General features: G+C 41.4%; 3 protein-coding genes across 3 annotated transcripts; all 3 read left to right on the top strand.

Moving 5' to 3' along the window:
- Positions 1 to 39,703: 39,703 nt before the first annotated feature.
- Positions 39,704 to 58,733, top strand: LOC133367445 (vomeronasal type-2 receptor 26-like). The gene is made up of 5 exons (XM_061591547.1): positions 39,704 to 39,946; positions 41,846 to 42,703; positions 46,776 to 47,003; positions 51,159 to 51,285; positions 57,832 to 58,733. Exons 1-5 carry the CDS (start codon positions 39,704 to 39,706, stop codon positions 58,731 to 58,733), a joined length of 2,358 nt encoding a protein of 785 aa, XP_061447531.1.
- Positions 58,734 to 65,176: 6,443 nt separating this feature from the next.
- LOC133367443 (vomeronasal type-2 receptor 116-like) lies at positions 65,177 to 100,243 on the top strand. The gene is made up of 6 exons (XM_061591546.1): positions 65,177 to 65,295; positions 71,083 to 71,374; positions 73,319 to 74,176; positions 76,296 to 76,523; positions 93,911 to 94,195; positions 99,614 to 100,243. Exons 1-6 carry the CDS (start codon positions 65,177 to 65,179, stop codon positions 100,241 to 100,243), a joined length of 2,412 nt encoding a protein of 803 aa, XP_061447530.1.
- Positions 100,244 to 125,450: 25,207 nt separating this feature from the next.
- LOC133367442 (vomeronasal type-2 receptor 26-like) lies at positions 125,451 to 128,313 on the top strand. Its single transcript, XM_061591545.1, has 2 exons — positions 125,451 to 125,504; positions 127,409 to 128,313. Exons 1-2 carry the CDS (start codon positions 125,486 to 125,488, stop codon positions 128,311 to 128,313), a joined length of 924 nt encoding a protein of 307 aa, XP_061447529.1. The 5' UTR covers positions 125,451 to 125,485.
- The last annotated feature ends 15,866 nt before the right edge of the window (positions 128,314 to 144,179 follow it).

The raw sequence follows: 144,179 nt of genomic DNA, 5'->3' as shown, positions 1-144,179 counted from the left end.
ATTATCTATGCTATAATTATTACAAACACTGTCCTTATGTAATTATAGTGGGATCCCACTGCTATCGGAAAAACAGCAACACAGATGAATCCACCTCAGGAGCTAACAAAATGTTCCTCTCCAACTATAAAGACAAGTTTCAAAACAACCTTTTACACACAGCTCAATGGAAGGGTTTCATCAAACATAGGATTAAGAATCCAGATTGCAATCAGGGAAAAGTGAACCCTTATGCCATATCCAGGGTGGTTTTGGAGCCCCTCCTGTTCTGTGTGTCACAATGAACTTGGCCAGCTGGGGGCGAGATCTGCTGGTAGCCAGATGGATGTTGCCGTTCCTTGTTCTTTTGCAGCTGCCTCAATTTGTTAGCAAAAATAGAACCAACAGATGTCATCAGAAGCCAAATGTTAAACATGACTTTGGCATTGCAGAGAATATTGTCATTGGTGAATTTGTCTCTTTTTTAATTCATGATTTTAATGAGATCTCATACAGTACATATCCAGATCAGATAACTGATGTCTAGTAAGTAATTTTTCAGTCTCATGAATAGAGTCAATAGAGTTACACTGAAATTCCAATTTAACAGTTTAGTGTGAATATGGAAAAATATTCATTACTGTAGGTCTTATCTTTTTGATACTCCTGTGCCTAGTAGCAGAATTTTGAGGAAATGGGAACTGCAAGGGGACCAGAGAAGTTACGCCCTTATAGTGAGTTTACTGCTGCTCTCCACTGGATAAAAAAACACATTCTACATGTTTTTGGTGGCATGAAAAACATTCACTCAATTCTTTCTCCAGAAAGGATGAGGTGTATAGCTCAACTGTCTGTTTTCATATGGTTTTGCTTCAAAATTTAATGCATGCCTTCTAAACTAAGCTACAGTCAATGCAGTTTCAGAGTTTATTCTTGTTAGTGAGCTTTGTAACTGAGATGTTGTGGATCTGAGCATCTCTACACCAAAATCCAACAGCATAGTCACAACTTCAGAAAAGAAGAAAAGGGCATGTCAGGAAGGTACCTAGGCTATAACTTTCTGATATGCTAGTTGGGAGGTTTTCAGGAGAGTGACCCAATCAGATGAGGTCCCACCTGTAGTCTGAAGCAGTGGAGCCCAGTCACAGGTTTACCATCTTATTTAGTATAAGAGGAGAAAAGGGAGAGAGATAAAAATGGATAGCTTGGCATTTTGCAGTGGCAGAAATTGGAGGAAAGTATTAATGGGAAATACACTTTATATATTTATTCATTCACTTATTTATAGGATAGATAGAAACAGGTAGCACCATCTCAGAAAAGATTCCATCAGTTTCAAAGAAACATAGCTAATAAACCACAGTTCTAAAAAAGAACAAGGCTTTATTGAGATGATGTGGTAAATGATATATGATTAAAAAAAACATAATGAGATGGCAGTATTGTTTAAAAGGCTAAACATATATAATTATTATAAAGATATTTCATACTGCACAACTGTGTGCCTAGGATATCAAGAAGTTTCTAATGTAAGTACATTAAATCAACTGATATGTGTAAGTTCTAAGTCTACACTGAAATGTCGTTGCAGCTTTTTGCCAAATCGCTACCACCAATATCTTGCATTTTTCTTTGCCATGAATGAGATCAACAAGAATGCCCACCTCTTATCCAACAGCACCCTGTCGTACATCTTCACTCAAAATGTAGATAATGAAATGGGAACCTGTTATGGGACTATGGATGTCCTTTTTACAAGACAGGGGAGCCCCCTGAACTACATGTGTGGCAAGACCTACAAGCTAATGGCCATCATTGGTGGGCTCACTTCTCATAACTCCAAGCAGATGCCCCACATCTTAAATATTTACAAGATGCCACAGGTGGGTCTGTCTGCCTCTATAAGTGGGTGCAAACTAGATGGGGGGTTAGAGAAGCAGACATTTTTGTTTTGCAATCTATCTCCTTCTGTTACACTAGAAGGTTCGTGCCGCTGGTTGAGGTCCAATACCAAACAACGGAGACTCAGAATTGCCAACCAAGGCCTTTTATTAAAAATACGTTTGCAAATGGAGAGCTTACCTAGACTCGTGTCAGTTTGTGAGCTCTGAAGTTGTCATGATTCTACAAGCAGTTATACACTCTGAGTTGCAAGCAGTTGGCAATACATAGACATTCCAAAGGTGGGGCTTAGTCATGCTCTGTACTTTTGCACTGTGCACAAAGCTACAAGATAAGCAAACTGCAACCTCTGAATCATTCATTGTATTATCCTCAGTTGTGCTGACTTCTAGCAAATGGTCAATGACCTAATGTTGCCAACTTACCAAAGGTCATTGTCATCATTCTACATGTATTGTCAGCATTTCTATAGGTACAGGAAAGCTTTTAATTCAAACTTCAGTGTAACACTTCCTCTCCTCAAAACTGGTGTGGCTGGAAAGATCTGTTCTCAGCTCTGCACAGATCTTGTTTTAGTCAGGGTCTCACTACACTTCATAGGGAATGTGTGCATTAGAGCCTGGGTGTTGAGTGCTGTTTCTTTAAGAGGCAATTCAAGAAGGCCTCACTATTAAACCACATGAGGAAACACATGCATTGGAAGTTGTGGGTGGTGTGTACTGCTTCTCCAAACTCTGGAGCTTGAAAGAAAGGATGTGGGGAGGCTTAGAAAGTCCACCCCACACCAGTCCTTTCAACCATGGATTGGAAGTTGAAAGGATCAGTGCACGGTGGGCTTTGCAAGGGAAAAGGGATTTTGACAGGTGGGTGAGACAACTCATATGGCATCATAATGATAAAGATCTGGACCTCAGGGTCAAAGTTTCCCCACCCCTGGTTTAGAGTCTCTGCAGTGTTATTGGAGTGTCAAGTATAAAATATCTCAAATTTAAATTTGAAGTAATTTATATTAAAGAATAATCAGATACTGTGGTTCAGTATAAAATTATTATTGTCACTCTCCTTAGCTCAGTTATGGCTCCTTTGACCCAGCATTGAGTGATAAAACACAGTTCCCTTCTGTCTATCGGATGATCCCAAATGAAAGGTCTCAGTATTCTGGAATTGTGCAGCTGCTTCAGCATTTTGGATGGACCTGGATTGGCCTTATTGTTTCAGATGATGACAGTGGAGAAATGTTATTGAGGACTCTCATTCCTTGGCTTCTGCAGAGCAATATTTGTGTTGCTTTTAAGGAAATTATTCCAACACTTAAGAAGACCTGGGGTGAAACAATGCAAATTGATAAGAAATTAGATCGAATAAATTTTATTCTGTCATCATCAGAAACCAATGTGATTCTTGTTCATGGGGATTCACGGTCAATGGAGGGCTTACGAATGCTTCTGTCATTTCATGAAACTGTTACAATGAAACCACAAGAGAGGGTTTGGATCATAACAGCTCAGTGGGATTTTGCATCCGTAGCACATAGTGAGGTATTCACACCAAAATCCTTCAATGGCACCTTGTCCTTCACACTCCATTCTAATGATGTGGCAGGATATGAAGGGTTCCTTGACACTCTTAATCCCTACATATCTGTGCTTTCTTACATCCATTATTTCTGGTCCTCTGCATTTAGATGTTTATTCCCCATGTATTACATTTCTTCATTAGTCACAAGAAACTGTACTGGGGAAGAGAAGCTGCGAAATCTCCCTGGAACCTTGTTTGAAATGGGAATGTCTGGTCAGAGCTACAGTATCTACAATGCTGTTTATGCTGTAGCACATGCTCTCCATGCCATGTCCTCATCAAGATATAAGCAAAAAGAAATAGGAGATGGAGGCACATGGAAGCTTTTGAATGTCCATCCATGGCAGGTAAGATTCTCCTCTGTCACTGTGTCTCTGCATCCCACACTTGTTGCTATGCGGCATGATATATTTACAGTGGAATCCACCCAGACCAGAACACATAAAATTATACAGCCATGAGAGTGGCAATGGGAGGTAGCCTACCAACACATTCTAAAGTCCTGTTCCACATCAGATATCATTTCTGCTAATCCCCTCTTTGCCACTTTCCCATCACTTTCCCCTCTCTTTATTTGTTTATGGTATGGGGCTTCTGAATCTTGACATTGCTTAGGGCCTCAGCATGTCTTAATGCAGCCCTGCACAAGGGTTCTTCCTATGTTCTTATCACAGAAGTTTGGACACTGCAATATCTCTCTATATTTATATTGATATCCACCTTAATATGCCATCTGAACTGGGAAAAACCTGTTGGGTAATAGTTATGTTTTAAATTTGTGGACTAAAGATTCACATTAAAAATTCTAGAAACCATGACTCTGTTGAACGTCATCTTCCTAGCATATCTGCAAGGTGGTAAGCATTTTATTCCATCTAACTTATATTGGACATGAGTAATAAGCAGCAATTTCAATATGATATTTGAGTGGGTGAAAGAGGTTGCATGTCAAGAGGACAAGACAAGCAATTCCAGGAAAATTACATTTCCCACCACCACTGGCCTCAGTTCATGTTCTTTCCTTCTCTGATACAGCTTCACTCCTACCTGAAAAACATCCGCTTCAACAATAATGCTGGGGAAGAAATATATTTTCATAAAAATGGAGAGTTGGCAACTGGATATGATATCATCAACACTGTCACATTTCCCAATCTATCCATACAGAGAGTATGTGTTGGAAGGATGGACCCTTATGAAGGAAAGCAGTTCATCATCAATGGAAGTGCTATTGTGTGGAATCACAAGTTTAAAAAGGTGAAAATGACCATTATTGCCCAGAACTATTAATTTATGGGTGGGCCCAAGGCCAAACGATGCCTGGCCCTGATTTCACACTAGAGTGTAGTAAATCCTGCACTGTTTTAGTTCTATGCACATACTGAAGGAGGAATGTGTACAAATCCTTAAAATGCACAATTTTGTTTTCAAAAAGGTAAAAGTAGCATGAGGCCTTTTGAGGGCTGCTGCTCTGCCTTCATCTCTTCCATGATTTTGCAGAGGCATTACTGCTGTCTACAAGTGAATAGTGAGGTCATGGGTCTGTTGCCATGCATTTTGGAAAAAAAAATAATTTCCCTCAGGAAATGCTCTTCTGCTATCACTCTTTTGAGCGTAGGGAATTCATTTAAATTTGTAAATAAAATGTATTGTAGATTTAAAAAAAAATCACATTTTAAACCTAAAGTAGCACCAGAAAATGCTGGCACATAATGAAGACCTGGCAGGGGTCATTTGTTTGGTTTCAATGTGTGGGGATGCTTAGAAGTGGGTGTAATTAAATTTTTAAAACAATAAAAATGGGAGAAAGACAGAATACCTCATATGAAAACTGTAAGGAAAGTGAGGGATCAGACAATTTATTGAATCTACATGTGGGCACCCAAACCAATCCACACATTGGCTGGGATCATGTGGATCAAGTGATTCCATACCGGGAATTCTTTTTGCCGGATTCCTTCTTCATCCCTAGAGCCTGTTTGCTTCTCTTTCCCTTCCCTTCTGTCCAACTGCCTCACCTTTTGACCACCCTGGATCACTCCAGGTGGGCCAACTCAACCCTGGGGCAATCAGGTGCTGGCTTTACTTATTTCAGTCAAAGCCTGATATACCGGAATTATCCTGATTCAGTTTGGGATCTGGGCTTCAGCTGGATTTGGGGCACAGCCCTAATTATTACTATTATTAAACCAAGAATGAAACAAAATTTAAAAGCAATATGACTGCAGCATTAAGCCACTAAAAACTAACATAAATGGGTACATAACTAGCAGAAATCTAAGAGGTGACCCCCCACACACACACACATACAAAGATTGAGGCTGCAGTTCTATACACGTTACTTGAGAATAAGCCTCATTGAACACAGGGGGACTTACCTTCTGAATAAACATGCATTGGATTGGGCAATGATGGGGACATTTTCACCTGACCAATTTTTACTGAAGGAACAAGACCAGTGATGGACGGTAGGGAAAGAAGAGAAAATCAAACAATAAGTAAATATGGAGACTCATGGGAACCATTACTGGGGACCATGCAACTTAAACCAGATATTTTTTGGGGAAAGGGGGACTGCCAGAGACACACAATAATCTACCAGCAGAAGTGAGCAAGTATATTTGATTTGACCCAAGGAGGATCTGAGAGGCAACCAAAAATATGAAATAGTTAAATATTTATTACACAGAGAGACTCACACTGTATTCACCATTGCATTGTCCATCACACACAAGGTAATAAAACTAACACTGAACAAAAAGGACAAAGCTCCTCAAAGTACCAAACACTCCCTGTTTTCTCCCTGGTTACCAGATCATGTTAAAAGCTATGAGCAGGTGTAGCTTTCTGGGAAACAGCTCTGAGTATACACAAAACGCATATCTATGATTCAGATAGATTTACCAGGTTATTAGGTCTACCCTGAGGCAGACCTACTAATTACTATGGCTGTATGTGCATGCTATGGATGCATGTTAATTCCTGTGTCCTCAACAGCTGGATTTCTTCATGATAACAGAAGGGGGTGGCAACCCGTGACACCGCTAGGACCAACACTAGTAAAATGCTGGGAGGTTTTTTCATGTGGTTCTTCTGCCTGCAGATGAATGGGATGGACCTCCTAACCATAGCAATACTTTTGGATTAGGATTGATTGAAAAGTGCAGGCAGTTGTTTGGCCTGAGAATGAGAAATTGTTAGAAATGTCTCCAGGTATTATCCTAACTTGATTTTGAAGGATATGATGGAGAGGGGGCAGGAAAAGTGTAGATTTGGGGAAAACTTTCAATTTTCACTTTTAAATTTTCACTGGGATTTTGCCCCAGTAGACCTAATTCACAAGCCTCCACTGGTCAGGTCTAATCCTTGGGAATCCATTACAGATATTCCTTTGTAGCCAGAACATTACCTGCACCACACCTGCTGTAATACATGATATCAGGTATGGCATGGAAGGACATTGATTGGACCCCTCCCCACCTAATTAGGCCCATAAGTGGAGGTTCCTCACTACTGGTCTATACCATAATTCCTTTCTTTCTGGGTATTCTTAGCTTCTACCCCACTCCACGTGTGTTGAGAGTTGCCATCCTGGACACAGCAGGATTGTGCGACAAGGGGAACAGATTTGTTGTTATGATTGTCCTCAGTGCCCTGAAGGAATGATTTCAAACCTAATGGGTAAGTAGAGATTGCATAGTTACATGGGGATGGTAGTCCAGAAGTTTGTAAAACGAATGTGTTCAAAAGTCTGGTTTACACAGACATGTTCATCGCTTCCTGCCCCAAACATCATGCTATGACTTTGATGTGTGTTGTAAAACCCTAGAAAGTGTTTTCGTATCGCTTAACATGTCATATCTTTCCATGAAGTCTATTCATTTTCCTATTTGTGTTCAATTGTACAGTATCAGGAGAGTACTTTTTTCAAGCAGATATATAAAGTTATTCACTTATTTCTGTCATTTATGAATCACGTCCCATAAAGTGTCTCAAAACAATTTAGCAATAAAACTATCGGTATATATAATCAAACCCAATAAAGATACAGGCTTGGATATAAATTCCTACTTAATAGAAAAGGGAGGTCTTCAGTTGGCACAAAAAAAAAATCGAGATAAAGTAGTTCCTGTTTTACGTGTACAGTGTTATATGGAATGATATCCTATGTCATATGGATTGGACTTTCAGGTGAGAATGTATCTGCAGCACAGTGACTGGTTGAGTATAGAAGGGGTGAGATGATCTTTTAGGTATCCTGGTCCCAAGCCATATAGGGCTTTGTACACTAGGAACAGCATCTAGAACATAGCACAGTACCAAATTGGCAGCAAATGCAATTCTTTCACCCATGGCATAAGATGATGGTGATACTCTTCCCCTGTGAACTGTTGAGCTGCTGTACATTGCTCTACCTGCAGCTTCTAGGCCGACCTCATGGGCACAGCTACATAGAACACCTTGCAGTAATAAAACACATGGACGACAGTAGTAAGGTTATCCTGGTCCAGAAATGGCAGCAGCTGGTAAAAGGCACCTCGGTCTCTATTTGATTATTTGTATATTTATCAAGATGTATACACGACTTACTCAGCAAAAGACCTCTAAGACTCTAAGTTGAAACAGAACAATCTAAAATATTTATGAAAAAATATTAATAAATTGCAAACATTAGCAATAAGTTAATATACAAATTTTAAATATAAATAAAATCAGCAATCTTAAAATACTTTACAAAGAGAAAAAACCCCAAACAAATTCCAAGTTAAAATTGCATGTTAAAATTACATGTCTGGATATGGTTGCTGAAACAAAAAACTTTTTTTAGTAGTCACCAAAAATAATATAGCAAAAGCACTTGCCTAATATTGATGGGCAGGTAGTTCCAAATAGTGGGTACTACCAACTGAAGGATCAGTTCTTCGCACATAATGGAATGAACATTAGGTGGCACTTGTAAAAGTGCCAGTTCAGTAGATTGTAGTGGGTGAGGGCACATATGGGTATAGTGATTCTTAAAGTAATCCAGTCCGAAGTTGTTGAGAGCTTTAGATACTAATAATAACACCTTGAATTTGTCCCACTAACAAAATCAAGATCCTTTAAGGTTTTCTGAGCAGGGGCATAATAAGTTGACAGGATCTAGCTCCTGTCAGCAATCATATGTCAGCTCTACACTGCGTCAGCAGTGCCGGTGGGGGGCTGGAAATTCCTGGGTGGTTGGCAGGGAAGCAAAGTCCTTAGCCGGCAGTCTGGCCATAAATCTGCCAGGTCTAGGAGGAGGGGAGCTGATAAGGGCCAGGCTTGTCTGAAGCGTACTTGCCGAGTCAGGAGTCCAGAAGCGAGGTCAGTAGAGGTCCGGGATCAAGTGCCAAGGGGTCAGTCCAAAAGAGGTTGCAAGGAAACTAGGAACACACAAGCCACGCCTGACGTTGCAGTCAGCAACAAGCTGCAGCCAAGATGTGCCTTATAAAGAGCAGGGTTGACAGCAGGTGTGAGCCCTCAGCGTTTGGGCCTTAAGGAGACAGGCCTGCCTCTCTTCTGCCTGACCTTCTGCTGTCTACGTTCTGCAGGTGAGGGGGGAGTATCCTGTGCACTGTCTGTGTCTGGCTGCAGGGCCTCTGCTGTATCTGGGGTGCTCTGCAGCTGAGGGGGAGAAGGAGCTGGATTCTCAGGAGGCTCCTCCATGTCTCCTTCTGAGTCTGCTGCTCCTGGGTCTGTTGCTGTTACTCCCGAGTCGTCTTCATCTGAGGAGTCCTCTGACAGGGCCATGACATCATGCAGCAGTATTCTACACTAAATGACTCTAAAGATGGAGATGGATCCAGGAGCTCCCCAGACCGCATATTCATTCCTCCTTCTTCCCCCCTCCCCCCCTCTCTGTCTCCCCCCTCTCATTAAATATGGAAGGCGTGTGAGGATAGACCTCCTCATCTGTGTATGGACCTCCCTCATTATGGGTAGAAACAGATCCACTGTATTCTATCACCCTTGGAACTGTTAGCATTGGAATTGAATGCTGGCAGAAGCTGAAATGGATCAGAATCTGCAGTAGAGGAGCACATTTTACCCTGGATACAATCACACTGGAACTCTGGCTTTAAGAAAACAAAGCTGACATTTATGGAAGGAAGGGAGGGAGGGAGGGAGGGAGGGAGGGATTTATTTCAGTCAAAGACCAGACAGACATTTATTAAAGGAATACAAGTTGATAGGAAAGATCCCTAGTTCTGGCTAACTGGTTAGGGGTGGGAGACACTGAGTGGTACTGATTACTACTTTATAGCAACAATTCGCAGCTCATTGGACTTGAATTAAGGCTTGGCAGGTGGGATTCAAAATGCAAACTTTTGTAATTCTTCTCAATTCATTATTTTGGATGAATGTTACAATGTATTAAAATAGATTTCAAGAAGAATGTTTTTTAAATATTAACACCAAAGTAAGGGGATTATTCAGTCTGATTATCATCCCATTGCTTTACCACAGAGTTCTGTTATTATTATTATCTTAATTCATGAAAAATGAAATGAAGAGAAAAAAGTTCAAACCCATATTTTATGCCACAATACTAAAAAGTTGATGTCATCAAGGTTAAGAGGTCCATGTACTTTTTAAACTACTGAGACGTATTACTTTCAGATGCAGACCACTGCAACAAGTGCCCTGATGATCAGCATCCAAACAAGAACCAGGATCAATGTGTTCCTAAGCATATAATCTATCTATCATATGGAGAGCCCTTGGGCATAATGTTGTCTTCATTAACTCTTTTCATTTCTCTGATCACCCTTGTGGTAATGTGGATCTTCAGTCAACATCAGAATACTCCCATTGTCAAAGCCAACAACTGGAACATCACATTCATCCTCCTCAATTCCCTCTTGGTTTGTTTTTTATGTTCCTTCTTATTCATTGGACGGCCTGGGAAGGTTACCTGCCTTCTTCGTCAAACAGTGTTTGGAATTATCTTCTCCCTTGCTGTTTCTTGTGTGTTGGCTAAAACCATCACTGTGGTTGTGGCCTTCATGGCTACCAAGCCAGGAAACAAGATGAGGAAATGGGTAGGGAAGAGGCTAACCATGTCAGTCATCATCCTGTGTTCTATTATTCAAACAGGGATCTGTGCAGTGTGGCTGGCAACCTCTCCTCCCTTCCCAGAATTTGACATGCACTCCCATACTGACCAGATCATAGTGCAATGCAATGAAGGATCAGCTATCATGTTTTATACTGTCCTGGGCTACATGGGACTTCTGGCCATCATCAGCTTCACTGTGGCTTTCTTTGCCAGGAAGTTGCCTGATACTTTTAATGAAGCCAAACTCATCACTTTCAGCATGTTGGTGTTTTGTAGTGTTTGGTTATCTTTTGTCCCAACTTACCTGAGCACCAAAGGGAAATACATGGTGGTCGTGGAGATCTTCTCCATCTTGGCCTCTAGTACTGGAATACTGGTTTGCATCTTCCTCCCGAAATTCTACATTATTGTTCTGAGGCCTGAGCTGAATACCAGGGATCAAGTAGTAAGGAAAAAGAATTGAGATATCTGAGTGACTTCTAGTATCTTTCATACTTAACTCCACAGACAGTGGTGTGCCTACTTTTAAGATTGTTAAGTACTTAGTGAGATGTCAATATAAACTCATTTTTATTACAGAAATTACAAAACCTATTTAATATGTGCATGCTGGAAATATGGAAAGAATGGAGAAGCCACCTGTTTCTTGTATGTTCTCCTCTGTTCTTCTAGGGTAACATCCTGAATTGATAGACACAGCACTGTGGAATATCATTTTATCCTGGGAAAAGAAAAGCTTGTTTCATTTATGTGATTTTTGCCATAATAACAACCCCAAATAGTATGAACAACTAATATAGGTGATTCAGGTCTATGTTGGTTACAAATGCACCAATTTAAACATCTTCTAACAAACAGATATTTGAGAATGCAAGGTAACACAAAGCTTACTGGATTAGAAGTAACAGTGTTGAATCAGGGTAATAAATGGAAGGGACTGATATCCATTCTGTACAAATAATTTTTAGATACCTCAGCTGGACCTCATGCAGTTCTTAAAGCTCTATGGGACTGATATGTGTATTGTTACAAGTGAAGCTAAATGGAAAAAATGCATGGTCCTCTAAACCATACAAATCAGTGTCTGCTTATGTGAGGGAAAGCTCTCATAGATGGTATCAGTACAATGGTCTTGTATGACTTCAGGGTTGTTGTTGGATTGTTGGTGTAGGTATGCTTCCATACTTCCATTTATGATGGGAGCATCCACTTGCTTATAAATTTTGGACAGAGGTGTATCAGGAGATTGCTAAGATATTAAGGCTGATATTTAAATGACCCTACAATTATAATTACTAAACATGCTGGATGATTAGGCAGTAAATATTCATCTAAAATATTTATTAATGTGGCTGTTGGCAGTTTCCCAAACTTTCATTGCTCAAAAATGGAAAACATTACAATTGTCTTTCTGTATACTAATGCGCAGAATCTTGCAATATCTGAAAAAAAAATAACACAATCTTAAAGTGTTGAATGGATCTGAAGACTCATTTGAAGGGGAATTTATCATTTATAGTACTGCAAATGATCTGCAAAGTTTATTGCTTGTGCTAATGTCTGACATTTGGACTTTACGCCTTTGATTTCTAAAAATTATGCTCCTCTGTTAAACTTGATTAACTGTTTATACTAGATGAGTGGCTCTGTAATATGACAATCAATACAAACAATTGTTTAATGTATATCCCCTGTATTTGAGTTTCATGTCTTTGTTATTATTTTAAATGTGAAATAAATGAAAAGAATGTAAGACTGAGTGTCTCATCTGAGAAAGAATTGATTTCAATTGACTTTCAAGCATTCCAGATTCGGGGATAATGTGAAGGTGACTTATATCCATGCTCTTTTTGATTGACATACATTACAAATGGATACCATACATGCAAAAATTATCTATTTTAGAAAAACCTTGGGTCATCCAAAAACCTTGGGCCATCTTCCTAAGACCCAGATGATAATAACACTCCATATACCTGGGAAACAATCCTTTTGTCTCTGTCCCTGGCTGCCAAAACAATGTGTTCAAATGGCAAGAGACCCAATGTAAACTGAGTTTTAATTTCAGGTGGGAAAGAAAACCTGATATTTGCCTCCAGAACAACCACAAGTTGCCTTGTCCTCCAACAGCAGCATTAAATGTCTGCTGTGCAATCAAGAAGTAGTTTATTATTTATTTATTCCATGCCCTTCCTCCCAGAAGGAGCCCAGGACAGCAAACAAAAACACTAAAAACACTCTAAAACATCTCAACAACAAAAGACTCTAAAACATATTAAAACAAAACATTTTTTCAAAAAAAAAAGCTTTAAAAACATCTTTCAAAGTAATTGCAGCACAGATGCAGACTGGGATAAGTTCTCAACTTAAAACAAAATCCAAAAACAGAAACAAAATTCAAAGTGATTTTGATAGGCTGGAGCATTGGGCTGAAAACAACAGAATGAAATTTAAAAGGGATAAGTGCAACATTTTACACCTAGGGAAAAGAAACCAAATATGCAGTTATAAGATGGGGTATACTTGGCTCAGCAATACTGCATGAGAGAAGGATCTTAGGATTGTTGTTGATCACAAGCTGAACATGAGGCAACAGTGCGATGTGGCTGCAAAAAAGTCAAATGCCATTTTAGGCTGCATTAACAGAAGTATAGTTTCCAAATCATATGAAGCATTGGTTCCCCTCTATTTGGCACTGGTTAGGCCTCATCTTGAATATTGTGTCCAGTTTTGGATACCACACTTTAAGAAGGATGCAGGCAAACTGAAACATGTTCAGAGGAGGGCAACAAGGATGATCAGGGGACTGGAAACAAAGCCTAATGAGGAGAGACTGAAAGAACTAGGGGGGAGATACGACAGCCCTCTTCAAGTACTTGAAAGATTGTTACAGGGGAGGGCCAGGATCTCTTCTCGATCTTCCCAGAGCGCAGAACACAGAATAATGGGCTCAAGTTACAGGAAGTGCGATTTCAGCTGAACATCAGGAAAAACTTTCTAACTGTTAGAGGGGTACGACAATGGAATCAATTACTTAGGGATGTGATGAGCTCTCCAACACTGGAAGCATTCAAGAGACAGCTACACAGCCACCTGTCAGTATGCTTTAATCTAGATTCCTGCATAGAGCATGGGATTGGACTCCATGGCCTTATTGGCCCCTTCCAACTCTATGATACTATGATTCTATGATAAAAGGCTTGTTAAAAGAGGAAGGTCTTCAGTAGGCACCGAAAAGATAACAGAGATGGTGCCTGTCTAATATCTAAAGGGAGGGAATTCCAAAGGGTAGTTGTCACACTAAAGGCCGTCTTCCTATGCTGTGTTCATGTAAAGGTCTCTAACCAGAAAAAAATCAACTTTTCCTCCAGAGTTGCTACATTAAGTACCTATTCCTGTTAAAGAATATTTGATGAAAGAACAATTGGGCTAGTGCTGAAGGACTGGATAACATATGCTTTCCTCAAAGACACCAACAATATATCAATGTCTTAGTAAAAATAATGCTCTAAGGGTGTACCGAGAGCCAGTGTGGTGCAGTGGTTAAGGTGTTGGACTACAACCTGGGAGACCAGGATTCAAATCCCCACAGCCATGAAGCTCACTGGGTGACCTTGGGCCAGTCACTGCCTCTCAGCCTCAAAGGAAGGCAATGGTAAAACCACCTCTGAATACCGCTGTCAGCTCTACACTGCGTCAGCAGTGCCGGTGGGGGCTGGAAATTCCTGGGTGGTTGGCAGGGAAGCAAAGTCCTTAGCCGGCAGTCTGGCCATAAATCTGCCAGGTCTTAGGAGGAGGGAATCTGATAAGGGCCAGGCTTGTCCGAAGCGTACTTGCCGAGTCAGGAGTCCAGAAGCGAGGTCAGTAGAGGTCCGGGATCAAGTGCCAAGGGGTCAGTCCGAAAGAGGGTGCAAGGAAACTAGGAACACACAAGCCACGCCTGACATTGCAGTCAGCAACAAGCTGCAGCCAAGGTGTGCCTTATAAAGAGCAAGGTTGACAGCAGGTGTGAGCCCTCAGCGTTTGGGCCTTAAGGAGACAGGCCTGCCTCTCTTCTGCCTGACCTTCTGCTGTCTACGTTCTGCAGGTGAGGGGGGAGTATCCTGTTCACTGTCTGTGTCTGGCTGCAGGGCCTCTGCTGTATCTGGGGTGCTCTGCAGCTGAGGGGGAGAAGGAGCTGGATTCTCAGGAGGCTCCTCCGTGTGTCCTTCTGAGTCTGCTGCTCCTGGGTCTGCTGCTGTTACTCCCGAGTTGTCCTCATCTGAGGAGTCCTCTGAAGGGGCCATGACACTATCCCCCGCCCCACAACCAACCCTCCGCCTCCCGCCGGGGTCCGGCTTAGCCGGGTAGCGCTGGTGGAAGCGCCGGACCAGACGAGGGGCATGCACCTGCGCCGCATCTTCCCACGAGCGTTCCTCAGGGCCGTACCCCTGCCAGTCTATGAGGTACTGGAGGCGGCCACGATGCTTCCGGGAGTCCAGGATCTGCGCCACTTCAAATTCCTCTTCCCCGTCGACTTGTATCGGCAGCGGGGGCCACGGTTGACTACCCAAGGGGTGAGGCGGGAGAGCGGGAGTCAGCAGTGATCTATGGAAGACTGGGTGAATGCGGAAGGAGGCAGGGAGTTGGAGCCAGAACGCCACTGGGTTAATCTGCTGGGTGATCCGGAAAGGACCTACGTTCCGAGCCTCCAGCTTGTGAGACGGACGTTGTGACCGCAGGAATTTGGTCGAGAGCTATACCCGGTCCCCTACCTTCAGCGGCGGGCCTGGTTGGCGGTGGCGATCTGCAAAGCGCTTATACGCGTCCTTGGCCTGCTCCAGCTGCTTCTTCAGGACTGCCTGCAGGGCCTGCAACTCCTGCAGCATGACATCCGCAGCGGGGACCGGCGACGGGGGTCGCACTGAGGGGAAGAATCGGGGGTGGTAGCCGTAGGAGGCAAAGAACGGGGTCTGGCGCATGGAGGCATGCACAGAGTTATTATATGTGAACTCCGCCAGCGGTAACAGATCCACCCAATTGTCCTGTTGGAAGCAGGTGTAACACCGCAGGTATTGTTCGACGGTGGCGTTGGTACGTTCTGTTTGTCCATCTGATTGAGGGTGGTGGGTGGAGGACAAGTGGATCTGGACGTGCAGGGCCCGAAACAGGGCCTGCCAGTTCGGGTTCTGCCAGGGAGTAAAGCCGGCCCACGGGAATCTTGGCTCCGGGTAGCAGATCAATGGGACAGTCGTAAGGACGATGGGACGGCAACTGGTCTGCCTCTTGCTTCCCAAACACATCCGCGAACTCCCGGTACTGCTCCGGTAAGGCCTCGAGCGCGGAGCTTGCCTCCCGGGTCATCAGGATGCGCTCCTTTGGCCTCCAGCAGTTGGCTTGGCAATAGGGGGATCCGAGGGTCAGCTGGCCCGTGGACCACTGGATGATGGGGTCGTGCCGCTGGAGCCACGCCAGGCCCAGCACGACCGGGAAGTGGGGTGCGGCAGCCAGGTAGGAGGCTTTCCTGGTGCTCCCCCAGGGCCATGTCGAGCGGCACTGTCTCCTGTACTACAGGGCCCGAGGCGAGAAGCCGGCCATCAATAGTCTCCACCAGGAGGGGGCGGCAAATGGGTTGACTAGGAACCCGGTGGAGCTTGGCAAAGGACACATCCATAAAATTGCTGGTGGATCCCGAGTCCAGCATGGCGGGTACTTGTAGGGTCCCCCTTCCGGGGACTGTCAGTGCGATCAACACGGTCAGATGCTTGGGCGGTAAGGAACTGAGGTGGCAGGCCCCTTGAACCACGAGGTTGCCCCGGCTCAGGTGCCTGTGAAGGCCAGGGCATGGACGTTTCCCGAGGCAGGGGCTGTGGGTCATTTCGCGGAACACTGGGCTGCAAAATGTCCCGGGGCCCCGCAATACAGGCAGAGGCCCTGTTGCCGGCGTCAGCAGCTTTTCGGCCACAGAGAGATGTGGCCGAGCCCCTCCCAGCTGCATCGGTTCTGCCAGGGGTGTAGGGTCCTTTCCGACGGGCTCCGAGGGCCCAGCCACTGGGGCTGATGCTCTGTAGACTGGCCGGGATCGGTTGGCAGCACGCCTGCTTTCCAGCCTCCCGTCAATCTGGAGACACAGGCGTATGAGGGCGTGCAGGGTTCCAGGGCGCTCCACCCTAGCTAGCTCATCCAGAAGCTCATCCAACAACCCCTCCTGAAATTGGTCCATGAGAGCTGCTTCGTTCCAGCCCAGGTTTTGTTGTAATAAACAAAAGTCTGTTACATATTCCCCCAAGGGGCGTCGGCCTTGCCGCAGCCGGCGTATGCGGTGGTTGGCTGTAGCTGATTGGACTGGGTCCTCGAACATAGCCTTCAGTTCTCTGGTGAAGGCGGGTAAGTTGTTGAGCACGGGGCTCCGCTCGAGGAGCAGGGGCGTGGCCCATCTAGCTGCCGCCCCGGTGCACAGGTTAATCAAGAATCCCACCCGGGTCTTATCATCTGGGAAGGCCTCTGGTCGTAACTCCATGAAGAGCTGGGCCTGGGCCAAGAAGGCTGAGAGCTGGTCGGAAGCCCCAGTAAATTTCTCTGGGACAGTCACAGGGCACTTAGCTCTCCCTGTAGGGAGAGGGGGTGGGGCTGCTGCTAGCTGGGTTTGCAAGCCTTGGACGGCCAACAGCAGCTGGTCTACTTGTGAGCGCAGGAGCAAGTTTTCCTGCTGGAGTTGCTCCATGGTCAGCACTTCCCCCACTTCCTCGTTTGCCTGCTTTGTTTTGGGCTGACTGCAAACTGTCAGCTCTACACTGCGTCAGCAGTGCCGGTGGGGGCTGGAAATTCCTGGGTGGTTGGCAGGGAAGCAAAGTCCTTAGCCGGCAGTCTGGCCATAAATCTGCCAGGTCTTAGGAGGAGGGAATCTGATAAGGGCCAGGCTTGTCCGAAGTGTACTTGCCAAGTCAGGAGTCCAGAAGTGAGGTCAGTAGAGGTCCGGGATCAAGTGCCAAGGGGTCAGTCCGAAAGAGGGTGCCAGGAAACTAGGAACACACAAGCCACGCCTGACGTTGCAGTCAGCAACAAGCTGCAGCCAAGGTGTGCCTTATAAAGAGCAAGGTTGACAGCAGGTGTGAGCCCTCAGCATTTGGGCCTTAAGGAGACAGGCCTGCCTCTCTTCTGCCTGACCTTCTGCTGTCTACGTTCTGCAGGTGAGGGGGGAGTATCCTGTTCACTGTCTGTGTCTGGCTGCAGGGCCTCTGCTGTAATGGGGGTGCTCTGCAGCTGAGGGGGAGAAGGAGCTGGATTCTCAGGAGGCTCCTCCGTGTGTCCTTCTGAGTCTGCTGCTCCTGGGTCTGCTGCTGTTACTCCCGAGTCGTCCTCATCTGAGGAGTCCTCTGACGGGGCCATGACAACCGCTTACCATGAAAACCCCATTCATAGGGTCACCATAAGTCGGGATCGACTTGAAGGCAGTCCATTATTATTTATATAAGGGTGCACCATGTAAAAATATTTTCCAATGGGACCCATCATTTGATGTTACTATCTAACATTAAAAAATTAAATGATATAATCGATTGGCATCAAAATAATTGTTCAGATATAGAATGCCCCGACCCTCCTCTCCCTTTTGTAGAGCAGTACAGTAACAATTTTCTAATTCTAGGGACTTTGCCATTAAAAATAATTCCAGTTCTTTTTCCAATTCTTTCTACCAGATCTTTAACTGCTTGCCAAGGATGTGTACTGGGAGTGCATGGGAGAAAAAGGTTAGTTTAGGTAATGTTGACATTTTGATCGCTGCAGTTCTGGCTGATAAGGATAGTTTTAGTGCTTTCCATCTGTTTAGTTTGGCTATGATCTTGTGCCAAATTGGTCTGTAGTTGGTGAAGAACAGTTTGTTAAAGTTTCTGTGAATCTGAATTCCAAGATATCTCAGCTTCCTTGGATACAACCAAGTATTAACCACAAATTAAACTGAATCATCCAGTACCATGATCACCCTCACCCCGCTTTCCCACAAAATCCAACATGATACTATGCCAATTCTTCCACAAGAAATAAGTTCAAAGCCTTATTTCAATACACAGTAGTAAATGGTTGCCTAAAACCACCACTGTGATTGTGGCTTCATGGCCGCTAAACCAGGACGAAGGATGAGAAAATGGGTAGCGAAGAGGCTGGAAGTCTGTCATCACACTCTCTACTCTTATACACATTGAGATCTGTGCAGCATGGCTGGCAACCTCTCCTCCCTTCCCAGAGTTTGACATGCACTCCCAGATAGATCAGATTATTGTGCAATGCAATGAAAGTTCAATCTCAATGTTTTATACTGTTCTGAGCTACATGAGACTTCTGGCCATCATCAGTTTCACAGTGGCTTTCTTTGCCAAGAAGTTGACTGCTACTTTCAAAGAAACCAAACTCATCCCCTTCAGCATGTTGATGTTTTGCAGTGTTTGGTTATCCTCTGTCCCAACTGATCTGAGTACCAAAGGGAAATGTATGGTGGCAGTGGAGATCTTCTCCATACTGGCCTCCAGTGCTAGACTGCATTTTCCTCCTCAAACTCTTCATTGTTGTTCTGAGACCTGAGCTGAATATCAGGGATTAACTAGTAAAGAAAAAGAAGTGAAGTATCTGAATGGCTTGTCATAGCATCCTTCCTACCTACTTATCACCCTGCCTTGTGTTTTTTAGACTCTAACTCCACAGACAGTGCTGTGTCTGCTTTTGTCTTTGTGCAGCACTGAGCAGTATATGAAATTCCAACTAGTTGGGTTTTGTTCTCTCTTCTTTTACCCCACAGTTGGTTTATAACCCACTTTTTGAAAACATGCTCCAGGAAGCATACACATTACAAATAGAAACAAAATATGAAGAACCTCTAAAAGTATCCATTTCACAATAATACTAAACCTTGTTGGAAGTGGGGCAAGAGCAACTCCTGTTTTGTTCTTTCGTTTATGTTCCAGAAGGGAGATAGAGTTAGGGTCCTCCAGATGGATAGGCTTGTTTACCTTTACTTGTGATGCTCTGACTGACTTCCCTCTGGCTTCTAGACTCTTCCGTCTTTAGGGAAGCTTACCTGCTCCTCCTCCTTCTGCCCTTTCTCTTCTGTTTCTTCTCCAACTGTCCGGGCAAGAGGATATATCCTTTTGTCTCTGCTCTCTCTCTCCTAGCCATGAGGCCAATTCCCAAGCCTGGGCATTGCGCCTCCAGCTTAGTTAGTTAGTTAGAACTAGGCTTGCCTTTCTATCTACTATGTATTTCTGTAAATAAAGTAGCTTTTCTTATTTTACTAACTCTCAAGTCTCAGTGATCCCGATGCAGGGTAAAAGCCTGCTTTCTTAGGTAAACGCGCACACACGCTGGCACACTCGCATTTCAACATCCGCTGTTACTCTGCTGCTGCTGTGCTGACTTTCAAACAAATTTAGCACACACACAACAACAAACCTAACTAGCAGTAATGAAATAAATAAAACTCAGACAGCCCCCAGCAGAAGGGCCCCTATATGTAATCCCATTTTATATCAGCCATTAAAAGTGACATACACAAGTTGCAATAGGTGAACTATACAAAAACAATTCTGCTTTGGTGCACATTTATAATCAGGATGCACCACTGATATCCATGAACAGGGACACTAAGAAAGGTTACCTCCTATCCTTACTGGACTTTGCCTTCTCCTTGGAACCATTTGCTGAATCTTGACAGCTACTGGGGACAAGGCAAGGTGTACCTTTTATACTTACATGCAGATGACATGATATATATGTTGGGGAATGCTCACAAGGCCTTATCAGCATTGAAGATACAACTATCTAACTGTAAGGAGGTGACTGGCTGTGAATTAATCTAGATAAATCTGCAATAATGACATTTGTGGTCACCCCCCAGAAACCTATTGGAAATTAAGACGCTTAATATTCCCATATATTGTAAAGCTCTAGATATTTGGGGGTTCAAATATAAAAGGATTTAAATAATCTGTATTTAATGATTTTTTTCTTCCTTATTTAAACAGAATAAGAATAGTTGAAATAAATGGACAAGGATGAATCTTTCAATGTTGTGCAGGATAGCAATCACACAAATGAAAGTTTCTGTATGTTTTCCAAGTTCTTCCCATCTCTCTCCATCCAGGGATAATACAAACATTGGGATAATACATTCAAATGTGTCTTTTGAGATTTTTTTAAAAAGTACATTGGCTATGAAAAATTATTTACCAGAAACTGGATGTATGGGGATTGCCTCGCATCAGGCTCTATTATGAAGCATTACATCTATAGAAACTCTGTTTTATACTTCTGAAAATGCATACAAACAGATTAGATTACAAGAAGAAATCATACAACATGTCCCATTATGGGCTCTGAACTTTCACAATAAAAAGCACATTTTTATTGCAGAAATGGCACAACCTATTTATGATGTGTGTGTTGAAAATATGAAAGAAGTGGTTTCAGTGTTGATCAGTTTGTGTGCACAGTGTGGTGTGTGTGAGGGCAGTGATCTTTGGAATGCCATCACAGCTTTTAAAATTGCACCATTTAACACAGACATTCGCTTTGTCTTATCATCACCTGACTGTCCTCTTTTAATTGCTCTGTTTTTCTAATGGGTTTGTTCTTTTGAACATTCATATTTCAATGTTTTAATGGAGTTGTTTCATTGTGCATTTTACTTATGGTGTATTTTTGATTCTGTGTTTTGTTAAGGTTGTGCAATTGGTTTTTATGTTTTTATACATGTTGAACAGCATGGGGAACAAGACGGTACCCTGTGGCACTGCACAGCACAACTGCCAGGGGGCTGAAAGACAATAATCCAATGCTATTATCTGAAAACAACCCTGGAGATAGGATTGGAAACACTATAAAGCAGTGCCTCCAGTAGCCATCTCACCAAATTGGGTCAGAAGGATATCATGGTCAATGATATCAAAAGCCACTGAGAGATTAACAGGGTTATATGCCCCCTGTCCTTCTCCCAATAAATGTCATCCATCAGGCCAACTAAGGGATATTTGGTCCCATAGACAGCTCTGACCCCAGGTTGGAAAGTATAACCAAAAGTACAACCCTCTCAGTCACCTTCCCTAAAATGGGGGTATTGTGACTGGGCTGTTAATTTTCACAAACCAAGGGGTCCAGGGTGGGCTTTTTCAGAAATGGTCAGATCACCACCTCTTTCAGGATGGCTGGGACCACTCCCTCCTGCAAAGACGCATTGCCCACATCCTGGATCCACCTGATCATACCCACTCAACAAGCTTCAATAAGCCAAGAAAAGCAATGGTCAAGTGAACACATTGCTGGTCACATGGTCACAAGCCTAATTGTTACAGGAGTGGTAAATCTGGAGAAGAATATTAACATGATCAAGACAGGGTAAAGCTCATCCCTTTTCTCCATCAATACTAAGATCCAAATTCCTTTCCCCAAAAAGTTCCTTTTCTTTGTCTATGTGGTTCTGATGCATGTGTTTGTATCTAATGTTCTATTAGCCCATTCATAATCTTGTCCAAATGACTGTACTGTAGAGTTTCTGGTATCTCCAGTATTTGTGTGAGGAACAATTATTAAGTAAGTTCAGCCTTCTTTCCTGCCCATACTTTGAAGGAAGTAATTTAAAATGAGGAACATTCATAGGTGGTGATAAAAGGCTCATTGTCCTTGTTTCAGCTCAGTCATGGCTCCTTTGACCTTGCCTTGAGTGACAAAACACAGTTTCCTTATCTTTATTGGATGATCCCAAATGAAAGTCCTCAGTATGCTGGGATAGTTCAGCTGCTTCAGCATTTTGGATGGACCTGGATGGGCCTTTTGTATTCAACCAGTCAAAAAAACAAAACATTAAAGAGGACCATGTGATGTCCTTATATGTTAAAAACTGTAAATATGGTAAGTGCAGGTTTATATAGGTATATATGGTAAGTGAATTGAGTAAGGGGGGAGTACATGGGCTAGAATGCGGGAGAATGTTGGATGATTATTGGCTGAGGGTTTGAATGGCTGAAGGTATAAATGAGAGGATGAGAGTTGAGTTGGAGAGGTTATTGGGGGGAGTTGGGAGGAGAGTGATTGGAAAGCAGTTGAAGTGGGAGACAGTTGGGACTGAGTTGACAGAATTCTGAGGGAGGTTTGGATTCTATTAGGCTGATATTTGGACAGAATATATATAACTGGAAACATAAGAGTTACACTATATGAAACCATACACTTGTTAAACATTCCTAAAGTAATCTTGCTGTTTCCTACTGTTATCAAATAAATACTTCTGTTGGTTTACCAAAAGCCTGATCCTTGGCTGGGAATACACAGACCATAAGGGAGGGCAGGGTAATTACCAAGGCTGAAGGGAAACTGTATCTAATGGTGGCAGCAGTGAAGGGAGATATGGTAACATCGTCAAGTATCCAGAGCAACCCAGGATTTTATGCTTTATAGACAAAGATACAGGGGGGTTGTGGACAGCAAGGGCACCCAGACACAAAGTAACAAGCCATAGGGAGACTAAGGCGAAGTCTCTAGCAGTATTGTTTACAGGGAGTGGCTGGTGATGCTGCCTAGCAGTGGGATCTTGAGAGATCTGTGCTAGAGCAGAGTGAGAAAAAATAAAAACGACAATCCTGACTGGTGGTGTCCTGAGGTGGTGCCTAGTGAAAGGCGGTAGCCACAAGCAGGTGGGAACCTGACAGGTGGAGCCAAAGGTGGGAACGTCACAGACCACACCCCACAACAATGCTTGCATATATGTGGCACTGTATCCCCCACCCCTGCCCCATGTTGCAACCAAAATAGCCAGACCCACACAATCCCTGCCAACTCTAAATTCTCTCACCCACTGCCTGTCAAAGAAAACACTCCATACCCCACCATGCCTTCTAAATCCTCTGCTTCTCACTTTCAGCATTGAACTCGACATATACACCACCACCCCAAACATAGAACACCCCCACAACATTTTTGCCCCACACCAAATCGCTCTTGCAAACATATCATCCCAGGTTGAAAACCACTCCACACTAAAAACCGCCCCACACTGAACTCTGTCAGATACACTCTCCTCGATGCTGAATCCTGCTAGGAGGTTCACAAGTAGGACAGTGGAGATTCTTTACCAGGATTTCATTCCACAGTGATCTGAGAAGTTAGGTCATGTGGCAATGTATTCCTGTGATCCACAGGTCATGTGCTTAACTGGTCCAGTATTCAAACCACTAGACGATACTTGCCTGCCAAGTTTGCATGGTAAAACCACAGTGCTCCTGTCCAAAGTGGAGAGGCGGTGTGGTGTAGTAGTTTGACTAATGGACTGATTAATAACATGGCATGTGCTTCACAGGAATATGTTGCCAGAGCCACTATCTTTAGGAGACAAAGGTCCTAGCTGGGACAGAACACCTGTGCATGTTTGTATGAATGATGATCCTGGGCTTTTTTTGCGGGGGGGGAGGTGAATTTGCTGTCAGAGGGGGAAATGAGTCAATGAAAAGTTAATTACTCAGGAATTGATTGGTTGGAGGGTAATGGGAGGGGGCTGCCCTCACTAGGAAGCGATTTTCTGACTAGGCAGGCTCAACTGTGAAAGAAAATTTGTGTTCTGTATGCCAGTTTCTCAAATTTACACAATTGCAAATTTGCCCAGAAGCCCACAAAGGGATGTTTTGTTGTTTTTATGAAGTTCCTTCTGTTAGGAGAGAGAAGTTACCAAGGTGGGAATATATATATATTTAATGAATAGCCAAAAATAACCTAAATTTCATGAAGATTAGTTTAGTTATTTTCTTTAAAGTGTAAAGTGGGCCAGTCCCTTCAGGCCAATGGTATCTGATTATCACATGAGTAAACCATACCAGGAATGAGCATCTGCATGTTGATGGAGCTAAGAGCTAACTGAAGCAAATGTGAGGTACTAATCTAGAGAGAGAGAGAGAGAGAGAGAGAGAGAGAGAGGTGGAGGAAAACGTTTAGTGCAATCTGTGAAACCTCCCAGATCTAGGCCAGCCTTGTCTATGTCTTCCTTTTCTTCTTTTCAAAAGTTAAATGTTAAGTTGAAAATAAATGACATCTGTCAGAATCCCTTGCTCACTGCAAGCTGGTTATCAGGTACTTTGGAATTGCAGTGCAAGCAGTTTTTAATCCCTCCACCATAAGTCAGGAGCGACTTGAAGGCAGTCCATTTCCACTTTCATATATATAAATATATTAGATATGATAGCACTCTTCAAGTACTTGCAAGGTTTCATGCAGGGGTGGGCCAGGATATATTTTCAATCATCTGAGAGTGCAGGTGGTGGGCTCTCCACACTGGAGGCATTCAGGAGACAGCTGGACTGCTACCTGTCGGGTATGCTTTAATTTGGATTTCTGCACTGAGTAGGGGGCTGGACTCAGTGGCCTTATTGGCCAATTCCAACTCTATTATTCTATAATTCTATGACATATCTATCAGGGTGCTCTAAAGAGAGCTCTGCGATGGGTTCAGTCCTCTGAGGAGTTACTATGATGCCATATTTGGCCAGGTAAAGTTGATTTGGCTCAGGACTCCTCTGAGCGTGTAAGGGAGTTGTTGCCTTCTGCAGATGTGAAGGTTCAGGGCCAGACAAAACCAGATTTTCATCCTTTTCACAAGCAGAGCAGCTTGGGATGTCAGATCTCTTTGATATATAGCATATCTGAAACCTTTTGTAGTGCTTGTGATACCTAGCTATGGTTGCACTTAGAGGGTGCAATATTATCAAAGGAGATCAAATCTATATCATGAAAGTCTGTCAGTGGCACTTAGGCCCCTCATATATTAATGTTTTCAATTGAGGTGGAAGTTTGCTTACTGGAGGCACTATTTTGATTTGTGTGGTCCTGTTGCAGTAAGTCCTCTCTGAATGGTTCAGCAATATCTCGTAGGGTGTCAGACTGATTTTTAAGTCCTCCCATTTAGCAGTAAAATCAATAAGGCAAGTTTGATCCTTGGTAAATGAGATTTGGTCCTCAAGTGATTTAGAACAGGGCAAAATTGTTAGTTTATCTGTTTGGACTGCCACAGGGGGATGAGAGGGAAGCTAAGAATTCACTTTCAGTTCTCCAAAGGCTGTTGTCATAGGTACCTTATCAGTGATGTGAGGAGCTATGCCACACTGAAATAAAGGCTGGAGAATGGTGTCAGGGAAAAAAAACCCAAAAGGATGAAGAACAGGAACCTATGGGAGGGCTGGATCCTGATACACCTGTTGGGCAACACAGACAGGTGGCTGGCTGGGATTGCCCAGCCATCAGTCACCTGACATAGCCATGTAGAACATTTTTTGTTGGCTTGAATTCAGACCTCCCTGCCAAGGAAGTTCCCAGCTGATCCCAACAGTCTGGAAACCCCTCTTCCCATGGCTGTACCCTGGAATTCCTGATAGTCTAGAGTGCAGAGCATTCCAGTAGGACATGAGATTATAGTGGATCAGGTGATTGATATTGACTTGAACCTGCTTTTGGCAGGAATCAGCTGTACTCAGGAGCTCACAAAAGAGGTTCCAGATGGAATCTATCCCAGCAGTGCTTGCTTTTGGTGCCAATTTTACAAGGTGAACAATACAAGCCAAACTTGCAAAACAACAACTGGGTGCATATTTTATAGTTTCCAATGGTTTCTTTGCAACCATGCCTTTACCTGTCCTACACTAGACACTGTGATGCCCCTGTAAATGTTGTACAGTTATTATGGTAACTGTTGGTTTTGTAGGGTAAATGTGGTAAGTAGAGTGAGTGAGAGGTGGGAGTACATGTGTTGGAATGTTGAGGAATGCTGAGTGGTGATTGGCTGAGTGTCTAGGTGATTGAAGGTATAAATGAGAAGGACAGTTGGAGAAGGGGTTGGTAGTAGGGTTGCCAGGTTCAGGGCCTGAGACTGATCCTGTATCTTTAGGAGAAGAGAAAGTCAGCCAAGTGCAGGTGTTCTTCCAACACTGTAATGGGAAAAACCACAAGGTGGAATTCTCCCTTCCCCCTGCACTTTTAAAGATACAGAAGACCTCTTGGAGGCTGGGCCTGGAATTGTTAGCTTCATGGTTGTGTGGGGATTCGAACCCTGGTCTCCCAGGTCGTAGTCCAACACTGACCTGGGGGATGGGCAGAGAGGGGAGGAGGAGGGGAGGAGATTGGGTGGGTGGGCACTGGGCAGAGGGGAAGCCCCTTTCCTTTCCAAAAGGAAAGCATTGTGAACAATATCATTGCTTTTCAGTGTTTTCCTGACCTTTCTATTCTACAGCAGGCACATGTAGCCTCCCACCCAAATTTAAACCAAAGCTGTCCCTGGCCACACCCACACCAGGCCTTTATTTCACTTTGGACAGTCATGGCTTCTCTCAAAGAATCCTGGGAAGTGTAGTTAGTGAAGGGTGCTGAGAGTTGCTAGGAGACACCCTGTTCCCCTCATTAATGTGCACCAAACCAAAATAAGACTAATGACTAATAGAAAAGACTAATTAGACTAATAAAATGGGATTATAACTAGGAGACCTGCTGAGGACTGGCTGCTATTTAGATTTTAGTATTATTATGAAATGCATATTTTAAGGTTCTTTACATTTTGTTTTGTTTGCAGTATACATGCTTCCTGGAGCATGTTGTCAAAAAGTGGGTTATCAGCCAACTATGGGGTAACAAATGCTGGAACAAACCAGCTGGAATTAGACATCCTACTAAGTACTTTACAAACATAAAAGTAGAAACAGCACTGTCTGTATACTTTAAAAGTTTTTATGAGTTTGTTTTGATTTTTGGCAATGTATATGTAAGTGTATATCAGTACATGAGTTCAAACAGTTACATCCTTTTATTCTGTATATATTACTCTGGAATACTATTTGTTTTTTATAATAAAGTTTTGTTTTACAAAGACATATGTCATGTTGTATGTCTTAATTTCTAAAATCTTGTCTGTAAATTGTATTTGGGCTATCATCTTGCATGACAGCTGTGTCCATACATATACAAAGATATAAGACAGTGGCACTCTGCACATGTAATTACACCCTTTCCTAAATACATGCTGTATAATCCTATTGCGATGAAATACCACAATTAAAAATTGTGGCCCTACCAAGCCAAAATATTCCCAGCTGCATCTTCCAGCAGAGTAAGAATTCCACTGCCCCATAGATTACTGGCCACAAGATGGAGGAGATATCCCCCCCATACCGCCAACAGAGGCAGATCCTCCAGTAAGGACTGGAGCTACATATGTACATGCTTCCTAAATCCAACCCAGATTGTCAGTCCAGGAGAATCCAATGGTTGATGGTATCAGAAGATGCTGAGGGGTCTGGGAAAACTCACATAATTGTACTACTGTTGTCCATTTTCTGGCATAAGTCATCCACCAGGGCGAACAAGTTTTCTTCATCCCACAACCTGCCCTGCCCATTGGGTTCCACATATACTATTGCAGAGGTGGAAGAAAGTCCTATTTTGACAATGTTGCTATTACTAGCTACACCTCCCCTACAAAAAAGCTTATCTCCACCATTCCATTCATATGAAAGTCTAAAAGGCTGACTCCCTCTCTTTTTTGTCTATTTTATTTTGAAATAATAGAGTACAAGATATAGTGAATCCATTTCGTTTATTGGGCAAAACTTGATTTTCAGAAATAAAAGCAATATTGTAATGGTAGCAATTTATCCTAATAATCATGTTTCTGTATGCACTCTTACCTAATATACATATTTTTGCAAAGCAATTCTTACTAATATGCTGCCCAGGGGTTCTGCTGGGAGAAAGGGTGGGATATAAATCTAATAAATAAATAAATCATACATGCATTTTATGCACTTTTTGCCACAGTATATGCCTTTTTCTACACATTACTTGGCTGGAGAACTAATTTGGGAATATGTGAATTTTAAAGGATGACTGTGTTTTGGTTTGCATATTGTTTCGGAAAGTGTGTACTACAAAGTTTCACATTTAAATGAAAATTGAATCAATCCCCCATTCCTAGTCACAGACAACAAAACAAACTCTGTCACAGTGCACCTGTCTAGTCTCAACTTGACTGTCAGTTGGGCAGTCCAGCCCATAATTCCCCTCCACTCTGTTTCTGATTTAGTAAGTCTTGATTCATCCATCCATCTCCCCTCTGCCAGCAATCACTACTATCCTCATTGGGAGCCTCCTGGGGGAGGTTCTGTGTGGGGAACTGAGTGTCGGAGGGAACTCAGTCTGAGGGGGGTTCAATGTGGGGCAGACTGTCTTTCTATCTGGGATAGTGTAACTGTGAGGGGGGTTGGTGTGGGACAAGTGAGTAGGTGTGGGAATTCAGTATTGAAAAGGGGTTGGGTGGGTTTTGGCATTGAAAAATTGGATGAGTTTCAGTGTGGAGCAGTGTCGGTGGGGTTCTGGGAGGTGAAGTGAAAGTGTGGGGTGTGCTCAGTGTCTTGCATTGTTGTTTTTCTCAGGTGCGTATCTTCACTTAGGTACTTGAAAGATGATTTGAGTATAGGGGCACTCCGGTCCTCCTAGAATTCCCAACTTGCTCAGAATTGAAACACTGGCCATTTCATTAGATGACACTGGATACCAAGAAGATAAAATAAGTTTTCCTTAACTGTCCTGACAGCTGAGAAATCTGGAAAAATTGATCATCCACTCTGTAATCATAATCACTGTCCTCTTGTATTGCAGAGGGATCCCACTGCAATCAGCAAGACAAAAACACAGGTGAGTCCCACTTCAGGAGCTGAAGATGACATGCCACTCTCAATCTATAAACATGAGTTTCAAAGACTTTACTATGAATAGCTCTTTGGGAGGGCACTGTCAAACAGATGTTTGAGTGTGCTCATTGAGATCTATGAAAGAACAGCCTTTGTTTATTATTATTATTATTATCATTAAAATATATATTCCGCCCTTCCTCCCAGTAGGAGCTCAGGGTGGCAAGATTTAAAGCTTATTCTGAGGGTGGTTTCTGAGCTACTCCTGTTGTGTATATCTATCACAATGAATGTGTTGAGCTGGGGCCAAGATTTGCTGGGAGCCAGATGGAGGTTGCTGGTACTGATCCTTTCGCTGCTGCAGCTGCCTTATGGTGTCAGCAAGAATGCAAACAGATGTTGTAAGCAGCAAAAGATTGAAAAGCAGGTTCATGCTCCATGGGATATTTACGCTGGGGATTTTCTCTCTTTTTCCATTCACTTTCATGAGGAGTTACGATATAATTCATCTCCACCTGTGGGAGGAACTGCCCAGTAGGTTTTTTTTAATTAGGTTGAAGTCCTTAGGGGTGAATTGAAATTGAAATTGAACAGTTAGTGAAAATAGGGCAGAAATATTCGACAACTTACTTTTTGATACTACTCGGCCTAATATAATTTGAGGAAATGGGAATCACAAGTGGACCATTCAAGTTAAACATATGTTGTGAGATTACATCTGTTCTCCACTGATAAAAATGTATTCTAAATGAGATTTAGAGACATCAAAATCATTCATACAGTTCTTTCTCCAGAAGGGATGAGGCTTACATTTGATTTATTTGCACAATATTCATCCTGCTTCACTTCCAAATCTAACAACTGCCATCCAAATTAAATTATGGACAGAGCAGTTTCCCAGTTCTGTCTTGATAATGAGCTTCATAACTGAGATCTTTTAAACCTGAGACTCCACATGAAAATCAGATAGCCAAACTGCAACATTACAGGGCTTTCCATGAAACTTCCCATTCAGCAATTAATGAAGGTTCTGCACAAGATAAAGTCCTGACCATCTTACCTCTCTTGAAATAAAGTATAGTTTTAAATGTACCTGGCCAGTACCAAAGGTTCTGCCTTGAGGCAGAAGATGACTCTTCCACCCCTAAATTTAAACAGTTTAGCCCCCACATTAGCCCATCAGAGGGCTTTCCATTAAATTTCTTATTCACCAATAAACAAACTCCTGCATGAAATAAATTTATAAAGAAAGAAATTAAATAAATTAATTAATTAAATAAATTCATACCAATCTTAACTTCCTTGAAAATAAGGCATAGCTTCAAATGTGTCCCAAATTTAAATGCTCTGCCTGGAGCGAGAGGCCCAAATGAGTGGGCTTTAGTGTGAGGTGGGTGCTATGGTTCAGTCTGAGATGGTATGTTTGTGAGGTGGGTTTGGTGTAGGACAAAATGCATGTTTTTTCCATATGTGTGATGGTGGGGGTTCAGTATGAAGCAGGGTACAGGGGTGCACTTCAGTGTGGGGCATATTGTGTATATATTTCACTATGAAGCTGTGTGTGGTGTTGGCTAGGGGAGGATTTGAGTTTGGGACATGAGGTGTGACTGGAATTTCAGTGTGGGGTGCTTGTTTTGGTGGTGGTGGTGGTGATGTGTGTGTGCATCTGTGCACATGCACCTGGGAGTTCTTAAGTATATGGCAGAATGTGTAGAAGGGGTTTGGTGTATGGCAGTGAGGGTGCCGAGTGTGAGAGTCCCAGTGTGTGGGAGGTGGGATAAGGGGACATGCTGTCCCACTGTTTAAATGTGAGGCTGGGTGTTTGAGGGCTTGCAGCACCGGGCAGGGGTTCACAGTGCCGAGTACATATATGGCTGTGGACTGGGGTCATCTCTTGTGCTTTGAATATTTGAATGCTTCTCACAGAAATACATTACATTATAATGCAATACAATACATTAGCAGGAACCCGACAGTTCGATCATATACAACCAATTCTGGCCCACTTGCATTGGCTGCCTGTATGTTTCTGAGCTTGATCCAAGGTGCTGCTTTTAACCTATAAAGTCTTACATGGCTTGGGATGACAATACTTGATGGAATGCCTCTCCCGACACGAACCCACCTGTACACTACGCTCAACCTCAAAGGCCCTCCTCCGTGTGCCTACTCGGAGGGAAGCTGGGAGGCTGGCAACAAGGGAGAAGGCCTTCTCAGTGGTGGCCCCCAAATTATGGAATGATCTTTTTTTTTTACAATAATTTTTATTCAAATTTTCATAAAACATAGAAAACAAAATCATAAAACATTCAAAGACAAAAAACAAAACAAAACAAAAATGATTAAACAAAAAAAAATAAAATGTTGACTTCTCATTTGTCACATATCAAATCAGTTATAGGTCTACAATATATAACAATCCTGTCTCTTAAATCATATTATAAAATCACTTTCCTCCAGTAGTTATCTTAATTAATCATCAAATCTCATAAACATTACTTTATTCTTTCCACAAAAAGTCAGAGAGGTTTCAATTCTTTAAGAAATATATCTATCAATTTTTCTCCAAATAAACATGTCAATTAATCCATCTCGTTAATAATTATAATAATCTTATTGTCATAACCATAGTCCAAATAAACATTTTGATTAATCCATCTCATCAGAATCTGTTAGGTCCAATAATTTCAATAGCCATTATTCCATTATCCCTATTAATTCCATCTTCCATCTTCAATAGTCCTGTTAAGTCCAGTAATTTCAGTGTCCAATCTTCCATTATCAGTATTCCATAATAATCTTACTGTTGTAGCCATAGTCATATAATAAGAGTCTGATGGGAATTTCCTCTATCCCAAATATTTTCTTGCCATCCATTCTGAATAAGTTGCTGAAATACTGTTGTAAAGTCATATCTGTGTTCTTCTTTTTTACAAAATGCACTGGCTCATCTCTTAAGAGTTTTTCCATTGTCACATGGCTGCAGTTAATTCCATAGATTTTCTCTATATCAAGCTCCATCACATCATTCCAGTCCAGAAGATTATCCAAGCCATTGATAACTTTATCTCTAATATCTTCATTAATTTCTTCAAAGATAACGTTAAATTCCAAACAGTAGATTTTATTTCTAAAATCCATAAACTCCAGATCTTTTTCCAATTCCACATTTGTTCCAATCTCCAGGGCTTGTATCTTCCCTTTATTTTTTCTTTTCTCATCTCTGATCTCATTCTCCTCTCTCACAGGATCCCCTATTTCTTTAAGCTCCTGCGTCATTTTGCTCAGTTCAATTTTCAGCTCCTTACTACCCTGTCGCAGGGTTTGTTTCGTTATCTCAATCTCATCCATTATTTTCTGAAACATAGTTACTTCCAGATTCTCAGCCACTTTCTTGATTGCCATTTTTAAAACCACGAAAACAAAGCAAAACAAAAATAAAGAAGAACCACTTCTTATTTCAGCAACAATTGGGTTAATATTCCAGGCTTGATGACATCACAGTATAAACAGAGCAACCTGCCTTATCTCTCTATGTTTAAGAATGCAAAACAAATTTAGTTCCCAGCATCAAAACAGTTAGTGGCGTCGTGAAGAAGCAGATTCGTCAAAATAAAATAGACCAAAAAGAGAATAGTCCCAGACAATATAATATTCCTCGGAATAGAAATCAGGAATAGAAATCCCTCTTCTGTTTATTATCTTTAGAATGCACTTCCAGGACAGTTTTTTGCGACAGAAACAGAGATAAGCTGTTAATTTCGTGAATAACAGAGAAGAGTTATAGCTCACCCAGAAGTTTTCCAAAGCCGATCAATCTGACAAATCTCCTTTTGCTGCAACAATTTAAACCAAGTAAAAAAAATAATAGAAAGAAGGGTGCTTGCCTGTTAGTCCGTTCTCTCTTTAAAGAAAAGATAAACGTATCGCTTATACAGATAGAGCTTGTTCGAAAGTCCGTCCGGCATTGTTGGCTGGACCTTATCTCATAAATTAATGAAATCCAGTCCTCCCAACAAAAACAGGCTTTTGAGGTTGATCTCTACGTTTCTCCCTGCCCGGGAGAAATTTCATCAGTCAAAAAAAAAAAATGTTCTGACTGATTTATATCTGAACAAGCTTCTTTTGAGGCGGGAGCCCGTCCCAAAAGCAGGCACAAGCGAAGTCACCCTTCCCGGAAGTCGTCACCCTTCCCGGAAGTCTAATTATGGAATGATCTTCATGACGAGGCACCAACACTGTTCTCCTTTTGGTGCATTTTAGCATGTGTTTTTAAATTGCTTTTTAAAAATGTATTTTTAAATTTGTATATTTGTTTTTAATGTTTTTAATTGTTGTAAACCGCCCAGAGAGCTTTGGCTATGGGGCGGTATAATAACAATAACAATACCAACAATAACAGCAACAACAGCAACAATAACAACAATAACAATAACAACAATAACAACAATAACAATTACTGCTGTCACTCTCTCTCCACATGCCTACCTGACAGGTATGTTCAATGCTGGAGGAGAACCACCACTGTCAGGGCTGGTGCCAGGCCTGCTGCGGCCCTTGCGCCCTAGCCGGCCTTGGCACGCACGCTCGCGAGCACGCACATGCACACGCATGCATGCCCCACCTATCTGTCTCTCCTGTCTTTTACAGCTGTGTGCACAGGGCTGCCATGAACCAAGGTGACAGCGGAGGTTTCCCTAAGGGACTGAAGCCTCCACAACCATCTTGACTGATGGCACACATGGTGCTATGCGCGTGCATCTCTGCCATCAACCAAGATGGTGGCAGGGGCATCAGCACCTTAGGAAAACCTTGGCCGCCATCTTGGTTCATGGCAGCCCTGCACGTGCAGCGTGTGCAGCTACAAAAGACAGGAAAGACAGTTATGTAGCGCAAGCTCCCTCCCTGCGATCTGTGGCAGCTGCCCTGCTGCAGATTGCAGAGAGGAAGTGCTTCTCCTCTCCCACCCTATCGAGGGGCCCCTTGACAAACCATCAGTGTCCTCCTGGCAAACCTTCTGTGTATATATATGACTTTCAAAGTGGGGTGGTGTCTTTCTGTTGAAGTCTTCATTGCTGAACAGGGTGTGTAGAAAGTGCTGTGTGCATGGTGGCAGTGGTCTTGTGGAATGCCATCACAACTTTTGTAATTGTAACTTTTTACACAGGCATTCAAATGATCTCGTTGTTTTTATTGTAACGAGATTTTTCTTGTGCACATTTTAGCATGGTAATTTAAAAGCTGCAAAATGGCCACCCTGCCAAAGAAAGGTCCAGTGACTCAGACCACCAAACCAAAGAAAGGCCCAGTTACTCTGCCCCGCAGGTCAAAGAAATGACCAAGTCACTCAGCCCATCAGAACAAAAAAAGGCCCAGCCACTCACTCAGCCCCCATAGCCAAGAAAGGCCCAATCATGCACACAAGGCATTCTGGAGCGAGGCATCCCAATAGCCTGGGTCTGCAGGCCCCGTCTATCACCTCCCTGGCTCCAAAGCTTGCAGGCCTTGCAGCCTGCAGATGCCACAACCCGCTCCACCACTGCTGAGATCCACACTGCTCTCACTCCACTGCCGCTTCGATCTGCGCCGCCGCCATGATCCACAAGCTGCTCCGCCATCACCCCTATCCGTGCTACACAGCCGTAACATGCAGCCTCTCTCCTCCACCCTGCATGCCAACAGAACTGGCCACAAGCCAAGGTCCACCAGGCAACAGGTTACTCGTGACCTGCTCTGCTGTTGCTGTGGGAGGGCAGAGCAGGGCTTAGCCATCTTGCACAATGAGGCATGCGTGGCCATGCCACCATTGAGACGGAGAGGCTTTGAAGCCATGCCAGGTCCTCTCTGACATGGCTGTAAAGGCCCACAATCGCCAGAGCCCTTGGGGTCTGTCGATGGCGGGAATTGCTTTCAGTCATGTATGACTCTATTTTGCCAGTACCTGTTTTCTATATGCTTTAATGGGGCAAGAAACTAACTTTCAAGTCATGATTCAAAACATTACCAAACCAATGAAATTGTGTGCTCACAAAAAGCCTCAATCAACTACATTCCTAGTGTCACCAATATTAGAAACAAATGTTTAATATAGTTTCTTAAAAATGGGAAGAGGGGGTCAAAGCAGTCAATTTTCAGCACATTTCACTTGCTACGTACATTCTAATTTTCAACATGTCTTATAAGTGGCAAATATTATCAGATTGCTTCCAAATTTGCCATGTTCTTAGACAGGCACATCAGGTACATTGTGTTTCACATTATTCACTCAAGTGATGCCATTTTAATTAGCTGTGGATTTTTGAAGATTATGATGATAGAATCTTGCCTTTTCTACTCATCTTAACTATAGGAGCACTCCTGTCCTCCTAGAATTCCCAGCTTGCTCCTAGAATTCCCAATTTGCTCTGAAATGAAGCACTGGCCATTTCATTAGTTGGCACTAGATACAAAGAAGATGAGTACATTTTCCTTAACTTTCCTGAGAGCAGAGAAATTTGGGAAAAAAATAATCATCTGTCCTTGTAATCATGATCACTGTCCTCACACAATTGTTGAGGGATCCCACTGCAATCAGCAAGACAAAAACACAGATGAGTCCACTTCAGGAGCTGAAGATGCTCCCCTCAATCTATAAACATGGATTTCAAGCACCTTTGTATGAATAATTCTTTGGAAGGGCACTGTCAGATGTTTGAGAGTGCTCACTGGAGTTAGTGAAATAGCAGCCTTAGCTTAAAACTCACAGGGTTTTGAGGTGATTTCCAACCTACTCCTGTTCTCTGTATCCCTTGCAATGAATGTGTTCAGCTGGGGGCGATATTTCCTGGCAGCCAGATGGATGTTGCTGGTACTACTCCTTTTGCTGCTGCAGCTGCCTGAAATTGTCAGCAAGAATGCAAACAGATGTTGTTCGCAGCCAAAGTTTCAAAATAAATTTCACATTCCACGGGATGTTTTCATTGGTTATTTTCTCTCTCTTTTCATTCACTTTCCTGTGGAATTACAGTACAAGACATCTCCACATATGGGAAGAATTGGCCAGTGCGTAAGCCTTTTATTATGTCAAAGTCCGTAGGGATGAATTAAAATTGAATTTGAACAGTTAGTGTAAATATGACAAACAAATTAATAATTCAACATCTTATTTTTTATACTAATGTGCCTAGTAACACAATTTGAAGAAACAGGTGTCACAGGTGGACCATTGAAGTTAAGCGTACATAGTGAGATTACTTCTGCTCTCCATTGATAATAATGAGTATAAATGCCATGTGGATACATCAAAATAATGCATATAGTTCTTTCTCCAGAAGGGATAAGATTTCAGTGTTTAATTTATTTGAATATCAGTCATCCTGCTTTGCTTCCAAATATAACAATAGCCTTGAAAATCAAATTATGGTCAGTGCTGTTTCCCAGTTCTGTCTTGATAATGAGAGTCAAAACTGAGAACTTTTGAAATTGAGCCTCTCCACACAAAAAACTGACAGCCAAACTACTCCATCACAGGGCTTTCCATGACATATCCCATTAATGAAGCTTCTATGTGAGAGAAAGACCTGACAATATGATCTCTCTTGAAATAAAGCATACTTTTCAGTGTATCTGGTCATTACCAAAGGTTCTGACTTGATGCAGAAGAAGAGTCTTGCACACCTAAATTTAAACAGTCTAGCTGCTACACCACAGGGCTTGCCATTACATTTCTGATTCACCAAGAAAAGTACTCCTGCATGCAATAAATTCATACCAATCTTGACTTGAAAGTAAGGCACAGCTTTCAGTGTGTCCAGTTTAAAATGTTCTGCTTGGAGAGAGAGGCCCTGTTCATAGGCCCAGGTTTGTTTGTTTTTTAAAAAATACATGTTAGGGGTATAGGTACGTCTGCTCTAGATCCTTGTCCATCTTGGCTGGTCAAGGCTAGCAGGACTAGTACCACCGGCTGGGCCAAGGAAGTGATAAATGCCTCCTTGAGTGAGGGAGTAGTCCCTAGTAGCCTCAAGGAGGCAGTAGTGAGACCTCTTTTGAAGAAACCTTCCTTAGACCCAGATAACTTGAACAATTATAGACCAGTGGCTAATATCCCCTTTTTGGGCAAGGTTCTGGAGCGGGTGGTTGCCAATCAGCTCCAGGTGCTCTTGGATGAGACCGATTATCTGGATCCGTTTCAATCCGGTTTTAGGCCTGGTTTTGGCACTGAAACAGCCTTGGTCGCCCTGTACGATGACCTCTGTCGGGAGAGGGACAGAGGGAGTGTGACTCTGTTGATTCTCCTTGATCTCTCAGCTGCGTTTGATACCATCGACCATGGTATCCTTCTGGGGAGACTCGCAGAGTTGGGAGTTGGAGGCACTGCTTGGCAGTGGTTCCGCTCCTACTTGGCGGATCGTCGCCAGAAGGTAGTACTTGGGGAACATTGCTCGACACCTTGGACTCTCCATTGTGGAGTCCCTCAGGGGTCGATTTTGTCCCCCATGCTTTTTAACATCTACATGCAGCCTCTGGGTGCCGTCATCAGGAGTTTTTGAGTGCGTTGCCACCAGTACGCTGATGACACGCAGCTCTATTTCTCCTTTTCATCTTCTACAGGTGAGTCTGTGGATGTGCTGAATCATTGCCTGACCGCGATAATGGACTGGATGAGAGCTAATAAACTGAGACTCAATCCAGACAAGACTGAGACACTGTTGGTGAGTGCCTCCCCTGCCCAGATGGTGGATGTTCACCCTGTTCTAGATGGGGTCACACTCCCCTTGAAGGAACAGGTTCGTAGTCTGGGAGTTCTTTTCGATCCTTCCTTGTCTCTTGAGGCGCAAGTGGCCTCGGTGGCAAGGAATGCGTTCTACCACCTTCGGTTGGTAGCCCAGTTGCGCCCCTATCTGGACAGGGATGACCTCGCCTCAGTTGTTCATGCTCTGGTAACTTCTAGACTGGATTATTGTAATGCGCTCTACGTAGGGCTGCCCTTGAAGACAGTTCGGAAGCTTCAGCTAGTGCAAAACGCAGCAGCCAGACTGCTGACGAGGACCAGCCGGTCAGCACATATAACACCTGTTCTGGCCCGTTTGCACTGGCTACCTATTTGTTTCCGAGCCAGATTCAAGGTGCTGGTTTTGACCTATAAAGCCTTACACGGCGTGGGACCGCAATATCTTGTGGAACGCCTCTCCCGCTATGAACCTACCCGGTCACTTCGCTCAGCATCTAAGGCCCTCCTCCGGGTACCAACCCATCGAGAAGCCCGGAGGACAGTTACTCGATCTAGGGCCTTTTCTGTAGTGGCCCCCGAACTGTGGAACAGCCTCCCCGAAGAAGTACGCCTGGCGCCTACGCTTCTATCTTTTCGGCGCCAGGTTAAGACCTGGCTATGCTCCCAGGCATTTTAAGTGTTTATGTTATAATTTAAATTTTTTATTTTTTATTTTTTTCTTTAGTTGCTGCTTGTGTTTATTGTTTGTTGTCTGATTTTATTGTTGATATTTTGTATTTTAACCTTTTTGTACACCGCCCAGAGAGCCACTCGCTATGGGCGGTCTATAAATGAAACAAATAAAAAATAAATAAAATAAATAGGTAGACCATCATTCTTCTGATTCACAGGGCGATTAAAGGGTTTTTATCCTATGGAGGATTACTCAGCCAGATGAGCAAAAGAGCTACAAATGGATAACGGGGCCTTCTGCAGTGGCAGAAATTGGTGGTGTGGGGGAAAAAAAATCACTTTGTGTCTTTATTCATTTGCTTGTAAATTAGAAAGTGGATAAGAGAAAAATCAACTCATTTGAAATGTGGTGTTGGAGGAGAGCTTTGTGCATACCATGGGCTGCGAAGAGGACAAATAATTGGGTGTTAGAAAAAATTAAACCAGAACTATCACTAGAAGCTAAAATGATGAAACTGTGGTTATCATAGGAAACATAATGAGAAGACATGATTCACTAGAACAGACAATGATGCTGGGAAAAACAGAAGGGAGTAGAAAAAGAGGAAGGCCAAACAAGAGATGGATTGATTCCATCAAGGAAGCCACAGATCTGAACTTACAAGATCTGAATAATCGACCTGAAGGCACATAACAACAACAACAACAAATAAATTAGAAAGATAGAAAAATACAGAGATAGCACCACCTCAAAGAAGAATGCATCTGTATCAGACAAGCCCATCAGTTGAATCACAGTCCTCAAAGAAGACATGGTTTCAGTTGGGAAAGGAAAGAGCTCTAGAAAATGAAATCTGATAATGAAATATAATGAGTGACAATAATCTTAAACATCTAGATATATATAAAATGTGTAAAGATAATTTCTACTGCATAACTCCATGCCTGGTGTTTCAAAAAGAGCTTCTAATGCTCCATAAGCCCACAGTTTGTATATTAAAGCAATGGATATGTGACAGCCTTAATTCTTCACTGAAATATCATTGCAGCCTAGTGCCAAATTACTACCACCAAGTCCTTGTCTCTGTGTTTGCCGCGATGGAGATCGACAAAAATGCCCACCTCTTGCCCAATATGACACTGGGTTACCTCTACTCTCTTAATATGAATAATGAATTTGGAAACTGTTATGGGACTATGGATGCCCTTTTCTTTCTTCAGGGGAGCCCCGTTAACTACAACTGTGGAAAGACAAAGAAGCTAATGGCCATCATTGGAGGACTCACTCCTCATAACTCCAACCAAATGCCCCACATCTTAAATGTCTACAAAATGCCACAGGTGTGTCTGTCTATCTATCTACTTAGGTGCATCAAAGGAGGGGGGTTATGGGAGCAGCCCGTTTATGTTGTTACCATGTTATGCTACAGTGAAGTGCAGAAGGGAGTAGTATGGTAAGGATGGTGGTTGAAAAATAAACATAAGATTCATTACTATTGGGGAATAAAGTCATTCTGACCACAGACACACAGGTGGGCACTGTAGACCTATGAGGCTAGCACTCTCACACAACAAACACTTTGCCTAACTAGAAAAGGAAGGAAGGGAAAAAGGCCTGAGAAAAGCAAGCAAACAAGTGGTTACTTTTCAAGAAGGAATCAGGAAGATTACTTTTCTGTCTATCAGCCTCCCGCCCCCCAAAAAAGTCAGAATACTTGTGACAGGTGTTGGTGCTTTACTCCCAATAGTCCTTCCCTTCCTCAGCACCGCACTCATCTTGTTCAGCACAAAGGCTAAGTACACTTTGTGAAGAAATGCGTGCATTGGAGCCGGCTTTTGTGTCCAGCTACTTTAAGAGGCAAGTCCAGAAGGACTCACAATTAAGTTATGTTACACTTTCTCTGCTTGAGTAGTTAGGCCAGCACAATCCCATCAGTGACCGGAACAACCCTGGACTGTGCTAGATCAAGTTAAGGTACACACTTTCCACCCGGTTTCTCCTGTAGTCTGATTTCCTAGTGATTTGTAATACAGTTAAATTTTTAGAAGTCAGATTCATCATGTTCATCTTAAAGAATACTCTGCTCAGTGTCTAACCACCCAATGTCTTCCCCTCCCTCCCTCTAATCCTCCTCTCCTCTCTCCTACTTTTCCCCTCCCTGCCCCTTTCTACTCCCTTCCTGCTCCCCCTCCTCTCCTGCTCCTCGTCTCTCCACTCCAGCCCTCCCTGCCCCTTCTCCTCCTGCCCCATGGTCAATTTCACCTACCTTAAGCATGATTGCATGGAGGTAAATCCCACTGAACTCAGTAAGTGTGCAAATGATCGAACTTGCCCTCTCCACATGTTACCAAATTCTTCCATGCTACACAGGAAATAGATTGGATTGTAAAAGACCAACCCAAATTGTGTTTGCATGTTTACAAATGTGTAGGCCAGTACAATATCTCAGAGAAGAGGTCAGTTCTCCTGCTCCCCTGGTGCACTCACTCAATTTCCCTGCTTTTCAAAGTTTGATAGAAATATTTGTTGGCTATAGCAAGGGTGTTTGTTTGTTTGTTTGTTTGTTTGTTGCCTATTAGTGAATTTCTCTGCTTTTTAGTCCGGGAGGTAAGAAATGGGATTCTGTGCAAGTTTGCTGAGAATGGATTGATCATTTGCATGACTACTGAGTTCAATGGGATTTACTCCCGTGCCAATTAATGAATTGGAATATACCCTATATGTATGTCTCTGTGTGAGTCTGTTCTTACTCATGCGCTCTCACTCACACATTTATCTTGTTTTGCTTTTTGCTTTTACTTTTTTTACTCCAAATCATACGCCTGCATGGTTCTTAGCAGATGAGGCCATGATTTAACTCTCACAGGAGTGAGAAAATAGCTACAAGTGGGAACTGTGGAGAAGGGTAAAGCTCATCTTTTTTTCTCCCCTAATTCTCAGATCCAAATGCCCCTTCCCCAAAAGTTCCATTTATTTTTTTAAAAAAATTATGTGGTTCTGATTCTTATGTTTGTATCTAAAGTTATATTAGCCTATTTGTAATCCTGTTCTGATGACTGTACTGCAGAGTTTCTAGTATGTCCAATATTTGTGTGAGTGTCAACTGTTAAATTAGTTCAACCTTCTTTCCTGCCCATACTTTCAAGGACATAATTATTTTAAATAATTATTTTAAATAAATAATGAGGAACAATCAGAGACTATTGTTAGGTCTAAAAGGCTCATTGTCCTTGTTTTAGCTCAGTCATGGCTCCTTTGACTCTGCTTTGAGTGATAAAACACAGTTCCCTTCTCGGTATCGGATGATCGCAAATGAAAGTTCTCAGTATGATGGGATAGTTCAGCTGTTTCAGCATTTTGGATGGACCTGGATTGGCCTTTTTGTTTTAGATGATGACAGTGGAGAAATGGTATTGAGGACTCTCATTCCCTTACTGCTCGAGAACAATATTTGTATTGCTTTTAAGGAAATTATTCCAACACCAAAGGAGGTCAATCATGACACAACGCAAGTTGATAAGAAATTGGATAGAATAATTTCTGTTCTCTCATCAACCAAAATAAATGTTTTTCTTCTTCATGGGGATTCACGGTCTATGGACACCTTACGACTGATTCTGGCACTATATGAAAACTTTGAAATGAGACCAATAGAGAGGGTTTGGATTACAACAGCTCACTTGGATATTGTATCTGCTGTACATAATGCTTTATTCCCAGTAAAATCCCTAAATGGCACCTTGTCCTTCACATTCCATAGCAATGATTTAGCAGAATACAAAGAATATCTTGAGGCTTTAAATCCTATACAATTTGATCTTTATTATTTCCATGTGTTCTGGTCACATGCTTTTTGGTGCAAAGCCCCCAAATCTGAATATTATTTACCAGGTGGACGAATCTGTACTGGAGGCGAGAAGTTGCGGAGCCTCCCTGGAAGTGTATTTGAAATGGGAATGCCTGGCCAGAGCTACAGTATCTACAATGCTCTTTATGCTGTAGCACATGCTCTTCATGCCATGATTTCATCAACATCTAAACAGAAAAGAAAGGGAGATGGAGCCACATGGAACCTTCTCAATATTCATCCATGGCAGGTAGGATTCTCATATTCATCTGTACTATAATGATTGGGCATGAATGGCTTTCACTGGCTGGATTCAGGTTCATTACTTTAGAGCAATTAACTGAATTTCTATAATATCTACAGTGCTGTTAATGCTGTAGCACATGCTCTCCATGCCATGTTTTCATCAAGATCTAAGCAGAAGACAAGGGGAGATGGAGTGTCATGGAACCTTCTAATGTCCACCCATGGCAGGTAGGATTCTTGCACCCATCACATTACAATATATAGACATGAAATTGTTGGATTCAGCTTCATTACTTTAGGACAGCAATTAACTGAATTTGATAGGGGCTACTCACACACAAATTGTTAGGTTGTCCTGAATTACCTCCTTGCTGTATGGTGGGCTGTACCTTGCAAGAGATTTGAAATCTACTCCAGCATTCCCCAACCTTTGTCCCCTAAATGTTTTTGACTACAACTCCCTTTGGCACCAGCCAAAATGAGTAATTGTCAGGGATGTTGCAACTTGTAGTAAAAGATATCAGAGATGTACCAGGTTGGGGGATGCTGTTCTACACAAAAGCTGTGCAATGTTTCAGTAACGCATATCTAGCATGGGTCCCATATTCTGTTCTGTCCCTCATGAAAATCGAAATCTCTTAACATACACACATTTCTCCAGGCCCAGCCACTGTGAAGATTTACTAAGTCTCATTTTCTTTTAAGAAAACTGTTCTTTGCTGGCCACTTTGATTCATTGTTTGGCTCAGTTAGTTGAATCTATCTGTAAAGGAAGCCTAAGAAGTTTTGCATGTTATTTGTATGGTCTTACATTGTAGGGTGCTGAGGAAAGGAGAAGACCAATTAAAGGTGGTTTTCTCTTGAATCCAAAACAATGATTAACAACTAGCATGATAGATTTGGTCTTGTTCTTGCCTGGACAGAGGGAAAACTGGGGCTAGATGGCCATGGTACATAAGAGGCAGCTGAAAATAATCTCATTCTGAAATTATGGAAGATTATTGTACAAGGGAGCAATGAAGTACAGATCATCTGAAAACAGGTTGGTGCTTGAAAGCTGGCACCTGGCCCTTCTCCCATAAATAACAATCTGCTAACTCCTTTGGTTTAAAAATAAATATGAAGAACAGAAAGAATCTGAGAGTTCCCCTTGCTAAGTCACAGAAGGAGTGTGAGAATTCATGGCATGTTGGATAGTATAGGAATGCTCCTAGAGTTAACAGCAGAACCATGTTCTTGTCTTATTTTAATAATAAATGTGTTGGGTTAATCACTCTAAACATGACACACATGATATACCTGATGATGTCTACAAAGTACCAATCTTCAAAGAAATCTGATAACATTTCCACAGAAAGAGCAAGGTAAAAAGTGTTGAAAAATGACCCTTTCAAACCCTCCCATCAATTTTTTTGAAAGCAAAATTGTTTCAGATTTTGAAAAGAATTACTGATGTAGTTTATTCTGCGGTTCAAACACCATTAAGTTTTCCTAGTTCCATTAAATCCTGGAAATGACATACTGCAAAATTGTGTGGTGCATGACTGAAAGAAAAATATTAAGTTGATGTTTCTGCATGGAGTGTAATGTCTTCAGAGGGAGCCACCTTTGTAGCGATATGTGCAATATCTGTTCCTTTAGTTATGAAATATGACAGGTTGGTGCAGTGGTTAGATGGTTACTTGCCATCCACTTTGGGCCTTTGTTCACATTTGAAAATCTTAGAAACTGTATACAATCCCATATGCATCCTTTTCCACAGTAAATGCTTGAAACAATTCCCAACACAGAAATCCCCTTCACAAAATCCCCAACCTACTCTCGATCTTTATCCTCCCAACACATACAGTGAACTCAATATACACGCCAACCCCAAACATGGTCTCCCCATAAATCTCTCCTTACAGCAAACTCCTCTCACAAACACATCAACCCAGACTGAAACCCACCCCACACTAAAAAAACACCCCACACTGAATTCAGTCAGATATAATCTATCCCACACTGAATCCCACTAGGAGGTTCATGAGGACAGTGGTGGTTCTTTTCCAGGATTTAATCTCACAGTGATCTGAGAAGTTAAGTGATGTGTCAATGTATTCCTGTGAACCTCAGGTCATGTGCTTATCTGCTCCATTATTCAAACCTCTAGACCAGCCTTTCCCAACTAGTGAGCCACCAGGTGTTGTTGGACCACAATTCCCATATTTCCTGAGCATTGGCAATGCTGGCTGAGGCTGATGGGAGCTGTGGTCCAACAACATCTGGTGGTCCACTAGCTGGGAAAGGCTGCTCTACACCATTCTTGCCTGCCAACTTTGCATGGTAGCACTTACCAGGGATGTCAGCTATCTCAAAAGACAGCAACCTAGAGGAGCCAGCAGCAAGCACCCAGATGCTCAGAGACTCACCCCCAAGGCAGGTCTTCTCCAGTCCCCCTAGTGCTGCAGCTGTTCCCCACATGAGGAGCTGTTCCCCACTTGAGGTGTTATCACATGAGTCAAGCATGCCTAGAACCAGCATCTGCATGTTGGGAAGGGATAGGGGCATAGTGCTAACTGAAGCGAGAGTGAGGTGATTTTCGAGGTCTAAAGTACTAGTCTGTCAGAGGGAGGGAGGGAGGAGAGAGACAGAGAGAGATATTTTTAATTAAGACAGTAGAAAGACGTAATAGCATAGAGTTTGGTGTAATTTGTGCAGGCTTATTCAAAAGTAAGAATTTCTTAACACAGAGGTACTGTATACTGTATCTATTCAGTTGCACACAGTTAATGATCGTTATGGGGTGTTGTTGTTTTGGCCCTTGAATTATACAGTAATCTTGAGATGCTGAATGACCATTGTATGACAGACTGTGCAATCTCTCTCTGCCCCCTCCCAATCCTGGGAGAGAAACCTCGTAATCCTAAAAGCTGAATGCATCTCAATTCTTTCCAGTTGAGCCCTGTTCCTGGGTTTTGGTAGTGGCTCCAAGAACTAGACCAGACTTGTCTATACCTTCCTTTTGTTTTTCCTTTTCAAAAGTGAAATGTCATGTGGTTAGCAGTTTGACATAAATTCCATCTATCAAAACTCTTGCTTGTTGTCAGGAACTTTGGAACACAGTGCCAAACAGTTATTAATCTCATCCCCAAATCACTGTGAACATTTTTCACTATGATTAAAAGCCAGACCTATCTATCAAAATGAAAGAGAAAGGCCCCGCATGTGCAAATGTGCACACCTTAATCCTCCCCTCTTGAGCTCTGAACATTTCTTTAGTGATCTTGATTTTGCTTCTCGGGGCGGGGGGGGCGGGGCGAGGTTGAAACAGTCATTCCTCATTTGGATAGCCAAAGACACAGAGCCACTTGGATGATTATTTAGTCTCTGATACAACTTCAGTTACTTGGTTAATAGGGCAATCTGACTCAGGAACATGAGGACCTTTCCTAACTCCCACCAATTGACTTTATATTTGGGGGTATACAGTGAACCAAAGTACACCCCCACTGTGTTCCACGGACACTCTTGAAAGCAATATTCCTCTGATTATCACTTGCTGGGAATCAAAAAGGAGGAGAGTTGCTGCTGCTCTAAGATTCCACTTCTGAGCTTCCCATAGGGATCTGGTTGGCCACTTGAGAACAAGATACTGGACTAGATGGTTATTTGGCCTAATCCTTCAATGTTCTTCTTATATTCTTATAACAGAAATTCAGACACTGCAATATTATTCACGATTCATACTGAGTTTCACCTTAGTATAAGATCTGAAGTGGTGATAATCTGCTGTTTATTAGCTATGTTTCAAATCTGTAGAGTGGGGATTCAAATTAAAATGTCTAGGTTATCCCTGGAAATCATAACTCTGTTGAATTTCATCCAACGTGCATAAATGCATGATGGTGAGCATTTTATTCCATCTAAACTATATCCACCATACATGAGAAAGAAGCAGCAAGTTGAAGATGATGTTTTAGTAGTAAAAGGGGGGGTTGCATTTCAAAAGGACAAGATAGAAAATTCCAGAGAGATCACAGTAACCTCTTTTCTGTCATTGGCCTCAGTTCATGTTATCTTCTTTTCCAATCTAGCTTCACTCCTACCTGAAAAACATACGCTTCAACAATAGTGCTGGGGAAGAAATATTTTTTGATGATAATGGAGAATTGGCAACTGGATATGATATCATCAACACAGTCACATTCCTCAATCAGTCCATCCGTCGAATCTGTGTTGGAAGTTTGGACCCACAGGCTCCTGAAGGAAAACAGTTCACCATCAATGGAAGTACTATTGTGTGGAATCACAAGTTTAACCAGGTAGAAAGGACTAATCTCTTCTAGAACTATGGAGTTATGGATGGGCCCAAGACAAAATTCAGCCTTGTTTCTGGTTCCAGATAAGAGTGGAACTTTCCAGAGCCTGGAAGATTATGTTTAAAAAGGAATAAATTACAATTACTGTTACACTGCCCCAGAAAGGAATAAACTGCAATTACAATTGTTCTGAAAGTAATTTATTACCATTACTCAACAGTAATTGCTACAATTATACTTAAGTTACTTTAAAAAATCTGTAGTTCCTACAAGGTGCAAACTATGCAATTCGCTCCCACGAGAAGCAGTGATGGGCACCAGCTTGGATGGCTTCAAAAGAGGATTAGACAAATTCATGGAGGATAAAGCTATCAGCGGCACCTAGCAATGATGGCTATGTTCTACTTCCACTGTCAGAGACAGCATGCTTCTGAATATCAGTTACTGGGAATACAAGTGGGGAGAGTGCTGCTCTTGCACTCGGGTCCTGCTCGTGGGATTCCCTTTAGGGCATCTGGTTGGCCGCTGCAAGAACAGGATGCTGGACTAGATGGGTCACTGGCCTGATCCAGCAGACTTGTCTTAAGTTCTTGTCGTATTGCAACAAAGAACAAAAGTTACTTGTGGGGCCTTACAGACCAGGTATAGCCAACATGGTGCCCTCTTGATGTTGTTGGACTACAATTTCCATCATCCCCGATAATTGGTTATGCTGTCTGAGACTGATGGGAGTTGTCCCAGGGTGGAGGGCACCCTGTTGACTACCCAATTAGATTAACACAACTCCCTACCTACCTGCATTGTGTCAAACATGCCTACAAAGTATGTCTCTTAAATTCTATGTCTGACAGTGCGTTCCTTTCAGAGGTAAACATTAATCTGCAGTCCTATATACTTATTCATTTAACTCATTGAGGCTTAATTTGGAGTAGACATATATAGGAATGGACTCCACTGGAATACATTTCATCATTTCAGAGGCTTACACACTTACACAACTGCACACAAATACAAACCAGGTAAGTGGTACAAATACACACTTACCTCGAAGTAAGTCCCACTGAACCCAATGGAGTTTCTTTCTGTGTAGACATGTATTGGATTGCAGGTTAGTCCTTGTATTAGAAGCATCAAATTTTACTTGCATTAACCAGAGTTAATGCAACTTTGTACTTTAAAGGGCCATATTTTTCTCCCCACCACCACCACATTAGTACAGCTTCAAGGCTTCAACCAGTCCTTATCTGGCCTATAGTGCAATCCTATACCCAGTTTGATTTACCTGGGAGTAACCTCCAGTAAACATAAATAGACTTACATCTGGGTAGTCATGTATATGTTGTATTGCAAGTTAACTATACAATTGTTTTTATTGTCTGTTTGCAACTCTTTGCATTTGACATGGGGTGGGGGATTCTTTAATTTGCACAAAATAACTTCCAGGAAATACCTGCCTGAGACTAAGATGCACCCTGGCTGTTAGGAAGAAAGGAGGGGCAGGAAAGAAAACTGGAAGCAGCAGCTCTATAGGACCCTGTCTGCTTGCTGCTGCAACATCTGCTTGCCTGCCCCTTGCTCACCCAAAGCCACTAAGCCAAGGCTGTGAGGAGGCTTTTGGCTCTGCTGCTTGCTCCCTCAGCAGCCCTGTAGATTCTGGGTAGCTAGAGAGCGGCGGCAACTAGCTAGCAGCGGTGGTCTCTCAGGGAGGAATGGAGGCAGGCAGAGGCCACCACTCAAAGCGTTGAGCGCCGAACCAAGGGCAACCCCACCACCACACTCTCTCACCAACAAGCAGTCTCTCTCTCACTCAACCATCTCCTGAACCCTGCCCTGCTACCAAGCAAACATTTTCCCCTGGGGTGCAAAAAAGTTTAAATACAGCAAATGCAGCAAAAGTAGCCAAGGAGGGCTACTCCCTCGTGCTAAGTGTAAACACAGTATTAACACACACACACGTTGTTGTTTCTCATCTCCACAGTTCTCCATGTACATTCCACTGCTGCCTTCTCCTCCTTCATCCACATCTTTGCCCTCCAGCTCCTTTCTCCCTCCACTCCACCCCTCTTGCTGTCCATCTCTTTCATTGTGGCCTCCTACAGAGCACGAGGGGGGGGGAATTACCCCTTCATTCCTCAAAAAAAGTAATAAAGTAATTCTTTTTTCCTGATAAATTACTTCCAAGCTGTGACTGTAGCTAGCTTATGAACTTAATACTTGCTATTTGCAAACCTTTCTTCGCCATAGAGAACATCTATACTGCCAACTCACATAGATTCATGCTGTCCCTTTCTACCCATCATTTTTTCTTATTTGTTTCCACTTAGCCTTTGCCATCCCATAGTTTTCACTCTAAGCTACACAGCTGTGTCTTCCTCCCAGCCAGGCATTAGTTATTATTTTGTAATTATATAAAATGGAGAAAAATTAAATATTATCATCCTAAGGAAAACTGGAAGCAGCAGCTCTATAGGACCCTGTCTGCTTGCTGCTGCAACATCTGCTTGCCTGCCCCTTGCTCACCCAAAGCCACTAAGCCAAGGCTGTGAGGAGGCTTTTGGCTCTGCTGCTTGCTCCCTCAGCAGCCCTGTAGATTCTGGGTAGCTAGAGAGCGGCGGCAACTAGCTAGCAGCGGTGGTCTCTCAGGGAGGAATGGAGGCAGGCAGAGGCCACCACTCAAAGCGTTGAGCGCCGAACCAAGGGCAACCCCACCACCACACTCTCTCACCAACAAGCAGTCTCTCTCTCACTCAACCATCTCCTGAACCCTGCCCTGCTACCAAGCAAACATTTTCCCCTGGGGTGCAAAAAAGTTTAAATACAGCAAATGCAGCAAAAGTAGCCAAGGAGGGCTACTCCCTCGTGCTAAGTGTAAACACAGTATTAACACACACACACGTTGTTGTTTCTCATCTCCACAGTTCTCCATGTACATTCCACTGCTGCCTTCTCCTCCTTCATCCACATCTTTGCCCTCCAGCTCCTTTCTCCCTCCACTCCACCCCTCTTGCTGTCCATCTCTTTCATTGTGGCCTCCTACAGAGCACGAGGGGGGGGGAATTACCCCTTCATTCCTCAAAAAAAGTAATAAAGTAATTCTTTTTTCCTGATAAATTACTTCCAAGCTGTGACTGTAGCTAGCTTATGAACTTAATACTTGCTATTTGCAAACCTTTCTTCGCCATAGAGAACATCTATACTGCCAACTCACATAGATTCATGCTGTCCCTTTCTACCCATCATTTTTTCTTATTTGTTTCCACTTAGCCTTTGCCATCCCATAGTTTTCACTCTAAGCTACACAGCTGTGTCTTCCTCCCAGCCAGGCATTAGTTATTATTTTGTAATTATATAAAATGGAGAAAAATTAAATATTATCATCCTAAGGAAAACTCTGGAGGGTTGGATCCTGTGCTCCCATACTCCTGGCGGGCAACATTGACACCATGAATTGCCTGACATAACCATGATACCATGGCTTGAATTCAAGCTGCCCTGCAAAAGAAGATCCCATCTGATCCAAATGGGGCTGGAAACCCCACTTCTCTGGGCTATACTCTGAAATTGCTGATACTGCAGAGTGTAGGCAACTCCAGAAGGAAATGAAATCACAGACGATTGGCACTGACTTCAACCCTGCTTTTGGCAAGGATCAGCTCTACTCAGGAGCTCAGAATAAGAGGTTCCAAATGGATGCTATCCCAGAAGTATTTACTTATTTATTTAATTGATTTATATCCCACCCTTCCTCTCAGCAGGAGCCCAGTACTTGCTTCACAAGGTAAGCAATACAAGCCCCACCTGAGGGCACATTTTATGACTCCCAATTGCTTCCTTGCAGCCGTATCTTTACCTGCCCAACACGAGACACCATGGATGATGTCAGGTGTGGGATGGATGGCTGTGGCTTGGGAAAAACATCTATGAGGGCCGAATGATTAAGGAAAAGATTGGTTAAATTATGATTTTATTGTTCCCTTGTTTGTTTTATCTATGGCTTGTTTTTATGTACAACTTAGAAATGCAAATGATCAAGTGGTATAAAAAAGTTTTAAATAAATAAATAAAATTAGGGGCCCTGCTGGACCGAATGAGTCCATGGGCCAGAGGTTCACCACCACTGTTCCACACACTAAATCCTTTCTTTTTGGGTATCCTTAGACACTACCTGAATCCACATGTGTTGATAGTTGCCATCCCGGACACAGCAGTATTGTGCGTGAGGGTGAAGAGATTTGCTGTTATGATTGTGCTCAGTGCTCTGAAGGAACGTTTTCAAACATGACCGGTGAGAAGAGATTGCATGGTTACATAGGAATGGCAGTTTATCTATTTATAAAATACATTTTCTGAAAGGAGTGGTTTTACACATGCAGATAACCATAGAATCATAGAATAGTAGAGTTGGAAGGGGCCTATAAGGCCACTGAGTCCAGCCTCCTGCTCAATGCAACCTAAAGCATACCCGACAGGTGGCTGTGCAGCTGCCTCTTGGATGCCTCTGGTGCTGGAGAGCTCACCACCTCCCTAGGTAATTGGTTACATTGTTGTACCACTCTAACAGTTACAAAGTTTTTCTTGCTTTTCAGCCAAAGTCTGGCTTTGTATAACTTGAGTTCATTATTCTGTTTCCTGCACTTTGGGATGATCGAGAAGATATCCTGGCTCTCCTCTGTATGACTATTTTTCAAGTAGCTGAAGAGTGCTATCATATTTCCTCTCCGTCTTGTCTTCTCAAGGCTAAACATGCCCACTCCTTTCAGTCTCTCCTCATAGGGCTTTGCTTCCAGTCACCTAATCATCCTTCCTGCCCAACCTCTGAACCTATTCCAGTTTGTCTGTGTCCTCCTTAAAATGTGGGGTCCAGAACTTTACACAGAACTCAAGATGAGGGCAAACCAATGCTGAATAAAGAAGAACTAGTACTTCATGTGATCGAAACTATACTTCTCTTAATGCAGCTTAAAATAGCATTTGCTTTGTTTGCAGACACATTGTACTGTTGGCTCATATTCATCTTGTCTTCAATAGCAATTCCAAGATCCTTTTCAAATGTTGTGTCACTGAGCCAAGTATCCCCATCTCATAACTGTGCATTTGATTTATTTTTCCTAGGTGTAGAACGTTGCATTTATCCCTGTTAAATTTCATTTTGTAGTATTTAGCCCAAGCCTATCAACATCACTTTGAATTTTGTTTCTATCTTCCAGGGTTTTAGCTATCCCTCCCAATTTTGTATCATCTGCAAATGTGGTAAGCATTCCCTGCACCTCCTCATCCAAGTCATTAATAAAAACATTGAAGAGCACTGAGCCCAGGACCAAGCCCTGCAGTAACCATCCCCCTTTGAGAAGGAACCATTGATAAGAGCCCTTTGGGTACGATTCTGTTGCCACCTGTGGATCCATCTGATGGTTGTTCTGTCCAGCCCACATTTAGCTAGTTTGCTAATCAGAATATCATGGGACACTTTGTGAAAAGCTTTGACATAGTATTTCCACAGGATTCCCTCCATTCACCAGGGAGGTTACCCGATAAAAAATGAGATACGATTAGTCTGGCAGGATTTGTTCTTCACAAATCCAGGTTGTTTTCTAGTAATCACTGCATTGTTTTCAAGGTGCTTACAGACTGAGTGCAGAATTTTCCCAGGCATTGATGTCAGGCTGACACGTCTGTAGTTCCCAGATTCCTCCTTTTAGACCTTTTTGAAGATAGGGACATTAGCCCTCTTCCACTCATCCAGCACTTCATCCATTCTCCACAGTTTCACGAAGATAAAGACAGTGGTTCCAAGATTTCTTCAGCCAGTTCCTTCAATACTCTAGGATGCAGTTCACCAGGCCCTGTAGATCTGAACTCATTCAAAGTGAATAGGTATTCCTCAACCATTTGTCTATCAAGCTGCAATCCTGCCCTGTCAACTTCATGTTTGCCAGGAGGACCACAGACCCTCTTCTGGGAGAAGACTGGCAATTGAGCACTTCTGTATTTTCTTTGCCATCTGTTATTATTTTGCCATCCTCACTGAATTGCTATACTACCATTTCTTTTCTGTCTTTTCCTATGGATATACCTGAAGAAAGCTTTTTTGTTCCTCTTAGCATCCCTTGCTAACCTCACCTCATCCTCAGCTTTAGCCTTCCTGACGCCATGCCTGCAATTCCGTGCTACATGTCTGTGCTCTTCCTTTGTGGTCTGGCCTTCCTTCCACTTCTTGTATGTGACCTTTTTCATGTTCAAGTCATGTCTTAGCTTTTTGTGAAGTCACATTGGCTTCTTCTGTTGTCTTCAATCTTTTTTTCCCTCATTTAATTGTTTGCAATTGTGCCTTCAGAATTGCATTTTTTAGAAACTCCCACCCATCTTGGACTCCTCATTAGGGTCGCTTGCCGTGGAACCTTACTTATCATTGTTCTGAGTTTATTAAAATTGGCTTTCCTGAAGTCTATGGTATGCATATGGCTACTCTCAGCTTTTGTTTCCTTTAAAATCAAGTACTCAAGTATAACATGGTCACTTTTCCTTAGAGTTCCTATAACTGTCACTTCATCCACTAAGTCATCTCTATTGGTTAGAATCAGGTCAAGGATAGTTAACCCTCCAGTTCCTTCTTCCACTTTCTGTAGGAGCAAGTTATCTCCAACACAAGTCAGGAATTTCTTGGAATTTGTCTCCCAACAGATACTGGTAATTGAAGTCCCCCATTATCACCACATCATGCTTCCTGAAAACACTGGCAATTTGTTTTTCAAATGTTTCATCCTTGTCTTCTCCTTGATTGGGTGGTCGGTAGTAGATTCCAACCACCATGTTCTTTTTATTGTTTGCCCCATTAATTTTAATCCAAATACTCTTGGTGGGGCTACCAAGCTCATCCTCCTGTATTTCTGTGCAGGAATATACTGTATATTGTAAATTTTTAACATGTAGTTCAACTCTGTCTCCTTTTTACTCCTTCTGTTCTTTTTGAACAAGTTACAGTATATCCCTTAATTGTTGTATTCCATAAGAACATAAGAAGAGCCTGCTGGATCAGGCCAGTGGCCCATCTAGTCCAGCATCCTGTTCTCACAGTGGCCAACCAGGTGCCTGGGGGAAGCCCGCAAGCAGGACCTGAGTGCAAGAACACTCTCCCCTCCTGAGGCTTCCGGCAACTGGTTTTCAGAAGCATGCTGCCTCTGACTAGGGTGGCACAGCACAGCCATCATGGCTAGTAGCCATTGATAGCCCTGTCCTCCATGGATTTGTCTAATCTTCTTTTAAAGCCATCCAAGCTGGTGGCCATTACTGCATCTTGTGGGAGCAAATTCCATAGTTTAACTATGCGCTGAGTAAAGAAGTACTTCCTTTTGTCTGTCCTGAATCTTCCAACATTCAGCTTCTTTGAATGTCCACGAGTTCTAGTATTATGAGAGAGGGAGAAGAACTTTTCTCTATCCACTTTCTCAATGCCATGCATAATTTTATACACTTCTATCATGTCTCCTCTGACCCGCCTTTTCTCTAAACTAAAAAGCCCCAAATGCTGCAACCTTTCCTCGTAAGGGAGTCGCTCCATCCCCTTGATCATTCTGGTTGCCCTCTTCTGAACCTTTTCCAACTCCAGTCATGGGAGTCATCCCACTAAGTTTCGGTTATACCTATCAAGTCATATTTGCTTTCCTATATCAAGAGTTTAAGTCTGTCCTGCTTATTTCCCATTCTCTGGGCATTAGTGTACAGATATCAAAGACTATGTGATTTATGGTCTGGCTTCCTTCCTATATTTCTATGAAGACAACTATTTGGCCTCATTAGAACTGTTCTCTCAGTTCCTGATACTGTGCATAAGCCTTTGTTCATTGTTGCCTCCAAGTTTACTTCTCCCTCCCCCTTAGGATTCAGTTTGAAGCTGTCTTGATGAAGTTCTCCATGCTGTGGCCAAGCACATTCTTCTCAGTCCTTCTGAGGTACAACTCATCACTTGCCAGCAGTCCATCTTCCAAGAAGTGTAGTCCATTGTCCCAGAATCCATTCTCTCACATCAGCATCACCTTCGTAGCCAGTCATTCAGCTGGAGTATTTTTTCCCCTTTCTACTTCTAAGTAATAGAAGGATGGGTGAGCTATCTAGGCCTCAAACTCCTTGAGTTTCCTTCCCAGATCTTCAAAGTCTGATCTGATCTTTTCGTATCTCCTCTTGGCAGTATCATTTGTTCTCACATGGATGAGAAGAAAGATATACCTGTCAGTGGGCTTTATGAGTGTTGGCGACCCTTCAGTCACATCTGTAATCCATCCTCCCTGGAGAAAGGATACCTGGCGAGTCCATGGGTCTTCTTGGCATACTTGGGTTTCAATCTCATACAGTAGGGAGTCTCTCACTACTACTACTTTTCTTGTTGTTGAGGAATGTGGTTTCATTGCCTCTGACTGACTGAGCTTCAACCTCTTGCCTGCTGTTCTACAGGGTCTCCTGTAATTCTTCCTATGTAGGGTGTCCTCCAGTCTCATCCTCAAGTATCTGAAAGCGGTTCCACAGTTCCACCTGTGCAAAGTGTTTCCTAGCTCTTCTGCTTCTTTCACCCTTTTCCTCATAATTTTCTCCTCTTTGTTGTTCCTCTCCTCAGCACTCTCATCTTCTGCTTCAACTTGCTGCTGTTCTTGTACCTCCTGTACTTCTCTTTGCTCTTGTTGTTCCAGTGTTCTGTCTAAGAACCCTTCATCTTCTCTTGAGTGTGGCCACTTACCACTCCAGGCCTCTCACGTTTTCTTCCAACAGTTCAACCAGCTTGCACTTGTTGCACATATATGCCGTGTTGTTCTCAGGCAAGAAAACAAACATCACACACACCTTGCAGGTCACCACCACTGGGGTGTCCTCTCCATCCATAGTCTCTATCACCTTTTGTTTTTATTTTCTATTTACATTGGAATGGCCTGTGTTTTGTCCTGTCTTCCCTGAATGTTAACAAGACAGTCCCACTGGTATGTAATGTGCACTACAAATTTTTGTTAGGGACCATCCCCCTTGACCTCCCCTACTGATCTCTGCTGCGAAACTCCTACTGGCTCTCTCTGTTTGCTTGCTGTGTTCACTCACTGTCTGAGAGCTGGCTTACATATATACCCTCTAAACCAGCTGAGGCAGCTCCTCTGCTCTGCTCAGTTAGGAGTCAGGAAACAGAATGAAACTGCCAGCACACACAGCTGCTGATAGTTGCCCTCAGCTGTTATCAGGACATGCCTCTTCAATCAACAGCTGAGCAAATGGTGAACAAACAGTGACTCAGCACAGGCAGCCTCCTGTGGTTACTTCAGGTGACTCAGCTCCTCACCTTTATCTCCTTCTCCAATACATCCCTTCCTCACTACAGCTCTGCTGCCATACTCCTATTAGCTCACCCTGTCTGGTTGCTCTGTTCACTCACTCTCTGAGTGTTTACCCTCTAGGCCAGCTGAGACTTCTTCCTGTGCTCTGCTCATTTAGGAGTCAGGAAACTAACATGCTTATCACTAACTGCCTGCAGCATCACAACATGACTTTAATGCATGTATAGACCATTGCAGTTGTGACACCTTTGATTTTATTTTATTTTTCTATTTACATTGCAATGGCCTGTGGTTTGTCCTGTCTTCACTGAATGTTAACAGGACAGTCCCACTGGTATATAATGTGCACTACAAATTTTTGTTAGGGACCATCCCCCTTGACCTCCCCTACTGATCTCTGCTTCGAAACTCCTACTAGCTCTCCCTGTTTGCTTGCTGTGTTCACTCACTGAAAAAACAATTTTAAATCCAATGAAGATACAGACTTGAATAAAAATCTGCAATTGGGAGACTCCTTGGCAAAAGATGCCAAAAACATATTAGATTCGGCACATTGTACATCCCTGATTTCTACAAGAGAGAAAGAAATTTGTGTTCAGAAATACTTCTCTGTTGAGTAAAGGGAGGGGGAGGCAACCATTAGGGTGAGGTATTTTTCAGTAGTGGCACCCTTCTTATGGAATAGGTTTCCAGAGGAGGATTACTTGTCATCTTTGCCAGGTAAGAGATGAAGACATTTTCATTCACCCTAGCCTTGTGAATAATTAGGAAATATGGATCTTCCTTTTCCTAAAATCTGTTTTTAAGTTAGGTGCATACTGAGTTCTGATTTCATGTATTTATGTAAGCATTCTTTCCTTTTTCATGGCATTGGGTTCTATTTTGTAGTTTAGTTGTTCTTTATTTCTTCCTGGAAGCCATTCAGAAAAGTCTATGTTATGGGGCAGCATGATTGCATCACTTAATCTTTAAAGAAACAGCAAAGCTGAGTTCCTTTAGCACTGCAGTTTGCAGCTTAGTGGATTGGAAATAAGCCATGGAATGCAAGATCTTTCCTATGGCCAGTTGATGCTCAACTATTTTCTGCAAATAGACAGCTAATGATTATGAAATTGACCACTCCAGAAAGTTTAATTTAAAAGTGCTTTCATGAAAATACATTGCAAAGAAGCATTGCTGGTTCCTGACACTGGGAATAAAATGCCTAAACTTTAAAGGAATCTATTTAAATGTTGTGTCCTCTTTTCAACTTTCAGTTTTGAATGAATGCTGCTCTGTATTAAATCAGTATTTGAGATAAATACACAATGCCTCCAAATAATAACCACATATTAACTGATTCATCCAGTGTCATTATCATCCCTCTGCTTTCCCACAAAGTTGAACACGATGATTATCATACCAGTTCTTCTAAGTGGTATGTTTCAAGCCTTATTTCAAGACACAATATTGAATGGTTGATGTGATCTATGTTAAGTGTCCAGACATACATTTTAACTATTGAGACTTCTAACTTTCAGATGCAAAGCATTGCAACAAGTGTCCTGAGGATCATCATCCAAACAAGAAACAGGATCAGTGCATCCTCAAGCACATAAGCTATCTGTCTTATGGAGAGCCTTTGGGAATACTTCCAGCTTCATTTGCTCTTTTCCTTTCTCTGATCACCCTTGCAGTAATGCAGATCTTCATTCAGCATCAGAATACTCCCATTGTCAAAGCCAACAACTGGAACATCACATGCACCCTCCTCATTTCCCTTTTGCTTTGCTTTTTATGTTCCTTCTTTTTCATTGGACAGCCTGGGAAGGTGACCTGCCTTCTCCGTCAAGCAGTGTTTGGAATCATCTTCTCCCTTGCTGTTTCTTGTGTATTGGCTAAAACTATCACTGTGGTTCTGGCCTTCATGGCCACCAAGCCAGGAAACAGGATGAGGAAATGGGTAGGGAAGAGGCTGGCAGTCTCATTAATCATCCTGTGCACTCTGATTCAAACTGGAATCTGTGTAGTGTGGCTGGCAACCTCTCCTCCCTTCCCAGAGTTTGACATGCATTCCCAGATTGATCAGATCATTGTGCAATGCAATGAAAGCTCAGTCTCAATGTTTTATACTGTCCTGGGCTACATGGGGCTTCTGGCCATCATCAGCTTCATAGTGGCTTTCTTTGCCAGGAAGTTGCCTGATACTTTTAATGAAGCGAAGCTCATCACCTTTAGTATGTTGGTGTTTTGCAGTGTTTGGTTGTCCTTTATCCCAACTTACCTGAGTGCGAAGGGGAAATACATGGTGGCCGTGGAGATCTTCTCCATCTTGGCCTCTAGTGCTGGATTACTGGGTTGCATCTTTCTCCCCAAATTCTACATTATTGTACTGAGGCCTGATCTGAACACCAGAGATCAACTAGTAAGGAAAAAGAATTGAGCTGAGTGACTTGTAGCATCTTTCCTACCTGCTTCCAAAGTTGACTTCTCTTTTTTAGAATCAAGCTCCACATACAGTGTGCTGTTACACCAAAAAATTGCTCTTTTACATCTGGAGGAAGCTCCAAAAATACACACCAGATGGGAAACCAGAAAATAAGTCAAAACCTTTATTGATTACCAATATCTCTTGCAAAAGAGAGACTAGGTATCCGGCTCGTGCCTGAAAACCAGTCTAAAGCATGGTTACAAAGGTACGAGTGATATATGCTCTCAAGCCTCCTCACACAGCCCCTCCCGTCTTTGTCAGTAACTTTCCCAGACTTCTTCCATTGCCTTGCATTGAGCCAGCTCTCTGGGCTTGATCGTTCATTCGTGCTGTCCCTACCTCCCCCCCGTCCTCATAACAAGACACATTCCAGTGAGCCAGTATCTACTTGAACAGTATCTTGTTACATGGGACATACAGTGTGCTGTCTACTTTCATGATTGTAAAGGCATTTCTCCCAGGCATTCTAACAGCATATGCTGAGCTCTGACCCCAGGTCTTTTACCTTGTTTATCTGTGCTTCATTATTTTAAACTTTGTATGGCTTTTAAAAAATATGTATTTGTTTTTAATGTTCAATGTTTTTAATTTTTATAAACCACCCAGAGATCTTTGGCTATGGGGTGGTATATAAATGTAATTAATTAATTAATTAATACCGTACTTGGTAGGATGTTAAATTCCATCTAATTAGGCTTTGCTTTTATTTTCTGTATCCCCATCATTTGTTTATGACCCACTTTGTGAGAAAATGCTCCTGAAAGCATATATGTTACAAACATAAATAAAATATGAAGAACGTTTAGAAGTATCCATTTTATAATAATGGAAAATGGTAATGGACTGCCTTCAAGTCGATTCCTACCTATGACGACCCTATGGATAGGGTTTTCATGGTAAGCAGTGTTCAGAGGTGGTTTTACCATTGCCTTTCTATGAGGCTGAGAGGCAGTGACTGGCGCAAGGTCACCCAGGGAGCTTCATGGCTATGTGGGGATTCGAATCCTGGTCTCCAAGGTCCTAGTCCGACACTCTAATACTAAAACCTAAATAGCAATAAGGAAATACATTCCAGCCAGCCCCCAGCAGTAAAGCTCTGTATAATTCCAGCTTATATCAGCCATTAAAAGCCAAATAGACAAGTTGCAATAGGTGAACTATGTAAAGAAAATTATGCTTTGGTGCACATTAATGAAAAGGATGTGCTACCAATATCCATAAACAGGGGTACTAAGCAGGGTTGCTCCCTATCGTCACTATTCTTCACCATCTCCCTGGAAGAATTAGCCAAAGCTTTATTGTGTAATCCTGATGAAGGTGGTTACAGGGGAGAAGATGAGGAGCACCTTTTAAATTTCTATGCAGATGACATGTGCATTAGGAAATTGAAGAAAAGACATTGTATGGGATAGAGAATAGGTGGTTAGGGAGGCCTTCCTGCTCCACCTCCCCTCAGGGCCACACAACTCTGAGTGGGTGTTACAAGTTAGCCCCAAAGGTGAGCCTTATTCTGCCAACCGGCTGCACAACCTGGAAGGCAGGCCTCAGAACCCACCAATCACCTTAAAGGGTGCCTAGGGGTGGTCACCAAACCCTAACTTGTGAAATTCCACATATATCCGCCACAGAAGAGGACAAGCCTCAGCTTAGTCCCTCTTCCCCCACCTGTGACAAATTATTTCATGCAGGGCACTCTGCAGATATTGTTACCGAGGTCAGACATATGAACACCATCTGGCCAGTAAAGATCGGCCCTGTCACACCACACCTCCAGGTCATGTATTACCTCGCCCTGAGTCAAAGCAAAGGCGAGACGGACTTCCCTATTTACCTTTTGACTAGCCTTATTCAGGCCTCTGGGATCATTCCCACCCCTCCAAATCCTCTTCTGGAGGATGTCGGACCAAACAATCACGATCCCAGGCCACCTCCTGTATATGGCCTCAAAGTCCAGGCAAGCCTGAATGACAAGGGCTTTACCCTTCAACATTCCTAGATCATTGCCACCCAAATGTATAACCAAAACCTGTGGATGGTGCTGCACCAACGAAGCATCAAACAGCATTGGCAGGAGGCGTTCCCACAGCATGCCACATCTACCCAGCCACTGGACCAAAGCACAATTGCTGAGCCCCAACTGGGTTCCGTGCCTGGTCTGCAACATCCTCCTCCTGGCTCAGAACACCATGCTGTGTCCACAAATGAGTACCTCTACTCCCTCCAGCACCCTCCAACCTGTTAAAACAGAAACAATAATTAACAATATGCTCATTAGCACAATGATCAACGTGGGCCCTTGACTGGCCTAACATACACACGGAAAGCACCTGATCTCCAGCGCCCCACTGCCTGAATCGCTGTGCTTCCAACCCCCAAAGTAGCTGCTGTGGAAGCTGCACCTATCCTAAAAGAGTGCGTACCAAACAGCCTGGGGTCCAAGCCCAAACATGACAAAGCCTGCCTGGTGATGGACCAGAACTGGAAGTTAGTCAAAGGCTGACCATCCTGATGACAAAACAAGAAACTCCCAGCCTCACCTCTAACTTGCAGAAACAAACTCAAGGTCTGAACTGGACACAATCCACCTACCGAGGAAGAGGCCAACATAATAACAGCTCCTCGCCCCTTCTGGTCAGTCTTTGATGTGCGCAGACGAACCTGCACCTCTCTGTCTTCTACCACCACATCACCTACCTCCATTGCCCGACCGGACTTGTCAGTCCTCGAAGAAGCAAGCAAGTCTCCCATGCGAAAAGCCCCAAAAAATGCTAGAACAGCAACTGCATGAAATAAAGCTGCCTCATAACTGGAACTACAGAAAGACAGCCAAAGCCCATGAAAACCCAACAGAATCTCAGGTGTAATGGGACTATGAGTGTCTGGTGCAGGAGGATGGGCCCTAGACCACCCCTCCAACATCTTCCTTATCCTAAAGTCCCTGGAGGAATCAGTTACACCTCTAAGTTTAGCCAGGAATCCAATTCCCGCTAACTTACCCCTAAAGGTCTTCACTGAAAGTCCCAGAGATGCAGAGCCAGGCAAAATTCCATCAACCGGTCCACAGGTATGGGAGAATACCCCCTGCTTCGACAAAAACTAGCAAACTCCCTACTTGCTCTCAAATAGGAGTTTCTCATGCTGGTGGCAAGGGACAGCATTATGGCCTCCTCAGCTTCAAGCTGCCAAGTTCCCACAATGCCACTGGCATTGGCTCCGATTGAAGCCTGGCCAAAGGGGCCAACTCTTGAAAACGTGTCATCTGATGGTGAGACAGTGCATCAGCCACACCATTGTCCAGACCAGGAACATGGAGAGCAAGAAAAAGAATATTGAATGTAAGGCACTGAGTTAGAAAGGCACGCACCAAAACCATCACTCTAGCATTCCTAGAAGAGAGTTGATATTGTGCACTGTGGTCTGGTTATCACACTAGAAATGCACCACAGAGTTAGCCAACTCAGCCTCCCATAGGTGCACAGCAACCACTATTGGGAAAAACTCCAAAAAAGTCAAATCCCTAGTGATGCCAGCTTCTGCCCATGCCCCTGGCCATGCTTCAGCACACCACCTATCCCTGAAAATAACCCCAAAGACTAAAACCCCAGAGGCATCAGAGTGAACTTGCAACTCTGCCTCCAGCAGTAAATCCCTATGACAAAATGAAACCCCATTAAACTGCTCCAGAAAATGCGACCAAACTAGCAAATTCTCCTTCATGTCCCTAGTAACCCTGACCTGATGATGAGGCCTGGTGAGGCCCTTCATCAGGTTACAAATCCTGCCAGGTTCTATGACTGCACGCAAAGTTCAAATGCCCCACCAACTCCTGAAGCTCCCTGAGTGTAACTTTCCTTGCTTCCCACATGCTATTAACCCTGCGCTTCAAATCCCCCAGCTTGACTGCCGGCAAACAACAAGCCTAGGTGACCGAGTCAAGCTCAATGCCCACAAAGGTGAGCACAGGAGATGGGCCCTTGGTTTTCTCCTTGGCCAAAAGCACACCTAACTCCTCTGCCAACCGCCCAGAATTCCCCATCAGCTGGCTGCACTGCTGTGAACCAGCAGGCCCAGCAAACAGAAAATATCTAAATAATGCACTACTGCATCACAGCCAGCTCGCCTTTTAAGAGCCCACTCAAGAAATGTATTAAAGCGTTCAAAAGCTGAACACGAAATAGAACACCCCATGGGCAAAGCTCGATCCACATAAAACAAACCCTTAAAGGAAAATCCCAACAGATCAAAGTCCAAAGGGTGGACTGGTAAGACGCAAAATGCTGACTTAATATCACACTTTCCCATGAGAGTGCTGTAACGTTCCTCCCACTGGCACCACTTGTCAGGCTCCCACCCGTGGCTACCAGCAGTCAGAATCGCACTGTTTATTTTTCTTTAGCTCACCCTAGCACATGGTTTTAGTGAAGTTGTGATCTGAGGTTCAAATGTTATTAAGGTTTAAAGACTGGAGATGAAATACTAGCAAAATCTCATGATGCATGACTGACGGGAAAAAAGTGGAAGATTCTGCATGGAGTGTTTGCAGAGGGAGGCACCTTCTGGGTGACAGTGCAATGCTTATTCCTTCAGTTATGAAATATGACAGTGTGGTGCAGTGAATAGATGGGTACTCATTATCCACGTTGGGCCTTTGTGCATATTTGGAAACCTCAGAAACGATGCAATTCCAATCATGTCCTGTCCCACAGTAAATGCTTCATATACACTTTCCAACACTGATATCTCCTTCACAAATACCCCAACCCACACAGGAACTCCCCACACACACACACACACCCAAGAGGTTTGCCAAGTGTAGAGTGGTGATTTCTTTCCAGTAGCTAATCTCTCAACAACACTGCGAGGTAAGCCATTGGACGAGATGGCTAAATATCCCTGTGAGACGCATGCAATGTGTTTAAACAATAAAAAAGCACAACATTAAAGAGGACCACACTCCACAACAATGCATGAATATATGCTGCACTGTATCCCCCAGACCCCACCCCAGTTTGCAACTCCCAAAAAGTCCAACCCACACAAACCCTGCCCATCTCTAATTTTTTCCATCCACACTCTGCCACAGTCAACATCCCACACCCCACCATGACTTCTAAATCCTCTGCTCCACAATTTCAGCTGACATACAACAGAGCATTCCACACTCACATCACCACCCCAAACATGGAACACCCCCACAAACCTTACCCCCCACTAAACGCCAGTTTGGTTTCTAGAGGGTGAGGTGGGGTGGAGATGGGAACAGTCATTCTTTTTTTGGACGGCAAAGGCCATAGAGTAACTTGGAGAGTAATGGATCCCTGATATAACTCAAGTCACTTTCCTAATAGGACTGTCTATCTCAGGAACATGGGGACCTTCCCCAGCTCCCATCAATTGCCTTTATAGCTGGGAGTATACAGTGAGTGAATGTATACCCCTACCTTGTTCCACCTCCACTGTTGGAGGCAATATTCCTCTGATTTCCAGCTGCTGGGAATTGGAAGTGGAGAGAGTGGCTACTGCACACAGGTTCTGCTTCTGAGCTTCCCATAGGCATCTGGTTGGCCACTGTGAGAGAAGGATGCTAGATTTGATGGTTCATTGGCCTAATCCAGGGGTTCCCAAACTTTTCCCCCCATGGACCACTTGAAAATTACTCATGGTCTTGGTGGACCACTTACTGATTTTTCTGCATGTTGTAACAAATAAGAAAGCAATACAAAACACAATTAAATATCAATATGAATATTCTGCCATTTTCAGCCATAGATCCATAGACATGCAATGGACCACCTGATTAAAGCTCATGGATCACAGTTTGGGAACCCCTGGCCTTATCCATCAGTGCTCTTCTTATATTCTTGTTACAGAGGTTTAGACCCTGCACTATTATTCGGGATTTATACTGAGTTTCCCCTTAGTATGGAATTGGAAGTGGTGACAGCCTGTGTTTATTAGCTATGTTTCAAATCAGTGGAGAGGGGATTCAAATGAAAATTCTAGTTTATCCCTGGAAATCAGAACTCTGTTGAATCTCATCTTCCTTGCACAACTGCATGATGGTAAGCATTTTATTCCACCTAATCTACACCCATCATACATAAAAGAAAGGTAGCAATTTGGACATGATATATATATATATATATATATATATATATATATATATATATATATATATATATGGTAAAAAAAGGGTGGCATTGCAAGAAGACAAGATAGCAGATTCCAGAGAAATCACAGTAACTATTTTCTATCATTGGCCTCGGGTCATGTCATTTTCTTTTCCAATCTAGCTTCACTCCTTTCTGAAATATATCCGTTTCAACAATAGTGCTGGGGAAGAAATATATTTTGATGAAAATGGAGGGTTGAAAACTGTATATGATATCATTAACATGTTCACATTCCCCAACGCATCTATCTGCAAAGTCCGCATTGGAAGGATAGATCCACAGGCTCCTGAAGGAAAACAGTTCACCATCAATGGAAGTGCTGGAATCACAAGTTTAACCAGGTGGGAAGGAGTTTTATTTTCCAGAACTGTAAGTTCTGCTCCACACTTGCAGCTGACATACACACAGAGAATTCCACACACACACCATCACACCAAACAGGGAACACCCCAACAAATCTTGCACCCCGCAACCCCAGTGTGGCTTCGGGGTGTGTGTGTAGAGGTGGGAACGATGGGCCCAAGGCAAAATTCTGCTTTGTTCCTGGTTCCACAAAAGAGTTTAACCTTAACTCACAAATGAATGTAATACTTAGTTTTTTTGCAAATCATTGTTCAAACATCTATAATGCTGACCTCATAGATTCATGCTATTCCCACATTGCTCTTTGTACACTCTTCTTTTTCATCTTAAGCTGGGTTTTGTACTTTTTTATATATAATGGATTAGATTGCCCAATGGTACAGTTAAAGAATTTTAGCAGACATGTCTTTTTATTTATCAGCAATACACTCATTGGTGAACCAGCCCTTAGATCTGAATTTATTGGTCTGTAGTTTCCCTGAGTTTTTGCTGTTAGGGAATCCATTAAACTCTTTGCTCACTGTGTCATAGAGATCTAATATTCCATGAATTGGCCCCACTGCAAGAATAGAAGAGTGAATCGTGTAAAGCTGGTCAGTGTTTAGTAGCTTATGATGGACCTATCCACCCTCCCAGACAATCTAATCCTTGTCTTGCTAACAATAGCGTCAACTTTTGGCTGAAAAGTGTCATCTGCGTACATACGCCATTCCGGAAGCTTCAGGGTTAGGTCCAGAGCTTGGAAAAGTTACTTTTTTAAACTCCAACTCCCATCAGCCCCAGCCAGCATGGGCACTGGATTGGGCTGATGGGAGTTGTAGTTCAAAAAAGTAACTTTTCCAAGCTCTGGTCAGGTCCAATGGATGTGTTCATTGTCAGGGTGATTTTATGTCTCCAATTGCTTCACAAAATTTAGCAAGTTGTGAGGGGTGATCACATACTCCGACACTCATCTTGGCACCTGATCAGAATGTGAATTCTTCTGGAGCATCCCTAGTTATGTTGCCATTTAAAATGTATAGGTTCAATCAACGTGCCATTTGATCGGGCAGAACCCTGCATAATTACAGGTGTTATCTTCAGAATGGCAGACATTTTAACAGGGGAAGAGTATTTCTGGAGAAGAGGTATGATGGTAAACATAAGGAATGATATCATTCGGCTCCAGTCTGTCATTGAAGTCACCCCCAAACATTATTTGTGTAACAACAGTGATTAATGGTAAATGTCCAATATATGTTTCTAGGCCTTGCCATATCAGGTTCATCTGGGAATGAAGACGGGAGGGAGGTATACATTTATAAGTAAATTTAATCATCACTGCTATTACAAGATGATCAAAGGAAGGAAGAATAGCTATTGACATGTGAAGCCTAGTGGAAACAAAAATACCTAAACCATTGCTTGGCTTGGCCTGCCCTTCTTATCACTTGTCACTGGTGAGCGGTAAAGCCTTTTAATTTTATCAGATCTAGAACCCAGGTCTCTTGTAGCATCAAGATATCAAACTTGGAAAGGTAATTGATGAAAGAATCAATTAATACCCATGTGCCTTTCACTTACCAGACTTGTCTTACCCTCTCTTTTTACATACTGCCAAATTTTCTTTTTATTATTATCATATGACTCTTTGTACTGCATACAGAGATGGTGCTGCTATAATTAATACTGCTACAACAACTCCTTATAATACAACAGCTTCTAATAGTGAACTGTGGTGGATGTCAAGAGGAGGGTGGCCAAGATATCTTAGTCCATGAAGAGCTATAGCTGTTTTACCAACTGAAGCTTCTAAAAGACACTTTATAATTGTAAAAGTAGAAACATCACTTTCTGTGAAGTTTAAAAGTTTTCATGTGTTTGTTTTGATTTTTGGTAGTACATATGTGGGTGTAATCAATACATGAGTTCAAACAATTACATCATTTCATGGTGTATGTATTATTGTAGAATATTACTTGTTTCTTATACTAAAAGATTTTTAAAAAAACGTATGTGGTATGCCTTAATTCCTGAATAAGGGGTATGGAGTGTCTGAAAATCATATTTGGGCCCTCTTACCTGGAAGCTCTGTCCATTGGTGTACTATATATAGCAGTAATACTTTAGCCAAAACCACCAGATGTTTCATCTAGATGTTAAAGAGTATAGGGGACAGACTGGAACCCTGAGGAACCCGATAGACTACTGGCCACAGGATGGAGCAGAAATCCCCCCATACCACCAAGAGAGACAGATGTACTAGAAAGGACTGGAGCTATAAATCAACATGTTTCCCAAGCTCAACACAGATTGTAAATCCAGGAGAAAGCAGTCATCATAGATGCTAAGGGGTTCAGGAGAACTAATTTAATTTAACTAATGTAGTTGTACTCCTCTTGTCCATTCCCTGGCACAAATCATCCACTAGGGCAAACAAGGTTCTTTCAGTCCCATAAACTCACCTGCTCACTAGGTTCCACATATATAATAGTTGCTATTCCTAGCTACACCCCCCAAAAATAAAATATCTTATCCCCACCATTCCATTCTTATGAATGTCTAAGGAGCTGACATAATTTTCCCCCTATTTTATTTTATTATAATAGAGTACCAGATACATTGAATCCATTTTGTTTATTGGGCAAAATTTGAGTTTCAGAAATCAAAATTGCAATGCTACCAATTTACCCTAATATATACATGTTTTTGTATGCAATTTTACCCAATAGACACATTTTTGCATATCATTCACTAATATAAGTTTTTATACACTTTTGTGCCCTTTTGTACACATTATTTGGCTGGAGAACTACACTGCAAAATTTGGGAATGTGTGAATTTTGAGGGATGGCTGTGTTTTGGTTTGCAAATCATTTTGGAAAGTGTGAATTGCAAAGGTTCACATTTAAATGAGAATTGGATCAAATTTCTCCCCCATTCCTAGTCATAGGCAACAAAACAAACTTATAGTGCACCAAGTCTAATCTCAACTTGACTGTCAGTCAGGCAGTAAAGCCACACTCTGTTCCTAAGTTATTAACTCTTGATCCATCCATTTCCCCTCTCCCAGCAATCACCACTATCCTCATTGGGAACCTCCTGGAAGAGGTTCAGTATGGGGCAGTGAGTGTCAGAGGGAACTCAGTCTAGGTTGGATTTCACTGGTTAAACAGATAACATGTATCTCACAGGAATACTTCACCACTGTCTCTGTCTCTGTCTCTCTCTCTCTCTCCACATGAGTGTTTGACAGGGTTGCCCGCCTGTCTTTCTGCCAGTCCTTCATTGTGTGTGTGTATGTGCATTTGTTTCAAAGTGGGCTGGTATCCTTCTGTGGAAGGTTCCAGTGTTGATTAGTGTGTATGCACATTGTTTTATGTATGATAACAGAGGTCTTGTGGAATTCCATCACTTTTGAAATTGCATCTGTTAACACATCTGTTAACACAGGCATTCAACTTTAGGTTAATGTTGGTCAAGCTAAAATGTTTCAACAAGAGGGAATTCTGGGAGCTTGTTGATCCCTGGGATACTCTGCTGGAGAAGTCCAATGCTTCAGTGCCAGACAGGCAATTTACAAATGTCAAGAAGACATTTACCTCTTGTCAGCTTCCTGAGATCTAAGTCGGGGAGAATGGGTATTGCAGATCAGGACAGCTGGGTGGGACTGTCTAGGCCCCCTTATCTTCAAAGAAGGTGATCACGGAAAGGGCACCTAGGATGGCTAATTGGTCCCCCTCCCTGTTGCCAGCAAACCCCCATAAAAATGAAGGGTGATCCTTCAGTTATTTGTTCCCATTCTTGTTCTCCTTTCCATTTCCTAATTCCAACTACACAGACCTGCCTGAGGATGCTTTTTGGGAACCAAGAGTTAAGGAAGTAAGTGACCTAGCGAAGTTAGGCAGAGGTTTGTTATTTGCTATTGTCTGTTTGAATCTCTCACTATTGTTATGCCAAGTATCTCTTGTAGCCCAGCTGAGGGCAATTAGCTTTTAAGGAAACAAATGCTGCTCTTTTTGTATGTACTTTTCTTTTAAATAAATTTCCCTTTTCGTAATGGTGTGTATTGCTTGAGACTAATGACTCTAAAATTCAGTCCTTGATTGCTGGACGCTACTGACTGCTGTTGATTAGGTAATCATCTGTCCTGTGATCATCATAATCACTGTCCTCACATAACTGTAGAGGGATGCCACGGCAATCAGAAAGACAAAAACACAAATGCGTCAATCTCAGGAGCTGAACATGCAATGATCCTCTCATTCTATACACATGAGTTTTGAAGCGCCTTTCTACAAACACCTCTTTGGAAGGGCTCCATCAAACAGATGTTTGAGAGCACTTATTGGAATCAGTTAAACGGCGAGTTTGATTTCAAGTTTAATGGGTTTTAAGGGTGGTTTCTGAGCTACACCTGTTGTGTGTATGTTTCACAATGAAAATGTCCAGCTGGGAGGGAGATCTGTTGGCAACCAGATGGATGATGTTGTTGCTGATGCTGCAGCTGCCTCAGATTGTAAGCAAGAATGCAAACAGTTGTTGCTCCCAACCAAAATTTCAAAATAAGTTCCACGTTCCACGGGATATTTTCATTGGTGACTTTCTGTCCCTTTTCATTCACTTTTATAAGGACATCCAGTATAATACATTTCCACATATAGGAGGGAATATCCAGTACGTAAATGTTTTATTATGTCAAAGTCCATAGGGATGAATTAAAAATGAAATTGAACTGTTAGTGTAAATATAGCAAAAATATGATTCTGCATCTTATTTTTTTTATACTACTGAACATAGTAACACAATTTGAGGAAATGGGAGCCACAAGTGGACCACTGAAGATAAGCATACATAGATTACTGCTGCTCTCCAGTGATAAAAATGATTCTAAATGTCATGTGGAAACATCAACGTTGTTCATAGTTTTTTTCTCTAGAAGAGATGAAATTTGTATGTGTTATTTATTAATCTAGCTTCTCTTCCAAATGTAACAGCTGCTTTGAAAATCAAATTATGGTCAGTGCAGTTTCCCAGTTCTGTCTTGACACTGAGCTTAATACCTGAGAACTTTTGACACTGAGCATCTCCACACATCTATCTGACAGCCAAACTTATATAACGGGGCTTTCCATGACACTTTGCATTCAGTAATTAATGAAGTTTCTGCACAAGATAAAGCCCTGACAATCTTACCTCCCTTGAAATAAAGCATACTTTTAAGTGTATCTGGCCAGTACCAAAGGTTCTGCCTTGCGGTAGAAGATGAGTCTTCCACTCCTAAATTTAAAACACCTAGCTACTAGATCACAATGCTTATTAGTCACCAATAAATGAACTGTTGCATGAGACAAATTCTTATTAATCTTAACTTTCTTGAAAATCAGGCATAGCTTTCAGTGTATCCCAAATAAAACAGTTCTGCCTGGAGTGAGAAGCCCAGATGATGTGAAATGCACCAATGTAAAAAAAAAAATGTGTTAGGAAGATAGCTTCTGATTCACTGATTAAAGGATTTTCTATCTAGAGAAGATCATTCAGTCAGGTGAGTAATACATGGCTTTAGTTAGGAAAGAGCTGTGGAAAATGAAAACTGAAAATGGAACATAATGAGACAATCTATAAATAGCTAGCTATATGTTAACAGTGTCAAAATATTTTGTACTACATAACTCCGTGCCTGGTATTTTTTAAAAAATGCTTCTTATGGTCAGTAAATCCACTCTATGTATATTAAATCAATTGATATGTGATAACTCTAATTCTACACTGAAATATCATTGCAGCCTATTGCCAAATTACTACCATCAAGTCCTTGTTTCTGAGTTTGCAGCAAAGGAGATCGACAAGAATAGCCACATCTTGCCCAATAAGACACTGGGTTACCTCTACTCTCTTAATATGAACAATGAATTTGGGAACTGTTATGGGACTATGGATGCCCTTTTCTTTCTTCAGGGGAGCCCTGTTAACTACAACTGTGGAAAGAGAAAGAAGCTCATGGCCATCATTGGAGGACTCACTCCTCATAATTCCAAGCAGATGCCCATGATCTTAAATATCTACAAGATGCCACAGGTGTGCCTGTCTACCTATCTACTTAGGTGCATCCACATAGGGAATTTAGGGGAGGAGACCCATATGTGTTGCTACCATGTCCTTATTAAGGTTAGCAGTTGAGTGCAAAAATGAGTAGTGTGGTAAGGCTGGTGCCTGAAAGAATAAAGAAACTTGAGGGAATAAAGTCATTCTGTCTACAGACGCAAATGTAGCCATAGTAGAACTATGAGGCTAGCACTCACAGACAGAAACAAGAATGGGAGGAAGGAGTTGCTGAGAAAAACAAACAAGTGATTGCTGTTAAAGAAGGAATCAATGAGGGAAGAACAGGTTGCCTTTCTGTCTGTAACCCACCCACTGCTTCAGGTTACTTCTTACAAGGCTAGGGGCTTTTCTCCCAGCAGTCCTTCCCTTTCTCAGCTCTGCACGCATCTTGTTTAACTCAGGGGCTAACTACACCTTATGGGGAAATGCATGCCTTTGAGCCTGGGTAGGTTTGATCATTTGCATGCTTTTTTAGTTCAGTGGGATTTACTCCTGTGCAATCATGCTTAGGATAGGTGAAACTGACTTGGGGGACTGGCAGGGTGGAGAAGGAGGGCAGGAAGGAGAGGGGAGGGGAAGAGATTGGGTGGGTGGGTACTGGGCAGAGGGGAAGCCCCTTTCCTTTCCAAAAGGAAAAGAGTGAGAACAGTCTTTTCAGCGTTTCCCCACCTTTTCATTTTACAGCAGGCACATGTAGTCTCCCACCCAAATTTAAACCAAAGCTGTCCCTGGCCACATCCACATCAGACTGTTATTTCACTTTAGGCAGTTATAGCTTCTCCCAAAGAATCCTGGGAAGTGTAATTAGTGAAGGGTTCTGAGAGTTGCTAGGAGATGCCATGTTCCCCTCACAGACCTTAAATCAGAGCGGCTCACTGTTAAACCTCTCTGGCCAATGGAGCTCTGACAAGGGGAATAGGAGTCTCCTCTCAGCACCGTTCACAAACTACACTTCCCAGGATTCTTTGGGGGAAGCCATGAAATCAAGGCCTGGCATGGGTGTGGCCTCTGGATTAAGCAAGCCCAGCAGCTGTGAGTTTTAGGACACTGACAGTTGGTTCTTACTGAGCATGCCCAACATTATCATTGAATTCAAGCCAAAATTTCTTAAATTAATTAAAAATCAGCCAGACTTTTTTTAACTTTTAAACTACAGAAGATGAAGGTCAGAGTATGGGGCAAAGTCAGTAATAGGATTATAGGTACTATTGATTCTCTCTGACTGTTTCGTGTACCACCATGAAAATTTAGAGGGTTGTTAAACAAGCATTTCTGAGTTCGGGACTATACATTTTTTAAGGTTTTGTTTTGAAATGAGTTTATGGGAAGCATCAGAATGGCATGGGGTATTTTCAATTTAACAATCCGGAATGCAAAAACTCCATGCTGACTATAGTGTACAGTCACTCTCGTGGCTGTATAATATCTCTAGCAGAGAGAATAAGGTTATAAAACAGAATGAGCAATAACCAGCCCCACTCTCCACCCTTTCTGCTAACTCACACAGTCTTGCAGAATAAAACAAACAAGATTTCTCCAGTAAAGTATATAAAAATCGTTTGCTCGTAACATAATTCAGGCACAGCTTAGGAAATCAGAAAGAAGAAAATAGAGGTTACTTTCAGTCCATGTTTTAGCTTCTGGCAAGCAGCCCCATGCCTGTCTGCTCATGTGGTGATGGAGAATTCAGAAGGCAGCAGAGCAAGAAGAAGGATGGGGGGGGAGAAATAACAAAAAGGAATCTATACCACAGCAAACTATAGTATCCCTATTCTCTTTTAGTGTATTAAGGCATGTATAACCCTGCCTCCTAGTGGTGGCATGTGAGGTAGCCTATTTCCAACACATACTCTTAAAAGAAATAATTTAAAATGAGGAACAATCATTGGTCTAAAAGGCTCATTGTTCTTGTTTTAGCTCAGTCATGGCTCCTTTGACCCTGCTTTGAGTGATAAAATTCAGTTCCCTTCTCTGTATCTGATGATCGCAAATGAAAGTCCTCAGTATGCTGGGATAGTTCAGCTGTTTCAGCATTTTGGATGGACCTGGATTGGCCTTTTTGTTTTAGATGACGACAGTGGAGAAATGGTATTGAGGATTCTCATTCCTTTACTGCTCGAGAACAATATTTGTATTGCTTTTAAGGAAATTATTCCAACACCAAAGGAGGTCAATGGTGACACAATGCAAGTTGATAAGAAATTGGATAGAATAATTTCTGTTCTCTCATCAACCAAAATAAATGTTTTTCTTGTTCATGGGGATTCACGGTCTGTGGACACCTTGCGACTGATTCTGGCACTATATGAAAACTTTGAAATGAGACCAATAGAGAGGGTTTGGATTACAACAGCTCACTTGGATATTGTATCTGCTGTACATAATGCTTTATTCCCAACAAAATCCCTAAATGGCACCTTGTCCTTCACATTCCACAGCAATGATTTAGCAGAATACAAAGAATATCTTGAGGCTTTAAATCCTAAACAATTTGATCTTTATTATTTCCATTGGTTTTGGTCCACTGCATTTTGGTGCAAAGCCCCCAAATTTGAATATTATTTACCAGGTGGAGAAAACTGCACTGGAGATGAGAAGTTGCGGAGCCTCCCCGGAAGTGTGTTTGAAATGGGGATGTCTGGTCAGAGCTACAGTATCTACAATGCTGTTTATGCTGTAGCACATGCTCTGCATGCCATGATTTCATCAACATCTAAACAGAAAAGAAAGGGAGATGGAGCCTCATGGAACCTTTCTAATATTTATCCTTGGCAGGTAGGATTCTCATATTCATCTGTACTATAATGATTGGGCATGAATGGCTTTCACTGGCTGGATTCAGGTTCATTACTTTAGAGCAATTAACTGAATTTCATAGAAGCTACACACACAAAAATAGTTAGCTTGCTCTGAATAATAAACGGGCTGATCCTTCCAAAAGTTTTGAAATGTTCCATTCCTGCTTTCCCCAACCTGGTATCCCCCAAATGTTTTTAACTACAACTGCCTTTGAAATGGAACTGGACTGCCTTCAAGTCGATTCTGACTTATGGAAACCCTATGAATAGGGTTTTCATGGTAAGCGTTATTCAGAGGGGGTTTACCATAGCCTTCCTCTGAGGATGAGAAGCAATGACTGGCCCAAGGTCACCCAGTGAGCTTCATGGCTGTGTGGGGATTCAAACCCTGGTCTCCCAGGTCGCAGTCCAACACCTTAACCACTACACCACACTGGCTCTACAACTGCCTTTAGCAGGGAGTAATTGGCAGTGATGCTGCAATTTATAGCAGAAGATATTGTATCTGGGGTGTACCAGGTTGGGCAGGCTGTTCTACACAAAGCCTGTGCAATTTCATAGTAAAGCATATCCAGCATGAGCCCCACATTTTGTTCTGACCCCAAGAATATTTAAATCTCTTAGCATCTCTCTCCTCTCTATTTTGCCAGGCCTAGGCACTGGGAAATTTAGTAACTCTGACTGGGAGCTATGATTAGCTGATGGGCTGTAGGAAAAAGAAACTATTTACATTTTCTATTTAAAAAAAGCCCTGTTCTTTGGTAGCCACTTTGATTTATTATTTGGCCCAGTTAGTTGAATCGGTAAATCAAGCCTCGGAACATCTGCACATTATCAGTAACATGTTGTAAGGTGCTGCTGTTCCACAATGGGGGAGGGTGGAATATGGGCCAGATATCCTATCAGCTGATTTCTCCTTGGCCAACTTGATGAAGACAGCCGGGCCAATTCTTGAAAAGAAGCTTGACTCGGTGAAGAAACCAGGATTCGGGCCCCCAATAAGGTATCCTGAAACCTTCAGAAAATCCCTCCCACAGGTATTCCTCAGCCCATCAACTCGTATAATACTCAGATAGGGCAGCCAATGGACTGTATATCTCTTCCCTCTTTTTAATTGAGCCCTGGCTCCTAGGTTTTGGCATTGGCTCCCACATATAGACCAGACTTGTCTATATCTTTTCTTTTTTCTTTTCAAAAGTGAAAGTCCATGTGGTTAGCAGTTTAAAATGAATGCCACCTGTCAAAATTCATTGCTCACCACAAGCTGGTTGTCAGGTACTTGGGAACTGCCATGCAAACAGTTTTTAATCCCTCCCCCAAATCAATGTGACTGGAGTCTTCTGTGAAAATAATTCACTGTAATGAAAACGCAGACCTATTCATCAAAATGAAAGAGAAAGGCCACCCACATACCCCTCCATCCTCCTGTCTTGAGCTCTGAAGCTTTCTTTAGTCAGCTGGGTTTTGCTTCTCATGGGGGATCAGGGGAGGGGGAACAGTCATTCATTATTTGGACAGCCAAGGCCACAGAGCAACTTGAAACTTAAGAGTCCCTGACACAATTTGAGTCACTTGCTTAATAAAGCAGTCTGACTCAGAAACATGATGACCTTCCCCAATTCCCATCAATTCACTTTATATTTGGGGGTATTCAGTGAGCCAATGTAGACCCCTAGTATGTTCCACCTCCACTGTCAGAGGCAGTATTTTTCTGACTGCCACCTTCAGAGAATCGGAAGTGGGCAGAGTTGCTGCTGCGCTCATCTTCTGCTTCTGAGCTTCCCATAGGCATCTGGCTGGCCACCATGAGAAAAGAATGTTGGACTACATGATTCTTTGGCCTAATCCATCAGTGCTCTTCTTGTATCCTTATAACATGAATTTAGACCCTCTAATATTATTCAAAATGTATACCGAGTTTTGCCTTAGTATGAAATCTGACATAGTGGCATCCTGCTGTTTATTAGCTAGATTTCAAATCTGTGAAGTGGGGATTCAAATTAAAAATTCTAGTTTATCCATGGAGATGATAACTCTTAAATTTCATCTTCCTTGCCGAACTGCATCACTTCATGTGATTTTATTTTCCAACTTAGCTTCACTACTTTCTGAAACACATCCACTTCAACAATACTGCTGGGGAAGAAATATTTTTTGATCAAAATGGAGAGCTGGCAACTAGATATGATATCATCAACATTGTCACATTCCCCAATGCATCCATTCGTAAAGTCAGCATTGGAAGGATGGACCCACAGGCTCCTGAAGGAAAACAATTCACAATCAATGGAAGTGCTATTGTGTGGAATCACAAGTTTAACCAGGTGGGAAGGAGTTTTATTTTCCAGAACTGTAGGCTTATGGATGGGCCCAAGACAAATTCTGCCTTGCTCTTGGTACCACATAAGAGTTTAACGTTAACTCACTCATGAGTTACTTTTTGCATACCTTTGTTCACTAGAGAGAACATAATAATGTTGACTCACATAGATTCATGCTGCCCTCTTCTACCCATCAATTTGTCTCTGTGCTAAAGAAGGATAAGGGGATTGCAGAGAAGCTAAATGGTTTTGTTTGTATCTGTCTTCAAAGTAGAGGATATAGGGCAGATCTCTGTGCCTGAACTAACTTTTGCAGGAAGGAAGTCTGAGGAAAATAGTGGTGACAAGAGATGAAGTTCTAAGCTTAACTGACAAAATTAGGCAAGTCCAGATAACATCCATCTGAGAGTTCTTAAAAAAAAACCTCATGTGAAATTGCTCATATTTTAACAAAAATAAGTAACTTGTCTTTCAGATCCACCTCCATACCTGAGGACTGGAAAGTGGCTAATGTGACACTAATCTTTAAAAAGGAGTCAGGGGGGATTCTGGAAACTACAAGCTGGTTAGACAAACATCTGTCCTGGGAAAACTGGTAGAAAGTAGTGTTAAAGATAAAAAGAGCAAAGGATATAGAAGACTGAGCCTTGATGAAGCAGAACCAGCATGGTTTCTGCAAGGGTAAGGATTCTCTCATGAGCCTATTGGACTTATTTGAGAGTGACAACAAACATAAATAGAAGCGATCCAGTGGACATAGTGTGCTTGGACGTTCAAAAAGCTTTTGACAAGGTATCTAACCAAAGACTCCTGAATAAGCTTAGCAGTCATTGAATAAGAGGAGAGGTCCTCATGAGGACCTGGAACTAGCTAGGAAACAGAAAGCCGAGAGTAGGAATAAATTGACAGTTCTCCCAATGGAGATATAGAAAGTGGAAAAGCCCAAGGATCAGTACTGAAGCCTGTGCTTTTTAGCTTGTTCATAAACAATCTAGAATTAGGTGTGAGCAGTGAGGTGGCCAAGTTTGCTGATGATAATAGATTGTCCAAGGCTGTTAAAACGAAAAGGGATTGTGAAGAACTTCTCCAAAGTGAGTGAGTGGGCTGTAAAATTGCAAATATAGTTCGGTGTAAACTAGTGTAAAATTATGCATAAGGAAAATAGCTTAATTTCAAATATACGCTCATGGAGTCTGAACTGGCAGTGACTGACTAGGAATGGAACCTTGGGGTCGTAATGGATAGCTCAGTGAAGATGCTGACCCACCGTGCAGCAGATGTGAGAAAGGCACATTCCACACTAGGGCTTATTAGGAAAGGTATAGAAAATAACACTGCTGTTATACAAATCAGTGTTGCAGCCACATTTGTAATACTGTGTACAGTTCTGGTTGCCTCACCTCAAAACAGATATTGTAGAGCTGCAGAAGGTTCAGAAAAGGCCAACCAAGATGAACAAGGGGATGGAGTGAGTCCCCTCTGAGGAAAGGTTGCAGCAGTTGGGGCTTTTTAGTTTAGAGAAAAGGCGAGTCAGAGGCAACATGATAGAAGTGTATAAAATTATGCATGGCATGGAGAAAGTGGATAGAGAAAAGTTTTTCTCCCTAATAAAACTAGAATTTGTGGTCATCCAATGAAGCTGAATGTTGGAAGATTCAGGACAGACAAAAGGAAGTATTTCTTCACACAATGCATAGTTAAACTATGGAATTGGCTCCCATGACAGGCAGTGATAGCCACCACCTTGGATGGATTTAAAAGAGGAATAGGCAAATTCATGGATGATAAGGCTATCAATGGCATACTAGCTATGATAGCCATGCTCTGCCTCCATAGTCAAAGGCAGAATGCCTCTGAATACCAGTGGATGTAAACATCAGGAGGGGAGATTGCTCTTGAACTCAGGCCCTGATTAAGGGCTTCCCTTGGGCATCTGGTTGGTCACTGTGTGGACAGGATGTTGGAATAGATCCAGCAGACTCATGTTCTTATGTTCTTACGTGCTGGACTGTGATATATGGGCAAGACAGTCTCTTAGTTCCAATTTGCTTGGGGCTTTAAACACTAAAAGTAAAATCCTGAACTGTGTCTGTTAGCATAGTGGCAGCCAGTGGAGTAGAAGGCTTATACAATATTAATGAATTTGACACCAGCTGTAGCTTCCATGTTAAACCTAACGAAAGTTCCTCCTAGAACACATTGAAGTAATCCAATCTTGAGGTTACCAATGCCAAGAGCACAGTGGCCAAACTATCTTGGTCCAATAAAGCCATAACTGTCTTACTAACTGAAGCTGGTGAAATACACTTCTGACCACTAATGTCAACTGTGCCTCAAGCGACAAAGATAGATCCAGACTATATGCCTGTTGCTTCAGAAGGAGTGCAACCCTGTTCAGAACATGTAACAGATCTATCTGCCAGACATGGGAACCATTCACCCACAAGGTCTTTATTTAGACAGGCTTTAGATCCAGTTTATTGGTCCTCAACTAACCCACCACTGCAGCCAGACACTGGTCCAGAGCCTGCAAAATTGGTCCCTGTTCAGATGTTACGCAGAAATAGAGCAGTGTGCCATCTGCCTGCTGATGACATTTTGCTCCAAATCCCCTGATGACTTTTCCAAATGGCTTCATATAAGTTGTAAGGCTGAAGTGAACATGGAGATGATAGGAGGAGATAGGGGAGAAAGAGAGAGAAAGCAAGAAGCCAAAGGATATGATGGAACATCTTTGGGTCTGTTGTAGGATTCTGGGATATGAGCCAGGGATTAATTTTACCTTGTAATTATGTAAAATGGACAACATTCGATATTATCATCTTAAGAAAAAACAAGTTGGCCTACACCAGGTATGAGGAAGAGGAACCTACTCAAGGGACTGATCCTGAGCTCCCATACTCCTGGTTGGGAACATTAACAGGTGGGTGGATGGGGGCACCCACTTGTCAGTCACCTGACATAACCATGATGCCATTTGGCCCATTTTTCATTGGCTTGAATTCAAGCTATCCTACCAAGGAAGATCCCATCTGATCCAAACAGGGCTGGAAACCCCTCTTCGCTCTGGAATTCCTGATTGTCAGGATTGTAGGTGATTCCAGGTAGGTGGGGTTTGAGAAAACAGATTGTGAAGACCAAATCCAGCAGGCATTTAAAGGTAATGTTTGGTTTCATTATAATTTTATTGTTCCCTTTGTTGTATGTATGGCTTATTTTTATTTACACTGCTTAGAAATGCAAATGATTGAATGCTATTTAAATGTTTTAAATAAATAAAATTAGGGCTCCTCCTGGACCTAATGTTTCACTGGTCTTGAGTTCACCATCACTGTTCCACATCCTAAATCCTTACTTTTTGGGTCTCCTTAGACTGTACCCCAATCAACATGTGTTGAAAGTTGCCATCCTGGACACAGCAGGATTGTACGTGAGGGGGAACAGATTTGTTGTTATGATTGTCCTCAATGCTCTGAAGGAATGATTTCAAACATGATGGGTGAGTAGAGATTGCATGGCTATATGCAGACGACAGTTTAAATATTTATAAAATATAATTGCCGAAAGGGCTGGTTTTACACAAGAATGTTTGTCAGCATTACACTGTGACTTTGATGTGTGAATGGATCATGCATTTATAAGAGCTTAGGAAGAGCTTTTATATCATTTCAGATGTAATTATTTCCATGGAGTCTGTTCACACATTTAATTCTTTGTATTCATATGTACAGTAAATAAGTTGCAGAATTATATGTATTTATTTCATTTCTGAATCACCTTTTATAAAACTTCTCTAACAATAAATACACATAGGAAATACCATTTCAAATCCAATCCAAATACAGACTTCAATAAAAAATCTCCAATGAAGAGGCTTCTTGGAATGCAAAATTCATCCAATGACCTGATGATGCTTGTCTCTTTCCTGCAAAAAATAAAAGACCCTACTGATTAAGAAGATGAAAGCACATTGAAAACAAACCCCTGCTAGTTCCTAACACTGGGAATAAAACCCTAACTTTTAAAGGATTCTATGTAAATTTTGTGTCCGCTTTTCAACTTTAGGTTTTGAATGAACGTTACACTGTATTAAATCACTATTTGAGAGGAATAAAAGATGCCCCCAATATCAACCACAAATTAAGTGAATAATCCAGTACCATGATCATCCCCCTGTTTTCCCACAATGTCCAAAATGATGATTATCATACCATTCTTCCAAGTGAAATATGTTCAAAGCCTTTTTAAAAGATACACTTTTAAATGGTTGATAGCATTTAGGTAAGTGACCCCGCATACATTTTTAATTATTGAGATTTTTTTCAGATGCAAAGCATTGCAACAAGTGTGCTGAGGATCAGCATCCAAACAAGAATCAGGATCAGTGCATCCTGAAACACATAAGCTATCTGTCATATGGAGAGCCCTTGGGAATACTTCCGGCTTTATTTGCTTTTTTCCTTTCTCTGATCACCTTTGGGGTAATGTGGATCTTCATTCAACATCAGAATACTCCCATTGTCAAGGCCAACAACTGGAACATCACATTCATCCTCCTCACTTCCCTCTTGCTTTGCTTTTTATGTTCCTTCTTTTTCATTGGACAGCCTGGGAAGGTGACCTGCCTTCTCCGTCAAGCAGTGTTTGGAATCATCTTCTCCCTTGCTGTTTCTTGTGTGCTGGCTAAAACCATCACTGTGGTTCTGGCCTTCATTGCCACCAAGCCAGGAAATAGGATGAGGACATGGGTAGGGAAGAGGCTGGCAATGTCAGTCATCATCCTCTGTTCTCTTTTTCAAACTGGCATCTGTGTAGTGTGGCTGGCAACCTCTCCTCCCTTCCCAGAGTTTGACATGCACTCCCAGACTCACCAGATCATTGTGCAATGCAATGAAGGATCAGTCACAATGTTTTATACTGTTTTGGGCTACATGGGGCTTCTGGCCATCATCAGCTTCACTGTGGCTTTCTTTGCCAGGAAGTTGCCTGATACTTTTAATGAAGCCAAACTCATCACCTTCAGCATGTTGGTTTTTTGCAGTGTTTGGTTGTCCTTTATCCCAACTTATCTGAGCACCAAAGGGAAATACATGGTGGTTGTGGAGATCTTCTCCATCTTGGCCTCTACTGCTGGATTACTATGTTGCATCTTCCTCCCAAAAGTCTACATTATTGTTCTAAGGCCTGAGCTGAATGACAGGGATCAGGTAGTAAGGAAAATGCACTGAGTTACTGTAGTGGCTTGTTTGAGCATATTTCCTACTGCAGTGTTTGGTTCTGCAGTGTTTGGTTGTCCTTTATCCCAACTTACCTGAGTTCCAAAGGAAAATACATGGTGGCTGTGGAGATCTTCTCCATCTCGGCAGCTAGTGCTGGGTTATTGGGTTGCATCTTTCTCCCCAAATTCTATGTTATTTTTCTGAGGCCTGAGCTAAACACCAGGGATCAGGTGGTAAGGAAAAAGATTTGTGCTATCTGAGTGACTTGTTGTAACATCTTGCCTACCTGCTTCCAGTGTTGCTTTGCATTTTTTAGAATTCAGTTCACAGAAAGTGCTGTCAACTTTTATTTTGAGTGAGGTGCCAGCTCTGCCTCTCTATTCCATCTGAATATGGAGAGTTGGACCAGTGCCTGGTGGCAGTTATGAGTTGGATGTGAACCAGTAAATTAATGCTGAATCCTGAGAAGACAGGTGTTGTGTGTCCAGAGTTCTCATGTCTAGGAGGTGGGAGACAGCCTGTTGTGAATGGGGTTGCACTTTGCTGGAAGGAGCAGGTCCACAGCTTGTGGATACACCTAGATCCAACATTGTCACTGTGGGCTCAGTTGACCTCAGTGATGAGGCATCTCTTTTTTGAACTCTGGCTGGCTCAACAGCTTGAGCCCCTTTTGGACAGAGATGACTTGACTCCAGTACTCCATGCTCTGGTAACTTCCAGACTGGATTATTGCAGTGTGTTCTATGTGGGGCTGCCCTTGAAGATGATTTGGAAGCTTCAAGTGGTTGGGGTTCCATTTAGAACTCATATAACCCCCATTTAAAACAGCTGCATTGTTTGATATTTCATTTCCCAGCCCAATTTAAGGTGATCACATTATTGTTTAAAGTCCTAAAAGACTTAGGTCCCAAATATCTGAAATCTCCTCCTTCCCTACAGAGACTCCCAAATGTTGAGCATAGGGGGCCCTCTTGGTAGTGCCACCACCCTCAGAAGCTAGGGGGATAGTTATCCAGGAGAGGGCATTCTCTGTGGATGCCCCTAAGTTGTGGAACCCCCTCTTTACAGAACTGTGTCTGACAACTTCACTGTACAGTTTTTGGCAAATGCTGAAGACACACTGCTTTACACTGGCCTTTGACACCTGACATGTATATTTTTAGGACTCATCCTATTTTTTGTGATGCTATGTTGTTAGGAAGGATTTTAGGTTTAAGGATCATCAATCAGATATCCTTTGTGTACTAAATACTTTATTAATTTCTATCTCTTTGTAATTTCCAATAAAAACTGTTTTCATGTCACATAGTAAGCTGTAAAGGGAAGAGAGCCAGAGATGTAAAAGGTGGAGGGATGATTACCCAGCATGCCACATTGGTTATTCCAACTCCTTGGTCTGATAATGAGCCAAAGTGCAGGTTTACCATGAACAGCCCTAACAATTTTTTGTTTTTGTTTTTTTGTGAGGGAAAATTTGGGGAACATTGCTCGGCACCCTGGATTCTCCAGTATGGGGTTCCGCAGGGGTCAGTTCTGTCCCCCATGCTGTTCAACATCTACATGAAACTATTGGGTGCGGTCATCCAGAGTTTTGGAGTGCATTGCCATCAGTATGCTCATGACACACAGCTCTATTTTTTCATCTTCTTCAGGCGAAGCTGTCAATGTGCTGAACCGGTGCCTGGCTGCGACAATGGACTGGATGAGGGCTAATAAACTGAGGCTCAATCCAGACAAGACTGAGACGTTGTTAGTGGGTGGTTCTTCTGACCGGATGGTGGATGTCCAACCTGTCCTGGACAGGGTTGCACTCCCCCTGAAGGAGCAGGTTTGTAGCTTGGGGGTTCTCCTAGAACCATCTCTGTCACTTGAGGCTCAGGTAGCCTCAGTGGCATGGAGTGCCTTCTACCAACTTTGGTTGGTGGCCCAGCTATGCCCCTGTTTGGACAGGGATAACCTGGCTTCAGTTGTCCATGCTCTGGTAACCTCCAAGTTAGATTACTGCAATGCACTCTACGTGGGGCTGCCTTTGAAGATGGTTCGGAAACTGCAGCTTGTGCAAAATGCAGCGGCCAGATTTGTTACAGGGACCAGACAGTTCGAACATATAAACTGATTCTGGCTTGCTTGCATTGGCTGCCTGTATGTTTCCAAGCTCAATTCAAGGTGCTGGTCTTAACCTATAAAGCCTTATAAGGCTTGGGACCACATTACCTGATGGAACGCCTCTCCAGACACGAACCCACCCATACACTATGTTCAATATCAAAGGCCCTCCTCCAGGTGCCTACTCAGGAGAGGGCCTTCTTAGTGGTGGCCTCCAAACTATGGAATGATCTCCCTGATGAGGTGTGCCTGGTGCCAACACTGTTATCTTTTTGGCGCCAGGTCAAGACCTTTCTCCCAGGCATTTTAGCATATGTTTTTAAATTGTTTTTTTTTTAAATGTGTTTTTAAAATTTGTATATTTGTTTCTAAAGTTTTTAATTGTTGTAAACTGCCCAGAGAGCTTTGGCTATGGGGCGGTATATAAATGGAATAAATAATAATAATAATAAATAATTTGCAGTTGGTCTCTATGTGTGGTGAGTTGGTGTTTTAGGGAGGGGATGTGGTATGAGGATATTGCAGTGGGCTGGGGCTTTGTATGGCTGTAGGATTTCTCAGGTTTCCAGATGTGCCCATGCCTCCCCCCCAAAATAATGAGACCTCATGTATCCATGGCACTAAAGAGTGATATTTCATAAATAAAGGAATAGGCATTACACATATCATTCAGGATGTAGCTCCTACTACAAATATGAAGACATAATTCACTAGAAAAGACAATAATGCTGGGAAAAACAGAAGGGAGTAGAAAGAGGAAGACCAAACAAGAGATGGATTGATTCCATAAAGGAAACCACAGATCTGAGCTTACCAGATCTGAACAGGGTGGTTTATAACAGATGCTATTGGAGGTTACTGATTCATAGGGTCTCCATAAGACATAATCGACAACAACACGTCTGCTTTCAGTCATGCATGACACTTTTTTCCTAGAACTAGTTTTCCATAGACCTTAAAAGGACAGAAAATACTTAATAAACTTCCAACCACTGCTCAGAACTTTATCAAACCAATGAAGGCATGTAACAAGTCTTAATATACTGCAGTGCATCAGTAGTTTTCACCAAAATTGGGAAGAAATATATTATATGCTTTCTTAAAAAATTGAACAAAGAGACAAACTATCATTTTTTTTTAACATTGTGAAGCAATGCAGGGTATTGTCTTGGGCAGAATTGCCTCTACTCTGACTGCTCCTTAAGAAGAGCCCAATTCCACCTCTACCGGAGTGGGGCTTCAACTCAGTCAGCCCAGTCAAGAAATGGGAAGACTAATAAAGAGTTCTTGGAGCTACTGAGTTTCAACAGGCTAGAGGGAGCAATCAGGGGAGATAGAGAAACCAGCTTATAAGAGAAAGTGCAGAGGCTTGAGGGGACAACCAGCTCTTACCTCTTCTAAAGCTTCTTTCTCTTCTGGCAATGATGGACAGGGAGCCCTGACAAGAGGCTTCCCCTGCCATTCCACCCCTCTGAGCAGAGGATAATGTGGGACTGACTCACTGGATGTGACCATAGAGGGTCCCAAGGAGGATCATTGGCCTTGTCACTGCAAGCCCCATATCCTGGAAAAAGAGGCTACTGGGGTGCTATGGGGCTCTGAAGTTGGGGAGACCCTCAAAGTGCATTAGGATCAGACTGAGCTCTGTCTTGGCAGAAATTCCCAGCACTGAGCAATGCAAAGACAGATGTCACTTGAAAGGATTTCTTATTTTGATATTGAATGGGCATTTGGACCTATATTGCCTAGGGAAGGGAATGTGAATATGTACCAGTGGCCAAAACATCACTAAAGCTAGACTGGCGGTACCCTTGTTCATCTTATTGTCAATTGGGGTTCATGTTTGGGCATATCCTCTCTGCCCCATATATCATGAGGAATTCAATGCGCCACTCTCTCAGAATGGGCTCAAGCACTATTTAACTTGCTGTATTTGTGATAATTTTCATCAGATTGTTACAGAATTTGGCAGTTTCATAGAAGTCATCAGGTAGGTTCAAGTGATTAGCTGAACAGATGCCATTTTTGCGAAGTGTACAGGTTTTACACATATAGTGAAGGAACCTGGTTTTTCCCACTTGTCCTAACTATATGAGCACTCCTGTCCTCCTATAACACCTAGCAGGTCTTGAATCCCAGCACCAGCCATTTCATTAGCAGGCATTGGATATGAAGTTTAAAAAAGTGTTCCCTAACATTGCTGAGAGCTGAGAATCTTGGAAAATGCATTTATCTATCCTCGAATTATCATAATCACTGTCCTCATGTAATTGTAGTGGGATCCCCCTTCTGTAAGAAAGACAAAAACACAGATGAATCCACATGGTGAAATTTTCCTCTCCACTTATAAAGAATAGTTTCAAAACAATCTTGCACACACACACACAGAGACAGCTCTTTAGAAGGGTTCTATCAAAGAAATGTTTGACTTTCCAGATTGGAATCAGTGGAAGAGCAAAGTCCATTTAGCCCTTAGAGGATTTTGAGTGTGGTTTAATTCCTATTCTGTGTTTTTATCGCAATGCATCTATTGATCTGGGACCGAGGTTTCCTGGTACCCAGTTGTACACCATTGCTTCTTCTTTTGTCGCAATGCATCTATTGATCTGGGACCGAGATTTCCTGGTACCCAGTTGTACACCATTGCTTCTTATTTTGTTGCTGAAGCTGCCTCAGATTGTCAGCAAGAATGCAGACAACAGATTTGTGGGGCAACCAATGGTTCAATATGACTTTGTTATTCCAGAAAATATTGTCATTGGTGAATTTGTTTCTTTTGTAATTCATGCTTTCAATGGGATCCCATATAATACAACTCCAGATCTGGAAATGCCTTCCTAGTAAGTACATCTTTTTATGATATGAAATTTATCCAGCTGAATAAAAGCCTAGTCTTGACATAAGATCTACATTTCTGTTGCTGTTCCGTATCCTTCTTTCTGTACACCGCCCAGAGAGCCTTCGGGCTTAGGGCGGTATATAAATTAAATAAAATAAATAAATAAATAAATAAAGAATTCCTACCAATCTTAACTTTCTTGAAAATAGGACATAGATTTCAGTGTGTCCCAGTTCAAAAATCTCAGCCTGGAGGGAGAGAACTAGATGGTGGAAAATGTTTAAATGTTAAATAAAAAATACATGTAAAGGAGACAGATAGACCAAAACTCTTCTGTCTGTGATCCTGGCTGAAGAATTTTCATTGTCGGGAGAATCCTCTAATCAGGTGAGACTCCACCTGTAGCCTGAAGCTGCAAAGCTCAATCAATCGCTGGTTAACCATCCCAGTTACAGATGCATAAGATGTGTGAAGATAGAAAGATAAAAATAGATAGCCAGGATGGTAGCTGAAAGGGGGGAAATAATGTGAATCTTGATTAATTCACTTATTTATAAATAGGTTGGTACATACATATATATAAAGACAGAGAGATTGCTTCAGTTTCAGAAAAACACAGGTAATGAAATACAGTCCTCAGAGTTGACGGCTTTACTTAGAAAATGAGACAGTTGTGGGAAATTAAATATGACAAAGAATAAGGTTTTAAAAGCTAAAAACATATAAGAGTTACAAAGATATTTCCTATTGCATAGCACCATGCCTGGTATTTCAAAAACAGCTTCAAATGATCAATATATCCACTATAAAAAATGTAAATGTACTGCCTTCAAGTTGATTCCAACTTATGGCGAGCCTATGAATAGGGTTTTCATGAGGCTGAGAGGCAGTGACTGGCCCAAGGTCACCCAGCAAGCTTCATGGCTATGTGAGGATTCGAACCCTGGTCTCCCACGTCATAGTCCAGCACCTTAACCACTAAACCACACTGGCTCTGTAAGTACATTAAATTAATTGATATGCAACAGCCCTAATTCTGCAGTGAAATATCATTGCAGCGCAATGCCAAATTACTACCACCAAGCCCTTATCTTTACATTTGCCATGAATGAGATTAACAAGAACGGCCACCTCTTGCCCAATACAACACTGTCTTCCATGTTCGCTCAAAATGCTGACAATGACATAGGAGCTTGTTATGGAACTATGGACCTCCTCTTCAAAAGATGGGGGAACTCCCTGAACTACATCTGTTGCAAGACATATAATCTGATGGCCATCGTTGGCGGGCTTGCCTCTCATAACTCCAAGGAGTTGCCACACTTCCTAAATATCTACAAGATGCCACAGGTGGGTCTGTCTGCCTATATACATAGGTATGTCCTAGTGGGGAAGTTGCACAATCAGACCCATTTGTATTGGTATCCATGTCCTTCCTCCTCAGAACCATGTGCCTCCTCAGAATTGGTGAGACTAAAAGGCTCTGATCTTAGCTTTGCACAGAACTTGTTAATCTCAAGGGCTAAATATACTTTCTGGGGAATGCATGCATTGGAGCCCAGGTGTAGTGCACTGCTTTGTTATGAAGTCAATCCAGAAGGCTTCACCCTTATGCCATGGAAGTGAAGAGGAAGTTATACATTTACAGCAGCAGCCTGTTGGAGGGGTGAGGCCAGTGTAGTCCTCAATTGCTGCAGAGTAGTGACATTGCAATAGGTTGTTTTCCTCCTTTGTTTCCTGTTGAGCCTTCCCAATGTTTTGTATTACTCCCTTTGTGCTAGAGGCAAATTTGCCCCACCATATTACAGGAAAAAGTCAGCAGTGCACTGAAGTGTACTAGGATGAATACCAATAAAGCACCCAAGGGTGCTTGGGTGAAGGGCAATTCTCCAACCACCTTCTGTTGCCAACCAGATTGGGAGGAGTTTTGGTACGGTGTTCTCGGACAGCAGGTGTGTAGTGTGCAAATCAGGTCCATTACATCCACTGCTTACTTATACAGGTTGATAGAAAGATTTGCCTCCCATCACATTCTTGGTGGTTATAGAACTCTGCTGGGTCAGGTTTGCCCAGAGTGGTAGAGAGGAGGTCTTCCTGCTCTGCTTACACAGGTTTATTTGGCTTAACATCCTCACATTAAATAAATATATACTTATAGCCATGTATTGTCTCTCAAGTCTTCATTCGGGGAATGTTCGCAATAAATAGTCAGGGGTGTTTTTTTAAAGAACAAAACAAAACAAACCATGTCAGATTCCTGATGCTCTTCTCACTTATGCCATACTGGGAGCCATTTGACTGGGAGTGAGAGAGAAGGAGAGGGAGAGGGAGGGAGGGAGATAAATGTGTACTTGAAATATGCATTGTATATGGATAGGATCTGTTGGCTGGTGATGCTTCGAAAGCATTCTGTTGACCTAACAGGCAGTATTGATTCAAGATGGTTCTTTGTCCACTATCCATTGCTTTTACTGGTCCATTTTTCTTCCCAAAATAATATATATATATATATTTATGTTGATATTTTGAAAATAAATAATATTTTGAGAAGAAAGCCACTTCTACTACTCCTCTTCCACTATTATAAGCTATTATAGGCTTGGCTTGCTTCCTCCCTGCTTGGAACTTGGATTATTCACATGGAGTGGGGTGGAAGAGGGAAACAGAGAAAGCTGTGCTGCTGTGCTGTGAGTAAAATTAATAATAAAAAAGAATAGACTGAGGGAATATTCAAGAGGGGAAAAAATCTGGTGACGGGGAAAAGCCACTAACGTTCAGAGCAAACAGGATTGTTCCACAAATATGGAGAATATGCAGATGGTTGTAAAATCTGGTGCTAAATCTGAATTCAATGCAATTCTTACCTGTCCCTTAGCACTGAATAAAAGTGCATGCAAAATGTGTACCTTCTGCGTTCTCATTCAAACACTCACTCTTTCTCACTCACACAATTAACTCATGCAACAATGTTTATTTCTCCACTTCAAATCATACACCCCCACAGGGTCCATAGCACATATGTACATGTTAGGGATGAAGTTCACTGCCTAGTTCTGATCTGCTTGTGTCCTCATAGTCTGTTGTTCGATCCTGTTCCACCCTTTTTTGTTCCCACTTGCTTTTGCACTTGCCTATATGATTCGCTGAGGGTTTTTTTGTTGGCAAAAAAAATTACATAATTTTAGCATAGATGTTTATGTAAATGATCACAGTTTTCCAAGTGTTTTTCCCTATTTACGTATCAGTGAGGCAGATAATTGCCTCTTGCCTCTGGTTAATGGATGTTAATGGTAATCATTATCACACCTACACAGCCATTTTGAATGCATCAACTTAGAGGAAATACAATTACAAAGATAATTATGTAAAGTCAGGAAAAAATTCAGGAAAAAAATCTGTGCTGATCAGTGCCAGTCCAAAAAGACAGTGGATTGTTGGATTCAGTCAAAATCTGATACTAAGTCTGATTTAGTGGATATTCTCTCCCATTTCTAGTACATGTTTGATTTTTTGCAGAAGTGGAAAAACTCCTGAAAGTGGGAAATTTGGCAGAGAATATTAACGTGGAAACAAAACTGGGTGAAGCTCATCCTTTGTCTTCACTGATTCTTAAATACAAACTTCCTTTGCCACCAAGTTTTTTCCCTCTTTAAAAGTATTTGCAGCTCTGATTCATGTGTTGTTTTGATCCGATGTTAACAGATTGGTAATCTTCATCAGTTTGTTATAGCACAGAGTTTATAGCCACTGTATTGTTTGCTAGAGGATCAAATATGCAATGAGCTCAATCTTCTATCCTGACAGACCACTGTTGGAAGTAATAAAAATAGAAGAACAATCAGACATTGTTGTTTGGTCTAAAACAGATCATCATCATTCTTCTTAGCTCAGTTATGGCCCCTTTGACCCTGCATTGAGTGATAAAACACAGTTCCCTTCTGTCTGTCGGATGATTCCAAGTGAATGGCCTCAGTATGTTGGGATTGTTCAGCTGCTTCAGCATTTTGGATGGACCTGGATTGGCCTTATTGTTTCAGATGACGACAGTGGAGAAATGTTATTGAGGACTCTCATTCCTTGGCTGCTCCAGAACAGTATTTGTATTGCCTTTAAGGAAATTATTCCAACACTGAAAGACCACTGGAGCACAACAATGCAAATTAAGAAAGTGATGGAAAGAATATGCAATACTCTCTCATCATCAGAAGCCAGCGTGATTCTTGTTCATGGGGATTCACGGCCTATGGAGTTCTTACGAGTGACACTCTTATTACATGAATATGATATACTGCAACCTACAGAGAGGATTTGGATCATAACGGCTCAATGGGATTTTGCCTCTGTATTACATACAAGTGCATTTCCACCAATGGCACTCTGCCCTTCGCATTCCATACAAATGATGTGGTAGAATATGAAGAGTTCCTTGAGACTTTAAATCCTAATCAATCTACACTTTATTTCATACATTGGTTCTGGTCCTTTGCATTTCAATGCTCATTCCCCACATATAACCTTTATGCAAAAGATGCAGGAAACTGTACAGGGGAAGAGAAGCTGAGGAACCTCCCTAGAATTGTGTTTGAAATCGGAACATCAGGTCAGAGCTACAGTATCTATAATGCTGTTTATGCTGTTGCACATGCTCTCCATGCCATGTTTTCATCAAAATCTAAGAAGAAAGGAATGGGACATAGAGTCATACAGAGCATTTCAGATATGCACCCATGGCAGGTATGATTCTCACATCAACTGTAACATATGGACATCTATACCTTTCACTGGCTGGATTCCAATTTTTATTTTAATGCAGCATTTTATTGATAGGAACTAGAAAACAAAATCTTTAACTTATCTTGAAGCACCACTTTGCTTTATGATGGATTGTTCGTTGCAAGAGTTTTGAAATGTTCTCTTTTTTTTTTACTATAACTCCCATCAGCACCACCCAACATGACTAATGGTCAGGGATGATGGAAGTTGTAGTTCAGAACATTGGGTGGGTACCAGGATGGGAAAGGCTGTTCTACATGACACCTGTATCATATCCCAGCTGAACACATAAAGGGTCAGTTGTGTGTTCTGGTATGTTCTTGGAAGACTTATGAAGCCTCAGATTGAGAGCCATAATTGGGTGGTGGATTGGAGCAAAAAGCAACTTAGGTTTGTTTTTCTTTTTGTCTCTGCTAACCTCTTTGACACATTGGCTAGCTCAGTTTATCTGAATCAACCTGTAAATCAAACCCAGGAATGATGCTAGAGAAAAGAGAAGGTCAATGAATTGTGGGTTCCTTGTGCATGAGAATCAATGTTTCACAAATAGCATTATAGTGTTTTTCTTTTTCATGTTTTACATATTGAGGGGAATTTGTCATGGCATACCAGAGGCAGCTGGAAAGCATCTCACTCAAAAAGACTGAGAAATAAAAGTGAAAGAGAGCAAAAAAATAAAGATCCTCTGAAACAAGTTTGATGCCTGAAACCAGATGCCTGGCCTTTCTCCCATAGATAACCGGGCATCTCTGGCTTTACAGTAAACAAAGACAAAATTTATTGACTAAATGTGAAACAGGAGTGCTCCTACACCAGGGCATGCAGTAAAAGTGAGATTGCTCATAATCCTGTACCTCCTAAAAAATTATGTCTGTTGGACTAACTATGTGAAATGTTTCAAAAATTGGGTGTTAAGTGGTTAACAGTTTATAATAAACATTATTGTTAGTCTCTGGACCAAACTTCATTCATTTTTATGCTTCAGTCTTTTCAACAGCATTTCAGTATGCTCTACATATCAATCACAACAGGTTGGGATGCAGTGCTGAGTTCCAAGTGTGAATAGAAGGGTGCATATAACTGAAAACTGCCAATTATATTCAGCAATTTATATAGTTACAAAACTGCTTTCATGCATCTCCCTTTACTTCTCATAATTGCAATTAAGTGATATACAGACTTTTAATGATGGCCTAGCCTAGGGTGCTTCAGCGCCTGAGGCTGGAACTCAAATTTTGCTGTCTCCCATGGGGGCTACATAATTATAGCTCCGCTCATCAATCCTCTCCCTGCCTTAGTTTCCCATCAGGAATGCAACATCTACCCTCTCCCTGCCGCCGCCTCCCTTCTCAACACCACAATGCATTCCTTCTTCCTCAGCTTCCCCCCACCTGTGAGAACACACTTCCTCCCACCCACAGGTCCCCCCCAAAGGCCAGCAATATCTCCCATCCTCCTCCCTGCTAAGGAAAATGGAGGAAAAGTTATTTTGGGCCTACCTCTCAACACCCTCCCCTCTTGAGCTCTGGGCATCATCAGCTTGATTTGGTCTCATATGGGGAAGATTGTCTTGCCTTCAAAGTCACACAATCACTAGGAACCTTAGAGAGTCCCTGATACAACTCGAGATCTTTTGATAAATGTTTGATACAACTTGGGGAAATGAGAACCTTCCTCAGTTTGCTTCAATTCACCTCATAAATCATTCTTTTCATGTGGCAGCACCTATACTTTGGAAGTCCCTGACTACTGACATCAGGCAGGCACTTTTACAGTATTCTTTTTGGTGCTTGGTTAAAACATTTGTATTCAGGCAAGCATAGCCAGATGCATTGATGCTGATGTGTTCTAATTTCTTTTTAATCTATTGCTGATTTTTAAAAAATGTCTTTATTACGTGCTTTTAACTGTTTTATTGATATCATTGTTTTTTGTAAACAGTTAATAGGTTTTCTACCATCAAGCAGAATATGAATTTTGTTAACTAAATAAATACATTGGGGTACACATACAATTGGTGCACACCCCTCCTATGTACCAATGTCTGACACAGTATGCCTCTGAATACTAGTTGCTGGATATCACAAACTCGGGAGAGTGCTATTGCACTCAAATTCTGCTTGTGGACATTCCACAGATATCTGGCTAGTCAGTATGACAACAGGATGCTGAACCAGTTGGGCCACTGATCTGAAAAGTCTTATGTTTTTATGACAGCAGTTTAGACATTGCAATGTCTTTCCATGTTTATATTGCCTTTCATCTTAAAATGATATTTCAAATGGGGGAAAACTACTGTTTCATGAAGCCCTAACTCTGCCAAATTACATTTTTCCAGCATATTTCAAGGTGTTTAGCATTTTATCATATCTAATTTATGCAAATTCCAGGGAAATCACAGTAACCCTTTCCACCACTGGGCTCAGTTCATGTTCTTTCCTTCTCCAATCTAGCTTCACTCCTTCCTAAAGCACGTCCGCTTCAACAATAGTGCTGGGGAAGAATTTTTTTTTGATGAAAATGGAGAGTTGACAACTGGATATGATATCATCAACACGGTCACATTCCCTAATTTGTCCTTCCACAGAGTCCGTGTTGGATGGATGGACCTCCGGAATCCTAAAGGAAAACAGTTTACAATCAATGGAAGTGCTATTGTGTGGAATCACAAATTCAACCAGGTGGGAATTACTCTTATTTCCCATAATTATGGGCTTAAGGATCGACCCAAGACCAAAGTATTGCTGGTCCAGGTTCCACACAGAAACGGAACAAGCCATGTCCCACTCTGGTTCTGTTCAGATAGTTTAGGTAGAATCTGCCCAAATCCTAAACAATGCAGGTTTTTTTTTAAAAAAGGGGGGGTCTAAGGGCTGCTGATTTGTCTTCTATTACTTACTTTTGAAAAGGTATTAAAGTTGCTAACAAGTGACCTGGTAGGGCATGGGGCTTCTGCCACCATAAACTCTGAAACCAAAGCAAGCTCCCCTTTGAATGATGGAAAGGATAACTTAAAAGAGAGAAAACAAGAGGCCAAGAAATATGCTGTAACATCTTTGAGAGTAATCAAAGATGCTGTGAAATGAGGCAGGGATTGGTTGTTATTGCGTTATATGAAATTGATGAAATTCAATATTATAGTCATAAGGGGAAATCAGTAGATCTGCACCAGGGGTTGGCAGCAAGAACAAGCTCATGGGCTGGATTATGAGCTCCCCTATACTCAGCAGGCCACTTTGACCAGTGGGAAGGTTCACCCACCTGTAAATCACTCGATGGCACCATGAGACCATCAGGTGACCCATTTTTCTTTGCAACATCTCTTAAACTGAAGGCTGGGAAAGCAGAAAAGCTGGAATTCCAATTTGAATTGACTACATTCTGAAGTTCACAATACTGCAGTTTAGAAAGGGTTTTTTGCCTATTAGTCCTGCTCACCAAGGAACAATTATAAACACATTTTAAGACTCCCGATAATTTCTTTGTTCCACCTCCTCATCTGCTCCATATCTAGGGATGAAGGAGAAATTTTATTCAGTTTGCAGTTAAAGGTGAACCTACCTAACTTACAGTTTCTAAAACAATGCATAACCAGAAGCATAGCCATCCTTTGAACTTGAGCGTCTCCAAATTTTGCACCCAAGTAATTTCTCCACCCATGTACAAAAATGCATGTATTGGAGGTAAAGTGAACATAGAATGTATATATTAATCAAAATAATATTAAAGTGTATAATATTAGAAAAACTGCTTTTCAAAAATGTGTCAGGCAAAATTGCATACAATAATTTATATATTAGGAGAAATCATCACTAAAATGCAGAAGAATTATCATGGGTACTTAAAAAAAACAGAAAGTGGTGTGGAAATGTGGAAAACTTAGTGTAAAATGAGAATCTGAGAGAAACCAAAATTGATTCAACCATCCCAACCTACAACTGATGCCAGTCCTAATTAGGCTACGGACCAGAAGTTCTCAACTACTGGTCATAACCCTAAATATTTTCTTTCTGGATATTTTTAGACCCTACCCCAATCCACATGTGTTGAGAGTTGCCATCCTGGACACAGCAGGATTGTGCGTGAGGGGGAACAGATTTGTTGTTATGATTGTCCTCAATGGTCAGAAGGAATGATTTCAAACGTGATCGGTAAGTAGAGATTGCACAGTCATGTGAAGTTGTTCATCTAGAGATGTGTTAAAAATGCTTAAAGGGCTAGTTTTACAGATGCATGTTCAGCACTAACTGTCCACACCATGACATATATTAGCACTAGCATTTCCCTCCATTCTTCTGCACTGAAATTCTTTTTGAACTTAAGCTAGGGGAGAGGTTTGTTAGAAACAGATCCACACAACTTTCTAGAAAAACTCTGAAAAATATTCTTGATTTGCAAGTGGCTAAGATCAACCTGGTCTATGTCACCCAGTTTTTAATGAGTGAATGCAAGGAAACGGTTAATACAGAGTTTGTTGCAGCACATGAATAATCCATCCACTATTTCTCCATCCAATTCCCCAATTCACAAAAATAAATGTAAAATGATTATTGTTGTTTCTTTATATAACATCATCAATGCACATGGCACTGTACAAAAAAATAAATGAATAAAAAAAATAAAACACGTTCCTACCACAAAGATGTATAATCTTACTAAAAATAAAAGGGGAACATAGGGGAAAGGAAAGGGACTAAAATAGGTAAGGAACAATACAGACATTTCAGGTACACATTTTTTTCTTGACTGAGATTTTTTTTTACCTGGCATCTTTACCTGGCACCTAAAATATGTCAGTGAAGGTGCCAGGCTGATCTCACTGTGGAGCATATTCCACAGATGGGAAGCCACAACTGAAAAGGTCCTCTCCCTTGTCACTACCCTCTGAGCCTCCCTCAGAGGGGGAATCAGGAGAAGGGCCCCAGAGGAAGATCTAAGGGTACAGGTAGGTTCATATCCGGAGAGGCGATCCAAAAGTAATTGGGATCCTGAGCCATCAAGAGCTTTAAAGGTCAAAAACAGCATCTTGAATTGGGCTCTTGAATGTACAGGCAACCAGTGCAATTGAAACAGGGTAGGTGTTATATGCTCTGTTCACCTTGAACCTGTCAACAATCGGGCAACTACATTCTGCACAACTGAAGCTTCTGAAATATTTTCAAAGGGAGCCCCAAGTAGGGCACATCACAATAATCCAACCTTGAGATTACTAGAGTATAGATTACTATACCAGGATTTGCTGGTCCCCGACCATAATAAACTGTATTGTATTGTATTATTGTACTGTAGCCAGGTTATCCCTGTCCAGATAGCATTGCAGTTGGGCCATCAGCCTAAGCTGATGGAAGGCACAGAGGCCACCTGGGCCTCAACTGACAGCAGTGGATCCAGGAGAACCCCAAACTAATAACCTGCTCCCAGAGCTTGGAAAAGTTACTTTTTTGAACTACAACTCCCATCAGCCCAATCCAGTGGCCATGCTGGCTGGGGTGATGGGAGTTGTAGTTCAAAAAAGTAACTTTTCCAAGCTCTGCCTGCTCCTTCTGAGGACACACCACTCAGCCCGTCAGAGGAGCCACCCATCTACAGCATCTCAGTCTTGTCTGGATTAAGGTTCAATTTACTGGCCCTCATCCAGCCCATTATTGCAACCAAGTACTGATTCAGCACATCCACTGCCTAATTTTCAGAAGATGAAAAGGAGAACTGGAGCTGTGTGTTATCAGCATACTAATGACAAAGCACTCCAAAACTCTGTATGACCTTCTCAGTGGTTTCATGTAGATGTTAAACAACATGGAAGACAGAACTGACCCTGTGGGACTCAATACTGGAAAACCCATGGAGCCTAGCAATGCTCCCCTAGAACCATCTTCTGGAGCTAGCCATCCAAGTAAGAACTAAACCACGGCAATGCTGAGCCCCCAGTACCCAACTTGGACAATCACCTAAGAAGGATACCATGATGGTTTGAAAAGCTGCTGAATTCAATGAATGCAGCTCCCAAGCAGCGCTATAATAAAAAATAAAGGCAAACCAGATCTCATAGGGGCCTTACAAATTAGAACAAGAAGCTTATACTGAATCCTAAAATGAATAGAGAACCAATGGAGGGACTTCAAAAATGGAGTGACATGATCAGACCAAATAATTAAAAAAATAAAATGACGGGCCAAATAAGTAAAAAAAAAAAAAAGATATTTATTACAGAAACAGACTCACATTTGTTGGTTTGCTTGCTCGCTCGCTTTCTCTATATAGCAAGGTCACAAAATAATAATGCTATAGTAAAAAGGGAAAGAACCTTACTGTAGGCAACACTCCCTGTTGCTTCTCTGATTACAAATGAGATCTGGCCATCAGGGAAACAGCTCTGAACATGCTCAGAACCAGGCTAAGGCTACCACATAAGGCTGTTCTTGAAGCAGGCTTGACTCCTCCTTAACCTGCTATACCAGCTGTGCTAGATAAGCCTCATCACAACAGATGGAGTACGAACCTTCCTAGTAGGGCTGAAAAGCAGGCAGTCCAGGGAGGAACCTCTTTGCTACAGCTATACTTTTGGATTAGGAGTGGCTGAATTGTGCAGACAGCTGATTAGCCAGAAAACCGGAGATTGAAGAAATGCCTTCACAAACATCTGTAAGGTTGAGAAATGATAAAATTGCTTGACATTTTTATTAGGAAGGCTGAACCTCAGTAGCCCTAGTGAACTACCCTCCACTGTTTACATGAATGGATACACCTTCGCCAGAATCACCTGCACTCCAGTAATCAGGGTGGTTGCACCATTTTATGCCTATACTTTGTCAACTGCACCAGCTTCTAGTCCATTTCCAGGGACAATTCAAGCTACTGGTTTAAACTTTTAGAGGAGGGGTGACGAACCATTGGTATCCTGGCAACCTTCCAAGGACTGTATTTCAGTGGTAGGCATGGTTAAAGGCAAAAGGAGGACAGAGCAGTAGATATCAGCACATTTAAGTTACACACACCGAGATCCATCAACAAAAGTAAGAGGCATGATAAGTGTTCAGGAACACACTGCAACAATGGACAATCATTCTAGAATGACTTGGAGCATGGGCAATGATGGGTGTGGTCTAGAAAGATGTGTGGCATGTGGTCAGCTAGAGAGGTTTGGAAAGTGGCATTCCTCCTGCCCAAGCATGAGGCCCCACACCCCTGATTTACTGCCCTACATGACTTGTGGCTAGCAGATCTCTGATATATACTTACCTGACCATTGTGATCTTCTCCAGAACCCTTGTTCTGCCAAATAAAGGGAGGTAACCATTAAGGAGAGGGCCTTTTAAGTAGTGGCATCCTGATTGTGGAATAGGCTTTCTAGGGAGGCTTGCCTGGGACCATCTTTGTGGTCACTTTGGAGAAGAAATTTCCATTCACCCAAGCCTTTCAAATGAGTTAGGTAATCTGGACCTCTAATCTACAAAACAGTGTTTAATTTGGGGCTTGGGACTTCAGTTTTAATGTTTTTATCTTTTCTTTTTTCATTGTGTTGTGTTTCATTTTGTACTTCAATAATTGTTTAGTGGGGGTTTTTTTGTAAGGTGTAATCCTGAATTTTAAAGGATTCAGTTAAAAATGTATATTCTCTTTTTAACTTCCTATTTTGGATTAAGGTTACAATGTATTAAATCAATATTCAGGAGTAATCTGTGATTTTCCAAAATATTAATACCAAATTAACTGGATCATTATCATCTCACTGATTTACATGAAGGTCCACATTATAATTATCATATTAGTTCTTACATTGCATTCTTCTCCAAGAGAAATTTGTTCAAAACCATATTCCATGCCAGAATATTAAATCGTAGGTTAAGATCCATGTACATTTTTAACTATTGGCATTTATAATTTTCAGATGCAGACCACTGCAGCAAATGTCCTGAGGATCAGCATCCAAGCAAGACCCTGGATCACTGCATCCCTAAATATAAAATCTATCTGTCTTATCAAGAGCCCTTGGGAATACTTCTGGCTTCATTTGCTCTTTTTCTTTCACTGATCACCCTTGCAGTAATGTGGATCTTCATTCAGCATCAGAATACTCCCATTGTCAAAGCCAACAACTGGAACATCACATGTACCTTTTGCTTTGCTTTTTATGTTCCTTCTTTTTCATTGGACAGCCTGGGAAGGTGACCTGCCTTCTCTGTCAAGCAGTGTTTGGAATCATCTTCTCCCTTGCTGTTTCTTGTGTATTGGCTAAAACCATCACTGTGGTTCTGGCCTTCATGGCCACCAAGCCAGGAAACAGGATGAGGAAATGGGTAGGGAAGAGGCTGGCAGTGTCAGTCATCATCCTCTCTACTCTTAGTCAAACTGGCATCTGTGTAGTGTGGCTGGCAACATCTCCACCCTTCCCAGAGTTTGACATGCACTCCCAGACTGACCAGATCATTGTGCAATGCAATGAAGGATCTGATATCTTGATCTACATTGTCCTGGGTTATATGGGGCTTCTGGCCATCATCAGTTTCACTGTGGCTTTCTTTGCCAGGAAGTTGCCTGATACTTTCAATGAAGCCAAACTCATCACCTTCAGCATGTTGGTGTTCTGCAGTGTTTGGTTGTCCTTTGTTACCTCTTACCTGAGCATGAAAGGGAAATACATGGTGGCCATGGAGATCTTCTCCATCTTGGCCTCTAGTGCTGGATTGCTGGGTTGTATCTTCTTCCCCAAATTCTTCATTATTGTTCTGAGGCCTGAGCTGAATACCAGGGATCAGCTAGTAAGGAAAAAGAATTGTGGTGTTTGACTTCCCGGAAGGAGTGCTAGCTGGTGGTTGTCTCTGAGTGAGCTATATCTCAGAGGAAGCTTATTTCAGTTAAAAGCCAGTCAAGAGGAATTTTTGACTGGCGTAAATGTTCTCCAAGATAAAAGGGGAACCGAAGAGATTATCCACGGAACTCCGTCTAGCTGTAGATTGCTGGATTTGATCAGGAATCCTCCTGAGATAAGAAGGCTTTTCTAGCAGCGGAAGACTGAGTCTGGATTTCCAACAGGCTGTGCTGAAAGTAAGCGAGACTTTTTTTCTTTCTCTTTTAAAAACGTTCTTAACGAGCTAGCCTCCTTCCATCTAAATCTTATCAACTAACTTAAATTACTATTGTAAAAGAGACTTGTTTACGAATCGGCAACTCAGAAACTTGGGTGAGTCACACTTTTTTCGTATTATACAAAGCTAAGGAAGAAGGGAGCAATTCAAAGAACCTGCTTTATTTTTTATGACAAAAAGTTGGCTTAAAGCTGGAATTACAAAGATTAAATGGATAAGAGGCAACTGAATAGATAAGATGATTTGATTATTTGAAGGAAATATATCTGAGAATATTTTTCTTTATTTTTTTTATCATTTTGGATTAATTTTTTTTTGAACGAATCTGCTGTTCGTGTATCTTACTAACTGCTGGATGCTGAGAACTGGATTTGTTTTACATTCCTGAATGTGCTGGAGATAAGAACGGTGTTGGTTAAACAGGCCTGGAATATTAACTTTTTTGTTGCTGGGAGAAAAGAAACTGTTTGCCTCTACATTGGCTAATAATAGAAAAGGTTTTTTTTTTTTTCAAGAATGACAACTAGGAAAGTAGCCAAAGTTTTGGAGCAAAGAGTTTCAATTGATACACAGGTAGGGATGGACATGTTCCAGAAAATTATGGAGGGATTTAGTGATTTTAAACAAGAGTTGAAACAAGAGATGAAACAGGACAGACAACAACTTAAAGATGAATTTTGCAATATGAAAAAGGACTTTAAAGATTTACAAGATCATATTAAAACAGAAGTGGGTGAGATTAAAAATAACATTGGGCAATTAACACAGGATGTAAAAAATGTTAAAGATAAGGTGCAAACCTTAGAGAATAGAATTGATATTACAAATATGGAATTGGAAAAAAATTTGGACTATACTGCTGTTATGGAACTTAGAGATAAAGAACATTGCTTGAGATTCCGTGCAATTCCTGAGGAAACAGGTGAAGATATCAGAGAGAAAATTGTTAATGCCTTGGAAAAATCCTTTGACAGGAATGAAGATCGGATGGAATTTGAAATAGATAAAGTTTATAGAATTAATTCCAGATATGCAACAATAAAAAAAATCCCAAGAGATGTGCTTGTTTATTTTTTTAAAAAGAGGACCAGAGATATGGTTTTGCAACATCATTTTAACAATGTCTTCAAAATTGACGGTAAAAAAATACAGGTGATGAAGGAAATTCCTGTTAGGCTTCTACGTAAGAGAAAAGATTACGCTTTCTTCACAGAAAAACTTAAACAATGTAAAATTCAATTTAGGTGGGATGTTCCAGAGGGAGTGATTTTTACATTTAGACAACAGAAGTATCGATTAAATACTGTTCAAAAAGCAAGGGATTTCTTGAGAAAAGCTTCAAAAGACATGGAACTCAAAGATATGGACATAACTCCTGGGAAACAAAGTCAACAGAAACAGGTAGAGGAAGAAAAGGATGATGATGGATCAAAGGGGCAACAGGCACAGACTTTTCTAAAATACATGCTTAAAAATGGATTACAAATATCTAACTTGGAATATAAATGGAGCTAATTCATCGCAGAAGAGAAAGTATTTCATTACTTGAAAAAATTGAAATTGGATATAATTTGTTTACAAGAAACTCATATTAAGAAGAAAGATTCTAAATATTTAATTTGTAAAAATTTGGGTGAAGAATTTATTTCGGCAGGATTCAAAAAAAATGGTGTGGTTCTTTATATTAATTCACAATTGTCTCCTAAATTGATATTATTGGATGATAGTGGCAGATTTGTGGGAGTTGAAATCACCATTCAGGATACAAAAATTTTGATAGTGGGCATTTATGCTCCTAATGAAGATAAAACAAGGTTTTATACTGGACTTATGGAAAAATTATCAGAGTTTGCATATGATCATTGGTGTGTCATGGGTGATTGGAATGGGGTAATCTCACCAAAAATGGATAGACTTTCTGAGAAAAATATTAAAGAGACACAGGGCAAATTGCCGAAGATCTGTTTTGAATTGATGGAAAATTTAGAATTGGTCGATGCTTGGAGATATATAAATGACAATGCAAAGGAATTTACTTACTTTTCAGAAAGACATAAAACATTTTCGAGGATTGATATGATTTGGATGTCTAAAAATTTAGTGAAAGATATTTCCAAGATGGATGTGTTACCAAAAACCTTTTCGGATCATAATCCAGTGATATTGACTTTTTAAAAAAAATATCTTGGATTTAGATGGAGACTAAATGAATCTTTATTACAGAATGATAAAATAGTGCAGGAATGTAAGAAGAAATTAAAAGAGTTTTTTGAACACAATTTACATAAAGGAATAGATGAAAATATTGTTTGGGATACAAGTAAAGCATTTATGAGGGGATATTTTATTAAATGTAATTCTGAACTAAAAAAGAAGAAACAACAGAAAATGCAATTAATCTTGGAAGAAATAAAACAAAAAGAGGAAGAATTGAAAAAGAATCCAACTAAAGCTTCTACTGTAAATCAAATTAAAATGTTACAGAAACAAGTGTCAATGTTGACAGTTAGAGAAATTGAAAGGACATTAAATTTTGCTAAACAAAGGACTTTTGAATTTGCAAATAAACCGGGGAAATTGCTAGCATATAAATTAAGAAAAGAACGACAAAAAATCTTATTTTAAAGATACAAGAAGGAGATGAGATGTTGACAGACAATTTAAAAATCCAAAGGGTTTTCCATCAATATTATTCAACTTTGTACAAGTGTCAGGAAATTCCCTCAGAAAAAATAGTATATATCCAAACAGAATTTGCCTAAAATTACAGATCTTCAGAGACAAGCTATTAATGGTCCTATTACGTCAAGAGAAATATCTGAGGCTATAAGTAAAATTAAATTAGGAAAGGCGCCAGGACCGGATGGACTATCAGCAATGTATTACAAATGCTTGGAGGAGGAACTTTTACTACCTTTACAGTATACAATGAATTCTATTTTACAAGAGGGGAAGATACCGGATAGTTGGAAAAATGCCAATATAACATTAATACCTAAAGAGGAGCAGGATTTAACCAAAACAAAAAATTATCGGCCAATATCTTTATTGAATAATGACTATAAAATTTTTACAATGATTTTGGCTGAAAGAATGAAAATAATATTGCAACAATTTATTCAGGAAGATCAAGCGGGGTTTTTACCTAAAAGACAATTACGTGATAATGTCAGGAATGTTTTGAATGTGTTGGAATATCTAGAACAACGAAATGACATACAAGCTGCTTTGATTTTCTTGGATGCTGAGAAAGCATTTGATAATTTGAATTGGAAATTTATGTTTAAAGTTCTAGAGCAAATGGATTTTGGAGATAATTTTATAAAATGGATCAGATTGATTTATACATCACAGAAGGCACAGATAATTGTCAATGGGGATTTAACGGACCCATGTGAAATACAAAAGGGTACAAGACAGGGATGTCCATTGTCCCCCCTTTTTATTCTGGTTTTAGAAGTGCTGCTTAGAGACATAAGGCAAGACAAAAGGATTCCGGGAATAAAGATAAAAAAAGAGGAATATAAATTGAGAGCATTTGCTGATGACTTGATAATTGTATTAGAAAATCCCTTGGAAGGAATCAAAGTATTGATGGATAAACTAGAAGAATTTGGACCATTAGCAGGATTTAAGATTAATAATCAAAAAATGAAGATGTTGGTGAAAAATTTATCTTTAAGAGATCAAAAAGAGTTAATGGAGAAGATAGATTTTAAAATAGAAGAAAAGGTGAAATATTTAGGTATTATTATGACAAATAAAAATTCAAAGTTGTTTCATAATAACTATGAAAAACTATGGACAGAGATTAAGAAAGATTTGTTAAAATGGGATAAATTACAGTTGTCATTAATGGGTAGAATATCTGTAATAAAAATGAATGTATTGCCGAGAATGATGTTTCTATTTCAAACAATACCTGTCATATCCTCTGATCTACCTTTCAAACAATGGCAAAAAGATATTTCTAAATTTGTTTGGCAGGGGAAAAAACCAAGAGTTAAATTTAAATTATTACAAGATGCCAAAGAAAGAGGAGGGCTGGGATTACCAAATTTGAGACTTTATTTTGCTGTTTGTTGCTTAGTCTGGATAAAGGAATTGATTCTATTGAGAAATAAAAGATTATTGGATTTGGAGGGTCACAACCTGAAGTGGGGATGGCATGGATATCTATGGTATGATAAAGTAAAAGTTAATGTGGATTTTAATAATCATTTTATAAGACGTCCTTTGTTGAATATATGGAATAAATATAAAACAAGGTTTTTTTCGAAAATACCACTATGTGTTTCAAGTCAAGAAGCATTTTATAGAAGAGAAATGGCTGGAAAAGAGAAATGGTTAACTTATCAAGAACTATTAGAAAATGTGCATGGTGAATATATAATGAAAGAGAGAGAACAACTAATAAAGGAAGGATATAGTTCACAATGGTTTGCCTATTTACAATTGTTAGAAAGATTCAAAATGGACAAGAAAATGTATGGGTTTGAAATAAATAAATCTGATTTTGAAATAGGTTTGTGTACAAATGATGAATGTATAATAGCAAAAATGTACAACTTTTTATTGAAAATGGACATGGAAGAAGAACAAGTAAAAGAGTGTATGGTTAAGTGGGCAAAAAATTTTGGTTATAATATACAAATGGATCAATGGGAAAATATGTGGAAAAAAGGTTTGAAATTTACATTATGCTATAATCTTAAAGAAAAATTTTATAAAATGATGTATCGTTGGTATATGACTCCAGAAAAGTTGTCAAAAATGTATAGTAATGTTTCTAATGTATGTTGGAAATGTAAACAACAAGAAGGATCTTTTTATCATATGTGGTGGTTGTGTAAACAGGCAAAATTATTTTGGGCACAGATAGGTAGGATGATGCAAAAAATCTTAAAGATAAGTATTCAGTCAAAACCAGAATTTTTTTTATTGGGTTTTATGGATAAACAAAAGGAAAAGAAATATGGAAGAATAATATTATATATGATCACGGCAGCAAGATTATTATATGCACAAAAGTGGAAAATGGATTCGATACCAACAATGGAAGAATGGCTATTGAAATTAATGGACTTAGTTGAGATGGACAAACTGACATGTCTTATTAGAGAAAAAACGACAGATACATTTCTTAAGGAATGGAAGCCTCTTTTGGACTTTTTATTGAAAGAAAAAAATGAAATGATGATAATGGGATTTGACGATTAATTAAGATAGACTTTGGAAAAAAGTGAATTTCGTATGTTTTAGGAGACGGGTTTGATATATATTATATAACTTATAGCTGATCTGTAACAAATCGGAAGTCAAGTTTTTCTTTTTCTTTTTCTTTTTTTTCTGTTGTATTGTTTTTGTTGTATTTGTATTTGTTTTATAAAATTTGAATAATAAAAAATTATTATAAAAAAAAAGAATTGTGGTGTCTGAATAACATCCTTCTTGTGACTTCTTTCCTACCTGTTCCAGATGTAGCCTCCTCTCTTTTTTTTAGAATCCAAACCCACAGATGTTTGTAAAGTCCTTAGCAAGATATAAAATTCTCAGTAGTTTGGGTTTGTAGTCTCTTCTGTTACCCAATTGTTTGTTTACAACCAACTTTTTCAGATCACCATCTGGAAAACATATTTATTACATACAAATAAAATATGAACCCTTTAAAATATCCATTTAATGATAATACTAAAACCTAACCAGCAATATGAAAATAAAGAGTAACATTCAGCCAGCCTCTAGCAGAAGTGCCCCTATTTATAATCTCAGTTTATATTAGCCATTAAGCCATTAGACATGGACAAGAAGCTTCTTTAAGGCCTGCTAAAGGTTGTAAGATATTGATCATGTCTAATATGAGAAGGAATTGAGTTCTATATTTGCAGAGTATCGCTGCAGAGACCCTGTTCTGAATAGTTATCTCTCTGAGTGTTTTCACTGTTGGTGCCCTGAGCAGACTGTCTGATGTGGTTATTCAAGTGTGAGCAGGCTGATAAGTCTTCCAGAGGTCCTAGAAGTAATCCATTCCTAACCCATCCAGGACTTTAAAAGTCATTTAACTATTACTTAGTTTTTTGCTTGGAAACACACTGGCAAGCTGTGCGACTGGTACAAAATCTGATCTCCAATTTATCTGGATTATTTTTCCATTTCTTTCATCCATCCCAAAATGTCTCTGAGCACAAGTCTAAGAATTCCATAGGCTCCAAGGTATGAATAGAGACAAAAGAGAGGTAGAACAGAGTGCTATCCACATGTTAGTGATACTTTAGCCAAACCACCAGATGATGACTTCCAGCAGTTTGATGTAGATGTTAAAGAGCTTTAGGGACAGAATGGAACCCTGAGGCACACCGGTAGATTAATGGCCATGGGATGGAGCAGAAGTCACCCCCATGCCACCATCTGAGACAGAACCTCCAGAAAGGACTGGGACTGCATGCCAGCATGTTTCCCAAGCCCAACCAAGAAACTCACTCCAGGAAAATGCAATGATCAAAGATGCTGAGAGGTCTAGGAGAGCTAACTACTCCCATTGTCTGCTCCCTGGCATAAGACATCTACCAGGGCAACAAGGGTTGTTTCTGTCCCATAACCTAACCTGCCTTCTGGGTTCCACATATACAATAGCAGAAGGGGGGAGAAGAAAGCCTATTTTTGATAATGTTGCTATTCTCAGCTAGAACCCTCCCCCCAAAAAGTATTTTTCTCATATGAATGGTCAAAGAAGTTGACAACAACAGGAAGTGGCTAGCATCCAAAACCAGGGAAGAAAGAGGGATGGAACCCAAGATGCTAGAAAAATATGTATTTATTATATAAAAGCCCGACGCGTTTCAGCCTATTAGTTTTTAGGACTTCATCAGGGGAATGCAGGCTGGCAAGAAGTATCCTGAAATGAGCAATCAGCTTTCATCAATGTAAAGAAGTTGACACACACACACAAAACCCCTTGTTTTTAGTCTGCTTATTTTATTTTGGAATAGTAAAGCAGTGAATCCATTCAGTTTGCTGGGCAAAATTTAATTTTCAGAAATAGAAGGAAAATTGTAATGCTACCAATTGATGCTAATATACACAGTATTGTATGCTATTTTGCCTAATTCATTTTTAAAATCAATTTTCCTTAATGTAGTGCATTGTATATTATTTTCACTTATAATTTTTTGTGCACACCCTCACTGCAGTATATGCATTTTTGTACACATTGGCTGAAGGATTGCTTTGCAAAATTCAGTCAAGTGTGAATGGAGGACTGCCAAGAGGAGGCCACCTTTTCATTCCATTGCATTCTATTCCTGATTAAAAATTCTTGATCTATGTATTTCCCCTGTGCCAGCAAAGGCACACACACACACAAACAGGGCCATCACACATAGACACACGTATACTTTTTCTTTCCCAGGACCTTTTCTCTTTCAGTGACACAGATGGTAGGGACTGTAGCTAAGTGGTGGAATATTTGTTTTGCATGCAGAAGATCCTGGGTTCAATCCCTGACATCTCCAGGTAGGTATGGGAGAGGCCCCCATCTGAATCCCTGAAGATCCACTGCTAATCACTGTAGACAATATTGAGCTAAGTGGACCAATAGTCTCACTCTGTACACTTACATGTTCCTGTGTTAATATGGTTATTGTGGTACAATGAACTTCAGAAGTTGCAGAGACCCACCAAGTGCACTGGGACCAGACTGAGCTTTGGGGGTTGAAAGTAGCTATTGTGTATGCCAAAGTTCACATTTTTAGGCCAACATTGGTCATCTTTGTAAGCTATAGTGTTCTAGACATCTAATGATGGAACCTTGTTTTCCCTACTCCCCTTAACTAAAAGAGTGTTCCTGTCTTATAATTCCCAACATGCCTTGAATTCTAGCAGTGACCATTTCATTAGCAGATATTGGATATGGAGAGGTGAAAGAAGTTTCCCCTAACATTTCTGAGCTGAGAATCCTGGAAAAGGTATTAATCTACCTTGTAATTATCAGAATCACTATCCTCATGTAATTGTAGTGGGATCCCACAGCTATCTGAAAGACAGATACACAAAAGAATCCACCTGGTGAAATTCTCCTCTCCATTTATAAAGAGTTTCAAAACAATCTTGCACACAGCTCTTTTGAAGGGTTCTGTCAAACAGATTTTTGAGAGTTGAGATTGGTATCAGTGAAACAACAAGTTTGTTTTACCCTTATGGGGTTTTGAATGTGGTTTACGAGCTACTCTTGTTCTGTGTATCTGTCACAATGAATGTGTCCAGCTTGGGCCAAGATTTGCTGGTAACTATACTGAAGACCCTCCGTGGCGCAGAGTGGTAAGCGGCGGTAATGCAGCCGAAGCTCTGCTCACGGCCAGAGTTTGATTCCAAGGGAAGGAGGAAGTTGAATCTCTGGTAAAAGGGGTCGAGGTCCACTCAGCCTTCCATCCATCCGTGGTCAGTAAAACGAGTACTATGCTGGGGGGTAAAGAAAGGCCGGGGAAGGAACTGGCAATCCCACCCCATATATACGGTCTGCCTAGTAAACATTGCAAGACGTCACCCTAAGAGTCGGAAATGACTCGCACTATAAGTGCGGGGACACCTTAACCTTTTTATACTGAAGTCATTGCTGCTGCTCCCTTTACTGCTGCAGCTACCTCAGATTGTCAGCAAGAATGCAGACAACAGATTTGTGAGACAGCCAATGGTTCAAAATATCTTTGACATTCCAGATAATATTGTCATTGGTGAATTTGCTTCTTTTATAATTCATAATTTTAATGAGATCCCATATAATTCAACTCCAAATTTGGGAATAGCTGCCTAGTAAATAAACATTTTATTATATGAAAAGGATCCACAGGGCTGAATTAAAATTCCATTTAAATGGCAAAGAGTGAATATGGCCAAACTATTCAGTAATCTTTCCAATGCCCCTACCTGTTACCATACTGTATTTGTTCTGCCTTATTTCATTGTATTGTCAAATATTGTTGAACTTATTTGCTATACCATACATATAATTTAAGGATCATTATACACCTATTTTTTTTAAAAAAAGATAAAGCCCTGACAATCCAATCTCCATTGAAAATAGGGCATAGTTTTAAGTGCATCTAACCATTACCTCAAGCTCTATCTTGAGGTAGAAGATATGGCATAGCTTTTAGCGTGTTTCAGTTCCAAACGTTCTGTTTGGAGGGAGAGAGCCAGATGATGGGAACTGCCTCAATGCTTTTTTAAAAAAAATGTTGGGAAAACAGCTGGACCATAACCCTCCTCCTTGGTATGCTGACTGAGGATTTTTCATTGTAGAGAAATTCTCTCAGTCAAGTGACACTCCACCATCTGAAGTCATGCAACCCAGACATTGGCTAACCATCCCAGTTAAGGATTCATAAGATGTATGAAGGAAGAGAGCCAGGCCTTTTGTAGTAGAAGAATGTGAGGGAAGAATGAGAGTCTTTATTCATTCACTTATAAAATAAGCAGATCCATACATCTACATACAATCTGCTTTGAGGTACTTTATTATTTTCAGATAATAATTTATAAACCTTGCAGATGGAAATAAGCTCTGACACAATGTATCACTACACTAACTATATCTTAATCCTACCCAGGCTAACTACCACCCCCTACCCCCAATTCCTAATCTATTTAACTAGCCAATCCCTAGAATAAAACTAACAAACAAAACTTCCAGTATATTTTAAACACAACCCTCACTTCATTCCCTCCTCCCAACCAGAGAATCCAACACTCAGTCAGAGGCATTCACGCCAAACACTCACTCCCTAACGTTCCATTTTACCCTCTCTACTTATCAAATAAGGACATATGCTAGCAAATAAATATAAGCAAAAGCAGGATTACATATTAACATAGTGTTGTGATGTCACAACTCCCTTCATCTAACCATGGTACTAGACCAGCCTTTCCTAACCAGTGTGCCTCCAGATGTTGTTGGACCACAATTCCCATCTTTCCTGACTATTGCGAATGCTGGCTGAGGCTGATGGGAGTTGTGGTCCAACAACATCTGGTGGCCCACTAGTTGGGAAAGGCTATACTAGACTATCATATGAGGTATGGAGCATTGCATTGGGAGTGCATGTGTGGTTTAAAGTGTGGTCTCCTGTAATAATTTCTCAGGTTTCCAAATGTGCTCATGGGCCCCAAATATATTGATGTGCCCTTGTCTAACCACTGTACTATTATTATTATTATTATTATTATTATTATTATTATTATTATTATTATTATTATTATTATTATTAAATTTTATTTATACCTCACCTTTCGGCCAAAGGCCCTCAAGGCAGCTTACAAAGAAAAATGAACACAGGTATAAAAATACAATATAAAATACAATAAAAATACAATAAAAGCAATACAATTTACAAAAATTAAATTAAATAACAAATAACATTATAACAACAAATAAAATTAAATAACAAATAACTATCAGTTATACTTATGCTTTTGACAAAGGTACTCTCCCCTTTTACTGACACCTTACAAGTAGGGTAAGGGCAGAGATGGAACATGCACTAACCTTATGCTCTCAGAGCATTTTTGCACCATTTCACAATGGTGCAAGGGGTGAGGCAGTATCAACCCTCACCCATTTTCCTCATTCCTTGACTGTGTGTGCATGAGTGTTATAAAACCAGAGAGACTGAGGATTGGGCCTCTTCCTTCAAGGAGGGTTTTGTTTGTTTATATTAAGGCTTAAGTAGAAGGAAACAGAAAAAAATGCTCTCCAAGCAAGGTCTTCAGCCTTGTTCCGGGGCTTTGTGTGTGTTGTGGCTGGACTGCACAGAGCATGGCTTCACAACTTCACATCTGCCTGATGGAATTAGTACAGGGATGGGGAGCCTGCGGCACTCCAGGTGTTAGTGGAACCCCGTCCTCTGTGACCATTGGCCGCGCTCAAGAACCAGAAGTTTCCCGTTTCTGAGACAGGCCACATGTGTTATGTGTAATAACCACAGTTGCTTTCAGCAGCCCACAAGTGCTGCCAAATGGAGTTTGTTTGTGTTGGAGAATTTTTTCTCCTTGGGATCTTTTGCTGGGGGTCCTTGAATAAATTGGAAGACACATGCTTGGAGCAAAAGGTAGGCCTTTATTCTTACAAGCATATGCAGGACCAGCCTCCCAGAAACATCCAGGAGTGACTGCACTGAGGCACTGTGTGCAAGCTCTTTTATAGAGTACAGTTACAGCATGTGACAATGATTTCACCAATCTAATGAGTTCCTGCCCAACCAACATCACAGTCCCTCCTCTCTACAATCGTTCCAAACCAATCAGAAAGTATTAGCTAACTCCAGTGGTGATTCAAAGATTCTGTCCATATCATTAATGTCTCCATTGTCCTACTGTCTTTTCAAGACTAATGAATTTTGGTTCTAGTTGGAACAGTTACTATTGTGAATATGCTTTCAAGCATACTTGGCACATTCCATTGTTGCATTGTTTCTGATGGGTCAGGCTGACCAGGTACACTTGCTTGGGTTTTACCTCAACTCAAGGTAACTGATATCTCATGAGCATCACAGGGTTTTAATAGCTATAGGGGCCTTATATGTTCTTATACTTTCTCAGAAATCCCATTTCCTTACTTATGAAATACACAAATCATAAGATTTTGTTTAAACCCCTGAGCTACATTGTGAAACCACACAGAAAAGGAAAACTGGGTGACTCTGGCTAACTAGTATCTTTTCAGCCTCAGAAATACAGAGGAGGCAGGCCACCCCTTTTTCTTAATGAAACCACCACCTTTTTTTCTAAATGAAAACACACTTATAAAGTTGTAAATGCTGAGTTGTTTTAAAATCATTATAAAATCTCAATATTGCTATTCATTAAACATTTAATAATTATTACAGATTTTTCTCCTAGGTGGCATTATAACTTTACCCAAGAATCAAATATTGGCACTTCCTACTTATTACATCAATCACAGCTTTTCTCGCAATTTAAATACTCCTTGATTCCAAACAATAGAGTAATTAATATTCTGTCAGTCATGCATCAGCCGGGTCTTGGCAATAAAACAGAAGGTCCCTGTGACCGCTGCCATTTGCAACAGGTTTTTTTGTCTGTGCTGGCTGGGATTGATTGGACTTGTAGTCTAAAGCATCAGGAGGTTTGGGAAAAGCATTACCAGGTTGGGAAAGGGCTTTTCCACTAAGACTACTGACATTGAATTTCAGTTGTGGCAAAGAAAATGGTGACACACGACTCCAGTTGTTGGTACTGAACAGGATCCATATTGTAATAAGGGACAAGCACTGCCTGTAAAAGTTGCTGCTCCAGCGAGACGGCGGGGCTTTGCTCGGTGCTGTTTGTTGGCTTGGTTAGACGTGCCGTGTTTGCGAAAGGAGCAAGGTCACCACCAAAAGCGGGAGTTTTGGGGCCAGATGCCAGAGTGGCATGGTTAGTCAGTCATGGGACAAACGTTCACCTGGCTGCTTTCAGAAAGTAGAAGGAAGTGGCTGCGTTGGGCTGAGAGCGCGCATTGCGCTGAGGTTTTGCGCTATGAGGGACGCTAAGGAGAAGGGAGTGTTCGAAGGAGGTGTGAGAGTGGGACCACACGTTGCTAAGCTAGTGGTCTAGGCGTGTTACAGAGTACTTTCCCAAGGCTCGACACCGAGGGGCTGGGGGCTTAAAAAGCCCCCACGGGCAGGCCCGCAGCTGCAGAGAACCAAGCGCGTCGGTCTGGTGTTGGCAGGAAAGTACTATACTGTCATATTTCATGAGTGAAGGAATAAGCATTGCACACAGCATATAGCATCCACAAGATAGCTCTATTTGCAAATATTGCACTGCTGGAAAAATTGTAGCTTCACATTTGTTTTCAGACATGCACTGCAATATTTTGCATACATTTATTGGGCCTGGGAAACCACAATAACTTTTGAACTGCTAATCAGAACTTCACCAAACTATTTAAAATGTGTGCTCTACAAGCCTCAACAAATAAATAAATAAATAATCGTCTCAGAGGTTTTCACTTAAATTAGATCAAAATACATTATATGCTTTCTTAGAAAAAAGAAAAGTCTCAAGTTTGAGCACTTTTTAATTTGCTTCATCTTTGACCATTTTTATCAGATTGGTTTAAAATCTAGCACTTTAATTGACCACTTCAGATAGATCCCAGTCCAAATTTCAGGTAGTTAAGCCAACAGATGTCATTATTATAAGCTATAGAATTATGAGGTTTACTATGCTAGTAAAGTTTTTGCTATTTGCCATAACTATAGAAGCATTCTTGCTGTCAATAATGCCCAACATGAATTCAGCACTGACCTTTCATTAATAAGCATGGGATGTGAAGAAGTTAAATAAGCTTTTTCCCTTAACTTTGCTGAGAACTGAGCATCTTGGAAAACATAATTATCTTCCTCATGATTATTACAATTACTGTCCTCATATAATTTGTGAGTTCCCAAGGCTGTCAGAAAGACAGAAACACCTCTGCAGTCCACCTCTGCAGCTGGTGAAATGCTCCTCTTCATCCATAAAGATGATTTTTTAAAAGAACATTTTACATACAACAATTTGGAAGCATTCTATCTGTTCCAGAGTCCAAATTGGTATCAGTGAAACAACAAAGTGTGTTTAACCCATATGGTTATTTTCAGGGTGATTTTGATGCTACTCCTCATATATGCATGTCTCAGAATGAAACTGTCCAGCTGGAGGCGAGATTTGCGAGTAGCAAGATGGACACCATTGGTGGTGTTCCTTTTGCTGCTGCAGCTGCCTCAGGTTGTCAGCAAGGATAGGAATAATGGATGTTGCCGGCAACCAAAGGTTCAAATTGTATGTGGCGTTCCAGAGTATATTACCATTGGCGAGGTTCTCTCTTTTTTAATTCATGAGTTTAATGAGATCACATACAATACAGCTCCAAATCCAGATATGACTGCCTAGTAAGTAAATATTTGTTATATGACAAGAGTACATAATAAATAGGGCTGAATCTAAATTGAATAGCTAAGTGTCAATATGGGAAAATTATTCAATATTATAGGTCTTGTTTTTGGATACTACTGTTCCTGGTAGCATAATTTGAGGAAATGGATTTAATAAGAGGAGCAATGAAGGTAAGTGTCTGTAGTGATACTAATGTGGTCCTCCATTGATAAAACTGATTCTACATTTTGGGGGGAAATTAAAACCATTCATAAAATTTATTCTCTAGGAAGGATGTCCTTATATGTTTTGTTTTGTTTTATTAGCTAATTTTCATCCTGCGTTGCTCTCAAACATAACAAGCTATTGTCAGTAGAGTTTTCAAGTTCTGTGTTAGGACTAAGCTTCATAACTGAGAAATTCTGAAGCTGACCCACACCAAAATACAACAGCCTTCTCACTACATTTGAGAAATGAAATATGTCAAAGAAACATAATGAGGTGACAATGTTAAAAATGTTGCAGGTATATTAGAGTTACAAAGATATTTTCTACAGCAGAACTCCATACTTGATATCTCAAGAACAGCTTATAATGCTCAATAAATTCATTGTCTATACATTAAATCAGTGGATATGTGACAACTACATTGAAATGTCATTGCAGCATAGTGCCAAACTACTATCACCAAGTCCTTGTTTTTATGTTTGCCATGAATGAGATCAACAAGAATGCCCACCTCTTACCCAACAACACACTTTCTTATTTGCTCGTTCAAAATATTTACAATGAAATGGGAACCTGCTCAGCCACTATGGATGTGCTTTTCAGAACCTCTGTGAATCCCCTTAACTACATCTGTGACAAGACATACAAGCTAATGGCCATTATTGGTGGGCTCACCTCTCATAACTCCAGGCAGATGCCCCACATCTTGAATATCTACAAGATGGCACAGGTGGGTCTGTATATATACATTGGTCGTTCACAAGATTGTCAGCCAGTTTAATGAGAAATTAATCAACTACAAAGTGTTCTTTTAAAAAAAAAACTCTATTCAAGCATGTTTTCTTGATACCAGCAAGACTAATGCAAAAGATGATGATCAAAACAGTGAGGAAATAACCTGGCTAAACAGTTAACTTGTTTTTCTAAAACCAGATAGGTGTGCAGCTTCTGTTAGAGCAGTTTGTTCTGGAAACCTCTCTCTCATTTTTGGGAGGAGAGAGAGGAGAATGCTAATATACCAACAACAAAGCAGTAATACAACTTTACTAAGATGATATTTAAAAAACTCCAATAAGGGAACTAAGCAGGGATTTTAGAAACCACTGGCAATGATTGCTTTCCACCTTTTTTTCCTTTCTCATCCCCCCCCACCCCCATCATTGTCACAATCTCAATGGTGCTTGGTAACCTCAAGTCAATGCATCTGCATGAAAAATCAAGTTTTTTTTTTTTAAAAAAAAAAGCTTCATCTGATGACAAGGGCAATTTGATCCATCTTGACCTGCTGCTGCCTCCGCTGTCCACTAGTCTTCAGACCCCTGTTGTTTGCCGCTGCTAAGCACTAGAGCCTACCTGGAGAAGAAAGAGGCATTGAGCAGCCTGACTAACGTGCCATACCTGCCCTTTTGAACTGAAGCAGTTTAGCTCCTCTGCACAACTGCCTACATCCAAAAACTACCCAACATGTTATGCACTGACTGGACATTGTATGTTGGGTAATTTTACAGTGGGCAGCTGCTGCATAGAAGAGTGAAGTTGCTCAGAGACCAAAATGATCAATTACCCACCCAGTGCATTAGGTCCACGCTCCTGGTAGGGAGGAGGGCAGCTGGTGAGTGGGAGTCCAGTGGGCCCCTCAGAGCTTGTGGGCCCTTGGCCAGTGCCCCACTTGAGGCTTCTCTAATGCCCACCCTGCATGTGTCCATGTTTTAATTCTTAAAGAAGCAAAAAACAGAAACAAAAAAACAGCTAAGAATGGAAAATTTGGAGACGATAATTAACATAGGCACAAAAAGGGTGAAGCTCATACTTTTTCTGCACAATCATTGTCATTGCTTATAGCTCAGCTATGGCTCATTTGACCCTGCATTGAGTGATAAAACGCAGTTCCCTTCTGTCTATCGGATGATCCCCAATGAAAGCCCTCAGTATGTTGGGATTGTTCAGCTGCTTCAGCATTTTGGATGGACCTGGATTGGCCTTATTGTTTCAGATGACGACAGCGGAGAAATGTTACTGAGGATTCTTATTCCTTGGCTGCTCCAGAGCAATATCTGTACTTCTTTTAAGGAAATTATTCCAAAAGTGAAGACATACTGGGATGAACTGGAAATTGATAAAAAATTGGAAAGAATTAGTTATATTATCTCGTCAACTGAAACCAATGTGATTCTTGTTCATGGGGATTCACGTTCTATGGAGGGATTACGAATGGTTCTTTTAGTACATGAAAATGTTAAAATGAAACCAACAGAGAAGGTTTGGATCATAACAGCTCAGTGGAATTTTGCTTCTGTATCCAATACTGATTTGTTCACACCAAAATCCTTCAATGGCACTTTGTCCTTTGCACTCCACACTAATGATGTGGCAGAATATGAAGAGTTCCTTCAGACACTAAATCCTTATCAATCTGTGCTTTTTATGATCAATCATTTCTGGTCCACTGCATTTAAATGCTTATTCCCCATAAAATACATTTCTCCACAAGGAACAGAAGATTGTACTGGGGAAGAGACTTTGAGGAGCCTCCCCCAAACTGTGTTTGAAATGGGAATGTCTGGTCAGAGCTACAGTATCTTCAATGCTGTTTATGCTGTAGCACATGCTCTCCATGCCATGTTCTCATCAAGATATAAGCAGAAAGATATCAGAGATGAAAGCTCCTGGGACCTTGTTAATGTTCATCCATGGCAGGTAGGATTCCCATGTCCATCTGTACTGTAATGTACCCCTCAAGTTAGAAGGATCCCGAGATGACAAAGTGTCAAAGAAAGTTAAGCAGCAGAGTAAATTTAGCACCATGGCATCCTCTTTGCCCACCCATTCCTCGCCCTGAAGAAAACCTAACTCCATAGGTAGAGTATATAGCTAGAGTACAAGCCAGTAAGGGTGGGGGGCTTCCAGTGTTTTGCACTGTCTGTCATATATACGACTATCTGCCTGTTGGTAATAAGTCATAGGTGTATCCTTGGTGCAATGAGCTCCTGGATCTCCAGGAACAAGTTTGTTTCTTTGAGACCAAGGTGCTGACTTGGAAAAGCTGGGAGAGGCAGAGAGGTTGGTGGATGAGGGCTTTGGGAATATTATAGCTGTGTCCCATTCCCAGGTACAAGAAAACCAAAAGAGGAAATTTATTTATCTATTATTATTTATTTATTGTACTTGTATACCGCCCCATAGCCGAAGCTCTCTGGGCGGTTTACAGCAACTAAAAACAAATACAATTTAAAAATTTAAAACAATATAAAATACATGCTAAAATGCCTGGGAGAAGAGGAAAGTCTTGCCCTGGTGCCGGAAAGATAACAGTGTTGGAGCCAGGCACACCTCGTCAGGGAGATCATTCCATAATTTGGGGGCCACCACTGAGAAGGCCCTCTCTCAAGTTGCCATCCTCCAAGCTTCCCTTGGAGTAGGCGCCCGGAGGAGGTCCTTTGATGTTGAGCGTAGTGTACGGGTGGGTTCATATCAGGAGAGGCGTTCCATCAGGTATTGTGGTCCTAAGCCGTGTAAGGCTTTATAGGTTAAAACCAGCACCTTGAATCGAGCTCAGAACATACAGGCAGCCAGTGCAAGCGGGCCAGAATCGGTTTTATATGTTTGGACCGTCTGGCACTGTTACCAATCTGGCCGCTGCATTTTGCACAAGCTGCAGTTTCTGAACCGTCTTCAAAGGCAGCCCCACGTAGAGTGCATTGCAGTAATAATTATTGCAGAAATGAGTTCTTCAAGTACGCCAAGGTCAGTAACGTGCATGAAGATGTTTTGTAATTTAAAAAGCTGTTTATTGAGCCCAACACATTTTGAGTCTACACAGCTTGTTCTCAAGGGCAGTCTTAAAAGAAACTTCTGTCTGTCAAGAATCTGAACTTGACTTTTTGTATTAAAAAAACAAACACCTGCCCTTGAGAAAGGGTTGCATAGACGTGAAACATTAAGGCTCATTAAACAGCTTTTTTGATTACAAACATTTTATTACATGTTACTGACCTTGACATTCTTAAGGAACTAGTTTCCTCTTTGGGTTTTCTTTGTTTTTGGTGCCTCCCTCCTGAATTTGTGTGCCCACTCCCAGGATGATAGATTCCCTGCATAAGAGAGAATGAGACACTTGGGAAGAACATCACTCTGAGGAAGAGGAGAATCTTTTAGAAGGGATCCAGTCCTTGGTGGACTAGCAGCTGTCCTCTTATGCAGAGTACCAATGAGTGGAGGGATCCTGAAAGTCAGTGATTCAATTACTAGGAGCACAGATAGTGGGGCATGTGATGGGCATATAGGTCCCTGAGTTAATTGCCTGCCTGGCAAGAAGTTTGAGGGTGTTGCCCATCATCTGAAGAGGATCAATGGTTGTCATGAATGTTGGCACAAATGACATGGAAAAATGTAGTCATGAGGTCCTGGAAGCAAAATTTAAGTTGCTCAATAGGATGTTGAAAGCCAGGATCTCCAATGTAGTATTCTCTGAAATGCTACTTGTTCCACACATAGGGACAGGTAGGGAATTGCAGGGTTATAGTCCCGATGCAATTAAATTTAATTTAAGTGGGAGAGAAGGAGAAGTTCAGTGCCACAGCATAGCTGTTCAGCAAGGCCAAAGCACCACAGGCAAAAAAACAACTGCCAAAGCCACTTGGAGACAGTATACAGGTGTTTGTACACTAATGATAGAAACTTCTGAGCCAATATGGGAGAACTAGAGTGGTTGGTCTTACAGGACAGCATTGATATAGTGGGAATTACAAAAACCTGGTGGAATGGAGAGAACCAGTGGGAGACAGTTATCTCTAGATATAAACTCTGTTGGAAGTACAGGGAAAAATGTATTGGAGGTGATGTCACTCTGTGCATCAAAGAGGACATTGAATCCAGCAAGCTAGACAACCCAAAGGGCCAGACTCTTCCACAGAATCATTGTGGGTGGTGGTAAGAGGCCCCAAGAATAATTTAGCGCTAGGGACATGATGCCTTCCCCCTGATCAAGATGCTCAGGTCCTTTTATTTTAGTGCACCAACACACCCTGGAAGAAGACTCAAGAGACAGAGTAATGATGGAAAATTCATATTTATTCAAATATAACAGTATAAGATCTCCCAAACAATAATCAAACAATGAAAGTACATGTAAGTTTGAATTAACATACAGTATATGAGGGAAGGATCCCTACATTGCACTGGGCATGTGAACAGTCACATTATGTGGCTTTGTAGGAGGGGACCGGGAGAAATGCCAGGTCTGTGTACCTTGATGGACGCTGGAGTCCAGGCAGCCCCAAGGATCCCTAATATATTCATTTTTATGCATTCTTTCATAAATATGTACATTTTTGTAAATATTCTTAGGTTGGAGAACTGCACAGAAAAAATTAAATACATGCAAATGTTGAAGGAGGGCTATGTTTGAGTTCTGATATTATTTGGAAAGTAAGAATTTAACAGATTTAGTGTTACATGTGAATTGACTAAAATTTCTCCCTCCTCCCTAGCAGCACACTCCTGGATTGGCTCTTATGGTCTAAAGGCAAAAATGAGGTCTTAGTTGTTGTTGTTGCTGTTGTTGTTGTTATAATGCTGCAGTCAATAACAGGAGTAATATAACCACAAAAAATCTTACTGGGAGAGGGATGTGTGCGTGTGGCTAGCCACTGGGGCTGGAAGGGCATGAAGACAGATTCTCATATCCAGGTCTGAAAAGGTCCCAATAGTGCCATCCCACTTGGACAAATGTACTGGAAGGAAGTGAGAATGATTGAGTTAATGCTGAAAGAGAAGCAGAATACCATCAAAGCTGAAAAAAGGGGGTATGAGTTTTGTAGCCTGTAGCATTCACGGACCTGCATCAAGGCCCAAATTTACTTTACTTCAACAAGAGGGATGTTACCCTTCTGTGCAGCAAAATGTACCTCCCCAAGTAGCAATCAGTGAAAGGCAGAGGTCTACACTCACTGGGAGAGGGGAGCATCTGGCTAGCTGCTGGGGCTGGAGGGGCATGAAGACAGAGCCTCACATCCGAGCCTGAAAAGGACCCAATAGAGCCATCCCACTTGGACAACAGGTCAACAGCCAGGGACAAAGGCAAGAAGGAAGGAGATGGACCCACCCCAGATGGTTTGCTGAGGCCTGGTTTGGATGTGGGAAAGGTGCCCACACCTCTGCTTCCATGCTACCATGAAACTGAAGGGCAAGCTGGGTGGAAAGGGGGGCTACGTGTGGACAGAAAAGGACTAAGCCAGAGGAGGGGGACAGTCACATGGCTAGCTAACTGCAAAAAAGCAAAAAGGGGGAGCAAGGACCCTGTATCCTTGTGTGCCACCTTCCTTCCCCTCTAAAAATCACCCTCCTGGACAAAAGATATGCATCTGTGCACCTGCTGCCGCGGGGAACATGATTGAGAGGGTCTGGAGTTAATCCTGCCTTGTATCTTAGCAGCCACTACCTACAGGCCCTGATCCCCACTGGGGACCCCCCAAACAGCGCTGCTTCATCAGTGAGCCATCTGTGCCCAAAGGCTTCAGGGCTAGCCTAGCAGTGTGGAGCAATCCTCACTTTCCAACACTGCAAAAGAAAAGAAAAAGGAACTAGAGAGGGCAGAGCAGTGTAAAATAGCAGCTTGATCACTCCCCTCCTATTTGGCACGCCTGGCGATATGATCACTAAGACCCCCACCCTGTGGGAGATACCAACTCATGTCTTTTCCCAATAAAGGTATGTGTGGCAAATTCATCCCCTCCAAAGAGTTGGAGTGGCATAGTTTGCCTTGGATCACCCCCTTTATTAAAGAATTTTGAAAAGTTTTAGCCTATTTTTAATCCCTCCCCAAAAACACTTAGACCTGACCATCAACATGAAAGAGAAATATCATTGCACTTCTCCACCTTCTTCCTTCTCAAGCTCTAGGCATTTCTTTAGTCAACTTCCTTTCTCAGGGAGAAAAAAAAAAACAATTTTTTCCCCATTTAGGCCACAAAGCAACTTGGAAGGTTAGAAAGTCTCTGATGCAATTTAAGATGCCTGGTTAATGGCTCAGTCAGACTCAGAAATGTGAGAAAATGTTCTAGGTTACTACAATTTACCTTGTAATTCAGAGTACAAAAAGTGCCTATATATATAGACACCTACTATATATTACCTCCAGTAATTGCAGGTCTCACATAGGCATCTGGTTGGTCACTATGAGAACAGGATGCTGGACTAGACGGGCTATTGGCCTGATCCAGCCGGCTCTTCTTATATTCATATGTTAATGATGGCAATAAGCCTCCAAATACAGGTTGCTGGGAATCAGAATTGGGCAGGGTACTATTATTATTATTAATAATAATAATAATAATTTTTATTTCTGAGTCGCCTATCTGGCCGAATCAACGGCCACTCTAGGCGACGTACAATTTCATCAATAAAATACAATAAAACCCCTGGGAGCAGATGGGCAGGCAGGTAGGGTTGCAACCTCCTAATCAGATGTAATTGATACCAAGCTGCCCGGCTCACTGCCGAGACCTGAGCCTCCATGGACAGCTGGGAGTCAAGAATGACCCCGAGGCTGCGGACATGGTCTTTTAGGGGCAATCTTACCCCATTGAACACCAGGTCTATATTCCCCAGCCTGCCCCTGTCTCCCACAAGCAACACCTCGGTCTTGTCAGGATTTAGTTTCAGCCTATTCCTTCCCATCCATCCACTTACGGATTCCAGGCACTTGGAGATGGTATCCACAGCCAACTCTGGTGAGGACTTAAACGAGAGATAGAGCTGGGTGTCATCCGCATATTGGTGGCACCGCAGCCCAAATCTCCTGATGATGGCCCCCAGCGGCTTTACATAGATGTTGAATAGCATGGGGGAGAGGATAGAACCCTGTGGCACTCCACAATTGAGAGGCCAAGCGTCTGAAACCTCCTCCCCCAATGCCACCCATTGATGCCTGTCTGAGAGATAGGAATGGAGCCACCGTAAAACAGTGCCCCCTATTCCTAATCCCCCCAGGCATTCTAAAAGGATACCATGGTCAACAGTATCAAAAGCCGCTGAGAGATCCAGGAGGACGAGGAAGGTGAATTCTCCCCTATCCAGCGCCCTCCTCATATCATCCACCAGAGCAACCAAGGCTGTTTCAGTTCCATGTCCAGTCCTGAAGCCCGATTGGAATGGATCCAGATAATCTGTTTCCTCCAAGTGTGTCTGTAACTATTGCGTTCATGTTCTGCTTGTGTGCTTCCCATAGGTATCTAGATGACCACTGTGAGAACATTGGGCATTGGTCTGATCCATCAGTGCTCTTCTCAGTCTGTGATTATGACAGACGTTTAGGGACTGCAATATCTTTACAGGCTTACATTGACTTTCATCTTAACATGAAATTTGAAGTGGGGCAAACCTGCTCTTTAATAGCTATGTTTCAAATTTGTGGAGTGACCATTCAAAATACAAATTCTAGCTTATCATTTCATCTTCCTTACATATGTGGAAGGTGCTAAACATGTTAGTCCATTTAACTTATATCCATCAATCATGAGTAGGAAGCAGAAACTTGAATATGATACCACAGCAGCAAGAAGTGTTTATGTCAAAAGGAAAAGGCAGAAGACTCCATAGTAACCCTTTACCATCACTGGCCTCAATTCATATTCTTTCCTTCTCCAATCTAGTTTCACCCCTTCCTGAAACATATCCGCTTCAACAATAGTGCTGGGGAAGAAATATTTTTTGATGAAAATGGAGAGTTGGCAACTGGATATGATATCATCAACACCATCACATTCCCCAATTTCTCCTTTCACAGAGTCCGTATTGGAAGAATAGACCCATTGGTTCCTGAAGGAAAACAGTTCACCATCAATGCAAGTGCTATTGTGTGGAATCACAAATTTAACCAGGTGGGAAGGACTGTTATTTTCCAGAACTATAGGTATGGTTCCAAGACCAAATTGTGCCTTGTCCTACATTTCAACAGAATAAATGTAGCAAGCCCTGCCCTATCTCACATCTGTGCAGATATTTTAGGAGAAATCTGCAGAAATTCTCAAAAACTGCACAGAAGATTTTTGAAAAGTTAAAAATAACACAATGTGTTCTGAGGGCTGCCACCCTGTCTTCCCTTGCTTGCTTTTGCAAAGTAATTAGAGCTGCCAACAAGGAGATTCTTGTGCATGGGGACTCCTGCAGTTGTAGACATTGAACACAACGCAAGTCACTGTGATGGGTTTTGCAGATATATTGTCACTCTCTGGGGGAGATGTTCATATAAAAATGTACATGAAATACCTTGTGCTTTAAAAGATAAATTGTTAATGTGCATTTTCCCCTGAGAAGGTTGGGACATCATCAAGACCTGTCCGGGAGACATGCTTTGTTGTCAATGTGAGGGGCTGCCTGGAAGTATCTGTGTTTATTTATTCATTTATTAAATTTAGATACTGCTGTGTGAAATGCAGCTCCTAATAAGGTGGTATGAGCCAGGACTGTTTCAGTTCATATACCACTCCATTCTTCTCAGCACAAAATTGAAATATGCCGTTCTATCGTGAAGGTGCTCAAGGAGCTAATGGCTGTAGAGTTCTGAGTTTCAAAACTCAAGTCACCTATGAACCTGTTAGTTGACCTTTTGCAAACCTTTGTTCTATGACAACATAGATAATGCCAAACCACATAGATTCACATAGCCCTTTCTATAATGTATGAACCTGTACGCTGAGATGGGTAATACATGTTTTGGTTTGCAAAAACTGAAAATTATGACTAGACAATTAATATATTATATGAAAAGAAGAATATGGCTTCTGTACATTTTTTTTGTTTCCCTGTTTGTCATTAGTCTTCCAAAAGTCTGAGTGTGCCATATGTTCATTCTTATGTGAGTTGTGACATTGAAGAGAGCATTGGGATTAAAAGAGGATGTGAGCGAGAGAAAGCAGACGGGCAAGGAATATGATGGAACATCTTCGGGACACTTTAAGGATTCTAGGAAATGAGTCAGAGATTGGTTATCAATTGAAAATTGATAAAATTCAGTAAAATTCAGTATTATAAAACCAAGGAGAGAGCAGTTGGTCTACACCAGGGATAAGGAACAGAAACAAGTGAGGGGGTGGGGATAGATCCTAAGCTCCCCTACCCTGGCAGGCAACATTGACAGACATGCAGAACCATCTACCTGTGAATAATCTGAAATCACCATGACAACAGGTGGGCAAATCTTCCATTGCAGTGCAGCTGGTTCAAGACATGTTGCAGAAAAACACCTCAGACAATCCAAGCTGATCTGGGCTGTCTTCAAGCCCTGCTATCAGCAAGGATCAGCTGTGCAAGAATTTCCAACTGAAAACAGTGGAGTGGAGCTGATTATAGTGGAGCTTGGAGTCATCACCAAACAGCAGCAGTTAGGAGCTCCTGAGTTGAACCAAGCCCAGCATGGCTTACATTAGGCATCAAACATAAAAGGTTCTCACTACAAGGTTTGCTTGCAAAGGAACAGTTAGCAGCACATTTGAAGGCTCCCAGTTGTTCCTTTGTTTGCAACCACTTCTTCATCTGTCCCACACTTGATGTCATACATGATATCAGGTGTGAGTGGGGTAGACACTGGTTGAGATGGCCTCACAGGTGAAATTAAAACCCCTCCTGGTACTAATTAGGGCCATGAGCTGAAGTTTCACTACTGCTAAATCCTTTCTTTCTTCGTATTATTAGATCCTTCCTCAATCCACATGTGTTGAACATTGCCATCCTGGACATAGCAGGATTGTTCAGCAGGGAGAACAGATTTGTTGCTATGATTGTCCTCGATGCTCTGAAGGAATGATTTCAAACATGACAGGTAAGCATAAATTGCATTGTTACAAGGAGATAGTACTCCAGATGTTTGTAAAATAAATCTGGTCAAAAGTCTGGTTCACACCATGACTGTGATGTGGGAATGGGCACTGGTAGATATAAGACCGTAGAAAGAGCTTTTATATCACTTTAGATGTAATTCTTTACACAGAGTCAATTTATATTTAGCTACTTTTATCCAATTATACAGTGGTCAGGTGTACATAATGTTTTTCTAACAATGTAGAAGTCAAGTTATTTAGTTTTTGTTTTGCTTTCCTGAAACATCCCAAAAACATTTAACAGTAAAGATATAAACAAAAATCCCATTTCAAATCCAGTAAAATACAGACTTGAATAAAAATCTGCACTTCAAAGACTTGTAGGAAATGAAAGGCACCTAAAAGATAATAAGAGTTGACACCTGTGTGAAATGTAATGCGAGACAGTTCCAGACAATTGGTACTGCCATACTAAGGCTCAAATCATATGGAAAGGATCTCCTGATTGCGAGATGACCTCTCCTACAAAGCAGAATGATTGGCTGGGTATAGGAGTGAGACAATTTTTGGCAATTCTTTCAGCAGCAGTTTAAATATGCTGCCAATAGTCTTCCCTGACTATTGAGTGAGTATTTGCAAACAGGGATCTTATACACCCCTCTTCCCTCCCTCTCTTCTTTCCTTTAAATATGTGTTCCACCAAATCCCATACTCAAAGACTACAAGCTGCACTTGTTTCAGAGCAAGTAGATATTGCCAGTGGCAGCATGGCATCACCATTTTATACCTGTAGCACATTTTCAGGCATAAATAAATGTGTTGGTTAAATGTTTAGGACAGGAGCGTGGAACATTTTTCAGCCAGAAGGCCAGATTACTTCTAGGATAACCTTTCAGGGCCTGTGGTGGGTGTGGCCAGTTGCAAGAAGCTGATGAAGGCAGGAGCTTCCTGCCAGGATGTTATTGAAGCTAGAGACGAAGTACAAAACGGATCCCTGAATATAGGCCGGCATAATGGTGGTGAGGAACCAAATTGCCCATGGAAAGGTATCTATTTTGTCCTTTCCATCCAGCCTCAGACACTTCCTGGCAGGAAGTTCTTATAACTGAATTTGGTAACATATTTGAACATCCCTAGATGGTTTACAGCAGGCTATATTCAATTAAGGAACAGTTCAGAAGCGTCTACACATATGTTCATCCAGGCAAGCAAGAAGCACTATCACACTTGAAGGACACATTCCAGACAGGCAAAAACACTCAAGAAAGTGGTGTATTTATTTATTTATTTATTTATTTAGTTGCATTTCTAAACCGCCCTATAGCTAGCAGGGCCCATGAGGGGTGTGGTCTGTGGAAGGGGAATGGAGTGGGGGCTGCATAACGTTATGTTATGGGACAGCATTGAAATGTTGAAAATAATAATAATAGACTAAAATCCTAAGAGTTTGTGTCTAGCTTTAATTAATGGAATTAATCCTTGGTCTTGCTTGACTCATTTGTACAAATAACAACAGAACCTACTGGTTGTGATTCCTGATGTATGGAATAGGGGAAGATCAGAAATTTTGAAGAATTGAAATGTTCCATCCCCTTTTCATCTTTGAATGTTTGATGAATGTTACAATGTATTCAATTAGTATTAAACAGGAATTTGTGATGCTCCTAAATATTTCCACGAAATTAACTGAATAATTCAGTGCCGTTATCCTGTGCCTATTGTACCACAAAATTATGGGATCCTGCTGGGAGGAAGGGCAGGATATAAATCAAATAATAAATAAATAATAAATAAAATAAATTATGGTCATATTGTATTATTACATTGTGATTATCATATGATTTCTTCAAAAGAAAAGATTCCATTCTTCTTTGTACTTTTAATTATTGAGGCTTATAACTTTCAGATGCAGACCATTGCAACAAGTGCCCTGAGGATCAGCATCCAAACACGAACCAGGATCACTGCATCCCTAAACATGCTGTCTATCTATCATATGGAGACCCCTTGGGAATGATTTTGGGTTCGTTTGCTCTTTTCCTTTCTTTTACCACCCTTGTGGTAATGTGGATCTTCATTCTACATCAGAATACTCCCATTGTCAAGGCCAACAACTGGAACATCACATGCACCCTCCTCATTTCCCTCTTGCTTTGCTTTCTGTGCTCCTTCTTATTCATTGGACAGCCTGGGAAGGTGACCTGCCTTCTCCGTCAAACAGTGTTCGGAATCATCTTCTCCCTTGCCATTTCTTGTGTGTTGGCTAAAACCATCACTGTGGTTCTGGCTTTCATGGCTACTAAGCCAGGCAACAAGATAAGGAAATGGGTAGGGAAGAAGCTGACAGTATCTGTCATCATCCTCTGTACTCTTATTGAAAGTGGTATTTGTGCAGCATGGCTGGCAACCTCTCCTCCCTTCCCAGAATTTGATGTGCACTCCCAGACAGACCAGATCATTGTGCAATGCAATGAAGGATCAGCCCCCATGTTTTATACTGTCCTGGGTTACATGGGGCTTCTGGCTCTCATCAGCTTCACTGTAGCTTTCTTTGCCAGGAAGTTGCCAAATACTTTTAATGAAGCCAAGCTCATCACTTTCAGCATGTTGGTATTTTGCAGTGTTTGGTTATCCTTTATCCCAACCTACCTGAGCACCAAAGGGAAATATATGGTAGCTGTGGAGATCTTCTCTATTTTGGCCTCTAGTGCTGGATTGCTGGGCTGCATCTTCCTCCCCAAATTCTACATTATTGTTCTGAGGCCTGACCTTAACACCAGGGATCAACTGATAAAGAAAAAACAAATATAACACCTGAATGATATCCAATTTCTTCTTATGTATGAAGAATACATGCATCTTTTCCTTGGAGGCCAGGCCTGGCAACCAAAAGGTCTTCTGTATCTTTACAAGTTATGCAGGGAGAAGGGAGAATTTCAACTTGTGGTTTTTCGCATTACAGAGTTGCAAGAACACCTGCACTTGGCTGACTTTCTCTTCTCCTAAAGATACAGGATCAAGATCAGGCCATGGACCTGGGAACCCTAGTCATATGGGGTATGGAGCATTGCACTGGGAGTGCATGTGTGGTTTTGGGGTGTCATCTCCCAAAATAATTTCTTAGCTTTCCAAATGTGCTCATGGGCCCCAGAAAGATTGATGAGTCCTTGTCTAACCACTTTATTACAGTGTCATATTTAATGCATGAAGGAATAAGCATTGCATGTAGCATATAGCACCCAGAAGGTGGCTCATTTGCAAATATTGCACTCCTGGAAAAATGATATTCACATTTGTTCTCAGTCATACACCACAATATTTTGCATACATTTATTGGGCCAGGGAAACCATAATAACCTTTGAACTGCTAATCAGAACTTCGCTAAACTAATGAAAATGTATGCTCAACAAACCTCAGTAATCATCAGCATCAGCATCATCTCAGAAGTGACATCACCAAATGATCAATATAGGAATCAAATTGATGATATAATTGGTAGAAGAAAATGGAGAAGTTCCATACTTTCTGTGAAAACAAGACCAGGAGCAGACTGCAGTAAGAGATCATGAACTGATAATATCGAAAATCAGAGTAAAGCTAAAGAAGAAGAACAAAGCAATCATAATGCCAAAATACAATTTAAATAGCATCCCAGAAGAATATAAAGATCAAATAAGGAAGAGATTTGAGGCTTTAAACTTAGTTGACAGAGAACCAGAAGAACTATGGGCTGGAGTCAGAGACATTACCAGCGAAGAATGCAAAAAGACAATACCTCTAGTTAGAAAGAGAGAAAGACCTCAATGGATGACTGAAGAAACTCTTAAAATGGTTAAAGAGAGGAAGAAAGCAAAAGCAAAAGGAGACAGAAACATGGTTAGAACCCTAAAAGCAACAATACAGCAACTAGTACGTAGGGACTATTACGATAGAGAACAATTGTTATTGTATAAAAATAGAAAATGACAACAAAAAGGGTAGAACAAGAACCCTATTCCGAAAGATTAGAGCAACTAAAGGGAAATTTAAACCAAGAGTCGGGATGTTGAATAATCAACAGGGGAACACACTGACTGACAGAGATGAAATGAAAGGAAGATGGAAGCAATAATAATAATAAATAATAATAAAATTTTATTTCTGAGTCGCCTATCTGGCCAAAAACGGCCACTCTAGGCGACGTACAATCCATTAATAAAATACAATATAACAATAATTAAACACAATAATTAATAGGTTAAAACCAAGAACTATAATTAACAGCAGCAGCAAAACTAACTCGCCACAGAAATCCCATAGGCCTGCCTGAAGAGCCAGGTCTTGAAGGCCCGGCAGAAAACATTCAGGGAAGGGGCATGATGAAGATCGAATGGGAGGGAGTTCCAGAGAGTGGGGGCCGCCACCGAAAATGCCCTCTCTCTAGTCCTCACCAGCCGAGCTGATTTAGTTGATGGAACTGAGAGAAGGCCCTGTGTGGCTGATCTTGTTTGGCAGCATAATTGGTGATACTGGAGGCGCTCCTTCAGATAAGCTGGGCCGAGACCATATAGGGATTTAAAGGTCATCACCAACACCTTGAATTGGGCCCGGTAAGCAACTGGCAGCCAGTGTAGATCTACCAACACTGGGGTGATGTGATCATAGCGATGGCTGTTCTTAATTAAATGTGCCACCGCATTCTGTATTAGTTGCAGTTTCCGGACCGTTTTCAAGGGTAACCCCATGTAGAGCGCATTACAGTAATCCAAGCGAGAGGAGACCAAGGCATGTACCACTGGAGGGAGCAGATGAGCAGGAAGGTAAGGTCGCAGCCTTCATATAAGATGTAATTGATACCAAGCTGCCCGGCTCACCGCAGAAATTTGAGCCTTCATGGACAGCTGGGAGTCAAGAATGACCCCAAGGCTGCAAGATGCAAGGATGACAGATTCATTCATGGAGGAACCGTATGATGAAGAACCAGAAATTAAAGAATGTGAGGTGAAAGCTGCTTTTAAAATACTTGAAAGAAACAAATCACCAGGAACAGATGGCATACCAACAGAGTTGCTACATGCTACTGAGACTGAATCTGTCCAAATTTTGACAAAAAATTGTCCAGAAATATGGAAAACTAAACAATGGCCCACAGACTGGAAGTGTTCCATATACATCCCAATTCCAAAGAAAGGGAATCCCAGGGAATGCAGTAATTATCAAATTATTGCCTTAATAGCCCATGCAGGTAAAGTAATGCTCAAGATTCTACAACAACAGCTGTTACCATATATGAAGCGAGAAATGCCAGACATCTGAGGAAGGATTTATAATCTCATCAGATCAATTCCTATCACACCTAAAGCTATTGATATACCCTTCTTATAAATCAGAAGCCTGAGATGTTATGATACAGCTTTTGCTCTGCCTAAAAGTGAAAGTAATCTGTAAACACTCTCAAGAGACAGAAAGAGGAAGCTGTGGTCAACAGTACTATTTCACATCAGGAAACCCTGTTTAAATAAGCAAGTTAAAGCTGCCTGTTTCATCCCCAACAGAAGCATCTATGGACAGGTGTTGTCCACCTTGGCACATGCAATGGGCAGGGCAATAATGTGCAAAGTGACCACCCCAAATGTGTAGGATAATGCTATATATGGCTATAATGTATGCCTGTTCAGTTATGACATATGTATGATGTATAACCACTTTATAAAGCTCTGCTTGGCATATTTGTATCAGAGTAGGTTGTTGCAGCCCTCTCTCCCAATGCCCCATTGGTTTATGTAATCTCTCAATAAACTCTGTCCTTTGGAGCACTATCAAATGACTGGAGAGTCCTCCTTCCACACATCCAAGCTGGATTTAGAAAAGGAAGAGGCACCAGAAATCATATTGCAAACATACTTTTGATAATGGAATGGACCAATAATAATAATAATAATAAAATTTTATTTCTAAGCTGCCTATCTGGCCGAATTAACATCCACTCTAGGCGGCGTACATAATAGGATAGGATAAACACAATATAAAATACAACATATAAGCAAAAACATCAACTGTAATTAATCTAAAAACCACCCACAACTGCAACAAGATAAAAACTAGTCCGCCCCAAGAATCCTGTAAGCCCATCTGAATAACCAGGTTTTCAAGGCTTGGCGGAAACTTGGCAGGGAGGGGGCATGGCGGAAACTTGGCAGGGAGGGGGCATGGCGGAGATCATAGGGCAGAGAGTTCCAGAGGGTGGGGGCCACAATCGAGAATGCCCTCTCTCTGGTCCGCACCAGCCTAGCTGTTTTAACTGGTGGGACCGAGAGAAGGTCTTGTGAGGCTGATCTTGTCAGGTGGCATATTTGGTGATGCTGGAGGCGCTCCTTCAGATAAACTGGGCCGAAACCGTAAAGGGCTTTAAAGGTTAATACCAACACCTTGAATTGGGCCCGGTAAACAACTGGTAACCAGTGTAGGTCTTCTAACACCGGAGTGATGTGATCACGGCGACGGCTGTTCTTAATCAAACGTGCCGCCGCGTTCTGTACCAGCTGTAATTTCCGGACCGTTTTCAAGGGAAATTCAGAAGGAAATCACCCTGTGTTTTATAGATTACAGCAAAGCTTTTGATTTTGTAGACCATGAAAAACCATGGAATTCTTTAAAAGAAGTGAGGGTACCACAGCATCTGATTGTCCTGATGCACAACCTATACTCTGCACAAGAGGCTACTGTAAGGACAGAATATGGAGAAACCGATTGGTTCCCCATCGGAAAGGGTGTGAGACAAGGGCGTATTTTATCACCCTATTTGTTTAATCTATATGCCGAATGTATCATATGGAAAGCGGGATTGGACCCAGATGAAGGTGGTGTGAAAATTGGAGGGAGAAATATCAATTTAAGACATGCAGATGATACCAGACTACTAGCAGAAACCAGTAATGATTTGAAACAAAAGCTGATGCAAGTTAAAGAGGAAAGCACAAAAGCAGGACTACAGCTGGACGTCAAGAAGAATAAAGTAATGACAACAGAAGACTTATGTAACTTTAAAGTTGACAACGACGATATTGAACTTGTCAAGGATTATCAATACCTTGGCACAGTTATTAACCAAACTGGAGACAATAGTCAAGAAATCAGAAGAAGGCTAGGACTGGGGAGGGCAGCTATGAGAGAACTAGAAAAGATCCTCAAATGCAAAGATGTATCACTGAACACTAAAGTCAGGATCATTCAGACCATGGTATTCCCGATCTCTATGTATGGATGTGAAAGATGGACAGTGAAAAAAGAGGATTAGAGAAAAATCAGCTCGTTTGAAATGTGGTGTTGGAGGAGAACTTTGTGCATATCATGGACTGTGAAATTAATTGGATGTTGGAACAAATTAAAGTATCACTAGAAGCTAGAATGATGAAACTGAGGTTATCATCCTTTGGACACATGATGAGAAGACATGATTCACTAGAAAAGACAATAATGCTGGGAAAAACAGAAGGGAGTAGAAAAATTGGAAGGCCAAACAAGAGATGGATTGATTCCATAAAGGAAGTCACAGACCTGAACTTACAAGGTCTGAACAGGGTTGTTCATGACGTATGCTATTGGAGGTCACTGATTCATAGGGTCGCCATAAGTCATAATCGACTTGAAGGCACATAACAACAAACAACAGATCAAAATACACAATATGCTTTCTTTCTGAGAAAAAAGGGATCAGTCTCAAGTTTGAACACTTTTTAATTTGTTCATCTTTGACCATTTTTATCAGACTGGTTTAAAATCTGGCACTTTAATTGTCCTCTTCAGGTAGATCTCAGTCCACATTTCAGGTTGTTAGCCAACAGACGCCATGATTATAAGCTATAGAATTGTGAGGCTTACTATAATGGTAACATTTTTGCTACTTGCCATGACTATACAAGCATTCTTGCTCTCTATAAGTATAAAAGCATTCATGCTGTCAATAATGCACACCGTGTTATGAATCCTAGCACTGACTTTTCATTAATAAGCACGGATATGAAGTGAAATAAGTTGTTTTCCCTTAACTTTGCTGAGAACTGAGCATCTTGGAAAACATAATTATCTACATCATGATTATCACAATTACTGTCCTCATATAATTTCAGTGAGTTCCCAAGGATATCAGAAAGACAGAATCACAGATGAGTCCACCTCCACAGCTGGTGAAATGCTCCTTTTCTTCTATAAAGAGGATTTTCAAAATGATATTTTACATACAACAATTTGGAAGCATTCTATATATCTGTTTGAAAGTCCAGACTGGTATCAGTGAAACAACAAAGTGTGTTTAACCCATATGGTTATTTTCAGGGTGATTTTGATGCTACTCCTCATATATGCATGTCTCACAATGGAAGTGTCCAGCTGGAGGCGAGATTTGCGAGTAGCAAGATGGACACCATTGGTGGTGCTCCTTTTGCTGCTGCAGCTGCCTCAGGTTGTCAGCAAGGATAGGAATAATGGATGTTGCCGGCAACCAAAGGTTCAAATTGTATGTGGCGTTCCAGAGTATATTACCATTGGCGAGGTTTTCTCTTTTTTAATTCAAGAGTTTAATGAGATCACATACAATACAGCTCCAAATCCAGCTATGACTGCCTAGTAAGTAAAAAAAAAGTGATATGAAAGAGGACATAATAAATAGGGCTGAATTTAAATTGCATAGCTGTCAATATGGGGAAATGATTCTATATCTTAGGTCTTATTTTTGGATACTACTGTTCCTGGTTGCATAATTTGAGGAAATGGATTTAATAAGAGGGCAAGGAAGGTAAGTGTTTGTAGTGAGATTAACGCAGTTGTCCATTTATAAAAATGATTCTAAACATTTTTGGGGATATGAAAACCATAAAAATTATTCTCTAGGAAGGATGTGGTTATATGTTTTGTTTTATTAGCTAATTTTTATCCTGCGTTGCTTCCAAGCATAACAAGCTATTGTCAGTACAGTTTTCAAGTTCTGTCTTAGTACTGAGTTTCATAACTGAGAAATTCTGAAGCCGACTCTTCCACACCAAAATCCAGCAGCCTTCTACAGTTGAGAAATGGAATATGTCAAAGAAACATAATGAGGTGACAATGTTAAAAATGTTACAGGTATATTAGAGTTACAAAGATATTTTCTACAGCAGAACTCCATACTTGATATCTCAAGAACAGCTTATTATGCTCAATAAATTCATTATCTATACATTAAATCAGTGGATATGTGACTACATTGAAATGTCATTGCAGCATAGTGCCAAACTACTATCACCAAGTCCTTGTTTTTATGTTTGCCATGAATGAGATCAACAAGAATGCCCACCTCTTACCCAACAACACACTTTCTTATTTGCTCGTTCAAAATATTTACAATGAAATGGGAACCTGCTCAGCCACTATGGATGTGCTTTTCAGAACCTCTGTGAATCCCCTTAACTACATCTGTGACAAGACATACAAGCTAATGGTCATTATTGGTGGGCTCACCTCTCATAACTCCAGGCAGATGCCCCACATCTTGAATATCTACAAGATGGCACAGGTGAGTCTGTCTATATATGTAGGCACAACCTGTAGGAAACTTAGGGGAGCAAACCCATTTATGTTGCAAGCCATGTCCTTCCCCCTCCTCAGGATTGGTGTGGATATATGTCCCCTGGACGCAGGATATCAGAGGCCCCTTGGCCCCATCCTTTCCTTCTTAAACCATAATCCTCCATCTGATTTTTCCCTTTTAAGCTAAAACAAATATTGACTGATGTGACAGCCCCTTATTGTCAAAGAAAACCAACACAAATTTTAAAATTCTGTTAGATAACTTTTGTTTAAAAAATATGTCAACCGTATAACTTAGAGGTATAACTTAATCTGCAATCCTATGCACACTTGTTTGGAATACCAAAGGTCAAGAATAGGGAAAATGTGGTATTTCTAGAATAGCTTTCTGAGGAGAGTTCACAGTCATTCCACACACAAATCTACTTTTGGTTTGCCAAAACTTTCTTCATTTCAGCAATATAATCTTGGACCAGAGGGGAAATTGTTTTGTTGACCCTATTGTGATACTATTATGAGTAAAATAATTTCCAATGAAGTAGTCCCTTTAAACTCCAGTGGGAATGTTGTAGACCAGGAAATTTAAGGCTTTCCTCTCAAAAGGCTGTAATTCTAGTCCCACTTACTTGAGAGTAAGCTCCATTAAATTCAACAGGTCTTGCTTCTGAATAGACATGGTTAGGATGGTGCTATAAATCCAAGCAGGGAAGTTTAACTGGTTTGTGGATCAAGTATTTGTTTCAATCCCATTTGAGTCAAGTGGATCAGTACCCAAACACCTACAAATTCTCTAAGAAATTATCAGATCTGACACAACTGTGTAGAGTCATCTCTCACCTGCAGATATTTATGTCCACAAAGCACACTGCTCACGTCTATGGTATTATGCAACAGTGACTTGTTAAAAGGGTTTCCTCCTCAGATATTGATAAGCATGTCTACTTTTGAGTTTGAAGAAATCTTGCCAGGAGTACAACCACAGCAAATATGGACTGAGCTGCAAAATAAGTATTTTAACCACATGAGGGAGGAACCTTTAGAGTCTGAAATACATTGGTTGTTCATTAGATTATCAGCCAGTTTAATGAGAAATTAAACAACTTCAAAGGTTTTTTTTTAAAAAAAATAATCTCTATTCAAGCATGTTTTATTGATACCAGAGAGACTAATGGAGAAGATGATGATCAAAACAGTGAGGAAATAACCTGGCTAAACAGTTAACTTGTTTTTCTAAAACCAGATAGGTGTGCAGCTTCTGTTAGGGCAATTTGTTCTGGAAACATCTCTCTCATATTTTTTGGGGGGGGATTGGGGAATGCTAGTATACAGACGACAAAGCAGTAATACAAACTTCATTCAACTTTACTAAGATAATTTCTAAAAAAAACTCCAATAAGGAAACCTATGCAGGGATTTTAGAATTGACGGACAGTGATTGCTTCCTGACTTTTCTTTCTTTCTCACTCCCCCCCCCATCATAGTCACAATTTCAGTGCTTCTTGGCAACCTCAACTCAATGCATCTGGATGAAAAAGCAGGGCTTTTTTCCCCAAAAAGAAGCTTGATCTGCTTACAAGAGCAATTTGATCCATCTTGACCTGCTGCCGCCTCTGCCCCTCACTAGTCATCAGACCCCTGTTGTTTACTGTTGCTAAGCACTAGGGCCTGCCTGGAGAAGGACAGGCCTTGAGCAGGCTGACTAGCATGCAGCACCTGCGCTTTTGAACTAAAGCGGTTTAGCTCCTCTGCACAACATCCCAAAACTACCCAACATGTCATGCACAGACTGGACATTGCATGTTGGGTAATTTTACAGTGGGCAGCTGCTGCATAAAAGAGCCAGGCTGCTCACAGTTCAGAATGATCACCTATCCACCCAGTACATTAAGTCCAGGCTTCTGGTAGGGAGGAGGACAGCTGGTGAGTGGGAGTTGTGTGGCTGGACCAGGCCAGTGGGCCCCTCGGAGCTTGTAGGCCCTTGGCCAGTGCACCACTTGGGGCTTCTCTACTGCCCACCCTGCATGTGTCCATGTTTTAATTCTTAAAGAAGCAAAAAACAAAAATGAAAAACAGCCAAGAATGGAAAATTTGGAGACGATAATTGACATAGGCACAAAAAGGGTGAAGCTCATACTTTTTCTGCACAATTTCTCAGATCCAAACTCCCTTCCTCTCAGAATTATTTTACTTGTGGCTCTGATTCATATATTCATATCCAAAGTTTAGTTAGCCCACTGGCAATATTTTCTTGCTGGATGCACTGGACAGCTTATAGCATGCCCAGTATTTATGTGACAATCAAATATAAAATGAGCTCAACCTTCTATCCTGACAGATTTTTGATAGAAGTAATTTACAGTGACAAATTATCTGACTTTGTTAGGTCTAAAATATCATTGTCATTGCTTATAGCTCAGTTATGCCTCCTTTGACCCTGCCTTGAGTGACAAAACACAGTTCCCTTCTGTCTATCGGATGATCCCCAATGAAAGTCCTCAGTATGTTGGAATTGTTCGGCTGCTTCAGCATTTTGGGTGGACCTGGATTGGCCTTATTGTTTCGGATGATGATAGTGGGGAAATGTTGCTGAGGATTCTTATTCCTTGGCTGCTCCAGAGCAATATCTGTACTTCTTTTAAGGAAATTATTCCAAAAGTGAAGACATACTGGGATGAACTGGAAATGGAAAAAAAATTGGAAAGAATAAGTTATATTTTCTCATCAACTGAAACCAATGTGATTCTTGTTCATGGGGATTCACGTTCTATGGAGGGATTACGAATGGTTCTTTTAGTACATGAACATGTTGAAAATGTTGAAATGATACCAACAGAGAAGGTTTGGATCATAACAGCTCAGTGGGATTTTGCTTCTGTATCCAATACTGATATGTTCACACCAAAATCCTTCAATGGCACTTTGTCCTTTGCACTCCACACTAATGATGTGGCAGAATATGAAGAGTTCCTTCAGACACTAAATCCTTATCAATCTGTGCTTTTTATGATCCGTCATTTCTGGTCCACGGCATTTATGTGCTTATTCCCCATAAAATACATTTCTCCACAAGGAACAGAAGATTGTACTGGGGAAGAGAAGTTGAGGAGCCTCCCCCAAACTGTGTTTGAAATGGGAATGTCTGGTCAGAGCTACAGTATCTACAATGCTGTTTATGCTGTAGCACATGCTCTCCATGCCATGTTCTCATCAAGATCTAAGCAGAAGACAGTGAGAGATGGAAGGACATGGAACCTTGTTAATGTTCATCCATGGCAGGTAGGATTCCCATGTCCATCTGTACTGTAACGTACTCCTCAAGTTAGAGGGAACCCAAGATGACAAAGTGTCAAAGCAAGTTAAGCAGCAGAGTGAATTCAGCACTATGGCATACCTCTCTGCCCATCCATTCCTTGACCTGAAGAAAACCTAAACTCCATAGGTAGAATATATAGCTAGAGTACAAGCCATAAGGGTGTGGGGTTTCCAGTGTTTTACACTATCTGTCATATATACAACTGTCTGTCTGTTGGTGAGAAGACATAGGTGTATCCTTGGTACAGTGAGCTCCTGGATCTCCAGGAACAAGTTTGTTTCTTTAAGGCTAAGGAAAAGCTGAGAGAGGCAATATTTCCCTTTTAAGGTTGGTGGATGAGGCCTTTGGGAATATTATAGCTGTGTCCCATTCCCAGGAACAAGAAAACCAAAAAAGGAAATGAGTTCTTCAAGAACGCCAAGGTCAGTAACGTGCATGAAGATGTTTTGTAATTTAAAAAGCTGTTTATTGAGCCCAACACATTTTGAGTCTACACAGCTTGTTCTCAAGGGCAGTCTTAAAAGAAACTTCTGTCTGTCAAGAATCTGGACTTGACTTTTTTTTAGAAAACACACACACAAAAACAAATACTGCCCTTGAGAAAGGGTTGCATAGACCTGAAACATTAAGGCTCATTAAACAGCTTTTTTGATTACAAATATTTTATTACATGTTACTGACCTTGACATTCTTAAGGAACTAGTTTCCTCTTTGGTTTTTCTTTGTTTTTGGTGCCTCCCTCCTGAATTTGTATGCCCACTCCCAGGATGATAGATTCCCTGCATAAGAGAGAATGAGACACTTGGGGAAGAACATCACTCTGAGGAAGAGGAGAATCTTTTAGAAGGGACCCAGTCCTTGGTGGACTAGCAGCTATCATGCAGAGTACCAACGAGTGGAGGGATCCTGATAATGAGTGATTCAATTACTAGGAGCATAGATAGTGGGGCGTGTGATGGGCATATAGGTCCCTGAGTTAATTGCCTGCCTGGCAAGAAGTTTGAGGATGTTGCCCATCATCTGAAGAGGAATCAGTGGTTGTCATAAATGTTGGCACAAATGACATGGAAAAATGTAGTCATGAGGTCCTGGAAGCAAAATTTAACTTGCTCAATGGGATGTTGAAAGCCAGGACCTCCAAGGTAGCATTCTCTGAAATGCTACTTGTTCCACACATAGGGACAGGTAGGCAATTGCACGGTTATTAAATTTAATTGCATTATAGTCCCAATGCAATTAAATTTAATTTAAGAGGGGGAGAAGGAGAAGTAGGCATTGTGAGTTCAGGGTCACAGTATAGCCAGGCCAAAGCACCACAGGCAAAAAAAAACAACTGCCAGAGAATGAGACACTTGGGGAAGAACATCACTCTGAGGAAGAGGAGAATCTTTTAGAAGGGACCCAGTCCTTGGTGGACTAGCAGCTATCCTCTTATGCAGAGTACCAACGAGTGGAGGGATCCTGATAATGAGTGATTCAATTACTAGGAACATAGATAGTGGGGCGTGTGATGGGCATATGGATCCCTGAATTAATTGCCTGCCTGGCAAGAAGTTTGAGGATGTTGCCCATCATCTAGCTAGCCTGGTAGATAGTGCTGACGAGGAGTCAATGATTGTCATTCATGTTGGTAACAATGACATAGAAAAATGTAGTCATGAGGTCCTGGAAGCAAAATTTAAGTTGCTCAATGGGATGTTGAAAACCAGGACCTCCAAGGTAGCATTCTCTGAAATGCTACTTGTTCTACACATAGGGACAGGTAGGCAATTGCACGGTTATTAAATTTAGTTGCATTATAGTCCCAATGCAATTAAATTTAATTTAAGTGGGGGAGAAGGAGAAGTAGGCATTGTGAGTTCAGGGTCACAGTATAGCTGTTCAGCAAGGCCAAAGCACCACAGGCAAAAAAACAACTGCCAAAGCCACTTGGAGACAGTATACAGGTGTTTGTAAGCTAATGATAGAAGCTTCTGAGCCAATATGGGAGAACTAGAGTGGTTGGTCTTACAGGACAGCATTGATATAATGGGAATTACAAAAACCTGGTGGAATGGAGAGAACCAGTGGGAGACAGTTATCTCTAGATATAAACTCTGTTGGAAGAACAGGGAAAAATGTATTGGAGGTGGTGTCACTCTGTGCATCAAAGAGGACATTGAATCCAGCAAGCTAGACAACCCAAAGGGGCAGACGTTTCCACAGAATCATTGTGGGTGGTGGTAAGAGGCCCCAAGAATAATTTAGCGCTAGGGACATGATGCCTTCCCCCTGATCAAGATGCTCAGGTCCCTTTATTTTAGTGCACCAACACACCCTGGAAGAAGACTCAAGAGACAGAGCAATGATGGAAATATATTTATTCAAATATAACAGTATAAGATCTCCCAAACAATAATCAAACAATGAAAGTACATGTAGGTTTGAATTAACATACAGTATATGAGGGAAGGATCCCTACATTGCACTGGGCATGTGAACAGTCACATTATGTTGCTTTGTAGGAGGGGACCGGGGGAAATGCCAGGTTTGTGTACCTTGATGGACACTGGAGTCCAGGCAGCCCCAAGGTTCCCTTGTTGTTGTTGTTGTTGTTGTTATGTGCCTCCAAGTCGACCACAACGTATGGTGACCCCATGAATCAGCAACCTCCAATAGCATCTGTCATGTAAGTTCAGGTCTGTGGCTTCCTTTATGGAATCAATCCATCCCTTCTTTGGCTTTCCCCTTTTTCTACTCTCCCAGTATTATTGTCTTTTCTAGTGAACCATGTCTTCTCATTATGTGTCCAAAGTATGATAACCTCAGTTTCATCATTTTAGCTTCTAGTGATAGTTCTGGTTTAATTTGTTCTAACACCCAATGATTTGCCTTTTTTGCAGTCCATGGTATCTGCAAAGCTCTCCTACAGCAGCACATTTCAAATGAGTTGATTTTTCTCTTATCTGCTTTTTTCACTGTCCAACTTTCACATCCATACATAGAGATCAGAAATACCATGGTCTGAATGATCCTGACTTTGGTGTTCAGTGATACATCTTTGCATTTGAGGACTTTTTCTAGTTCTCTCACAGTTGCTTCCCCAGTCCTAGCCTTCTTCTGATTTCTTGACTATTGTCTCCATTTTGGTTAATGACTGTGCCAAGGTATTGATAATCCTTGACAAATTCAATGTCCTCATTGTCAACTGTAAAGTTACATAAAGCTTCTGTTGTCCTTACTTTAGTCTTTTTGACGTTTAGCTGTAGTCCTGCTTTTGTGCTTTCCTCTTGAACTTTCATCAGCATTCTTTTCTAATCATTACTGGTTTCTGCTAGTAGTATGGTATCGTCTGCTTATCTTAAATTATTGATATTTCTCCTCCAATTTTCACACCTCCTTCATCTTGGTCCAATCCTGCTTTCTGTATGATATGTTCTGCATATAGATTAAATAAATAGGGTGATAAAAGACACCCCTGTCTCACACCCTTTCCGATGGGGAACCAGTTGGTTTCTCCATATTCTGTCCTACAGTAGCCTCTTGTCCAGAGTATAGGTTGCGCATCAGGACAATCAGATGCTGTGTGTATATTCATTTTTATGGATGCTTTCACCTAATATATGAGTTTTTGTAAATATTCTTAGGTTGGAGAACTGCACTGAAAAAATTAGATACATGCAAATTTTGAAGGAGGGCTGTGTTTGAGTTCTCATATTGTTTGGAAAATATGAATTTGATAGATGCAGTGTTAAGTGTGAATGGACTAGAATTTCTTCCCCCTCCCTAGCAGCACACTGCTGGATTGGCTCTTATGGTCTAAAGGCCAAAATGAGGTGTTAGTTGTAATTGTTCTGGTGGTGGTGGTGGTTATAATGCAACAGTCAATAAAGGGAGTAATATAACTACAAAAACTCACTGGGAAAGGAATGTACATGTCTGGTTAGCCACTGGGGCTGGAGGGCACAAAGACAGATCCTCACATCCAGGCCTACATGAAGGCCCAAATATACTTTACTTCAACAAGAGGTATGTTACACTCCTCTGCAGCAAAGTGCACTTCCCCAAGTAGCAATCGGTGAAAGGCAGAGGTCTACACTCACTGGGAGAGGAGGTCTTCTGGCTAGCCCCGGGGCTGGAAGGGCATGAAGACAGATCCTCATATCCAGGTCTGAAAATATCCCAATAGAGCCATCCCACTTGGACAAATTTACCAGAAGGAAGTGAGAATGATTGAGTTAATGGTGAAAGAGAAGCAGAATACCATAAAAACGGGAAAAAAAGGGGGTATGGGTTTTGTAGCCTGTAGCATTCACGGACCTGCATTAAGGCCCAAATTTACTTTACTTCAACAAGAGGGATGGTACCCTTCTGTGCAGCAAAATGCACCTCCCCAAGTAGTAATCAATGAAGGACAGAGGTCTACACTCACTGGGAGAGGGGGGCTTCTGGCTAGGTACTGGGGCTGGAAGGGCATGAAGACAGACCCTCACATCCAGGCCTGAAAAGGACCCAATAGAGCCATCTCACTTGGACAACAGGCCAACAGCCAGGGACAAAGGCAAGAAGGAAGGAGATGGACCCACCCCAGATGGTTTACTGAGGCCTGGTTCGGAAGTGGAAAAGGTGCCCACACCCCTGCTTCCATGCTACCATGAAACTGAAGGGCAAGCCGGATGGAAAGGGGGGCTACTTGTGGACAGAAAAGGACTAAGCCAGAAGGGAGGGACAGTCACATGGCTGGCTAACTGCAAAAAAGAAAAGAGGGGGAGCAAGCACCCTGTATTCTTGTGTGCCACCTTGCTTCCCCTCTAAAAATCACCGTCCTGGACAAAAGGTATGCATCTGTGCACCTGCTGCAGCAGGGAGGATGATCAAGAGGGTCCGGAGTTAATCCTCCCTTGTAGCCTAGCATCCACTACCTACAAGCCCTGATCCCCACAGTGAGCCATCTGTGCCCAAAGGCTTCAGGGCTAGCCTAGCAGTGTGGAGCAATCCTCACTTTCCAACACAGCAAAAGAAAAAAAGGAAGTAGAGGGGGCAGAGCAGTGTAAAATAGCAGCTTGATCACTCCCCTCCTATTTGGCACTCCTGGCGATATGATAACTCCCTGGGGGAGATACCAACTCACGTCTTTTCCCAATAAAGGTATGTGTGGCAAATTCATCCACTCCGAAGAGCTGAAGTGGCATATTTTGCCTTGGATCACCCCCTTTGTTAAAGAATTTTGAAAAGTTCTAGTCTATTTTTAATCCCTCCTCAAACACACATAGACCTGACCATCAACATGAAAGAGAAAAATCATTCCACTTCTCCATCTTCTTCTCTCTCAAGCTCTACACATTTCTTTAATCAACTTCCTTTCTCAGGGAGAAAAAAATCATGGTTTTTTTTTTTTATCAACTAGGCCACTGAGCGACTTGGAAGCTTAGAAAATCTCTGATACAGTTTAAGATGTTTGGTTAATGGCCCAATCAGGCTCAGAAATGTGAGAAAATGTTCTAGCTTACTACAATTTATCTTGTAATTCAGAGTACAAAAAGAGCCTACTAAATATATAGACACTTACTACTAGGCATCTGGATTACCATTGTGAGAGAATTGGGCATTGGTCTGATTCATCAGTGCTCTTCTTAGTCTGTGTGTAGTCTGTGTTTATGACAGACGCTTAGGAACTGCAATATTTTTACAGGCTTACATTGACTTTCATCTTAACATGAAATCTGAAGTGGGTCAAACCTGCAGTTCAATATGTTTCAAATTTGTGGAGTGGCCATTCAAAATACAAATTCTAGTTTATCATTTCATCTTCCTAGTATATGTGCAAGGTACTAAGCATGT

Source organism: Rhineura floridana, chromosome 11, assembly GCF_030035675.1.
Source record: "Rhineura floridana isolate rRhiFlo1 chromosome 11, rRhiFlo1.hap2, whole genome shotgun sequence".
Lineage (NCBI taxonomy): Eukaryota > Metazoa > Chordata > Lepidosauria > Squamata > Rhineuridae > Rhineura > Rhineura floridana.
This window is presented reverse-complemented; position numbering and strand designations above follow the sequence as displayed.

Bases quoted from the DNA above. Each gene is read 5' to 3' on its own strand.
- LOC133367445 (XM_061591547.1), top strand. From the start codon at position 39,704: ATGGAGATCGACAAAAATGCCCACCTCTTGCCCAATATGACACTGGGT. The intron at 39,947-41,845 runs GTGTGTCTGTCT...TCCTTGTTTTAG, and splicing joins ATGTCTACAAAATGCCACAG to CTCAGTCATGGCTCCTTTGA. The intron at 47,004-51,158 runs GTAGAAAGGACT...GGGTATCCTTAG, and splicing joins GGAATCACAAGTTTAACCAG to ACACTACCTGAATCCACATG.
- LOC133367443 (XM_061591546.1), top strand. From the start codon at position 65,177: ATGTTCACATTCCCCAACGCATCTATCTGCAAAGTCCGCATTGGAAGG. The intron at 74,177-76,295 runs GTAGGATTCTCA...TTTCCAACTTAG, and splicing joins CTAATATTTATCCTTGGCAG to CTTCACTACTTTCTGAAACA. The intron at 94,196-99,613 runs GTATTGCTGGTC...TTCATTGGACAG, and splicing joins AGGATCGACCCAAGACCAAA to CCTGGGAAGGTGACCTGCCT.